Genomic DNA, 144,179 nt, shown 5'->3' on the forward strand with positions numbered 1-144,179 from the left:
GCACAAAACGACCTAGTTTTTCAATTTAAATTATACAAAATTCTTGCAACCAATATAATGTTATGTATATGGGGGATACAACCGTCCCAGCTCTGCAGATTTTGCAGAATCATTAGATCACATGTTTTGGTACTGTCCAGATGTGGTTTGGTTTTGATTGCAGGTTCAGGAATTGCTGAAGAATTGCAACATTTATCTGGAGGTAACTCTGCAAATAGTACTGCTGGGTGATTTTGAAAAGTCATAGTCAATCAATCAATTGATACTCTTAGCTAAATGTGTATCTTTTTCATTTAGAGTCTTTAGAAACTGAGAATAGAAAGGTTCAGAACTTTTGTGAAACATCACAGCACGATTGAAAAATATTTGCAAATAGAAATCCAAACTGGATGGTGTTCAGAGGTAGTAGGAGGGGCTGAATGTAGCTGGAGGGTGGTATTAAAAATAAGATAATGAATGTAAAGTATACTGTGTCTGTAAAATGGATATACATTCAGAACTTTTGTGAAACAGCAAATTTGAAAAATATGGCAAATTGAAATCAACTTAAAAAAATAATATATAAATATAAATATAAATTCAGTGACTTCGGACAACCTTATTCTAAAATGCATTCAATTGTATTGTTCTCTCAATCTACACACAATACCCCATAATGACAAAAAAAAACGTTTTTTATAAACTTTTACTAATTTATTACAAAGAAAAAAATAATCCTATTTACATAAGTATTCAGACCCTTTACTCAGTACTTTGTTTAAGCACCTTTGGCATCGATTACAGCATTGCATTTTCTTAGGTATGACTACAGGCTTGGCACACCTGTATTTGCGGAGTTTCTCTCATTCTTCTCTGCAGATCCTCTCAAGCTCTGTCAGGTTGGATGGGGAGCGTTGCAGCACAGCTATTTTCAGGTCTCTCCAGAGAAGTTCGATCGGGTTCAAGCCCGGGCTCTGGTTGGGACACTCAAGGACATTCAGAGACTTGTCCCAAAGCCACTGCTGCATTGTCTTGGCTGTGTGCTTAGGGTCGTTGTCCTATTGGAAGGTGAACCTTCGCCCCAGTCTGAGGTCCTGAGCGCTCTGGAGCAGGTTTTCATCAAGGATCTACTTTGCTCCGTTCATCTTTCCCTCGATCCTGACTAGTCTCCCAGTCCCTGCCGCTGAAAAACATCGTACAGCATGATGCTAGCACCACCATGCTTCATCGTAGGGATGGTGCCAGGTTCTCATAGCAAAGGGTCTGAAATACTTATGTAAAATAAGGTATTTTGTTTTTTATTTTTAATACCATTGCAACAATTTCTAAAAACATGTTCACAATAAAATATGTTATGTAGCAAGCTCAAGGGTGTGGGATTTCCACGTCTCCAAGTTCAATAACAAAACATGCACAAATAGAATGCACATGGGAAGTTTATTAGGGATTTGTTCCCCCCCGCTCTTAGGGATTTTCTTTCCCGCTCTTCATAACACACGTTGCTCTCTTCTTACTCTGCCCCTTTGTGCAGGCTGCTTCCTCCTTTATCCCCAAGCACTCCCTGGCTTAACCAGCGACAGCCTTGCCTTGTTGGGGCAGGAAGTCCATATAAGGCTCGGGGGTGGAGCCAGTGGGCTGCAAGATATCTCCCCTCAATAACCACTCCCCTCACCTCTCCATGCCGTCTGCCACAATATATATACATGCATACATGCATACATACATGCATACATACATACATACATACATACATATACTTCCGTTCAAAAGTTTGGGGTCACTTAGCTTTTCTTTCAAAAACAAGGAAGTTTATAAAACAAATTTACCATTAAAATAACATCAAATGGATCAGAAATGCAGTATAGACATTGTTCATGTTGTAAATTACTACTGTAGCTGGAAACGGCAGATTTTTAATGGAATATCTACATAGGTGTACAGAGGGCCATTATCAGCAACCATCACTCCTGTGTTCCAATGGCACGTTGTGTTAGCTAATCCAAGTTTATCATTTTAAAAGGCTAATTGATCATTAGAAAACCGTTTGCAATTATGTTAGCACAGTTGAACTGTTGTTCTGATTTAAAGAAGAAATTAAATTGGCCTTCTTTAGACTAGTTGAGTATCTGGAGCATCAGCATTTGTGGGTTTGATTACAGGCTCAAAATGGCCAGAAACAAAGACCTTTCTTTTGAAACTTGTCAGTCTATTCTTGTTCTGTGAAATGAAGGCTATTCCATGCGAGAAATTACCAAGAAACTGAAGATCTCGTACAAAGCTGTGTACTAATCCCTTCACAGAACAGCGCAAACTGTCTCTAACCAGAATAGAAAGAGGAGTGGGAGGCCCCAGTGCACAACTGAACAAGAGGACAAGTACATTAAAGTGTCTAGTTTGAGAAACAGATGCCTCACAAGTCCTCAACAGGCAGCTTCATTAAATAGTACCCGCAAAACACCAGTCTCAACGTCAACAGTGAAGAGGCGACTCTGGGATGCTGGCCTTCTAGGTAGAGTTCCTCTGATCAGTGTCTGTGTTCTTTTGCCCATCTTAATCTTTTCTTTTTATTGGCCAGTCCGAGATATGGCTTTTTCTTTGCAACTCTGCTCAACAATGCAGAGACAAAGAAAATAGAGAAATAACAACATGTAATAATAAATACACAATGAGTAACAATAACTTGGCAATATACACGGGAGTACCAGTACTGAGTCGATGTGCAGGGGTATGAGAGAGTGCTCCTTCGTGCCTCATGTTACACATAGAGCCCTGATCGGCTATGAAAAGCCAACTGACATTTACTCCTGAGGTGCTGACCTGTTGCACCCTCTACAACCACTGTGATTATTATTATTATTATTATTATTATTTAACCCTGCTGGTCATCTGTGAACGTTTGAACAACATCAGCCTGGATCCTCTCTAGGTTTCTTCCTAGTTTCCTGTCTTTCTAGGGAGTTTTTCCCTAGCCACCGTGTTTCTACATCTGCATTGCTTGCTGTTTGGGGGGTTTCAGTACATCACTTTGACATCGGCTGATGTAATTTGATTTAATTTAGAATAGCATAGGCTATTCAGCTAGCTAGCATTGACCTCCAGGTAGATGGAGTGTTGTGGGATAGCAGAGAGTGGTGTGTATTAAAGATGTTTCTTGGAATGTGTTACTTTTCAGGAATGGCTCAATAAATAACTTTACTCTTCCATTCCTTTGTGAAGGCTGTGTTTTGTTTTAATATGCGTTTTAATAATGTAGTTGTGAGCAGACAGTCAGTTGAACTAAACTCATCTTTGGGTCCATGAAAAGTTCTGGGCTATATAAAACCCATGTATTATAGATGGTAAACTGCACTTGCAGTAGCCTACAACACCCACGCCTGGCTTTCTTCACCTTGCACTAGTTGTACATGAAGACGTGAGAAAGCAGGCAGTTGAATACATGTCATACTATATAAATGCTATCCATAAGGTAGAGTACTTACTCTTGGCTACTTTTCTCTGTCCGTCAAGTCCTGTAATCACCATGCCCTGTAATCACCGTGCCCTATAATCACCATCTGCTGTAATCACCATCTGCTGTAATCACCATCTGCTGTAATCACCATCTGCTGTAATCACCGTGCCCTGTAACCACCATCTGCTGTAATCACCGTGCCCTGTAATCACCATCTGCTGTAATCACCATGCCCTGTAATCACCGTGCCCTATAATCACCATCTGCTGTAATCACCCTCTGCTGTAATCACCATCTGCTGTAATCACCCTCTGCTGTAATCACCGTGCCTTGTAATCACCATCTGCTGTAATCACCATGCCCTGTAATCACCATCTGCTGTAATCACCATCTGCTGTAATCACCGTGCCCTGTAACACCATCTGCTCTAATCACCGTGCCCTGTAATACCATCTGCTGTAATCACCGTGCCCTGTAAACACCATCTGCTGTAATCACCATGCCCTGTAATCACCGTGCCCTATAATCACCATCTGCTGTAATCACCCTCTGCTGTAATCACCGTGCCTTGTAATCACCATCTGCTGTAATCACCATGCCCTGTAATCACCATCTGCTGTAATCACCATCTGCTGTAATCACCGTGCCCTGTAACACCATCTGCTCTAATCACCGTGCCCTGTAATACCATCTGCTGTAATCACCGTGCCCTGTAAACACCATCTGCTGTAATCACCGTGCCCTGTAATCACCGTGCCCTGTAACCACCATCTGCTGTAACCCACCATCTGCTGTAACCACCATCTGCTGTAATCACCGTGCCCTGTAATCACCATCTGCTGTAATCACGTGCCCTGTAAACACCATCTGCTGTAATCACCGTGCACTACCCTTAAGTCTTCCGTATTGTTATGCTAATGCTAATGTATTGCCTCAGAGGGAATTATTTCCTGTTAGCCTATACTACTAACGTTAACCTAACAACTAGCTATCTGTCAGTACTTGAACACTAGTCTATGGGCTGTTTTGGGATGTTACTACTTGATATATTTTACAACAGATTTGCTGTGTTTAGTAGTTCAATCTATCAGTTCGTCTCATTTATCTCCTGATCTCCTCATTTATCATCTGTCTGTGGATTGGTGCTGTGAGTTTTTATGGCGCTAGAGAAATGCCTAGGAAAGACTCTGACAAGGTAAATACTGAGGTAACGATACTATCAACTGTTTTCAGGTGGGGGGGGGGACTCTTTATGGAGAACGTTTTGTTTTCTTCTATTCTCTGACGTTATCGACGATTTATGTTGTTGTTGTTTTCCAGGGAATGTGTTCCTGAAGCACGGTTCAGAGTTGCGCATCATTCCCAGAGACCGAGTGGGAGGAAGGGGAGTAGGAACAGACCGACCTTCCTCATCCTCCTCGAAGACCCAATGACTCAGACACACACACACACACACACACACACCGGCTGAATCATCATGTTTCACTTCTGACCTGCAGAACACTCAGTATGTGAGTGTCAGTGTGTTTGTGTATATATTTTCTAGACCTGAAATTACTGCACGCACACACACACACACACACACACACACACAAACTCCTACTCAAAGAGACACACTGCAGCAGCAAGCTTAATTCTGTCTATACTGTCTGCACTATCCAAATGCAGCGTCACCCCAGGCTGCCCATAGATACTCTCACACTGAAGTAATTGATTCACACACACACACACACACTCTGGCGGCTTCAAGAGAAGGACTTGGCGGAAGCTTAGCAGACAATGTGCTTTGAGTTTGTGAATAGTTGTAGTTTTGTGTACCTATTTTAGTTGTAATGGTAAATGGCTAATAGATCTGCCCCTTTTTGTCCAACATGTGTAGGCATATTTAGGTATGTATGCATGTACTTGCTTTTTGAAGAGGACTGCATTAATGTGGATTTGTACTACACATTCAAACGATTTAGCTTATTCAGCATGCCTTCAGAGAGCATTGTTATATCACCTGTTTAATAAATTATGCTTGTTCAAAGAAGCTGTCTGTTTTACATCCTGAGGTTGTCTTGTCGAGCATCCTTTTCTTGAGACAAATACTGTCCAAGCAAGCATCCCTAACTTACAATGCAGATCTTTCTGGAATATATTCATGTAGGTAACTTTAATATATTGCATTTCCCATTCTAGCTGAGATCATTTTGTAATGCCATTATTTCAAGTCTGGTTTGGGGCATTAAGGAAAACCATGATGGTTTTTCAATCTGTACCCTCCAGAATTGATTTACCAGGTTCAATAAAGGATCAATGTAAAAAAAAAAAGAAGTTTTTTTTAAGAATAACTGTATTGTGATAAACTGAACATGGATCTCTGCTGCCGTCTGTCTGATTCCAACAGTACTGCTGCGTGTCCATTTCATTTAGTACAGTAGTCAACACTGGCATGTAGTATAGCAGAGCCTAACGGTTAAAATATCATTAGGCCAGTAACTGAAAGGTCGCTGGTTCAAATCCCTGAGGAAAGGCACGTAACCCTAATTGCTACTAGCTCTGGATAAAAGCATCTGCTAAAATGACTCAAACAGGGAAAAAAAAACATTCATGAAAATCAACTAAGGTCTCAAAATTCCCTGGTTGGAAGATTCACAGAATCAGGAAGGAATTAGCAGGAAATCCAGAATCCTCCAAACAGGATTTCTGGAGAACCAGAGAATTTTGTGAAAGTTAATGGAATTTTGCAAACCCCTAGCATTATCCAAATACACTACACACTGTGATGTAATGCATTGGGTCCCATCAACCAAATACTGAACTTGTGCATCACGCCAACCTGCAACTAACACCCTCAGGCTCAATTACTGCCAGAGAGATGAGGGAGGAGGCTCGTGGACGAGATTAACCTGCAACTGATACACAGTAGGGACTGATGGTGAAAATGATTCCTAATCAGACTAATGCCAAGGTGTTAGAAAGAGCTGCTGTATCATGGGCCCTGCAATAGACTAGCGTCCTGTCCAGGTAGTGTACTAGTACATCAAACTGCCTCACACTACAGAAACAGGAGATAGACTAGCGTCCTGTCCAGGTAGTGTACTGTATATCAAGCTGCCTCACACTACAGAAACAGGAGATAGACTAGCATCCTGTCCAGGTAGTGTACTAGTACATCAAACTGCCTCACACTACAGAAACAGGAGATAGACTAACATCCTGTCCAGGTAGTGTACTGTATATCAAGCTGCCTCACACTACAGAAACAGGAGATAGACTAGCATCCTGTCCAGGTAGTGTACTAGTACATCAAACTGCCTCACACTACAGAAACAGGAGATAGACTAGCATCCTGTCCAGGTAGTGTACTAGTACATCAAGCTGCCTCACACTACAGAAACAGGAGATAGACTAGCATCCTGTCCAGGTAGTGTACTAGTACATCAAGCTGCCTCACACTACAGAAACAGGAGATAGACTAGCATCCTGTCCAGGTAGTGTACTAGTACATCAAGCTGCCTCACACTACAGAAACAGGAGATAGACTAGCATCCTGTCCAGGTAGTGTACTGTATATCAAGCTGCCTCACACTACAGAAACAGGAGATAGACTAGCATCCTGTCCAGGTAGTGTACTGTATATCAAGCTGCCTCACACTACAGAAACAGGAGATAGACTAGCGTCCTGTCCAGGTAGTGTACTAGTACATCAAGCTGCCTCACATTACAGAAACAGGAGATAGACTAGCATCCTGTCCAGGTAGTGTACTGGTACATCAAGCTGCCTCACACTACAGAAACAGGTAGTGTACTGTACATCAAGCTGCCTCACACTACAGAAACAGGAGATAGACTAGCATCCTGTCCAGGTAGTGTACTAGTACATCAAGCTGTCTCACGCACACTACAGAAACAGGAGATAGACTAGCATCCTGTCCAGGTAGTGTACTAGTACATCAAGCTGTCTCACACTACAGAAACAGGAGATAGACTAGCATCCTGTCCAGGTAGTGTACTGTATATCAAGCTGCCTCACACTACAGAAACAGGAGATAGACTAGCATCCTGTCCAGGTAGTGTACTAGTACATCAAGCTGTCTCATGCACACTACAGAAACAGGAGATAGACTAGCATCCTGTCCAGGTAGTGTACTAGTACATCAAGCTGTCTCACGCACACTACAGAAACAGGAGATAGACTAGCATCCTGTCCAGGTAGTGTACTAGTACATCAAGCTGCCTCAAGCACACTACAGAAACAGGAGATAGACTAGCATCCTGTCCAGGTAGTGTACTAGTACATCAAGCTGTCTCACGCACACTACAGAAACAGGAGATAGACTAGCATCCTGTCCAGGTAGTGTACTAGTACATCAAGCTGTCTCACACTACAGAAACAGGAGATAGACTAGCATCCTGTCCAGGTAGTGTACTGTACATCAAGCTGCCTCACACTACAGAAACAGGAGATAGACTAGCATCCTGTCCAGGTAGTGTACTAGTACATCAAGCTGTCTCACACTACAGAAACAGGAGATAGACTAGCATCCTGTCCAGGTAGTGTACTGTACATCAAGCTGCCTCACACTACAGAAACAGGAGATAGACTAGCATCCTGTCCAGGTAGTGTACTAGTACATCAAGCTGCATCACACTACAGAAACAGGAGATAGACTAGCATCCTGTCCAGGTAGTGTACTGTACATCAAGCTGCCTCACACTACAGAAACAGGAGATAGACTAGCGTCCTGTCCAGGTAGTGTACTGTACATCAAGCTGCCTCACACTACAGAAACAGGAGATAGACTAGCATCCTGTCCAGGTAGTGTACTAGTACATCAAGCTGCCTCACACTACAGAAACAGGAGATAGACTAGCATCCTGTCCAGGTAGTGTACTAGTACATCAAGCTGCCTCACACTACAGAAACAGGAGATAGACTAGCATCCTGTCCAGGTAGTGTACTAGTACATCAAGCTGCCTCACACTACAGAAACAGGAGATAGACTAGCATCCTGTCCAGGTAGTGTACTAGTACATCAAACTGCCTCATACTACAGAAACAGGAGATAGGCTCCTGTCCTATGGGCCGTTATGGCTCGGACAAGACTACTTACTGTATCAGTCACTCTTTAGCTACTATGTGAAGTTACCACCATGTTGACTTCCCCCAACCACCTAGTATGTTCATTCAGGCTTTAGGTCACATCAGATCACATCAGAAGGATGAAATGTACATGTATTTCGAACAGAGCCACGTAAACAATAGACCACACACAGAGAAACAGACCACATGTTTTCCCTATCTTGATAACATCAGGTTTATTCACAACTCCTCAGTGTCAGACCTAGGTCATTAGGTTCCTCACACAGAAATGAAATGTGCCATCTTGGTGGTGGAAGATGGAGCGAAAGAGAGAGCCCCAATAAAGAGAGATGGAAGGAGACAGCGAGAACACACAGTGGTGGGTAAACAAAGAGAGCTCATTTGTTTTTCACTCTCCATTAGCCAGAGAACACAGCCGAGGAGGAGGAATCCAGTATGTTCCATCGCTAATGGCTCTCTGGATTTGTGTTAATCAATGTGTTCTTCAGTCATTTACCAACCAGTCATATCTGAGAGGAAAAGGGCCATTAGGGACAAAGTGTGGCAGACTGTGTCCCCCATGGCACCCTATTCCCTATGTAGTACCCATATGGCACCCTATTCCCTATGTAGTACCCATATGGCACCCTATTCCCTATTTAGTACCCATATGGCACCCTATTCCCTATGTAGTACCCATATGGCACCCTATTCCCTATGTAGTACCCATATGGCACCCTATTCCCTATGTAGTACCCATATGGCACCCTATTCCCTATTTAGTACCCATATGGCACCCTATTCCCTATGTAGTACTCATATGGCACCCTATTCCCTATGTAGTACCCATATGGCACCCTATTCCCTATGTAGTACCCATATGGCACCCTATTCTGTATTTAGTACCCATATGGCACCCTATTCCGTATTTAGTACCCATATGGCACCCTATTCCCTATGTAATACCCATATGGCATCCTTTTCCCTATGTAGTACCCATATGGCACCCTATTCCCTATGTAGTACCCATATGGCACCCTATTCCCTATGTAGTTCCCATATGGCACCCTATTCCCTATGTAGTACCCATATGGCACCCTATTCCCTATGTAGTACCCATATGGCACCCTATTCCCTATTTAGTACCCATATGGCACCCTATTCCCTATGTAGTACCCATATGGCACCCTATTCCCTATGTAGTACCCATATGGCACCCTTTTCCCTATGTAGTACCCATATGGCACCCTTTTCCCTATGTAGTACCCATATGGCACCCTATTTCCTATGTAGTACCCATATGGCACCCTATTCCCTATGTAGTACCCATATGGCACCCTATTCCCAATGTAGTACCCATATGGCAGCGTATTCCCTATGTAGTACCCATATGGCACCCTATTCCCTATGTAGTACCCATATGGCACCCTATTCCCTATGTAGTACCCATATGGCAGCGTATTCCCTATGTAGTACCCATATGGCACCCTATTCCCAATGTAGTACCCATATGGAACCGTATTCCCTATGTAGTACCCATATGGCACCCTATTCCCTATGTAGTACCCATATGGCACCCTATTCCCTATGTAGTACACTACTTTTGACCAGAACCCATATGGGATGTAGCATAATAATGTGGCTGAGTGACTGTTTCTGCCTGACATCCTCTGTTGCATTAGTCTGTGTCTGTCTTCCTGACCCTAAAGCCTTCAATTAGGTTTGGCAAGAAATGAGAGAAGATAATATTCCATACCAAACCAAAGGTTGGCATCAGATGCAGTATAAAAGCACTGATCAGATTTCTTACATGGACATAATTTTCCCACTTTGCGGTGTGCATGCAGCATGGATTTTAGATCAAAAGGAAGTCAACCAATAGATACATGTACTCAGCTGGAGTTGATAGTTAATTCAAAAACCACACAGAAAAGCAGGGAGTTGCTTAGAAAAACCCTAGAGTCGATTGACAAACCCGTGCGTCATTTTGAATATTGAATATCTCCCTGTGTGTTAATGCTAGAGACGTACTGTTTCTTGTAGTGGCTGCAGCTCAATCTCCTCTTTCCGCCGTCATAACGTTTGCGCCTATTTCATAACATGGGGCTTGTGAAAACGGCCTTTTTCTACACATGCGAGGATCCGGACAAGAAAATCGTCACGAAATCGTCTCTAAAACCCGAACTGTCTTCAGTAGTTACCACAGACGCAACGTCATAAACCCCCACATATTTCTTAAATTCATTTTCTCAAAATGTTTTTAAACGTCACCTTAACCCTTACCTTAAAAACACTGCTAACTTTATTCCTAACCTTAAATTAAGACCAAAAAAGCTATTTTTACAATATAGCCGATTTTGACTTTGTGATTGGGGTAACTAGTGGAAACCAACCCAAACTATGTGAGCTACAAACTAATAAATCTCCACCATCGAAAGACAAGACTCTCACGAACACGACAACGGTGGTTGTTTAGCTCAACGACATCGACAAGCTGTACAGCAGTCGTCTGAACTCTCTTTCGTGGACGTCCATATTTGGAAGAGGCCATCTCACAAAACCAGGGAGGTTTCTTTTTTTTGAGTTAGAGGATAGAGGGGGGAAATAAACTTCAAAGCCTTGTTCATTAGGATTTATTTTTTGATTGTCAATTCGTCTGGGCATGGGCTCTACATAGTTTCAAAAGCTTTCCACAGGGTTGCTGTACCATATTAGGAATGTGTTCTTGATGTTAACGGTGCTATGCATGGTGACCAGCCTAACATACAGCAACACATGGTGACCAGCCTAACATGCAGCAACACATGGTGACCAGCCTAACATGCAGCAACACATGGTGACCAGCCTAAGATACAGCAACACGTGGTGACCAGCCTAACATACAGCAACACATGGTGACCAGCCTAACATACAGCAACACATGGTGACCAGCCTTACATACAGCAACACATGGTGACCAGCCTAACATACAGCAACACATGGTGACCAGCCTTACATACAGCAACACATGGTGACCAGCCTAAGATACAGCAACACATGGTGACCAGCCTAACATACAGCAACACATGGTGACCAGCCTTAGATACAGCAACACATGGTGACCAGCCTAACATACAGCAACACATGGTGACCAGCCTTAGATACAGCAACACATGGTGACCAGCCTAACATACAGCAACACATGGTGACCAGCCTAACATACAGCAACACATGGTGAACAGCCTAAGATACAGCAACACATGGTGACCAGCCTAACATACAGCAACACATGGTGACCAGCCTAACATACAGCAACACATGGTGACCAGCCTAAGATACAGCAACACATGGTGACCAGCCTTAGATACAGCAACACATGGTGACCAGCCTAACATACAGCAACACATGGTGACCAGCCTAACATACAGCAACACATGGTGACCAGCCTAAGATGCAGCAACACATGGTGACCAGCCTAAGATGCAGCAACACATGGTGACCAGCCTAACATACAGCAACACATGGTGACCAGCCTAAGATACAGCAACACATGGTGACCAGCCTAACATACAGCAACACATGGTGACCAGCCTAAGATGCAGCAACACATGGTGACCAGCCTAAGATACAGCAACACATGGTGACCAGCCTTAGATACAGCAACACATGGTGACCAGCCTAAGATACAGCAACACATGGTGACCAGCCTAACATGCAGCAACACATGGTGACCAGCCTAAGATGCAGCAACACATGGTGACCAGCCTAAGATGCAGCAACACATGGTGACCAGCCTAACATGCAGCAACACATGGTGACCAGCCTAAGATGCAGCAACACATGGTGACCAGCCTAACATACAGCAACACATGGTGACCAGCCTAACATACAGCAACACATGGTGACCAGCCTAACATACAGCAACACATGGTGACTAGCCTAAGATGCAGCAACACATGGTGACTAGCCTAAGATGCAGCAACACATGGTGACCAGCCTAACATACAGCAACACATGGTGACCAGCCTAACATACAGCAACACATGGTGACCAGCCTAAGATACAGCAACACATGGTGACCAGCCTAACATACAGCAACACATGGTGACCAGCCTAACATACAGCAACACATGGTGACCAGCCTAATATACAGCAACTCATGGTGACCAGCCTAACATACAGCAACACATGGTGACCAGCCTAACATACAGCAACACATGGTGACCAGCCTAACATACAGCAACACATGGTGACCAGCCTAACATGCAGCAACACATGGTGACCAGCCTAACATGCAGCAACACATGGTGACCAGCCTAAGATACAGCAACACATGGTGACCAGCCTAAGATACAGCAACACATGGTGACCAGCCTAACATACAGCAACACATGGTGACCAGCCTTACATACAGCAACACATGGTGACCAGCCTTACATACAGCGACACATGGTGACCAGCCTAACATACAGCGACACATGGTGACCAGCCTTACATACAGCAACACATGGTGACCAGCGTAACATACAGCAACACATGGTGACCAGCCTTAGATACAGCAACACATGGTGACCAGCCTAACATACAGCAACACATGGTGACCAGCCTAACATACAGCAACACATGGTGACCAGCCTAAGATACAGCAACACATGGTGACCAGCCTAACATACAGCAACACATGGTGACCAGCCTAACATACAGCAACACATGGTGACCAGCCTAAGATACAGCAACACATGGTGACCAGCCTTAGATACAGCAACACATGGTGAACAGCCTAACATACAGCAACACATGGTGACCAGCCTAACATACAGCAACACATGGTGACCAGCCTAAGATGCAGCAACACATGGTGACCAGCCTAAGATACAGCAACACATGGTGACCAGCCTAACATACAGCAACACATGGTGACCAGCCTAAGATACAGCAACACATGGTGACCAGCCTAACATACAGCAACACATGGTGACCAGCCTAAGATGCAGCAACACATGGTGACCAGCCTAAGATACAGCAACACATGGTGACCAGCCTAAGATACAGCAACACATGGTGACCAGCCTAAGATACAGCAACACATGGTGACCAGCCTAACATACAGCAACACATGGTGACCAGCCTTAGATACAGCAACACATGGTGACCAGCCTAAGATACAGCAACACATGGTGACCAGCCTAACATGCAGCAACACATGGTGACCAGCCTAAGATGCAGCAACACATGGTGACCAGCCTAAGATGCAGCAACACATGGTGACCAGCCTAACATACAGCAACACATGGTGACCAGCCTAAGATGCAGCAACACATGGTGACCAGCCTAACATACAGCAACACATGGTGACCAGCCTAACATACAGCAACACATGGTGACCAGCCTAACATAAAGCAACACATGGTGACTAGCCTAAGATGCAGCAACACATGGTGACTAGCCTAAGATGCAGCAACACATGGTGACCAGCCTAACATACAGCAACACATGGTGACCAGCCTAACATACAGCAACACATGGTGACCAGCCTAAGATACAGCAACACATGGTGACCAGCCTAACATACAGCAACACATGGTGACCAGCCTAACATACAGCAACACATGGTGACCAGCCTTATATACAGCAACACATGGTGACCAGCCTAACATACAGCAACACATGGTGACCAGCCTAACATACAGCAACACATGGTGACCAGCCTAACATACAGCAACACATGGTGACCAGCCTAACATACAGCAACACATGGTGACCAGCCTTAGATACAGCAACACATGGTGACCAGCCTAACATACAGCAACACATGGTGACCAGCCTAACATACAGCAACACATGGTGACCAGCCTAAGATACAGCAACACATGGTGACCAGCCTTAGATACAGCAACACATGGTGACCAGCCTAACATACAGCAACACATGGTGACCAGCCTAACATACAGCAACACATGGTGACCAGCCTAAGATGCAGCAACACATGGTGACCAGCCTAAGATACAGCAACACATGGTGACCAGCCTAACATACAGCAACACATGGTGACCAGCCTAAGATACAGCAACACATGGTGACCAGCCTAAGATACAGCAACACATGGTGACCAGCCTAAGATGCAGCAACACATGGTGACCAGCCTAACATACAGCAACACATGGTGACCAGCCTAAGATGCAGCAACACATGGTGACCAGCCTAACATACAGCAACACATGGTGACCAGCCTAAGATACAGCAACACATGGTGACCAGCCTTAGATACAGCAACACATGGTGACCAGCCTAAGATACAGCAACACATGGTGACCAGCCTAACATGCAGCAACACATGGTGACCAGCCTAAGATGCAGCAACACATGGTGACCAGCCTAAGATGCAGCAACACATGGTGACCAGCCTAACATGCAGCAACACATGGTGACCAGCCTAAGATGCAGCAACACATGGTGACCAGCCTAACATACAGCAACACATGGTGACCAGCCTAACATACAGCAACACATGGTGACCAGCCTAACATACAGCAACACATGGTGACTAGCCTAAGATGCAGCAACACATGGTGACTAGCCTAAGATGCAGCAACACATGGTGACCAGCCTAACATACAGCAACACATGGTGACCAGCCTAACATACAGCAACACATGGTGACCAGCCTAAGATACAGCAACACATGGTGACCAGCCTAACATACAGCAACACATGGTGACCAGCCTAACATACAGCAACACATGGTGACCAGCCTTATATACAGCAACTCATGGTGACCAGCCTAACATACAGCAACACATGGTGACCAGCCTAACATACAGCAACACATGGTGACCAGCCTAACATACAGCAACACATGGTGACCAGCCTAACATGCAGCAACACATGGTGACCAGCCTAACATGCAGCAACACATGGTGACCAGCCTAACATACAGCAACACATGGTGACCAGCCTAACATACAGCAACACATGGTGACCAGCCTAACATACAGCAACACATGGTGACCAGCCTAACATACAGCAACACATGGTGACCAGCCTACATACAGCAACACATGGTGACCAGCCTAACATACAGCACACATGGTGACCAGCCTACATACAGCAACACATGGTGACCAGCTAACATACAGCAACACATGGTGACCAGCCTAGATACAGCAACACATGGTGACCAGCCTAACATACAGCAACACATGGTGACCAGCCTAACATACAGCAACACATGGTGACCAGCCTACCGGGCCGCCCCGCACACATGGTGACCAGCCTTACATACAGCGACACATGGTGACCAGCCTAACATACAGCGACACATGGTGACCAGCCTTACATACAGCAACACATGGTGACCAGCGTAACATACAGCAACACATGGTGACCAGCCTTAGATACAGCAACACATGGTGACCAGCCTAACATACAGCAACACATGGTGACCAGCCTAACATACAGCAACACATGGTGACCAGCCTAAGATACAGCAACACATGGTGACCAGCCTAACATACAGCAACACATGGTGACCAGCCTAACATACAGCAACACATGGTGACCAGCCTAAGATACAGCAACACATGGTGACCAGCCTTAGATACAGCAACACATGGTGACCAGCCTAACATACAGCAACACATGGTGACCAGCCTAACATACAGCAACACATGGTGACCAGCCTAAGATGCAGCAACACATGGTGACCAGCCTAAGATACAGCAACACATGGTGACCAGCCTAACATACAGCAACACATGGTGACCAGCCTAAGATACAGCAACACATGGTGACCAGCCTAACATACAGCAACACATGGTGACCAGCCTAAGATGCAGCAACACATGGTGACCAGCCTAAGATACAGCAACACATGGTGACCAGCCTAAGATACAGCAACACATGGTGACCAGCCTAAGATACAGCAACACATGGTGACCAGCCTAACATACAGCAACACATGGTGACCAGCCTTAGATACAGCAACACATGGTGACCAGCCTAAGATACAGCAACACATGGTGACCAGCCTAACATGCAGCAACACATGGTGACCAGCCTAAGATGCAGCAACACATGGTGACCAGCCTAAGATGCAGCAACACATGGTGACCAGCCTAACATACAGCAACACATGGTGACCAGCCTAAGATGCAGCAACACATGGTGACCAGCCTAACATACAGCAACGCATGGTGACCAGCCTAACATAGAGCAACACATGGTGACCAGCCTAACATACAGCAACACATGGTGACTAGCCTAAGATGCAGCAACACATGGTGACTAGCCTAAGATGCAGCAACACATGGTGACCAGCCTAACATACAGCAACACATGGTGACCAGCCTAACATACAGCAACACATGGTGACCAGCCTAAGATACAGCAACACATGGTGACCAGCCTAACATACAGCAACACATGGTGACCAGCCTAACATACAGCAACACATGGTGACCAGCCTTATATACAGCAACACATGGTGACCAGCCTAACATACAGCAACACATGGTGACCAGCCTAACATACAGCAACACATGGTGACCAGCCTAACATACAGCAACACATGGTGACCAGCCTTAGATACAGCAACACATGGTGACCAGCCTAACATACAGCAACACATGGTGACCAGCCTAACATACAGCAACACATGGTGACCAGCCTAACATACAGCAATACATGGTGACCAGCCTAACATACAGCAACACATGGTGACCAGCCTAACATACAGCAACACATGGTGACCAGCCTAACATACAGCAACACATGGTGACCAGCCTAAGATACAGCAACACATGGTGACCAGCCTAACATACAGCAACACATGGTGACCAGCCTAACATACAGCAATACATGGTGACCAGCCTAACATACAGCAACACATGGTGACCAGCCTAACATACAGCAACACATGGTGACCAGCCTAACATACAGCAACACATGGTGACCAGCCTAAGATACAGCAACACATGGTGACCAGCCTAAGATACAGCAACACATGGTGACCAGCCTAACATACAGCAACACATGGTGACCAGCCTAACATACAGCAACACATGGTGACCAGCCTAAGATACAGCAACACATGGTGACCAGCCTAACATACAGCAACACATGGTGACCAGCCTAAGATACAGCAACACATGGTGACCAGCCTAAGATACAGCAACACATGGTGACCAGCCTAACATACAGCAACACATGGTGACCAGCCTAAGATACAGCAACACATGGTGACCAGCCTAACATACAGCAACACATGATGACCAGCCTAAGATACAGCAACACATGGTGACCAGCCTAAGATACAGCAACACATGGTGACCAGCCTAAAATACAGCAACACATGGTGACCAGCCTAAGATACAGCAACACATGGTGACCAGCCTAACATACAGCAACACATGGTGACCAGCCTAACATACAGCAACACATGGTGACCAGCCTTATATACAGCAACTCATGGTGACCAGCCTAACATACAGCAACACATGGTGACCAGCCTAACATACAGCAACACATGGTGACCAGCCTAACATACAGCAACACATGGTGACCAGCCTAACATGCAGCAACACATGGTGACCAGCCTAACATGCAGCAACACATGGTGACCAGCCTAAGATACAGCAACACATGGTGACCAGCCTAAGATACAGCAACACATGGTGACCAGCCTAACATACAGCAACACATGGTGACCAGCCTTACATACAGCAACACATGGTGACCAGCCTTACATACAGCAACACATGGTGACCAGCCTAACATACAGCAACACATGGTGACCAGCCTTACATACAGCAACACATGGTGATCAGCCTAACATACAGCAACACATGGTGACCAGCCTAAGATACAGCAACACATGGTGACCAGCCTAACATGCAGCAACACATGGTGACCAGCCTTAGATACAGCAACACATGGTGACCAGCGTAACATACAGCAACACATGGTGACCAGCCTTAGATACAGCAACACATGGTGACCAGCCTAACATACAGCAACACATGGTGACCAGCCTAACATACAGCAACACATGGTGACCAGCCTAAGATACAGCAACACATGGTGACCAGCCTAACATACAGCAACACATGGTGACCAGCCTAACATACAGCAACACATGGTGACCAGCCTAAGATACAGCAACACATGGTGACCAGCCTTAGATACAGCAACACATGGTGACCAGCCTAACATACAGCAACACATGGTGACCAGCCTAACATACAGCAACACATGGTGACCAGCCTAAGATGCAGCAACACATGGTGACCAGCCTAAGATACAGCAACACATGGTGACCAGCCTAACATACAGCAACACATGGTGACCAGCCTAAGATACAGCAACACATGGTGACCAGCCTAAGATACAGCAACACATGTTGACCAGCCTAACATACAGCAACACATGGTGACCAGCCTAACATACAGCAACACATGGTGACCAGCCTTAGATACAGCAACACATGGTGACCAGCCTAACATGCAGCAACACATGGTGACCAGCCTAAGATGCAGCAACACATGGTGACCAGCCTAAGATGCAGCAACACATGGTGACCAGCCTAACATACAGCAACACATGGTGACCAGCCTAAGATGCAGCAACACATGGTGACCAGCCTAACATACAGCAACACATGGTGACCAGCCTAACATACAGCAACACATGGTGACCAGCCTAACATACAGCAACACATGGTGACTAGCCTAAGATGCAGCAACACATGGTGACTAGCCTAAGATGCAGCAACACATGGTGACCAGCCTAACATACAGCAACACATGGTGACCAGCCTAAGATACAGCAACACATGGTGACCAGCCTAAGATACAGCAACACATGTTGACCAGCCTAACATACAGCAACACATGGTGACCAGCCTAACATACAGCAACACATGGTGACCAGCCTAAGATACAGCAACACATGGTGACCAGCCTAACATACAGCAACACATGATGACCAGCCTAACATACAGCAACACATGGTGACCAGCCTAACATACAGCAACACATGGTGACCAGCCTAAGATACAGCAACACATGGTGACCAGCCTAAGATGCAGCAACACATGGTGACCAGCCTAACATACAGCAACACATGGTGACCAGCCTAACATACAGCAACACATGGTGACCAGCCTAAGATACAGCAACACATGGTGACCAGCCTAACATACAGCAACACATGATGACCAGCCTAACATACAGCAACACATGGTGACCAGCCTAACATACAGCAACACATGGTGACCAGCCTAAGATACAGCAACACATGGTGACCAGCCTAACATACAGCAACACATGATGACCAGCCTAAGATACAGCAACACATGGTGACCAGCCTAAGATACAGCAACACATGGTGACCAGCCTAAGATGCAGCAACACATGGTGACCAGCCTAAGATACAGCAACACCGGCATCAAGTCACATTATGCTGGTTTGCAGAGAGATGTTGAATTCCTAATGGAATCCAGCCCAAGTGGATTCCCACTATCTGCAGTCAGAATGACTGCATTCAGAATGACTGCCGCAGATAGAAAGATGAATAAATGATTGTATCTACTGGAACAACCATTTCAGTAATGGGTGCAATAAATCCGTCTCATAGATTGAATTAGCTTAGGAAAATGTTTGCTATTTATCTTTGAGTAGCATAAGATACATTTATTGATTAATTTATCAGTCAAAAACACAGATATTGCAACAAATAATTCAAAATATCTAACTGCAATAGAGCATGTTGGGAAATAAACTCAGCAAAAAAAAGAAACCTCCTCTCACTGTCAACTGCGTTTATTTTCAGCAAACTTAACATGTGTAAATTTGTATGAACATAACATGATTCAGCAACTAAGACATAAACTGAACAAGTTCCACAGACATGTGACTAACAGAAATGGAATAATGTGTCCCTGAAAAAAAAGAGGGGGGGGGTTAAAATCAAAAGTAACAGTCAGTATCTGGTGTGGCCACCAGCTACATTAATAAGTACTGCAGTGCATCTCCTCCTTATGGACTGCACCAGATTTGCCAGTTCTAGCTGTGATATGTTACCCCACTCTTCCAACAAGGCACTTGCAAGTTCCAAGTTCCCAGGATATCACGCACAGAACGAGCAGTATGGCTGATCGCATTGTCATGCTGGAGGGTCATGTCAGGATGAGCCTGCAGGAAGGGTACCACATGAGGGAGGAGGATGTCTTCCCTGTAACGCAGAGCGTTGAGATTGCCTGCAATGACACCAAGCTCAGTCCGATGATGCTGTGACACACCGTCCCAGACCATGACGGACCCTCCACCTCCAAATCGATCCCGCTCCAGAGTACAGGCCTCGGTGTAACGCTCATTCCTTCGACGATAAACGTGAATCCGACCATCACCCCTGGTGAGACAAAACCGTGACTCGTCAGTGAAGAGCACTTTTTGCCAGTCCTGTCTGGTCCAGCGACGGTGGGTTTGTGCCCATAGGCGACGTTGTTGCCGGTGATATCTGGTGAGGACCTGCCTTACAACAGGCCTACAAGCCCTCAGTCCAGCCTCTCTCAGCCTATTGCAGACAGTCTGAGCACTGATGGAGGGATTGTGCGTTCCTGGTGTAACTCGGGCAGTTGCTGTTGCCATCCTGTACCTGTCCCGCAGGTGTGATGTTCGGATGTACCGATCCTGTGCAGGTGTTGTTACACGTGGTCTGCCACTGCGAGGACGATCAGCTGTCCGTCCTGTCTCCCTGTAGTGCTGTCTTAGGCATCTCACAGTACGGACATTTCAATTTATTTCGCTGGCCACATCTGCAGTCCTCATGCCTCCTTGCAGCATGCCTAAGGCACGTTCACGCAGATGAGCAGAGACCCTGGGCATCTTTCTTTTGGTGCTTTTCAGAGTCAGCAGAAAGGCCTCTTTAGTGTCCTAAGTTTTCATAACTGTGACCTTAATTGCCTACCGTCTGTTAGTGTCTTAACGACCGTTCCACAGGTGCATGTTCATTAATTGTTTATGGTTCATTGAACAAGCATGGGAAACAGTGTTTAAACCCTTTACAATGAAGATCTGTGAAGTTATTTGGATTTTTACGAATTATCTTTGAAAGACAGGGTCCTGAAAAAGGGACTTTTTTGCTGAGTTTATGATAATGATGGGTGTGGTTTTTCAATCTCACAACCTCTCGGTAGTCCTTTAGCAGACGTTTGTATCCAGAGCGACTAGGGCCTTGTTCAAGGACAAGTCAACAGACTTTTCACCTAGTCGGCCCGGGGATTCAAACCAGCAACCTTTTGATTACTGGCCCAACAGTCTAAAATGCTCGTTAAATAATGACAGAATACATTTGAAAATCCAAGTACACTTAAACTTGTGTATGACTTAATATAATTATTTTATTGATAGGAGTGGGGAATTTTTATTGTTTTATTGTGCGTTGATAAGCACATCAAAGATGGCATTAATGATAACTCATAAAATAAAGACAAACAAACCTACACTATATGACCAAAAATGTGTGGACACCTGCTTGTCGAACATCTCATTCTAAAATGATGGGCATTAATATGGAGTTGGTCCCACAAAAAAACACAAAGACACACACACACATATGCACGCTCACACGCACACAAAATGAGAAATTGAGATTGTGTGCTACTGATTGAACTCAGCCAGCAGCTGACCATTGCCTGTTTTCTGGACTCTGTACGCACCTGCCTGACCATTCTACCTGCCCTGACCTCGAGCCTGCCTGCCACACTGTACCTCCTGGACTCTGAACTGGTTTTGACCTTTTACCTGTTGTCGTGACATTGTATTAGTTAATGTGACGACTGTTGCTCATCGAATGATTAAAGGTTTCTAATTGCGTGATTAAATGAATCAATCCATTATTAACTCATTATCCTGGGGCACCGTGGGAAAATTTGTTTTATTGCGTTTCTATTTCCCAAATGAACTCAAAGAATATCAGAATATCGATTTTACAACAATCGCCAATTAATCAATTTCCTCTACAGTCTCATTCTGAACGTCGCATAATCCTGCACGGACCCGGGTCCCACCAATGAGTTCGTACCACACCAATCTTAGTTGATTATTTATTTACTAGCAAGCTAAAATGATGATAAAAGATACACAAAACACAGTCTAGGCTATTGATTAAAACTTAGTATAACGGGCCAACACACTATGGCGCGTGTTACCCAAAATGGGGATTTAAAAGAGAGAAAAAGAGAAAGTACACGAGAGAAATATACATTTGGGTTCATTTGTCAGCTATGCTTATTTAAACCTAGCCTTGACCCGAACTGCCGCTCTTATGGGTCAGAATATAATGATGTAATTACGTGTGGGAGGTCTCAGATGGGAAGCTCCGTGTGGGTCGTTTAGGCTTCTCAATGACGCACTTCTCCGGCGCAACTTTCTGGTTGTCCTCACGATGTCAGTGTCCTTTTGGCTTAGTGGTCTGATTCCTCGCCCTTGCTCTGGAAGGGGTCTTCTGAGGACAGACAGCTCTATAGCTTAGAGCTCACAGCGTAGGAATGAAACACAGTAGATACCACAATTCGATGGAGAGTGAAGGCTAGGTGGTCCGGCTTGAATTCACCTGCTTAGACACAGCTATTCATCCGTAGCTTGGGTACGCAACCTTGTGTTGCGTTTTGGGTTCGTTGACTATTCAGACCATGGCTGCAGCTCGGGTCACTTAGTCTGATATGTTAATTCTTAACTCACATGTCTTATACCCTCGGGTCAGAAGTGGGCGTAACCGCCTTTAGAGCAATTCTCTGGGCGTACCAAGTTAAGAGGCTGAAGGTCTAGATGTTTCTAGTTACGAGGCTGGAGGTCTAGGTTTAACTAGTTAAGAGGCTGGAGGTCTGGGTTTAACTAGTTAAGAGGCTGGATGTCTGGATTTAACTAGTTAAGAGGCTGGAGGTCTAGATTTAACTAGTTATGAGGCTGGAGGTCTAGATTTAACTAGCTAAGAGGCTGGAGGTCTAGATTTAACTAGTTATGAGGCTGGAGGTCTAGATTTAACTAGTTAAGAGGCTGGAGGTCTGGATTTAACTAGTTAAGAGGCTGGAGGTCTAGATTTAACTAGTTAAGAGGCTGGAGGTCTGGATTTAACTCCAATCTAATTTTAGACAACTAACATCACATTTAATCTTTACCAAAACATTCTCTTTGATTTGGACATTTTCCACACAACGTACAATGTATAAATCAAGCATATACTAGGAAAACTCTTAAAGTTACAATCTTTCCGTAATAACATCGTCCTTTAACCTTTAATAACCAGACAAAAATGACATTAATTTTCATATTCCATCTATCATCATGACCACCATTGTGGCTGACGGAAACCATTGTTCCAAAGTCCCTTTATTGCATGTTTAATGTTCTGAGGCTGGTTCTCCATAGTGAGAGGACAAAGGATTTTAGTCTGTTGCCTAAGATTTACAATGATGTGAGGGGTCATAAAACCCCCCACATCTTCCTATCCCGTGAGATCCCTTCTCCTCTAGTGGGGATGAAATCTCTCTGCAGGATTGTGGTAATTGGTAACATGAGCCGAGCAGGACAGTCACGACACTGTCCTCGACCATTCTCTTGCCTACCCCTTTTGGATTATTAATAAATATCAAAGACTCAAACCATCTGCCTCCCGTGTCAGCATCTGGGTCTCGTCTTGTGCCCTTATAGCATTTTGTAGTTGAATTCCTCATTATACAGTATATAAGAACATATCACTATGTTGCCAAAACAGTTCAAGACTGTTATTGTTCCCCTTCAATAAAATGAATTCAAAACTACTTTCTGCACATTTCTGCTACTTTCTTAGGCCATACAAGTGCTATCTCTTGCAAAAAAAATATATGTTTACATCTATGCAGTACCTTTAGCAATAATAAACCTCTACTTTAGTAGAGGAAACAATTATGACAGGTGTGTTGTAATAAAAACAAGTGGTGTCCACTGATTAAATGCAGCCTTTCTGCATTGTAAAGAGGGAAAACCCAGATATTCACAAAGTTGGTGATGAATGACAGGTTGTTTCTTCACGCAAAATAGATTTGGGGTTTAAAATTCAATTAAGCTGCTTTATTTTAGGGGTTTAGTGAAGGCGGCTCATTTTTTACCCTTAGGACAAGGGGAGTATACAGAATGTTTAGACTACACAAGGGTTAAATGTAGCTGCAGAAGTGTTGCGTTCCACTTTCTGGAGGCTCGAGTTTTGAAATCAGTGGAATTAGAGTATGATAGCTAAAGAGATGGGAAAACACCTGTTTTCTGATTATGTCCTCAAACTAAGGGCATTTGTGGCATGGATCCGTGACAGGGAGATGCGTCCATCATGCATGATGATTTATACAGATAAGAGAGTCTAGCTAGCTACATTTTAAGATATTACATGTTTCTAATTGACAGAAAGTGGTTTCATTTCAAGCTAAAGTGTACTGTTAGCTAGAGTTAGCTGGCTGGCTCCCTAGCTAGGTTAATTGTTTACCTAGCTAGCTAGCTACATGTCTTAAGCTAAAGTGTACAACACCCATTGAATAAGGCCGATGTAAGTGTTGGCAAAAATGCATAATGACATTGTTACCAGCAGAGCTGGTTAGGCTGTTTTCATGTTATCCAGAGGTATACAAATCATCGGCCAGAGCATCAAGTGTGTGCTCTGAACGCAAGGAGATGGGTGGGGCTAAAGCTTAAGAGGGTGTTAATGATGCTGAATGGGTGTAGACAAAGAAGAGCTCTCTCACTGAAACACAAAAATTATATTTTCTCAAAACTGAGTTTACAAGTTTATCAACTTTCAAAGCAGAATTACTTTCCCATTGTTCCTCAACTGCAGTGTATGCTATATCATTTGATAGCTCTGAATCTCTACTTTCATCCAATGTAAAAAACACCATTTCAAATTTTTCTACATACGACCGAATCGAGGCAGTCGGTCACATTTGGCAGGAGGTTAGGAAGTGCAGCTCGGTTTCCACCTCATTTTGTAGGCAGTGTGCACATAGCCTGTCCTTTCTCGAGAGCCAGGTCTGCCTATGGTGGCCTCTTTCAATAGCAAGGCTGTAACGGCTGTTGCAAGGAGTAGACCAAGGTGCAGCGTGGTGAGTGCTCATCATTAACTTTTAATAGAACACTTTCAACAAAACGAACGACAGCTAAACAGTTCTGTCAGGAACATGAACTAAACAAAAAGTAACCACCCACAAAACCCAGGAAAACAGGCTGCCTAAGTATGGCTCCCAATCAGAGACAACGATATACAGCTGTCCCTGATTGAGAACCATACCCGGCCAAAACAAAGAAATACAAAACATAGAAAAAAGGACATAGAATGCCCACCCTAGTCACACCCTGGCCTAACCAACATAGAGAATAAAACCCTCTCTATGGCCAGGGCGTGACAAAGGCTATGCTCATTGAGTCTGTACATAGTCAAAGATTTTCTTAATTTAGGGTTAGTTACAGTGTTTGGGTATTCTTCCACTGTGTACTCTCTGTTAAGTGGCAGAAGAAATTCCAATTTGCTCCGTTTTTTTTGGTTGATTCTTTACAATGTGTCATACACCAAACCAAAATATAAATGCAACATGCAACAATTTTAAAGATTAACAGTTTATATAAGGAAATTAGTCAATTTCAATGAATTCATTAGGCCCTAATCTATGGATTGCACATGACTGGGAATACAGATATGCATCTGTTGGTCACAGATAGATACATAAAAAAAAACATAGGGGCATGGATCAAAAAACCAGTCAGTATTTGGTGTGACCACCATTTGACAAAACTGCACATTTTAGAGTGGCCTTTTATTGTCCCCAGCACAATGTACCCGTGTAATGATCATGCTGTTTAATCAGTTTTTTGATATGTCACACCTGTCAGGAGGATGGATTATCTTGGCTAAGGAAAAATGTTAACTAACAGGGATGTGAACAAATTTGTGCGTAACATTTGAGAGTAAGAAGCTTTTTGTGCGTATGGAACATTTCTGGGATATTTTATTTCATCTCATGATGTTGCTTTCATATTTTTGTTCAGTGTAGTTATCTTTTTGCTTTCTCATAGTTTTGTTGGGTCTAATTGTGTTGCTGTACTGGGGCTTTGTGGGGTCTGTTTGATTCTGGGGCTCTGTTCACAAATACATTCTGTTCTTTGTTTGGGGTTTTGCATATTTTTGCAGAAACTCAATATGGATTCGATCTTATGTAGCAACATTTGAATTTCAGTTTTTTACATTGGATAAAAGTAGAGATTCAGAGCTACAAAATGGTATATCATACACTGCATTTATGGAAACAATGGAAAAGTAATTCTGCTTTAAAAGTTGATCAACTTGTAAAACCTACTTTTGAGAAAACCATCTTTCAATGTTTTGGTACTGCTGTTGGAGAGCCCTTCTTTGTCTACACCCATTCAGCATTGTTCACAGCCTCTTAAGCCTTAGCCCCACTCATCTCTTTAACCTGTTAGGGCTAGGGGGCAGTATTGACACGGCTGGATAAAAAACATACCCGATTTAATCTGGTTACTACTCCTGCCCAGTAGCTAGAATATGCATATAATTATTGGCTTTGGATAGAAAACACCCTAAAGTTTCTAAAACTGTTTGAATGGTGTCTGTGAGTATAACAGAACTCATATGGCAGGCAAAAACCTGAGAAGATTCCAAACAGGAAGCGCCCTCTCTGACAAGTTGTTGTTCATCTTGGCTCTTTTTATTGAAGACTGAGGATCTTTGCCGTAACATGACACTTCCTACGGCTCCCATAGGCTCTCAGAACCCGGGAAAAAGCTGAATGATATCGAGGCAGCCTCTGGCTGAAACACATTATCGCGTTTGGATAGTGGCTGGTCAGAGTACTCTGAGACTCACGCTCGTGCACGAGGGCACGAGATGTATTTATTTTCTCTCTATTTGTACGTATACAGGCTTTCCCGGTCGGAATATTATCGCTTTTTTATGAGAAAAATGGCATAAAAATTGATTTTAAAGCGGTTGACATGCTTCGAAGTACGGTAATGGAATATTTAGACATTTTTTGTCACGAAATGCGCCATGCTCGTCACCCTTATTTACCCTTTCGGATAGTGTCTTGAACGCACGAACAAAATGCCGCTATTTGGATATAACAATGGATTATTTGGGACCAAACCAACATTTGTTATTGAAGTCGAAGTCCTGGGAGTGCATTCTGACGAAGAACAGCAAAGGTAATAACATTTTTCTTATAGTAAATCTGACTTTGGTGAGTGCTAAACTTGCTGGGTGTCTAAATAGCTAGCCCTGTGATGCCGGGCTATCTACTGAGAATATTGCAAAATGTGCTTTCACCGAAAAGCTATTTTAAAATCGGACATATCGAGTGCATGGAGGAGTTCTGTATCTATAATTCTTAAAATAATTGTTATGTTTTTTGTGAACGTTTATCGTGAGTAATTTAGTAAATTCACCGGCAGTGTTCGGTGGGAATGCTAGTCACATGCTTGTCACATGCTAATGTAAAAAGCTGGTTTTTGATATAAATATGAACTTGATTGAACAAAACATGCATGTATTGTATAACATAATGTCCTAGGGTTGTCATCTGATGAAGATCATCAAAGGTTAGTGCTGCATTTAGCTGTGGTTTGGGTTTATGTGACATTATATGCTAGCTTGAAAAATGGGTGTCTGATTATTTCTGGCTGGGTACTCTGCTGACATAATCTAATGTTGCTTTCGTTGTAAAGCCTTTTTGAAATCGGACAGTGTGGTTAGATTAACGAGAGTCTTGTCTTTAAAATGGTGTAAAATAGTCATATGTTTGAAAAGTTGAAGTTTTTGCATTTTTGAGGTATTTGAATATCGCGCCACGGGCTTACACTGGCTGTTGAGTAGCTGGGACGCTTGCGTCCCACCTAGCCCATAGAAGTTAAGGGTTGATCTGTGCATTCTGTACTAACTTGCCAGCTACTTCCAGACATCTAAGAGAGAGAGAGCGAGAACAGCTCACTGAACATTACTCACTCTAGCTGAGCTGGTTAGGCTGTTATGTTATCCAAAGTGTTGGTGACTGCAACTGTGCTGTCAGATTGTCCGACGCACACTGGACGCTCTGGCCAACAAGCAGAGTTGTTCCGAAAGCTCTGACCTCACAACGACAGCCCAAGCTAACTGTCTAACATTGGCTAGCTACTTCCAGGCACATATTGAGAGAAAATCCCACTCTGACCATTTTACTCCCCCTAGCAGAGCTGGCTAAGCAGTTTTCATGTTATCCAGAGCGTTGGTGACTGTAACTGTGCTGCCCGCAACAATTGAATTACGCTTTGTTGCCGACATTTACTGACACCGGAGACATATTCAACAGGTGTCAAATTGATCAGCTATTCTGCACTCTGGCACACTAAGACAAGAGTCTTTTGTTAAGAAATGTAGCTAGATAGATAGCTAGGTAAACAATGAATCCCAACGCATGATGTAACATTAGTTAGCGAGCCAGCCAGCTAACATTAGCTAGCTAGCTAAACAATGGTCTGAAAATGTAGCTAGCTAGACTATCTTACCCGTGGTCTGAAATTGGAGTAGCTAGCCAGAGAGAATTTACCAGCTAGTATGTCTATTAACAATTGCAGTGACATTCTATTGAAATGGATACTTGCATGGAGTCCTTTGTTAACCCTTCTAGGTTATGTGGGCGACGCCCCCTACTCAACAGCCAGTGGAATCCCGTGGCGCGATATTCAAATACCTTAGAAATGCTATTACTTCAATTTCTCAAACATATGACTATTTTACACCATTTTAAAGTCAAGACTCTCGTTAATCTAACCACACTGTCCGATTTCAAAAAGGCTTTACAACGAAAGCAAAACATTAGATTATGTCAGCAGAGTACCCAGCCAGAAATAATCAGACACCCATTTTTCAAGCTAGCATATAAGGTCACAAAAACCAAAACCACAGCTAAATGCAGCACTAACCTTTGATGATCTTCATCAGATGACACTCCTAGGACATTATGTTATACAAAACATGCATGTTTTGTTCAATCAAGTTCATATTTATATCAAAAACCAGCTTTTTTACATCAGCATGTGACGTTCAGAACTAGCATACCCACCGCAAACTTCCGGTGAATTTACTAAATTACTCACGATAAACGTTCACAAAAAACATAACAATTATTTTAAGAATTATAGATTCAGAACTCCTTTATGCAATCGCGGTGTCCGATTTTAAAATAGCTTTTCGGCAAAAGCACATTTTGCAATATTCTGAGTAGATAGCTCGCCATCACGGGCTAGCTATTTTGACACCCACCAAGTTTGGCACTCACCAAACTCAGATTTACTATAAGAAAAATTGGATTACCTTTACTGTCTGCTTCGTCAGAATGCACTCCCAGGACTTCTACTTCATCCACAAATGTTGTTTTGGTTCAAAATAATCCATTGTTATGTTCAAATATCCTCTGTTTTGTTCTTGCGTTCAAGACACTATCCGAACGGTGACGCGCGGATGCATATCGTGACAAAAAATGTCAAAATATTCCATTACCGTATTTCGAAGCATGTCAAACGCTGTTTAAAATCAATTTTTATGCGATTTTTCTTGTAAAAAAGCGATAATATTCCGACCGGGAAACGTCCTTTCCGTTCAAAGACTCAAAATCTAAAATGGACTCTTCACGTGCACACGCGCACCCGTCTCATTGTTCTCAGATCGACCACTTACCAAATGCGCTCCTGTTTTTCAGCCATGGGCTGCAAAGTCATCATTCAACGTTCTGTCGCCTTCTGGGAGCCTATGGGAGCCTCAGAAAGTGTCACGTTACAGCAGAGATCCTTTGTTTTCAATAAAGAGAGTGTAGAAGGCCAAGAAATGGTCAGAGAGGGCACTTCCTGTACAGAATCTTCTCAGGTTTTGCCTGCCATATGAGTTCTGTTATACTCACAGAAACCATTCAAACAGTTTTAGAAACTTTAGGGTGTTTTCTATCCAAATCTAACAATTATATGCATATTCTAGTTTCTGGGCAGTAGTAATAACCAGATTAAATCGGGTACGTTTTTTATCTGGATGTGAAAATACTGCCCCCTACCCTAGAGAGATTAAGACATGTAATGTAGCAAGCTAGCTAGCTAAGCAATGGACCATAATCACAACTCATGACGTTACTACCCTGCATGAATCTGCAGGTAGCTAACCAACCAGGTTCTATGACTATAACTAGTCAAGCAAATGTGTCTGAGATACGAAGAATAAGATCATACACAACGTTAGCTAGTGACCCTGCCAGCTAACATTAACTAGCTACCCAGCCAGCTAACATTAGCTAGCTAACAGTACACTTGAAATGAAACTACTTTCTGTCAAAATTTGAAATGTGTAATATCTGAAAATGTAGCTAGCTAGATTATCTTACCAGTATACATCATGGTTGGACTCGTATCCTGTCTGATGCCATGCATGGTTGCCCTTAGTTTGACGATGTAATTCAGACTAGTGTTTTCTCCATCTCCTTAGCTATCATACTCGAATTCCACTGATTTCAAAACTCGGTCCTCCAGAAAGTGGAGATCATACACATAACGTTAGCTAGCGAGCCAGCCAGCTAACATTAGCTAGCTAACAGTACACTTTAACTTCACATTAGGTTTATGCAGTTTTACTGCGCAACACTTTTTTTTTAAAGCCATGTTTGACACGATTACCTAGACATACTGACCAGCTCCAATAGACAGACGTGCTATATGGCAGACCAATCCAAACTCATCCCTCGGCTACTATCTGTTCATCATACACTGCTCAAAAAAATAAAGGGAACACTTAAACAACACATCCTAGATCTGAATGAAAGAAATAATGTTATTAAATACTTTTTTCTTTACATAGTTGAATGTGCTGACAACAAAATCACACAAAAATAATCAATGGAAATCCAATTTATCAACCCATGGAGGTCTGGATTTGGAGTCACACTCAAAATTAAAGTGGAAAACCACACTACAGGCTGATCCAACTTTAATGTAATGTCCTTAAAACAAGTGAAAATGAGGCTCAGTAGTGTGTGTGGCCTCCACGTGCCTGTATGACCTCCCTACAACGCCTGGGCATGCTCCTGATGAGGTGGCGGATGGTCTCCTGAGGGATCTCCTCCCAGATCTGGACTAAAGCATCCGCCAACTCCTGGACAGTCTGTGGTGCAACGTGGCGTTGGTGGATGGAGCGAGACATGATGTCCCAGATGTGCTCAATTGGATTCAGGTCTGGGGAACGGGCGGGCCAGTCCATAGCATCAATGCCTTCCTCTTGCAGGAACTGCTGACACACTCCAGCCACATGAGGTCTAGCATTGTCTTGCATTAGGAGGAACCCAGGGCCAACCGCACCAGCACATGGTCTCACAAGGGGTCTGAGGATCTCATCTCGGTACCTAATGGCAGTCAGGCTACCTCTGGCGAGCACATGGAGGGCTGTGCGGCCCCCCAAAGAAATGCTACCCCACACCATGACTGACCCACCGCCAAACCGGTCATGCTGGAGGATGTTGCAGGCAGCAGAACGTTCTCCACGGCGTCTCCAGACTTTGTCACGTCTGTCATGTGCTCAGTGTGAACCTGCTTTTATCTGTGAAGAGCACAGGGCGCCAGTGGCGAATTTGCCAATCTTGGTGTTCTCTGGCAAATGCCAAACTTCCTGCACGGTGTTGGGCTGTAAGCACAACCCCCACCTGTGGACGTCGGGCCCTCATTCCACCCTTATCGAGTCTGTTTCTGACCGTTTGAGCAGACACTTGCACATTTGTGGCCTGCTGGAGGTCATTTTGCAGGGCTCTGGCAGTGCTCCTCCTTGCACAAAGGCGGAGGTAGCATTCCTGCTGCTGGGTTGTTGCCCTCCTACGGCCTCCTCCACGTCTCCTGATGTACTGGCCTGTCTCCTGGTAGCGCCTCCATGCTCTGGACACTACGCTGACAGACACAGCAAACCTTCTTGCCACAGCTCGCATTGATGTGCCATCCTGGATGAGCTGCACTACCTGAGCCACTTGTGTGGGTTGTAGACTCCGTCTCATGCTACCACTAGAGTGAAAGCACCACCAGCATTCAAAAGTGACCAAAACATCAGTCAGGAAGCAGAGGAACTGAGAAGTGGTCTGTGGTCTCCACCTGCAGAACCACTCTTTATTGGGGGTGTCTTGCTTATTGCCTATAATTTCCACCTGTCGTCTGCTTCCTAAGTGGACAGTTTGATTTCACAGAAGTGTGATTGACTTGGAGTTACATTGTGTTGTTTAAGTGTTCCCTTTATTTTTTTGAGCAGTATATATGCATAGTCACTTTAACCATATCTACATGTACATACTACCTCAATCAGCCTGACTAACCTGTGTCTGTAAGTAGCCTCGCTACTTTTATAGCCTCGCTACTCTATATAGCCTGTCTTTTTACTGTTGTTTTATTTCTTTACTTACCTATTGTTCACCTAATACCTTTTTTTGCACTATTGGTTAGATCCTGTAAATAAGCATTTCAATGTAAGGTCTACACCTATTGTATTCGGCGCACGTGAGAAATACACTTTGATTTAATTTTATTTGATGTCCAGCCCACTCATTATCTCAGCCAATCATGGCTAGTGGGAAGGTTGCTTACTTTTTTTGTGGCTAAACCAACTAGGCTCGTAATAAAAAAAAAATCTTCGTATTTACAGATGGCATACAAGTCTGATATTAAGGCACATGAAAGTACACATGTTCAAGAAGGAATTTCTCCAGCACCAAAAAAAATGCATTTTGACAAAAATAAAATACTTTTTGTGTTCAAACAGCTCTCCTGTGAAGTCATGACTTGCGCCTAGTTTCCTGAATCAGGTCACATATGGTGTTTGTCATATTTTGTGAGTTCTTGGTTGGTTGGTTGGTTGGTTGGTGAGTAGACACCAGGCCTCACAACTATAGAGGACAAATGGGTTCTATAACACATTGGAGTATTTTTGTTGTTGTTGCAAGATCTAAATTGGGATGTGGTGTTCATATTGATGGCACAGAAGGCTCTTCTTGTCTCGTCTCTTAGATCATTCACAGCCTTGTTGAAGTTACCTGTGGTGTTGATGTTTAGGTCTAGGTACTGTAGTTACAACTTGGACAACGGTGTCTAGAATTTGCATTTGTTGTCCTGGCAACTGGATTTTTTTGTCTTATTGAGATTTACTGTCAGGGCTCAGGTCTGACAGAATCTGTGCAGAAGATGTAGGTGCTGCAGTAGACCCTCCTTTGTTGTCTGTGTCTCTGTCCAATGGTTCCCATATCATGTATATGAATGTCATCCTGCACAAAGTCAACTCTTCCAGATCCATTACTCATGTGGACATGGTCCAACTGAGCTTCTCCTGTAAAAATCCACAGACCAGGACGCAGTCCATGCCTCATCAGGGTCAAAGGTGGGAACAGTGTGTGTATCTGTGACTTTATTTGTGTGTTTGTTTTCCTATATTATCAGGACCATAAAGTTCTGACATTTCACCTGAATGTCCTGAAAAGGTAGGACAACTACTTGAAAACCCTTTTTGGTTCCAGGTAGAAGCTTTTTGGCTTCCATGTCGAACCCTTTCCACAGAGGGTTTGACATGGAACCCAAAAGGGTTCTATCTGGAACCCAAAAGGTTTCTACCTCGTACCAAAAAGGGAACAGCCAAAGTACCCTTTTGGAACCTTTTTTTCTAAGAGTGTAGCACTGTGAAAAAAGACCCTGACCCTGGGTGAGGGGACGTACCCCCCATGTCCAGCTTCACATACCCCCAGTTCAGTCAGCCAGCCCCTCAACAGTTCAGCCAGCCCCTCAACAGACCATGTTTCTCTAAAACAGGCTATAGGCTACATGTGCACCACCAAGTCAGAACAGTAGGCTAAGTTATGAGGGGGGAAAATAGTGAAATGCTTGTGCTTCTCGCTCCAACAGTGCAGTAATATCTAACAAGTAATATCTAACAATTTCACAACAATATACACAAATATAAAGTAAAGGAATGGAATTAAGAATATATAAATATGAATACCTTACTGCACTTGTAGAGACAGACAGACTACAAAGAGATACCAAATTAATACATTCGAAACGTAACATATCATACTAATTTGAGTGTCCTGGATTTACATTTACTATGTCACATCTACCCCTGAGACCAGGTTGGTTAAATTGAAGTGTTACACATTGAATTTGTTTTCTTTTATTTATTTAACAGGGACAATGCACATTACGATTTCTGTAAATGTGCCAGACATTTTAAATTATGATTTGAGAATATAGAATATAGAATGTTTGAGGTTAAATTAAGTTCATAATTATTGAACATATTATGTTATAATGATACCAAATCAAATCAATATTGTTGAATAAAGACCAATCTGATGTGTCATGGAGTATTTTACTGTCTACTTGAATAAAGTGGGGGTATTTGGTGGTGGTTTTTGTGCATAGTTTGACATTTTATTATTTTCCAATAGGGACCTGTCCACACACACTGTTGTTGGTATGCTGTTTCCTGTCCATAACATGAAGTATATTTGTCATTAGGGTGAACTGTCCCTTTAAACTTCATCACACTGGGCCACACCCACCACCATTCTGATTGGCTGTAATTTGGCAACCTGATTCAGTAGGTGTGCATGCGGCCTATTCAGGAGGGCACACGTTACTAACTGTCCAAATAAAATGTATTGCGCATAGCCAACGAGATAGTTCGAGGACTCAAATTGGATATAATCCATTTTAGCATGGACATTGTAATTGTGAGCTTCCACCATTTTAAAGTAGTCAACTGGGTGGGGATTCCCATGAGTTGGGAGTGATCCCCAATATTAGCTTAACACTATTTTCAAACCCCAAAAAGTAATAAAATGGACTACTTTAAAATGGAGATAGCAGCGCCATTGAAATTGTTGCGTTTATATTTTAGTTCAAAATATGTTTGCACTGTCAATCTATCCAGGGTGGTAACCATAGAAACCAGCGTTGTTGCTTTGATCATGTTGACATTAAACTGATTTTGGTAGAGGTATAATTCGTCTCTGCAAACCTCTCTGGTGAAATTCAATATATTTGAAACACACACACACACACACACACACACACACACACACACACACACACACACACACACACACACACACACACACACACACATGGATGATGACCAGTAGATGGTGGTAATTACTCATTTGTATTCTGATTAAATATATATATATTTTATTTGCCATGTTTAGGTATTAAACATACAAGTAGAAAAATAGACCAAACAATTTCATACACAAGATAGACTTCTTGTTTTAAGGGTTCTAGGGGAGTACAATACAAATTAAACAGCAGGTTCAAAGATAATTTTAAGGGTTCTAGGGGAGTACAATACAAATTAAACAGCAGGTTCAAAGATTATTTTAAGGGTTCTAGGGGAGTACAATACAAATTAAACAGCAGGTTCAGAGATTATTTTAAGGGTTCTAGGGGAGTACAACACAAATTAAACAGCAGGTCTAGAGATGATTTTAAGGGTTCTAGGGGAGTACAACACAAATTAAACAGCAGGTCTAGAGATTATTTTAAGGGTTCTAGAGGAGTACAACACAAATTAAACAGCCGGTTCAGAGATTATTTTAAGGGTTCTAGGGGAGTACAATACAAATTAAACAGCAGGTTCAAAGATTATTTTAAGGGTTCTAGGGGAGTACAATACAAATTAAACAGCAGGTTCAAAGATTATTTTAAGGGTTCTAGGGGAGTACAATACAAATTAAACAGCAGGTTCAGAGATTATTTTAAGGGTTCTAGGGGAGTACAACACAAATTAAACAGCAGGTCTAGAGATGATTTTAAGGGTTCTAGGGGAGTACAACACAAATTAAACAGCAGGTCTAGAGATGATTTTAAGGGTTCTAGAGGAGTACAACACAAATTAAAGGATAGAAACAAGTGCAACAGGTTGCAGATATAAGGAATTATTTATTTATTTATTTATTTATTTACAAATTATGGTCTGATGAGCAATGGTACATTTCTTAGAGAGCATTCAATAGGAATATATTTAATAGGTAAAACCAGAATCAGTTGCCAGAGATGGATATAAGGTAGGCCAGCCAGATCTTAATAATAGACTGCTGAAACAATCCAATGATGTTAATATTTTCTAACCAAATATAGTTTATATGTACAGTGTATCTTATTATTCAGTGTTGCTGTGTGTCACAGATGTGTGGGATATGTGTTTTGATGTTTAAGGAATATGTGTGAAGTTGAGTTAGATGCCATGCATGGAAATTTAATTAATTTGTTTGTCCTGTAGTTGGTTTAACTCCACAACCATCCTGAGCTGAGCAGTGTTTTTTTTCTCTACATTTTTCACATTCATAGAAATAAAATCAAACCACTTGGCTTTGAAAATTCAATTGACTACTAGTTTTGAATCAGTTTGGTCCGCTAGGACATTGTGGTAGGGGTTGTGTGTTGGTAGCAGGGAGTGACATAGCTAGTGCCTAAGTCGTGTGACGTGAAGATAACCCTGGTTTAAAACGAAAGACAATTGAAAAGAAACATCTCCAGTCCATCCTGTGTTCTGTATTTATGTTCCTCTAGGGTTCTACAAAGATTGGTTCCACGTTCCTTACATGTTCTGCTGTGGTTTCTTCTGTTGCTTCCTCGTTGGCCACACAATTGTTCTGGCACACAAAGACAGAGGGATGGGCTGTGTGTTTGTGTGTGCACTGAGAAAAGGGGTGAGGTTGAGATGTGTAACCAATGGAATCTTTTGGTTGCCAGCAAACTGAAATGTTCTTGCTACACCACCAACGTTGTGACAGAGATAGGCCACAGATTTAATGACAAGAATACATTTCTGCACTTTGCTAAAAGTTGGCCAGAATCAAGTCAATAATTGTCCGATTGTCTGACAACGTAAAAATAGAAGTGCTTAGGGACACTTGATGTAAAGTTAAGTCTTAATAAAGTATTAATATCTCTTTTCTCACCGTCATTGCAAATAAGAATTTGCTCTTAACTGATTTGCCTAGTTAAATAAAAGGTAAAATAAATACATCATAATCTACACACAATACCCCATAATGACAAAGTGAGTTTTTTTTAAAGGAATTGTAGCAAATGTATTACATTAAATACAGAAATATCTCATTTACAGTATTCACACCCCTGAGTCAATAATGGAGATGCACCTTTGGCAGCAATTACAGATGTTAGTTTTTCTGGGTTAGTCTCTAAGACTTGTAGTTACTCCACAATACTAACCTAATTGAGAGAGTGAAAAATAGAGAAACATGTACAGAATACAAATATTCCAAAACATGCATCCTGTTTGCCACAAGGCACTAAAGTAATACTGCAAAAAATGTGGCAAAGCAAATAACTTTTGGTCCTGAACACAAAGTATTATGTTTGGGGCAAATTTGGTGTAGATCGTTGACAAAAAAAAATACAAATAAATACATTTTTATCCCACTTTGTAACACAACAAAATGTGAATAAAGTCAAGAGGTGTGAATACTTCCTGAAGGCATTGTATATCCACACACTCTCAAAAATAAGGCTACAGTTAGTGTTGTTCCCTGGGGTAAAAAAATCTCAAAGGTATACAGATTTGGTACTGTACCTTCACATATGGTACAGTACCAATGGTACAGTACCAAGTACACATAGGAACTCACACGGTACTGTGTGGATAATCTAGTATAAAGTAAAATTTTCCTACCCAATATTTTGAACATAAGGTACAATCATCACTGCACTTTGAAATGTAGGTGGGGGCAATGTACCAGTTGGCCAAATTAGCATATTTGGGGGAGTGATCTAATAAGATGTATATTTGTGCCCACCATCAGTGGAAGTGTTGTACCAGTTTAAGTGGTTGGATGGTTATGTTGTTAAGGTAGAGCACCTCTTTTGACACTGTTAGTTCTGCAATCTTTGTAAGACCATGTTACAATAAAGAGCCGCATTCTGCATTTCACAGGAAATTAAAGGAAGTCAATTTTCTGGAAGTTGATGTGAATTTTGCATTACCTAACTGGCAACAAGCTTTCAGTGAGTTATGGCAGTAATTGCTAATACTGCACTGGCAACTAACTGCCAGCAACTTACTGGCAACCAGATGTCAGTAAATTATTGTAAAATGTATTAAATTAACTGCCAGTAACTTACTGTTCCTTCAATGAACTTTTCTGATTACAAGATAACGGATAACATTATTTGACAGATAGTAAGCATTCTTTGTAGTCGGTACCTTTTAGGATACATGTACACTATACCCTAGCTGTACCCATATTCTTGAGAGTGTAAATACATGTTCTTGATATAAATATGTATCTGGTGGCAGAAACATTAACGCACTCCTGACCAAGAGGTTGCCAATTAAAATCTCCAGAGCGTATATCCATACTTGACGTCAAGGCTCCCTGAGCACTGCCCCTTTTACTTTGGTTTGTCAGATAATCGCACAATTATTGATTTCATTTTGGGCAACTTTTAGCAAATTGCAGAAATTTATTCTTGCCAATAAATCTGTGGCCAATCTTTATCAATGCCACAGACCTGATGGTGCAGCAGGGAATTCAGGTCACTGGTAACCAAGTTCAAATCCCAATAGAGATTTAGTCCCAAGTGTGCTCAGAATACATCATTTTACAAGATTATACAGGTAACCTAGTGGTTAGAGCATTGGGCTGGCAACCGAAAGGTTGCTAGATCGCAATCCCTGAGCTGACAAGGTAAAAATCTGTCATTCTGCCCCTGAACAAGGCAGTTAGCCCACTGTTCCTAGGCCGTCATTGTAAATAAGCATTTGTTCTTAATGACTTGCTTAGTTAAATAAAAGGTACAAAAATCCTGCTAAATTACAATATATTCCTGGATACTGAATTGCAGTAAAAATACAATAAATATTTTTAAAACAATGACAAATCAGCAGCATAATGTCATGTTACAACAATAACACCGTAATTCAACTATACAAATACAGTTCAGTTTAAAAAAATAAGTTGTTACTGAATATTTACTGCAACTCAGTAGCTGGTAACAAATTACAGACAATTTTTAACAGTGTGTGCCACAAGCGCATCTGAAGAATCCTATAAGTATAACTGTAGAACCTGTAATTGGTTCTACCTGGAACCAGAGGGTTTTTCATGAGAGGGTTCTGCGTAGAACCCAAAAGGGCTCTGCCCTACAGGGATGGAACCAAGAACCCAGTGTAATGAATAACCCTCTTGTTCTTGGTAGGACCGTCCTCAATTCAACAACTGGTTATACAAATAGTTATTCAAAGAACCACTATAAAAAGGTTCTTCACAGCCCAAGAAAGGCTTCCCCTACGGGGACAAAATGAAAAACTAGTAACCCTTTTGTGTGTACATTGAAACTCACCAAGTATGTTAGCATGAGTTCTGGTGTGTTCTCCGGATTTAAATTCCATGACCTCTTGACATGCATTCTCCTGAGGGCATAACAACACATAACAAAACCTTACAGGCAGTTTTATCAACCCAACCTCCTGAAATACGATTGCCCACGTCAAACTTTCAAACAGCCAAATAAACAGGAATAAAGCCATATTTACTATATGTAGCCAGGGGGTAAATTACAAAGCAACTTTACACGGGCACTTAAAACATACTAAAGACTGATGTTTCATCTATGCGTCTGACCTGTAGGTTAGCGCTAGGACCGCGAGGAGACCCATTCCAGCAGCACCCGCCCCCAGCAACACAGACAGGTCACCTGAAGTCACATGAAGTGAAACATAAAGTGAAACATAAACCATTACCTGGTAATCTCTGTCTCCAGTACGTGTCCTTGCTTAGGTATCCCACTTGTACCTGTCTTTCCTACATGTCCCTAGCTTCCTCTGACTTGTAGAGGTTTGTCCTACATGTCCCTAGCCTCGTCCTGCCTGGGAAAGGTGTGTCTTCCTGTCTCTAGTGTCATGACGTGGCCCTTTCTGGGTATAGATAGTGGCATCTCCCTCTCTCACACACACACACACACCACACACAGGTTCTGTTATCTCAGGTCAGAAATTCCTGGCGGAGACTCTCTGCCCCTAGCCATGCAGAAAGAGAGACACAGAGAGAACAAAGGATTTCACATGACGAACTCCTAAATCCCCAAAATGGGAATTTGAAACAAAATGTCCACTTGTGAGGAGGTGGGAATGGTTTGTGGACACTTAAGGGACAGGTATGACGAGTGTGTTTCATTTGGTGACCTCAGAGAGGACAGTTAACACACATAACTATATCTCTGAATGTGTACATTTCTTAATTTTGGGGTTTGCATCTAATTCTTGTATAAAATGAATGAGTAAAGATGAAACTATGTGAAATTATGTAATGTGATGTTAAACCATTAATGTGAGAGAATTGTATTATTTTTTTACCTTTCTAGGGAGTTTTTCCTAGGGAGTTTTTCCTAGCCACCGTGCTTCTTTCACATGCATTGCTTGCTGTTTGGGGTTTTAGGCTGGGTTTCTGTACAGCACTTTGAGATATCAGCTGATGTACGAAGGGCTATATAATTACATTTGATTTGATTTGATTTATTTTAAAGTTTAACTATATCATTGGCCAGCCCCCATGAGCACAGACATGATCTGGCGTCATAGAACCGCCATTTCAAATGTTACGAATAAAACCCCATCCTGAGGAAATCCTCTTCAGACCACAAAAACCTCAGTGGAAGCTAAGGTTGTAATGGTTGTTAAATTCCTAATCATACCACGTGGAGCATTGGCTGCACAGCGGGAAATGGTTAAACTCTGAGACTATCGATCCCGACAGAATAAGAGCAAATCTTAGGTACTAATTACTAGTCTGCAGCTAGAAATTATGTAAGCCTAGGATTGCGAATACTGACAACCGACGAAACATCTATTCTATGAGAACATTTCTGAATGGTACTCTGAAGTATTCATCCTAACCATAAAAATAATTTGATCTTCAGGAAGCAGAGAGAGAGACGCTGATGAACTGATTCTCCGCAGACAGACGATTCCAACAGAAATCTCGACAACACACTGGGCGTAAATATATATTGATTGCAATTATTCCTGAATGAGTGAGCGTTCATGTGCAAAGGATTAGCATTTCAATTAATATAATTATCTACTGTGTAGTGATCCCTCTGGTGTTTCCCGCCCTTCCCAGTCCACACTTCCCTTTGTCCACCAAGCCGTCATATCGGCTTAGCCCACTAGGAAACCTCCCTTATCACCACCTTGTAACCATAGCTACTGTTGTTTGTTTATGCATTTCTGTGATTATTTAGTTAGTAAATAAATTACTAAGACAATTGATGATGATTTATAGAAAAGGCTGGGTTCATGCAGATAACCAACAATTTACGACGTTTGGAATGAGACTAACGTGAGGTAAAGAATAATTCATTAATTAGAAAACTAATTTATCAGATATTAAAATATCTGAAGAGTTATATCAGGAAAACTATAACTTTGTAATCTGAAGATTTTTCTTGGTGCCCTGACTTCCTAGTTAATCACGTAAAAATAATTACAGAGAATTGATTTGATAAAATAACAGTCTTCACTTTTAATGATGCCAAAGACACAACACTAAACCTCCTCCTACCTGTGGAGCCGTGTCTTCCTGTTCCTAGCCTCCTCTTACCTCTGGAGGTCTGTCTTACCTGTCCTTAGCCTCCGACCTGTGGAGGTTTGTGTTACCTGTCCCAAGCTGCCTCCTACCTGTGGAGGTGTGTCTTACCTATCCCTAGCCCTGTCTTACCTGTGGAGGTGCGTCTTACCTGTCCCTAGCCCTGTCTTACCTGTGGAGGTGCGTCTTACCTGTCCCTAGCCTCCTCCTACCTGTGGAGGTGTGTCTTGCCTGTGGAGGTGTGTCTTACCTGTCCCTAGCTGCCTGCTACCTGTGGAGGTGAGTCTTACCTGTCCCTAGCCTCCTCCTACCTGTGGAGGTGAGTTTTCCTGTTTCTAGTGTCTTCCGACTTGTGGAGTTGCGTCTGCGCATTTCGTGGCCATTTCGCCAATGCATACTGTGACTTCACTTCAGTCAGTACCGTCATTTGTTTTGAACAGCTGAGACACTTTTTTCCATAAACTAAAAATACAGCTATCGTGCTTGTAAACTAACTCGATTTTTCAAAAACAATATAAATACATAGCTTTTTAGAAACTGTTTTGTTGTTGCATTTAACCGTCTACAGTTGATCGACAATCCCACACTTGAACCTAATTACCATAATAATAATAAATCCCCATCAAAATCCGTCTGTAGGGATTTTGCTACATCCATTTTGGCCATGTGACTCACTGTCTGTAGGAGCAATCAATTTTCATGAACGGGGTGGTGTACCTAAACTATTCGGTGAGTGTACTGTATACAGTGCATTCGGAAAGTATTCAGACCCCTTGACTTTTTCCACATTTTGTTACGTTACAGCCTTATTCTAAAATTGATTAAATAAAACATGTTCCTCATCAATTTACACACAATACCCCGTCATGACAAAGCAAAAACAGATTTTTTGACATTTTTGCAAATGTATTAAATATAAAAACATAAAAAAATACATTTAAAATAAGCTGTGCAGCTAAAATAGTGAAGACGTCCCATCTGGTTTGCGCTTAGTGGGACTATAATTTGTTTTCAACAGGACAATGACCCAACACACCTCCAGGCTGTGAAGGGCTATTTGACCAAGAAGGAGAGTGATGGAGTGCTGCATCAGATGACCTAGCCTCCACAATCAGCTGACCTCAACCCAATTGAGATGGTTTGGGATGGGTTGGACTGCAGAGTGAAGGAAATGCAGCCAACAAGTGCTCAGCATATGTGGGAACTCCTTCAAGACTGTTGGAAAAGCATTCCAGCTAAAACTGGTTTAGAGAATGCCAAGAGTGTGCAAAGCTGTCATCAAGGCAAAGGGTGGCTACTTTGAAGAATCTCAAATAGAAAATACATTTCGATTTGTTTAACATTTTTTTGGGTTACTACATGATTCCATATGTGTTATTTCATTGTTTTAATGTCTTCACTGTTATTCCACAATGTAGAAAATAGTAAAAATAAAGAAAAACCCTGGAAAACCTTGGAACGACTACCTCACAAAATAACTTTAACCCGACAAAAAAAAGAAAAACAGATTAATCTACAGACACGGATGATTTACTTAACGTTGAAGTAGAGGCTAGTGCTCTGGCTGGAATCCATGCAACACTGGAAAAGTTGTGTGAGGAGGTAGCAGGGCTGAGGGGGAATTTGGAGTTTAGCCAGAGTGAAATTCTCACACTCCAAGGAGAGAACAAGGCACTCACAGCCAAGGTAAAAATCCACGATTCCAACATGGATTGTCTACTCAGGGAAAACAGGGTGATGAACGAGTCGCTACTAGACATACAAAGTCATAGCATGCGTGAACATTTTTTTTTTGTGGGATTTCTGAGGACTCATCCAATAATCCTGAGGGCACGATCAAAGAATTGATGCAATCCGCCTTGAAACTTCTTATAGTGACTTTAAACAAGGTGGCTTTCCACCGAGTACACAGACTTGGAGCTCAGAGTGACAAGACCAAGGGTCCCAGACTGATCATCACAAAATTTGAACACTACCAACAAAAGGAGCTGATCAAAAGCAGAGGAAGGGAGTTTAAAGGGACCAAATTCGGTCTCAATTATCCATTTCCAAGGGAGATAAACAAATGTCACAAGAAGCAGTATCTGGTACAAAGGCAACAGAGGGAGAAGGGTAAGCGTGCCTTTCTCATTGTGGATAAACTCTTTATAGATGGACAGCTATTCCGAGACAGCTCCATAACACCATGGCTGTACTACATTCTACAGGGACTTCAGGTTATGAAAAAAAGAAAGTATGGCAACTTTAAAAATATCTGAACACTATGAAATGGATATGACACACGACCAATTACATGCTCGCTTACATATACGGACTTATACATACACACACACACACCTGATCTCGCTCTCTTCTCTCACTCTCTCTCTTTTCTCCACTCTCTTCTCTCACTCTCTCTATTGTCGAGAACTGTTTAATAATTTAATATGTTTCTTGTTTGTTTATCTTTTTTATGTATTTGTCTACACGTTTATATATGTTTACAACAAGCAAGGGAAGATATCAGAATAGGGGCATTGGGGAATAATAACATATTGTACGGAATACATTTGTACTGTAGTGGAGCCGTCTCTAGAGTAATGCAAGGTGTCTTTCATGATCATGTGAAACGTCAATTGCTATGGAAATGCTGGGGTGTGTTATTCAATGATGTTAAAGGTAATTATGATGCAACTATGATAGTGATACGATATGGATTACAATTATCATCATGAATATTAAAGCTATACGCAATACATGTTACACACATAGACACTCAACCATGCAAATTGAGTTATTATTGATTTGGACAGCACACATTATAGTCTTACTCTTATACATGCACACATTATAGCCTATACATGGGTAAAAGAAAAGGAATATAACATATACTGTTTACAGGAAAATCAATCTACATCCTTAGATGAAGTTGCGTGGGAAAAGGACTGGGGTGGTGAAATAATTTTCTGTCATGGACATAGGAACTCAAAAAGGTAATGATATTAATTAACAAAAATCTTGATCTGAATGTGCAAGTAGTCAGGAAGGAAGGTGGATCTTCTTGAATATGAAAGTGGACGAACAAGAGATTTGGCTCATTAATCTATATGGTCCAAATCAGGATGATCCATACTTCTTCGAAAACATTTATACCAATTTATTGAACTTACAGGCAACAAATGATCAAATCATTATGGTGGGAGACTTATAACACAGTGTTAAGTACCTCAATGGACCGTAAAGGTAATCACTCTACAAACTATCATCACCGTGCCTTTAAGGAAATCACACATTTTATGGACACATTAGAAATAGTGGGTATTTGGAGACCAAAAAACCCTGACCTAGTGATATATACATGGAGGAGACTTAATCAAGCTAGTCGTCTTGAATACTTTCTTGCCTCTCTCTTGCATCAAAGGTTAAAAAAGTTTTAATAGGAGACAGAATGCGATCGGATCATCATCTAATTGGCCTTCACATAACTCTTATAGATTTTCCACGTGGAAATTTAATCAAAGTTTACTGGAGGACAACTTAGTTTTAACTAAGACAAAATAACTTATAACTGAATTTTTCCAGTATAATATAGGTTCAGCAAATCCCGTTATTGTTTGGGAGACCTTTAAATGTACCTTCAGAGGACATTCAATTCAATATTCATCAATAATAAACAAGCAGTTTCTGTCTAAAGAGTCAAAATGTTACGATCATCTGAAGAAATGGACCAAGGCACAGCGTGCGTAGAGTTCCACATGATTTAATAAATAAAACTCACCAAAACAAATACAGAAGCAAACGAAACGTAAAGTAATGGTGTGCTCACAGGCACTACACAAAAACAAGATCCCACAATCACAGGTGGGAAAAAGGGCTGCCTAAGTATGATCCACAATCAGAGACAACGAGAAACAGCTGCCTCAGATTGAGAACCATACTAGGCCAACAAAGAAATAGAAACTTAGATATGCCCACCCAAGTCACACCCTGACCTAACAAAATAGAGAATAAAAAAGGCTCTCTAACATCAGGGCGTGACAGTACCCCCCCAAAGGTGCGGACTCCGGCCGCAAACCTGAACCTATAGAGGAGGCTCCGGTGCGGGACGCAGACCCCGCTCTGCTTGAGGCTCCGGACCGGGGACCGTCGCTGGAGGCTCCGGACCGGGGACCGTCGCTGGAGGCTCCGGACCGGGGACCGTCGCTGGAGGCTCCGGACCGGGGACCGTCGCTGGAGGCTCCGGACCGGGGTCCGTCGCTGGAGGCTTCGGACCGGGGACCGTCGCTGGAGGCTTCGTGCCATGAATCGTCGCTGGAGGCTTCGAGCCATGGATCGTCACTGGAGGCTTCGAGCCATGGATCATCACTGGAGGCTTTGGGCCATGGATCATCACTGGAGGCTTCGGGCCATGGATCATCACTGGAGGCGTCGGGCCATGGATCATCACTGGAGGCTTCGTGCGTGGAGCCGGTACAGGTTATACTGGGCTGTGAAGGCGCACCGGAGACAGTGCGCAGAGCCGGCGCAGGATATCCTGGGCCGAAGAGACGCACCGGAGACCAGGAGCGCTGAGCCGGCACAATCCATAATGTTAAGGGGTCAAACACGGCTAAGACAAGTACATTATGTTAGTTTCTGAGCTTTAACTATTATTAATCATTAGTTATAATAGAGATATGAGGGGTGCTATAATGAAGCTTGGGAGGGGCTGAGTGCAGGGAAAACGATCACATTTAGTGATAAGGGTAGGAAGCGTTGAAGGCTCATTTCACTCAGCTCCCTGCTCAGCAATAATGATGCAATGTTTAGCAATAATGAGGAGATGTATGTATACTACCACGGGTGAAACCATGTTTTTTGTCTAATATTGAAGTTATGTGCAGAATAAAATTGGTTTAAAGCTTTCATAGTGTCCGTTGAGTTTGTAATAACAGGATCAAACACGTCTACGACAAGTGAACCGTGTTAAAGGATCTAACACGGCTAAGAAACCAAAACAATGTTAAGGTATCAAATGTGGCTAAGACAAGTAAACAATGTTAAGGTATCAAATGTGGCTAAGACAAGTAAACAATGTTAAGGTATCAAACGTGGCTAAGACAAGTAAACAATGTTAAGGTATCAAACGTGGCTAAGACAAGTAAACAATGTTAATAAGGGATCAAACGTGGCTAGGACATGTAAACAATGTTAAGCTCTCTAGGCTAGGGGGCGGTATTTTCACATCCGGATTAAAAGCGTGCCCAAAGTAAACTGCCTGCTACTCAGGCCCAGAAGCTAGGATATGCATATTATTAGTAGATGTGGATAGAAAACACTCAGAAGTTTCTAAAGGTGTTTGAATGATGTCTGTGAGTATAACATAACTTATTTAGCAGGCGAAACCCCGAGGACAAACCATCCAGGAATTTTTTTGGGGAGGTCACTCTCTTTCAATGGGTATTCTATGGGGATCTAGATTCATAAGGCACTGGCTGGCAGCTCCTATCGCTTCCACTGGATGTTAACAGTCTTTAGAAATTGGTTGATGTTTTTCCTTTGAGAAGTGAAAAAGTAGTGCAGTTCAGAACGAGGGTCGAGTGAAGTGTACTGTTTGTTTGAGGCGCACGACCTGAAGGCTCACTCCACTTTGTTTTCGTCCTGTATTGAACACAGTTTATCCTGTCTTAAATTTGATCAATTATTTACGTTAAAAAATACCTAAAGTTGTATTAGGAAAGTTGTTTGAAATGTTTGGACAAAGATTACAGGTAACTTAATAGATATTTTGTAGTCATGTTGCGCGAGTTGGAACTGGTGTTTTTCTGGATCAAATGCGCCAAATAAATGGACATTTTGGATACATAACGATGGAATTAATCTAACAAAAGGACCATTTGTAATGTTTATGGGACATATTGGCGTGCCAACAGAAGAAGCTTGTCAAAGGTAAGGCATGAATTATATTGTTATTTCTGAGTTTTGTGTCACGCCTGGCGGGATGAAATATGATTGTCTGTGTTTTTTGATGGTTTGCTGTCCTCAGATAATAGCATGGTTTGCTTTCGCCGTAAAGCCTTTTTGAAATCTGAAATGGTGGCTAGATTAACAAGAAGTTAGGCTGTAATTTGGTGTATTGCACTTGTGATTGTATGAAAGTTAAATATTTCTAATAATTTAATTTGAATTTGGCGCTCTGCCATTTCACCGGATGTTGTCAAATCGATCCCGTTAACGGGATTTGATCCCTAAGAAGTTTAAGGTATCAAACGTGGCTAAGACAAGTAAACAATGTTAAGGTATCAAATGTGGCTAAGACAAGTAAACAATGTTAAAACTTCTTACGGCTGAAATCCCGTTAACGGATTCGATATGACAGCAGCCAGTGAAAGTGCAGAGCGCCAAATTCAAACAACAGAAATCTCATAATTAAAATTCCTCAACCATACAAGTATTTTACACCATTTTAAAGATAAAATTCTCGTTAATCCAACCACAGTGTCCGATTTCAAAAAGGCTTTACAGCGAAAGCACACCAAACGATTATGTTAGATCAGCGCCTAGTCACAAAAAAACACAGCCATTTTTCCAGCCAACGAGAGGAGTCAAAAAAAGCCGAAATAGAGAACACTAACCTTTGATGATCTTCATCAGATGACACTCATAGGACTTCATGTTACACAATACATGCATGTTTTGTTCGATAAAGTTCATATTTATATCCAAAAATCTCATTTTACATTGGCGCGTTATGTTCAGTAATGTTTTGCCTCCAAATCCTCCGGTGATTTTGCAGAGAGCCACGTCAATTTACAGAAATACTTATCATAAATGTTGATGAAAATACAAGTGTTATGCATGGAACTTTAGATAAACTTCTCCTTAATGCAACCGCTGTGTCAGATTTCAAAAAAGCTTTACCGAAAAAGCACACCATGCAATAATCTGAGTACGGCGCTCAGACACAAAAACAAGCCAAAAATATATCCGCCATGTTGGAGTCAACAGAAGTCAGAAATAACATTATAAATATTCACTTACCTTTGATGATCTTCATCACAATGCACTCCCAGGAATCCCAGTTCCACAATAAATGTTTGTTTTGTTCGATAAAGTCCAACCTTTGTCCAAATACCTCCTTTTTGTTCGCGTCTTCAGTTCACAAATCCAAATTCACGACGCGCAGGCCAGACGAAAACTCAAAAAATTCCATTACAGTTCATAGAAATGTCAAACGATGTATAGAATCAATCTTTAGGATGTTTTTATCATAAATCTTCAATAAGACTTCAACCGGAGAATTCCTTTGTCTTTAGAAATGCAATGGAACTCAGCTACCTCTCACAGGCGCGCGCATGGCTGAAGCTCATGCCCATCTGGTAGACACCTGATACAATCAGCTCTTATTCCCCTCCACTTCACAGTAGAAGTCTCAAACAAGGTTCTAAAGACAGTTGACATCTAGTGGAAGCATTAGGAAGAGCAATATGACCCCACAGACACTGTATATTGGATAGGTCAAGAATTGAAAAACTACAAACCTCAGATTTCCCACTTCCTGGTTGGATTTTGTCTCAGGTTGTTGCCTACCATATGAGTTCTGTTATACTCACAGACATCATTCAAACAGTTTTAGAAACTTCAGAGTGTTTTCTATCCAAATCTACTAATAATATGCATATCTTCGCTTCTGGGCCTGAGTAGCAGGCAGTTTACTCTGGGCACCTTCTTCATCCAAGCTACTCAATACTGCCACCCAGCCAAAAGAAGTTAAGGGATCAAACGTGGCTAAGACAAGTAAACCATTATTAAAGGATCAAACATGGCAAAGACAACTGAATCGTTAAGGGATCAAACACGGTTGTATAATATTTAACCCAATCTAACATTGACTGTGGGTACTGTATGTCTCATATAATTTCATACTCACATTTTTTTGTAAGTTTGCTCTTGTACATCTATGCTTTGTACTCACCGTTCGAGTCTGTACTATGGTCTCTCTCATTGTCTGCCTCTTCCACACCATCAATTAAGGGGATATCTGGAACAAAGATAATCACTATTAGGACTGGGAAGAGTGTTAGTCAGAGATTGTTAATTATTTTGAGATGCGGGAGAGGGTTAGTTAAAATGTATGTGAAATTAAGAATACCACCATCATTTCTGAAATTAGGTAACTTAATTTAAATGGTGTGAAATCATCAACAGATTTGCATCTCTATGTAGAAACTCTGTGCACAATTCAATTGACAGGAAGTTTTACATAAGTATTCCCACCAACTATAGAAGCACCTTCGGCAGCAATTACAGCTGTGAGTCTTACTGGGGAAGTCTCTTTCCACACCTCTATTGTGCAACATTTACCTATCATTCTTTTCAAAACTCTTTAAGCTCTGACAAATTGTTTGTTGATCCTTGCCAGACAACCTTCTTCAGGACTTGCCATAGATTTTCAAGTAACTCTGCCACTCAGGAACATTCACTGTCTTCTTAGTAAGCCCACTCAAGTGTAGATTTGGTCTTGTGTTTAAGGTTATTGTCCTGCTAAAAGGTGAAATAATATCCCAGTGTTTGTTGGAAAGCAGACTGAAACAGGTGTTTCTCTAGGATTTTGCATGCGCTTAGTTCCATTCTGTTTCTTTTTTTTTTTATCCTGAAGTTAATTGCTTGGCCACATGTTTTGCAATAATAGTTTAGTGTCTTGTTTTAAACTGTTTGTCTCATGGTGAAATCCTTGAGTGGTTTCCTTTCTTTCTGGCAACTGAGTTAGGAAGGAGACCTGTATCATTGTGGTGCCTCTGTGATTTGATACACCATCCAGTGTAATTAATAACTTCACCATTCTTCATAGGATATTCCGTTTTTTTTACCCATCTACCAATACGTACCCTTCTTTGCAAGGAATTGGGAAGACCTCCTGGTGTATGTTGTTGAATCTGTGTTTGAAATTCACTGCTTGACTAAGGGACCTCAGATAATTGTATTTCACAGCAAAAACATGTTTTAATCTCCATAGGGTGGGCATGCCCATTGACCCCCCTAGAAGGGTGTTGACCCTGGAACTCATTGATCCGACACCCTAAAAAAAATGTAATTTAAAGTTACACCCTTTCACCTGTCAGTGCTGTCTGACAAACGGTAAGTTCTATCTCGGCCGATCCATTCCCATCCCAACACTGAGCTAGCCACACTTTCACTTTGTATCAATCAAACTGTATTTATACAACACATTTCTTACAAATGTTTTTATCAAACAATAAAGGTAGAAAGATAAAGACACAATATGTTTCTACACAAATATACAATTAAGATAGACAAGAATAAAATGTAAATAGCAAAACAAAAGTACAATAACAGTGGACAGGAGAGAGTATTGCAGCAATATAATAAATAAAAGGTAATAAAATAAAGAAGAAATATAGAATGGGGTTATACAAATAAAGTAGATAATATTGTTAATACAACTGTAACCATGTTAAGATATCAAACGTGGCTAGGACAACTTAACCATGTTAAGGTATCAAAGACAGCTAAGACAAGTAAACCATGTTAAGGTATCAAAGGCAGCTAAGAAACCTAAACAATGTTAAGGGATCCAACGTGGCTAAGACAACTTAACCATGTTAAGTTGTCTCTGCCTTGCCGGTTCCCCTCTCTCTCCACTGGGATTCTCTGCCTCTAACCCTATTACAGGGGCTGAGTCACTGGCTTACTGGTGTTCTTCCATGCCGTCCATGGGAGGGGTGCGTCACTTGAGTGGGTTGAGTCACTGACGTGGTCTTCCTGTCTGGGTTGGCGCCCCCCCCCCCTTGGGTTGTGCCGTGGCGGAGATCTTTGTGGGCTATACTCGGCCTTGTCTTAGGACGGTAAATTGGTGGTTGGAGACATCCCTCCAGTGGTGTGGGGGCTGTGCTTTGGCAAAGTGGGTGGGGTTATATCCTGCCTGTTTGGCCCTGTCCGGGGGTATCATCGGATGGGGCCACAGTGTCTTCTGATCCCTCCAGTATTTATGCTGCAGTAGTTTATGTGTCGGGGGGCTAGGGTCAGTCTGTTACATCTGGAGTATTTTTCTTGTCTTATCCGGTGTCCTGTGTGAATTTAAATATGCTCTCTCTAATTCTCTCTTTCTCTCTTTCTTTCTTTTTCTCGGAGGACCTGAGCCCTAGTACCATGCCTCAGGACTACCTGGCATGATGACTCCTTGCTGTCCCCAGTCCACCTGGCCGTGCTGCTGCTCCAGTTTCAACTGTTCTGCCTGCGGCTATGGAACCCTGACCTGTTCACCGGACGTGCTTGTTGCACCTCAACAACTACTATGATTATTATTATTTCACCATGCTGGTCATTTATGAACATTTTAACATCTTGACCATGTTCTGTTATAATATCCACCCGGCACAGCCAGAAGAGGACTGGCTACCCCTCATAGCCTGGTTCCTCTCTAGGTTTCTTCCTAGGTTTTTGGCCTTTCTAGGGAGTTTTTCCTAGGGAGTTTTTCCTAGCCACCGTGCTTCTTTCACATGCATTGCATGCTGTTTGGGGTTTTAGGCTGGGTTTCTGTACAGCACTTTGAGATATCAGCTGATGTACGAAGGGCTATATAAATACATTTGATTTGATTTGATTTAAGGTATCAAACAAGGCTTAGACAACTTAACCATGTTAAGGGATCAAACATGGGTAAGACAAGTAAACAATGTTAAGGTATCAAACGTGGCTAAGACAAGTAAACAATGTTAAGGTATCAAACGTGGCTAAGACAAGTAAACAATGTTAAGGGATCAATCGTGGCTAGGACATGTAAACAATGTTAACCTCTATAGGCTAGGGGGCGGTATTTTCACGTCCGGATGAAAAGCAAGCCCAAAATAAACTGCCTGCTACTCAGGCCCAGAAGCTAGGATATGCATATTATTAGTAGATGTGGATAGAAAACACTCTGAAGTTTCTAACAGTGTTTGAATGATGTCTGTGAGTTTAACATAACTTATGTGGCAGGCGAAACCTCGAGGACAAACCATCCAGGATTTTTTGTTGTTGTTGAGGTCACTCTCTTTTCAATGGGTTTTCTATGGGGATCTAGATTCATAAGGCACTTGCTTGCATTTCCTATCGCTTTCACTGGATGTCAACAGTCTTTAGAAATTGGTTGATGTTTTTCCTTTGAGAAATGAAGAAGTAGTGCAGTTCAGAACGAGGGTCGAGTGAAGTGTACTGTTTGTTTGAGGCGCACGACCTGAAGGCTCGCTCCACTTTGTTTTCGTCCTGTATTGAACACAGTTTATCCTGTCTTAAATTTGATCAATTATTTACGTTAAAAAATACCTAAAGTTGTATTAGGAAAGTTGTTTGAAATGTTTGGACAAAGATTACAGGTAACTTAATAGATATTTTGTAGTCATGTTGCGCGAGTTGGAACTGGTGTTTTTCTGGCTCAAATGCGCCAAATAAATGGACATTTTGGATACATAACGATGGAATTAATCTAACAAAAGGACCATTTGTGATGTTTATGGGACATATTGGAGTGCCAACAGAAGAAGCTTGTCAAAGGTAAGGCATGAATTATATTGTTATTTCTGAGTTTTGTGTCACGCCTGGCGGGATGAAATATGATTGTCTGTGTTTTTTGATGGTTTGCTGTCCTCAGATAATAGCATGGTTTGCTTTCGCCGTAAAGCCTTTTTGAAATCTGAAATGGTGGCTAGATTAACAAGAAGTTAGGCTGTAATTTGGTGTATTGCACTTGTGATTGTATGAAAGTTAAATATTTCTAATAATTTAATTTGAATTTGGCGCTCTGCCATTTCACCGGATGTTGTCAAATCGATCCCGTTAACGGGATTTGATCCCTAAGAAGTTTAAGGTATCAAACGTGGCTAAGACAAGTAAACAATGTTAAGGTATCAAATGTGGCTAAGACAAGTAAACATTGTCAAGGTATTAAACGTGGCTAAGACAAGTAAACAATGTTAAAACTTCTTACGGCTGAAATCCCGTTAACGGATTCGATATGACAGCAGCCAGTGAAAGTGCAGAGCGCCAAATTCAAACAACAGAAATCTCATAATTAAAATTCCTCAACCATACAAGTATTTTACACCATTTTAAAGATAAAATTCTCGTTAATCCAACCACAGTGTCCGATTTCAAAAAGGCTTTACAGCGAAAGCACACCAAACGATTATGTTAGATCAGCGCCTAGTCACAAAAAAACACAGCCATTTTTCCAGCCAAAGAGAGGAGTCAAAAAAAGCCGAAATAGAGAACATTAATCACTAACCTTTGATGATCTTCATCAGATGACACTCATAGGACTTCATGTTACACAATACATGCATGTTTTGTTCGATAAAGTTCATATTTATATCCAAAAATCTCATTTTACATTGGCGCGTTATGTTCAGTAATGTTTTGCCTCCAAATCCTCCGGTGATTTTGCAGAGAGCCACATCAATTTACAGAAATACTTATCATAAATGTTGATGAAAATACAAGTGTTATGCAAGGAACTTTAGATAAACTTCTCCTTAATGCAACCGCTGTGTCAGATTTCAAAAAAGCTTTACCGAAAAAGCACACCATGCAATAATCTGAGTACGGCGCTCAGACACAAAAACAAGCCAAAAATATATCCGCCATGTTGGAGTCAACAGAAGTCAGAAATAACATTAGAAATATTCACTTACCTTTGATGATCTTCATCACAATGCACTCCCAGGAATCCCAGTTCCACAATAAATGTTTGTTTTGTTCGATAAAGTCCAACCTTTGTCCAAATACCTCCTTTTTGTTCGCGTCTTCAGTTCACAAATCCAAATTCACGACGCGCAGGCCAGACGAAAACTCAAAAAATTCCATTACAGTTCATAGAAATGTCAAACGATGTATAGAATCAATCTTTAGGATGTTTTTATCATAAATCTTCAATAAGACTTCAACCGGAGAATTCCTTTGTCTTTAGAAATGCAATGGAACTCAGCTACCTCTCACAGGCGCGCGCATGGCTGAAGCTCATGCCCATCTGGTAGACACCTGATACAATCAGCTCTTATTCCCCTCCACTTCACAGTAGAAGTCTCAAACAAGGTTCTAAAGACAGTTGACATCTAGTGGAAGCATTAGGAAGAGCAATATGACCCCACAGACACTGTATATTGGATAGGTCAAGAATTGAAAAACTACAAACCTCAGATTTCCCACTTCCTGGTTGGATTTTGTCTCAGGTTGTTGCCTACCATATGAGTTCTGTTATACTCACAGACATCATTCAAACAGTTTTAGAAACTTCAGAGTGTTTTCTATCCAAATCTACTAATAATATGCATATCTTCGCTTCTGGGCCTGAGTAGCAGGCAGTTTACTCTGGGCACCTTCTTCATCCAAGCTACTCAATACTGCCACCCAGCCAAAAGAAGTTAAGGGATCAAACGTGGCTAAGACAAGTAAACCATTATTAAAGGATCAAACATGGCAAAGACAACTGAATCGTTAAGGGATCAAACACGGTTGTATAATATTTAACCCAATCTAACATTGACTGTGGGTACTGTATGTCTCATATAATTTCATACTCACATTTTTTTGTAAGTTTGCTCTTGTACATCTATGCTTTGTACTCACCGTTCGAGTCTGTACTATGGTCTCTCTCATTGTCTGCCTCTTCCACACCATCAATTAAGGGGATATCTGGAACAAAGATAATCACTATTAGGACTGGGAAGAGTGTTAGTCAGAGATTGTTAATTATTTTGAGATGCGGGAGAGGGTTAGTTAAAATGTATGTGAAATTAAGAATACCACCATCATTTCTGAAATTAGGTAACTTAATTTAAATGGTGTGAAATCATCAACAGATTTGCATCTCTATGTAGAAACTCTGTGCACAATTCAATTGACAGGAAGTTTTACATAAGTATTCCCACCAACTATAGAAGCACCTTCGGCAGCAATTACAGCTGTGAGTCTTACTGGGGAAGTCTCTTTCCACACCTCTATTGTGCAACATTTACCTATCATTCTTTTCAAAACTCTTTAAGCTCTGACAAATTGTTTGTTGATCCTTGCCAGACAACCTTCTTCAGGACTTGCCATAGATTTTCAAGTAACTCTGCCACTCAGGAACATTCACTGTCTTCTTAGTAAGCCCACTCAAGTGTAGATTTGGTCTTGTGTTTAAGGTTATTGTCCTGCTAAAAGGTGAAATAATATCCCAGTGTTTGTTGGAAAGCAGACTGAAACAGGTGTTTCTCTAGGATTTTGCATGCGCTTAGTTCCATTCTGTTTCTTTTTTTTTTATCCTGAAGTTAATTGCTTGGCCACATGTTTTGCAATAATAGTTTAGTGTCTTGTTTTAAACTGTTTGTCTCATGGTGAAATCCTTGAGTGGTTTCCTTTCTTTCTGGCAACTGAGTTAGGAAGGAGACCTGTATCATTGTGGTGCCTCTGTGATTTGATACACCATCCAGTGTAATTAATAACTTCACCATTCTTCATAGGATATTCCGTTTTTTTTTTTACCCATCTACCAATACGTACCCTTCTTTGCAAGGAATTGGGAAGACCTCCTGGTGTATGTTGTTGAATCTGTGTTTGAAATTCACTGCTTGACTAAGGGACCTCAGATAATTGTATTTCACAGCAAAAACATGTTTTAATCTCCATAGGGTGTGCATGCCCATTGACCCCCCTAGAAGGGTGTTGACCCTGGAACTCACTGATCCGACACCCTAAAAAAAATGTAATTTAAAGTTACACCCTTTCACCTGTCAGTGCTGTCTGACAAACGGTAAGTTCTATCTCGGCCGATCTATTCCCATCCCAACACTGAGCTAGCCACACTTTCACTTTGTATCAATCAAACTGTATTTATACAACACATTTCTTACAAATGTTTTTATCAAACAATAAAGGTAGAAAGATAAAGACACAATATGTTTCTACACAAATATACAATTAAGATAGACAAGCATAAAATGTAAATAGCAAAACAAAAGTACAATAACAGTGGACAGGAGAGAGTATTGCAGCAATATAATAAATAAAAGGTAATAAAATAAAGAAGAAATATAGAATGGGGTTATACAAATAAAGTAGATAATATTGTTAATACAACTGTAACCATGTTAAGATATCAAACGTGGCTAGGACAACTTAACCATGTTAAGGTATCAAAGGCAGCTAAGACAAGTAAACCATGTTAAGGTATCAAAGGCAGCTAAGAAACCTAAACAATGTTAAGGGATCCAACGTGGCTAAGACAACTTAACCATGTTAAGTTGTCTCTGCCTTGCCGGTTCCCATCTCTCTCCACTGGGATTCTCTGCCTCTAACCCTATTACAGGGGCTGAGTCACTGGCTTACTGGTGTTCTTCCATGCCGTCCATGGGAGGGGTGCGTCACTTGAGTGGGTTGAGTCACTGACGTGGTCTTCCTGTCTGGGTTGGCGCCCCCCCCCTTGGGTTGTGCCGTGGCGGAGATCTTTGTGGGCTATACTCGGCCTTGTCTTAGGACGGTAAGTTGGTGGTTGGAGACATCCCTCCAGTGGTGTGGGGGCTGTGCTTTGGCAAAGTGGGTGGGGTTATATCCTGCCTGTTTGGCCCTGTCCGGGGGTATCATCGGATGGGGCCACAGTGTCTTCTGATCCCTCCTGTCTCAGCCTCCGGTATTTATGCTGCAGTAGTTTATGTGTCGGGGGGCTAGGGTCAGTCTGTTACATCTGGAGTATTTCTCTTGTCTTATCCGGTGTCCTGTGTGAATTTAAATATGCTCTCTCTAATTCTCTCTTTCTCTCTTTCTTTCTTTTTCTCGGAGGACCTGAGCCCTAGTACCATGCCTCAGGACTACCTGGCATGATGACTCCTTGCTGTCCCCAGTCCACCTGGCCGTGCTGCTGCTCCAGTTTCAACTGTTCTGCCTGCGGCTATGGAACCCTGACCTGTTCACCGGACGTGCTTGTTGCACCTCAACAACTACTATGATTATTATTATTTCACCATGCTGGTCATTTATGAACATTTTAACATCTTGACCATGTTCTGTTATAATATCCACCCGGCACAGCCAGAAGAGGACTGGCTACCCCTCATAGCCTGGTTCCTCTCTAGGTTTCTTCCTAGGTTTTTGGCCTTTCTAGGGAGTTTTTCCTAGGGAGTTTTTCCTAGCCACCGTGCTTCTTTCACATGCATTGCTTGCTGTTTGGGGTTTTAGGCTGGGTTTCTGTACAGCACTTTGAGATATCAGCTGATGTACGAAGGGCTATATAAATACATTTGATTTGATTTGATTTAAGGTATCAAACAAGGCTTAGACAACTTAACCATGTTAAGGGATCAAACATGGGTAAGACAAGTAAACAATGTTAAGGTATCAAATGTGGCTAAGACAAGTAAACATTGTCAAGGTATTAAACGTGGCTAAGACAAGTAAACAATGTTAAAACTTCTTACGGCTGAAATCCCGTTAACGGATTCGATATGACAGCAGCCAGTGAAAGTGCAGAGCGCCAAATTCAAACAACAGAAATCTCATAATTAAAATTCCTCAACCATACAAGTATTTTACACCATTTTAAAGATAAAATTCTCGTTAATCCAACCACAGTGTCCGATTTCAAAAAGGCTTTACAACGAAAGCACACCAAACGATTATGTTAGATCAGCGCCTAGTCACAAAAAAAACACAGCTATTTTTCCAGCCAAAGAGAGGAGTCAAAAAAAGCCGAAATAGAGAACATTAATCACTAACATTTGATGATCTTCATCAGATGACACTCATAGGACTTCATGTTACACAATACATGCATGTTTTGTTCGATAAAGTTCATATTTATATCCAAAAATCTCATTTTACATTGGCGCGTTATGTTCAGTAATGTTTTGCCTCCAAATCCTCCGGTGATTTTGCAGAGAGCCACATCAATTTACAGAAATACTTATCATAAATGTTGATGAAAATACAAGTGTTATGCATGGAACTTTAGATAAACTTCTCCTTAATGCAACCGCTGTGTCAGATTTCAAAAAAGCTTTACCGAAAAAGCACACCATGCAATAATCTGAGTACGGCGCTCAGACACAAAAACAAGCCAAAAATATATCCGCCATGTTGGAGTCAACAGAAGTCAGAAATAACATTAGAAATATTCACTTACCTTTGATGATCTTCATCACAATGCACTCCCAGGAATCCCAGTTCCACAATAAATGTTTGTTTTGTTCGATAAAGTCCAACCTTTGTCCAAATACCTCCTTTTTGTTCGCGTCTTCAGTTCACAAATCCAAATTCACGACGCGCAGGCCAGACGAAAACTCAAAAAATTCCATTACAGTTCATAGAAATGTCAAACGATGTATAGAATCAATCTTTAGGATGTTTTTATCATAAATCTTCAATAAGACTTCAACCGGAGAATTCCTTTGTCTTTAGAAATGCAATGGAACTCAGCTACCTCTCACAGGCGCGCGCATGGCTGAAGCTCATGCCCATCTGGTAGACACCTGATACAATCAGCTCTTATTCCCCTCCACTTCACAGTAGAAGTCTCAAACAAGGTTCTAAAGACAGTTGACATCTAGTGGAAGCATTAGGAAGAGCAATATGACCCCACAGACACTGTATATTGGATAGGTCAAGAATTGAAAAACTACAAACCTCAGATTTCCCACTTCCTGGTTGGATTTTGTCTCAGGTTGTTGCCTACCATATGAGTTCTGTTATACTCACAGACATCATTCAAACAGTTTTAGAAACTTCAGAGTGTTTTCTATCCAAATCTACTAATAATATGCATATCTTCGCTTCTGGGCCTGAGTAGCAGGCAGTTTACTCTGGGCACCTTCTTCATCCAAGCTACTCAATACTGCCACCCAGCCAAAAGAAGTTAAGGGATCAAACGTGGCTAAGACAAGTAAACCATTATTAAAGGATCAAACATGGCAAAGACAACTGAATCGTTAAGGGATCAAACACGGTTGTATAATATTTAACCCAATCTAACATTGACTGTGGGTACTGTATGTCTCATATAATTTCATACTCACATTTTTTTGTAAGTTTGCTCTTGTACATCTATGCTTTGTACTCACTGTTCGAGTCTGTACTATGGTCTCTCTCATTGTCTGCCTCTTCCACACCATCAATTAAGGGGATATCTGGAACAAAGATAATCACTATTAGGACTGGGAAGAGTGTTAGTCAGAGATTGTTAATTATTTTGAGATGCGGGAGAGGGTTAGTTAAAATGTATGTGAAATTAAGAATACCACCATCATTTCTGAAATTAGGTAACTTAATTTAAATGGTGTGAAATCATCAACAGATTTGCATCTCTATGTAGAAACTCTGTGCACAATTCAATTGACAGGAAGTTTTACATAAATATTCCCACCAACTATAGAAGCACCTTCGGCAGCAATTACAGCTGTGAGTCTTACTGGGGAAGTCTCTTTCCACACCTCTATTGTGCAACATTTACCTATCATTCTTTTCAAAACTCTTTAAGCTCTGACAAATTGTTTGTTGATCCTTGCCAGACAACCTTCTTCAGGACTTGCCATAGATTTTCAAGTAACTCTGCCACTCAGGAACATTCACTGTCTTCTTAGTAAGCCCACTCAAGTGTAGATTTGGTCTTGTGTTTAAGGTTATTGTCCTGCTAAAAGGTGAATTAATATCCCAGTGTTTGTTGGCGGGTTTCCGGTTTCCTGTTTCCGGTCACAACTTGCAGACTTGTTTACGCTGCTGTGCGTTTTGTTGCCGATCTTACTTTGCTACCTGACGGTTTTTTACTTTTTCATTACCGTATATTTTTACTTTTTCCCTCACTCAACTTTTTTCATTAAACTTTTTTCACCCCGGAGGTTTTATCTGGACATGGTTCGTCAGGACTTCAAACAGCCGAAGCTAAGTAACATTAACATGATGCCTTCTAATTGCAGTCGTTGTACTTATAATATACAGGAGAACGATCGCCTTACGGCAAGGATAGCTGTGCTGCAAGCCCAGCTTCAGACGCAATCGTTAGGCAAGGGTAATTTCAGTGTAGGAAAGGATGAAACAGCGTCTGTGCCACCAGTAAGTACAGATAGTAACGTTAGTATAAACCCCCTCGCACGGTCCCCGCAGCCGGACAACTTTCTCATGGCTTCTGGAGGGAAACGCTGTAGGAATGCTCAACCGGTGTCGCTTTTTCAGCCGACAGAAACTTTCAACCGGTTCTCCCCATTAAGCGAGTCGGAGTCGGAGGCCGAGACTTCTCTGGTCTCTACTCCTCCCGTTGTGGGGTCTGAGACGCCGACGGCTCCCACCATTAGCTCTGACAAATTGAAAACCCTAGTCATTGGCGACTCCATTACCCGCAGTATTAGACTTAAAACTAATCATCCAGCGATCATACACTGTTTACCAGGGGGCAGGGCTACCGACGTTAAGGCTAATCTAAAGACGGTGCTGGCTAAAGCTAAAACTGGCGAGTGTAGAGAGTATAGAGATATTGTTATCCACGTCGGCACCAATGATGTTAGGATGAAACAGTCAGAGGTCACCAAGCGCAACATAGCTTCAGCGTGTAAATCAGCTAGAAAGATGTGTCGGCATCGATTAATTGTCTCTGGCCCCCTCCCAGTTAGGGGGAGTGATGAGCTCTACAGCAGAGTCTCACAACTCAATCGCTGGTTGAAAACTGTTTTCTGTCCCTCCCAAAAGATAGAATTTGTAGATAATTGGCCCTCTTTCTGGGACTCACCCACAAACAGGACCAAGCCTGGCCTGTTGAGGAGTGACGGACTCCATCCTAGCTGGAGGGGTGCTCTCATCTTATCTACGAACATAGACAGGGCTCTCACTCCTCTAGCTCCACAATGAAATAGGGTGCAGGCCAGGCAGCAGGCTGTTAGCCAGCCTGCCAGCTTAGTGGAGTCTGCAACTAGCACAGTCAGCGTAGTCAGCTCAGCTTTCCCCATTGAGACCGTGTCCGTGCCTCGATCTAGGTTGGGCAAAATTAAAAATGGCGGTGTTCGCTTTAGCAATCTCACTAGTATAAAGACCTCCTCCATTCCTGCCATTATTGAAAGAGATTGTGATACCGCACATATCAAAATTGGGTTACTTAATGTTAGATCCCTCACTTCCAAGGCAGTTATAGTCAATGAACTAATCACTGATAATAATCTTGATGTGATTGGCCTGACTGAAACATGGCTTAAGCCTGATGAATTTACTGTGTTAAATGAGGCCTCACCCCCTGGTTACACTAGTGACCATACCCCCCGTGCATCCGGCAAAGGCGGAGGTGTTGCTAACATTTACGATAGCAAATTTCAATTTACAAAAAAAAGCAATGACGTTTTCGTCTTTTGAGCTTCTAGTCATGAAATCTATGCAGCCTACTCACTCACTTTTTATAGCTACTGTTTACAGGCCTCCTGGGCCATATGCAGTGTTCCTCACTGAGTTCCCTGAATTCCTATCGGATCTTGTAGTCATAGCAGATAATATTCAAATTTTTGGTGACTTTAACATTCACATGGAAAAGTCCACAGACCCACTCCAAAAGGCTTTCGGAGCCATCATCGACTCAGTGGGTTTTGTCCAACATGTCTCTGGACCTACTCACTGCCACAGTCATACTCTGGACCTAGTTTTGTCCCATGGAATAAATGTTGTGGATCTTAATGTTTTTCCTCATAATCCTGGACTATCGGACCACCATTTTATTTCGTTTGCAATTGCCAAAAAATAATCTGCTCAGACCCCAACCAAGGAGCATTAAAAGTCGTGCTATAAATTCTCCGACAACCCAAAGATTCCTTGATGCCCTTCCAGACTGCCTCTGCCTACCCAAGGACGTCAGAGGACAAAAATCAGTTAACCACCTAACCGAGGAACTCAATTTAACCTTGCGCAATACCCTAGATGCAGTTGCACCCCTAAAAACTAAAAACATCTGTCATAAGAAACTAGCTCCCTGGTATACAGAAAATACACGAGCTCTGAAGCAAGCTTCCAGAAAATTGGAACGGAAATGGCGCCACACCAAACTGGAAGTCTTCCGACTAGCTTGGAAAGACAGTACCGTGCAGTATCGAAGAGCCCTCACTGCTGCTCGATCATCCTATTTTTCCAACTTAATTGAGGAAAATAAGAACAATCCGAAATGTCTTTTTGATACTGTCGCAAAGCTAACTAAAAAGCAGCCTTCGCAAATGGAGGATGGCTTTTACTTCAGCAGTAATAAATTTATGAACTTCTTTGAGGAAAAGATCATGATCATTAGAAAGCAAATTACAGACTCCTCTTTAAATCTGGGTATTCCTCCAAAGCTCCATTGTCCTGAGTCTACACAACTCTGCCAGGACCTAGGATCAAGGGAGATACTAAAGTGTTTTAGTACTATATCTCTTGACACAATGATGAAAATAATCATGGCCTCCAAACCCTCAAGCTGCATACTGGACCCTATTCCAACTAAACTACTGAAAGAGCTGCTTCCTGTGCTTGGCCCTCCTATGTTGAACATAATAAACGGCTCTCTATCCACCGGATGTGTACCAAGCTCACTAAAAGTGGCAGTAATAAAGCCTCTCTTGAAAAAGCCGAATCTTGATCCAGAAATTATAAAAAACTATCGGCCTATATCGAATCTTCCATTCCTCTCAAAAATTTTAGAAAAAGCTGTTGCACAGCAACTCACTGCCTTCCTGAAGACAAACAATGTATACGAAACGCTTCAGTCTGGTTTTAGACCCCATCATAGCACTGAGACTGCACTTGTGAAGGTGGTAAATTACCTTTTAATGACGTCAGACAGAGGCTCTGCAACTGTCCTCGTGCTCCTAGATCTTAGTGCTGCTTTTGATACCATCAATCACCACATTCTTTTGGAGAGATTGGAAACCCAAATTGGTCTACATGGACAAGTTCTGGCCTGGTTTAGATCTTATCTGTCGGAAAGATATCAGTTTGTCTCTGTGAATGGTTTGTCCACTGACAAATCAATTGTAAATTTCGGTGTTCCTCAAGGTTCTGTTTTAGGACCACTATTGTTTTCACTATATATTTTACCTCTTGGGGATGTCATTCGAAAACATAATGTTAAATTTCACTGCTATGCGGACGACACACAGCTGTACATTTCAATGAAACATGGTGAAGCCCCAAAATTGCCCTCGCTAGAAGCCTGTGTTTCAGACATAAAGAAGTGGATGGCTGCAAACTTTCTACTTTTAAACTCGGACAAAACAGAGATGCTTGTTCTAGGTCCCAAGAAACAAAGAGATCTTCTGTTGAATCTGACAATTAATCTGGATGGTTGTACAGTCGTCTCAAATAAAACTGTGAAGGACCTCGGCGTTACTCTGGACCCTGATCTCTCTTTTGAAGAACATATCAAGACTGTTTCAAGGACAGCTTTTTTCCATCTACGTAACATTGCAAAAATCAGAAACTTTCTGTCCAAAAATGATGCAGAAAAATTAATCCATGCTTTTGTTACTTCTAGGCTTGACTACTGCAATGCTCTACTTTCCGGCTACCCGGATAAAGCACTAAATAAACTTCAGTTAGTGCTAAATACGGCTGCTAGAATCCTGACTAGAACCAAAAAAATTTATCATATTACTCCAGTGCTAGCCTCCCTACACTGGCTTCCTGTTAAGGCAAGGGCTGATTTCAAGATTTTACTGCTAACCTACAAAGCATTACATGGGCTTGCTCCTACCTATCTTTCCGATTTGGTCCTGCCGTACATACCTACACGTACGCTACGGTCACAAGACGCAGGCCTCCTAATTGTCCCTAGAATTTCTAAGCAAACGGCTGGAGGTAGGGCTTTCTCCTATAGAGCTCCATTTTTATGGAATGGTCTGCCTACCAATGTGAGAGACGCAGACTCAGTCTCAACCTTTAAGTCTTTACTGAAGACTTATCTCTTCAGTAGGTCCTATGATTAAGTATAGTCTGGCCCAGGAGTGTGAAGGTGAACGGAAAGGCTGGAGCAACGAACCGCCCTTGCTGTGCTTTGGCAAAGTGGGTGGGGTTATATCCTGCCTGTTTGGCCCTGTCCGGGGGTATCATCGGATGGGGCCACAGTGTCTTCTGATCCCTCCTGTCTCAGCCTCCCGTATTTATGCTGCAGTAGTTTATGTGTCGGGGGGCTAGGGTCAGTCTGTTACATCTGGAGTATTTCTCTTGTCTTATCCGGTGTCCTGTGTGAATTTAAATATGCTCTCTCTAATTCTCTCTTTCTGTCTTTCTCTCGGAGGACCTGAGCCCTAGGACCATGCCTCAGGACTACCTGGTATGATGACTCCTTGCTGTCCCCAGTCCACTTGGCCGTGCTGCTGCTCCAGTTTCAACTGTTCTGCCTGCGGCTATGGAACCCTGACCTGTTCACCGGACGTGCTTGTTGCACCCTCGACAACTACTATGATTATTATTATCTGACCATGCTGGTCATTTATGAACATTTTAACATTTTAACATCTTGACCATGTTCTGTTATAATATCCACCCTGCACAGCCAGAAGAGGACTGGCCACCCCTCATAGCCTGGTTCCTCTCTAGGTTTCTTCCTAGGTTTTTGGCCTTTCTAGGGAGTTTTTCCTAGGGAGTTTTTCCTAGCCACCGTGCTTCTTTCACATGCTTTGCTTGCTGTTTGGGGTTTTAGGCTGGGTTTCTGTACAGCACTTTGAGATATCAGCTGATGTACGAAGGGCTATATAAAAATAAATTTGATTTGATTTGTTGGAAAGCAGACTGAAACAGGTGTTTCTCTAGGATTTTGCATGTGCTTAGTTCCATTCTGTTTCTTTTTTTTTATCCTGAAGTTAATTGCTTGGCCACATGTTTTGCAATAATAGTTTAGTGTCTTGTTTTAAACTGTTTGTCTCATGGTGAAATCCTTGAGTGGTTTCCTTTCTTTCTGGCAACTGAGTTAGGAAGGAGACCTGTATCATTGTGGTGCCTCTGTGATTTGATACACCATCCAGTGTAATTAATAACTTCACCATTCTTCATAGGATATTCCGTTTTTTTTACCCATCTACCAATACGTACCCTTCTTTGCAAGGAATTGGGAAGACCTCCTGGTGTATGTTGTTGAATCTGTGTTTGAAATTCACTGCTTGACTAAGGGACCTCAGATAATTGTATTTCACAGCAAAAACATGTTTTAATCTCCATAGGGTGGGCATGCCCATTGACCCCCCTAGAAGGGTGTTGACCCTGGAACTCACTGATCCGACACCCTAAAAAAAATGTAATTTAAAGTTACACCCTTTCACCTGTCAGTGCTGTCTGACAAACGGTAAGTTCTATCTCGGCCGATCCATTCCCATCCCAACACTGAGCTAGCCACACTTTCACTTTGTATCAATCAAACTGTATTTATACAACACATTTCTTACAAATGTTTTTATCAAACAATAAAGGTAGAAAGATAAAGACACAATATGTTTCTACACAAATATACAATTAAGATAGACAAGAATAAAATGTAAATAGCAAAACAAAAGTACAATAACAGTGGACAGGAGAGAGTATTGCAGCAATATAATAAATAAAAGGTAATAAAATAAAGAAGAAATATAGAATGGGGTTATACAAATAAAGTAGATAATATTGTTAATACAACTGTAACCATGTTAAGATATCAAACGTGGCTAGGACAACTTAACCATGTTAAGGTATCAAAGGCAGCTAAGACAAGTAAACCATGTTAAGGTATCAAAGGCAGCTAAGAAACCTAAACAATGTTAAGGGATCCAACGTGGCTAAGACAACTTAACCATGTTAAGTTGTCTCTGCCTTGCCGGTTCCCCTCTCTCTCCACTGGGATTCTCTGCCTCTAACCCTATTACAGGGGCTGAGTCACTGGCTTACTGGTGTTCTTCCATGCCGTCCATGGGAGGGGTGCGTCACTTGAGTGGGTTGAGTCACTGACCTGGTCTTCCTGTCTGGGTTGGCGCCCCCCCCCCCTTGGGTTGTGCCGTGGCGGAGATCTTTGTGGGCTATACTCGGCCTTGTCTTAGGACGGTAAGTTGGTGGTTGGAGACATCCCTCCAGTGGTGTGGGGGCTGTGCTTTGGCAAAGTGGGTGGGGTTATATCCTGCCTGTTTGGCCCTGTCCGGGGGTATCATCGGATGGGGCCACAGTGTCTTCTGATCCCTCCAGTATTTATGCTGCAGTAGTTTATGTGTCGGGGGGCTAGGGTCAGTCTGTTACATCTGGAGTATTTCTCTTGTCTTATCCGGTGTCCTGTGTGAATTTAAATATGCTCTCTCTAATTCTCTCTTTCTCTCTTTCTTTCTTTTTCTCAGAGGACCTGAGCCCTAGTACCATGCCTCAGGACTACCTGGCATGATGACTCCTTGCTGTCCCCAGTCCACCTGGCCGTGCTGCTGCTCCAGTTTCAACTGTTCTGCCTGCGGCTATGGAACCCTGACCTGTTCACCGGACGTGCTTGTTGCACCTCAACAACTACTATGATTATTATTATTTCACCATGCTGGTCATTTATGAACATTTTAACATCTTGACCATGTTCTGTTATAATATCCACCCGGCACAGCCAGAAGAGGACTGGCTACCCCTCATAGCCTGGTTCCTCTCTAGGTTTCTTCCTAGGTTTTTGGCCTTTCTAGGGAGTTTTTCCTAGGGAGTTTTTCCTAGCCACCGTGCTTCTTTCACATGCATTGCATGCTGTTTGGGGTTTTAGGCTGGGTTTCTGTACAGCACTTTGAGATATCAGCTGATGTACGAAGGGCTATATAAATACATTTGATTTGATTTGATTTAAGGTATCAAACAAGGCTTAGACAACTTAACCATGTTAAGGGATCAAACATGGGTAAGACAAGTAAACAATGTTAAGGTATCAAACGTGGCTAAGACAAGTAAACAATGTTAAGGTATCAAACGTGGCTAAGACAAGTAAACAATGTTAAGGGATCAATCGTGGCTAGGACATGTAAACAATGTTAACCTCTATAGGCTAGGGGGCGGTATTTTCACGTCCGGATGAAAAGCAAGCCCAAAATAAACTGCCTGCTACTCAGGCCCAGAAGCTAGGATATGCATATTATTAGTAGATGTGGATAGAAAACACTCTGAAGTTTCTAACAGTGTTTGAATGATGTCTGTGAGTTTAACATAACTTATGTGGCAGGCGAAACCTCGAGGACAAACCATCCAGGATTTTTTGTTGTTGTTGAGGTCACTCTCTTTTCAATGGGTTTTCTATGGGGATCTAGATTCATAAGGCACTTGCTTGCATTTCCTATCGCTTTCACTGGATGTCAACAGTCTTTAGAAATTGGTTGATGTTTTTCCTTTGAGAAATGAAGAAGTAGTGCAGTTCAGAACGAGGGTCGAGTGAAGTGTACTGTTTGTTTGAGGCGCACGACCTGAAGGCTCGCTCCACTTTGTTTTCGTCCTGTATTGAACACAGTTTATCCTGTCTTAAATTTGATCAATTATTTACGTTAAAAAATACCTAAAGTTGTATTAGGAAAGTTGTTTGAAATGTTTGGACAAAGATTACAGGTAACTTAATAGATATTTTGTAGTCATGTTGCGCGAGTTGGAACTGGTGTTTTTCTGGCTCAAATGCGCCAAATAAATGGACATTTTGGATACATAACGCTGGAATTAATCTAACAAAAGGACCATTTGTGATGTTTATGGGACATATTGGAGTGCCAACAGAAGAAGCTTGTCAAAGGTAAGGCATGAATTATATTGTTATTTCTGAGTTTTGTGTCACGCCTGGCGGGATGAAATATGATTGTCTGTGTTTTTTGATGGTTTGCTGTCCTCAGATAATAGCATGGTTTGCTTTCGCCGTAAAGCCTTTTTGAAATCTGAAATGGTGGCTAGATTAACAAGAAGTTAGGCTGTAATTTGGTGTATTGCACTTGTGATTGTATGAAAGTTAAATATTTCTAATAATTTAATTTGAATTTGGCGCTCTGCCATTTCACCGGATGTTGTCAAATCGATCCCGTTAACGGGATTTGATCCCTAAGAAGTTTAAGGTATCAAACGTGGCTAAGACAAGTAAACAATGTTAAGGTATCAAATGTGGCTAAGACAAGTAAACATTGTCAAGGTATTAAACGTGGCTAAGACAAGTAAACAATGTTAAAACTTCTTACGGCTGAAATCCCGTTAACGGATTCGATATGACAGCAGCCAGTGAAAGTGCAGAGCGCCAAATTCAAACAACAGAAATCTCATAATTAAAATTCCTCAACCATACAAGTATTTTACACCATTTTAAAGATAAAATTCTCGTTAATCCAACCACAGTGTCCGATTTCAAAAAGGCTTTACAGCGAAAGCACACCAAACGATTATGTTAGATCAGCGCCTAGTCACAAAAAAACACAGCCATTTTTCCAGCCAAAGAGAGGAGTCAAAAAAAGCCGAAATAGAGAACATTAATCACTAACCTTTGATGATCTTCATCAGATGACACTCATAGGACTTCATGTTACACAATACATGCATGTTTTGTTCGATAAAGTTCATATTTATATCCAAAAATCTCATTTTACATTGGCGCGTTATGTTCAGTAATGTTTTGCCTCCAAATCCTCCGGTGATTTTGCAGAGAGCCACATCAATTTACAGAAATACTTATCATAAATGTTGATGAAAATACAAGTGTTATGCAAGGAACTTTAGATAAACTTCTCCTTAATGCAACCGCTGTGTCAGATTTCAAAAAAGCTTTACCGAAAAAGCACACCATGCAATAATCTGAGTACGGCGCTCAGACACAAAAACAAGCCAAAAATATATCCGCCATGTTGGAGTCAACAGAAGTCAGAAATAACATTAGAAATATTCACTTACCTTTGATGATCTTCATCACAATGCACTCCCAGGAATCCCAGTTCCACAATAAATGTTTGTTTTGTTCGATAAAGTCCAACCTTTGTCCAAATACCTCCTTTTTGTTCGCGTCTTCAGTTCACAAATCCAAATTCACGACGCGCAGGCCAGACGAAAACTCAAAAAATTCCATTACAGTTCATAGAAATGTCAAACGATGTATAGAATCAATCTTTAGGATGTTTTTATCATAAATCTTCAATAAGACTTCAACCGGAGAATTCCTTTGTCTTTAGAAATGCAATGGAACTCAGCTACCTCTCACAGGCGCGCGCATGGCTGAAGCTCATGCCCATCTGGTAGACACCTGATACAATCAGCTCTTATTCCCCTCCACTTCACAGTAGAAGTCTCAAACAAGGTTCTAAAGACAGTTGACATCTAGTGGAAGCATTAGGAAGAGCAATATGACCCCACAGACACTGTATATTGGATAGGTCAAGAATTGAAAAACTACAAACCTCAGATTTCCCACTTCCTGGTTGGATTTTGTCTCAGGTTGTTGCCTACCATATGAGTTCTGTTATACTCACAGACATCATTCAAACAGTTTTAGAAACTTCAGAGTGTTTTCTATCCAAATCTACTAATAATATGCATATCTTCGCTTCTGGGCCTGAGTAGCAGGCAGTTTACTCTGGGCACCTTCTTCATCCAAGCTACTCAATACTGCCACCCAGCCAAAAGAAGTTAAGGGATCAAACGTGGCTAAGACAAGTAAACCATTATTAAAGGATCAAACATGGCAAAGACAACTGAATCGTTAAGGGATCAAACACGGTTGTATAATATTTAACCCAATCTAACATTGACTGTGGGTACTGTATGTCTCATATAATTTCATACTCACATTTTTTTGTAAGTTTGCTCTTGTACATCTATGCTTTGTACTCACCGTTCGAGTCTGTACTATGGTCTCTCTCATTGTCTGCCTCTTCCACACCATCAATTAAGGGGATATCTGGAACAAAGATAATCACTATTAGGACTGGGAAGAGTGTTAGTCAGAGATTGTTAATTATTTTGAGATGCGGGAGAGGGTTAGTTAAAATGTATGTGAAATTAAGAATACCACCATCATTTCTGAAATTAGGTAACTTAATTTAAATGGTGTGAAATCATCAACAGATTTGCATCTCTATGTAGAAACTCTGTGCACAATTCAATTGACAGGAAGTTTTACATAAGTATTCCCACCAACTATAGAAGCACCTTCGGCAGCAATTACAGCTGTGAGTCTTACTGGGGAAGTCTCTTTCCACACCTCTATTGTGCAACATTTACCTATCATTCTTTTCAAAACTCTTTAAGCTCTGACAAATTGTTTGTTGATCCTTGCCAGACAACCTTCTTCAGGACTTGCCATAGATTTTCAAGTAACTCTGCCACTCAGGAACATTCACTGTCTTCTTAGTAAGCCCACTCAAGTGTAGATTTGGTCTTGTGTTTAAGGTTATTGTCCTGCTAAAAGGTGAAATAATATCCCAGTGTTTGTTGGAAAGCAGACTGAAACAGGTGTTTCTCTAGGATTTTGCATGCGCTTAGTTCCATTCTGTTTCTTTTTTTTTTATCCTGAAGTTAATTGCTTGGCCACATGTTTTGCAATAATAGTTTAGTGTCTTGTTTTAAACTGTTTGTCTCATGGTGAAATCCTTGAGTGGTTTCCTTTCTTTCTGGCAACTGAGTTAGGAAGGAGACCTGTATCATTGTGGTGCCTCTGTGATTTGATACACCATCCAGTGTAATTAATAACTTCACCATTCTTCATAGGATATTCCGTTTTTTTTTTTACCCATCTACCAATACGTACCCTTCTTTGCAAGGAATTGGGAAGACCTCCTGGTGTATGTTGTTGAATCTGTGTTTGAAATTCACTGCTTGACTAAGGGACCTCAGATAATTGTATTTCACAGCAAAAACATGTTTTAATCTCCATAGGGTGGGCATGCCCATTGACCCCCCTAGAAGGGTGTTGACCCTGGAACTCACTGATCCGACACCCTAAAAAAAATGTAATTTAAAGTTACACCCTTTCACCTGTCAGTGCTGTCTGACAAACGGTAAGTTCTATCTCGGCCGATCTATTCCCATCCCAACACTGAGCTAGCCACACTTTCACTTTGTATCAATCAAACTGTATTTATACAACACATTTCTTACAAATGTTTTTATCAAACAATAAAGGTAGAAAGATAAAGACACAATATGTTTCTACACAAATATACAATTAAGATAGACAAGCATAAAATGTAAATAGCAAAACAAAAGTACAATAACAGTGGACAGGAGAGAGTATTGCAGCAATATAATAAATAAAAGGTAATAAAATAAAGAAGAAATATAGAATGGGGTTATACAAATAAAGTAGATAATATTGTTAATACAACTGTAACCATGTTAAGATATCAAACGTGGCTAGGACAACTTAACCATGTTAAGGTATCAAAGGCAGCTAAGACAAGTAAACCATGTTAAGGTATCAAAGGCAGCTAAGAAACCTAAACAATGTTAAGGGATCCAACGTGGCTAAGACAACTTAACCATGTTAAGTTGTCTCTGCCTTGCCGGTTCCCCTCTCTCTCCACTGGGATTCTCTGCCTCTAACCCTATTACAGGGGCTGAGTCACTGGCTTACTGGTGTTCTTCCATGCCGTCCATGGGAGGGGTGCGTCACTTGAGTGGGTTGAGTCACTGACGTGGTCTTCCTGTCTGGGTTGGCGCCCCCCCCCTTGGGTTGTGCCGTGGCGGAGATCTTTGTGGGCTATACTCGGCCTTGTCTTAGGACGGTAAGTTGGTGGTTGGAGACATCCCTCCAGTGGTGTGGGGGCTGTGCTTTGGCAAAGTGGGTGGGGTTATATCCTGCCTGTTTGGCCCTGTCCGGGGGTATCATCGGATGGGGCCACAGTGTCTTCTGATCCCTCCTGTCTCAGCCTCCAGTATTTATGCTGCAGTAGTTTATGTGTCGGGGGGCTAGGGTCAGTCTGTTACATCTGGAGTATTTCTCTTGTCTTATCCGGTGTCCTGTGTGAATTTAAATATGCTCTCTCTAATTCTCTCTTTCTCTCTTTCTTTCTTTTTCTCGGAGGACCTGAGCCCTAGTACCATGCCTCAGGACTACCTGGCATGATGACTCCTTGCTGTCCCCAGTCCACCTGGCCGTGCTGCTGCTCCAGTTTCAACTGTTCTGCCTGCGGCTATGGAACCCTGACCTGTTCACCGGACGTGCTTGTTGCACCTCAACAACTACTATGATTATTATTATTTCACCATGCTGGTCATTTATGAACATTTTAACATCTTGACCATGTTCTGTTATAATATCCACCCGGCACAGCCAGAAGAGGACTGGCTACCCCTCATAGCCTGGTTCCTCTCTAGGTTTCTTCCTAGGTTTTTGGCCTTTCTAGGGAGTTTTTCCTAGGGAGTTTTTCCTAGCCACCGTGCTTCTTTCACATGCATTGCTTGCTGTTTGGGGTTTTAGGCTGGGTTTCTGTACAGCACTTTGAGATATCAGCTGATGTACGAAGGGCTATATAAATACATTTGATTTGATTTGATTTAAGGTATCAAACAAGGCTTAGACAACTTAACCATGTTAAGGGATCAAACATGGGTAAGACAAGTAAACAATGTTAAGGTATCAAATGTGGCTAAGACAAGTAAACATTGTCAAGGTATTAAACGTGGCTAAGACAAGTAAACAATGTTAAAACTTCTTACGGCTGAAATCCCGTTAACGGATTCGATATGACAGCAGCCAGTGAAAGTGCAGAGCGCCAAATTCAAACAACAGAAATCTCATAATTAAAATTCCTCAACCATACAAGTATTTTACACCATTTTAAAGATAAAATTCTCGTTAATCCAACCACAGTGTCCGATTTCAAAAAGGCTTTACAGCGAAAGCACACCAAACGATTATGTTAGATCAGCGCCTAGTCACAAAAAAAACACAGCTATTTTTCCAGCCAAAGAGAGGAGTCAAAAAAAGCCGAAATAGAGAACATTAATCACTAACCTTTGATGATCTTCATCAGATGACACTCATAGGACTTCATGTTACACAATACATGCATGTTTTGTTCGATAAAGTTCATATTTATATCCAAAAATCTCATTTTACATTGGCGCGTTATGTTCAGTAATGTTTTGCCTCCAAATCCTCCGGTGATTTTGCAGAGAGCCACATCAATTTACAGAAATACTTATCATAAATGTTGATGAAAATACAAGTGTTATGCATGGAACTTTAGATAAACTTCTCCTTAATGCAACCGCTGTGTCAGATTTCAAAAAAGCTTTACCGAAAAAGCACACCATGCAATAATCTGAGTACGGCGCTCAGACACAAAAACAAGCCAAAAATATATCCGCCATGTTGGAGTCAACAGAAGTCAGAAATAACATTATAAATATTCACTTACCTTTGATGATCTTCATCACAATGCACTCCCAGGAATCCCAGTTCCACAATAAATGTTTGTTTTGTTCGATAAAGTCCAACCTTTGTCCAAATACCTCCTTTTTGTTCGCGTCTTCAGTTCACAAATCCAAATTCACGACGCGCAGGCCAGACGAAAACTCAAAAAATTCCATTACAGTTCATAGAAATGTCAAACGATGTATAGAATCAATCTTTAGGATGTTTTTATCATAAATCTTCAATAAGACTTCAACCGGAGAATTCCTTTGTCTTTAGAAATGCAATGGAACTCAGCTACCTCTCACAGGCGCGCGCATGGCTGAAGCTCATGCCCATCTGGTAGACACCTGATACAATCAGCTCTTATTCCCCTCCACTTCACAGTAGAAGTCTCAAACAAGGTTCTAAAGACAGTTGACATCTAGTGGAAGCATTAGGAAGAGCAATATGACCCCACAGACACTGTATATTGGATAGGTCAAGAATTGAAAAACTACAAACCTCAGATTTCCCACTTCCTGGTTGGATTTTGTCTCAGGTTGTTGCCTACCATATGAGTTCTGTTATACTCACAGACATCATTCAAACAGTTTTAGAAACTTCAGAGTGTTTTCTATCCAAATCTACTAATAATATGCATATCTTCGCTTCTGGGCCTGAGTAGCAGGCAGTTTACTCTGGGCACCTTCTTCATCCAAGCTACTCAATACTGCCACCCAGCCAAAAGAAGTTAAGGGATCAAACGTGGCTAAGACAAGTAAACCATTATTAAAGGATCAAACATGGCAAAGACAACTGAATCGTTAAGGGATCAAACACGGTTGTATAATATTTAACCCAATCTAACATTGACTGTGGGTACTGTATGTCTCATATAATTTCATACTCACATTTTTTTGTAAGTTTGCTCTTGTACATCTATGCTTTGTACTCACCGTTCGAGTCTGTACTATGGTCTCTCTCATTGTCTGCCTCTTCCACACCATCAATTAAGGGGATATCTGGAACAAAGATAATCACTATTAGGACTGGGAAGAGTGTTAGTCAGAGATTGTTAATTATTTTGAGATGCGGGAGAGGGTTAGTTAAAATGTATGTGAAATTAAGAATACCACCATCATTTCTGAAATTAGGTAACTTAATTTAAATGGTGTGAAATCATCAACAGATTTGCATCTCTATGTAGAAACTCTGTGCACAATTCAATTGACAGGAAGTTTTACATAAGTATTCCCACCAACTATAGAAGCACCTTCGGCAGCAATTACAGCTGTGAGTCTTACTGGGGAAGTCTCTTTCCACACCTCTATTGTGCAACATTTACCTATCATTCTTTTCAAAACTCTTTAAGCTCTGACAAATTGTTTGTTGATCCTTGCCAGACAACCTTCTTCAGGACTTGCCATAGATTTTCAAGTAACTCTGCCACTCAGGAACATTCACTGTCTTCTTAGTAAGCCCACTCAAGTGTAGATTTGGTCTTGTGTTTAAGGTTATTGTCCTGCTAAAAGGTGAAATAATATCCCAGTGTTTGTTGGAAAGCAGACTGAAACAGGTGTTTCTCTAGGATTTTGCATGCGCTTAGTTCCATTCTGTTTCTTTTTTTTTTATCCTGAAGTTAATTGCTTGGCCACATGTTTTGCAATAATAGTTTAGTGTCTTGTTTTAAACTGTTTGTCTCATGGTGAAATCCTTGAGTGGTTTCCTTTCTTTCTGGCAACTGAGTTAGGAAGGAGACCTGTATCATTGTGGTGCCTCTGTGATTTGATACACCATCCAGTGTAATTAATAACTTCACCATTCTTCATAGGATATTCCGTTTTTTTTTTTACCCATCTACCAATACGTACCCTTCTTTGCAAGGAATTGGGAAGACCTCCTGGTGTATGTTGTTGAATCTGTGTTTGAAATTCACTGCTTGACTAAGGGACCTCAGATAATTGTATTTCACAGCAAAAACATGTTTTAATCTCCATAGGGTGGGCATGCCCATTGACCCCCCTAGAAGGGTGTTGACCCTGGAACTCACTGATCCGACACCCTAAAAAAAATGTAATTTAAAGTTACACCCTTTCACCTGTCAGTGCTGTCTGACAAACGGTAAGTTCTATCTCGGCCGATCTATTCCCATCCCAACACTGAGCTAGCCACACTTTCACTTTGTATCAATCAAACTGTATTTATACAACACATTTCTTACAAATGTTTTTATCAAACAATAAAGGTAGAAAGATAAAGACACAATATGTTTCTACACAAATATACAATTAAGATAGACAAGCATAAAATGTAAATAGCAAAACAAAAGTACAATAACAGTGGACAGGAGAGAGTATTGCAGCAATATAATAAATAAAAGGTAATAAAATAAAGAAGAAATATAGAATGGGGTTATACAAATAAAGTAGATAATATTGTTAATACAACTGTAACCATGTTAAGATATCAAACGTGGCTAGGACAACTTAACCATGTTAAGGTATCAAAGGCAGCTAAGACAAGTAAACCATGTTAAGGTATCAAAGGCAGCTAAGAAACCTAAACAATGTTAAGGGATCCAACGTGGCTAAGACAACTTAACCATGTTAAGTTGTCTCTGCCTTGCCGGTTCCCCTCTCTCTCCACTGGGATTCTCTGCCTCTAACCCTATTACAGGGGCTGAGTCACTGGCTTACTGGTGTTCTTCCATGCCGTCCATGGGAGGGGTGCGTCACTTGAGTGGGTTGAGTCACTGACGTGGTCTTCCTGTCTGGGTTGGCGCCCCCCCCCTTGGGTTGTGCCGTGGCGGAGATCTTTGTGGGCTATACTCGGCCTTGTCTTAGGACGGTAAGTTGGTGGTTGGAGACATCCCTCCAGTGGTGTGGGGGCTGTGCTTTGGCAAAGTGGGTGGGGTTATATCCTGCCTGTTTGGCCCTGTCCGGGGGTATCATCGGATGGGGCCACAGTGTCTTCTGATCCCTCCTGTCTCAGCCTCCAGTATTTATGCTGCAGTAGTTTATGTGTCGGGGGGCTAGGGTCAGTCTGTTACATCTGGAGTATTTCTCTTGTCTTATCCGGTGTCCTGTGTGAATTTAAATATGCTCTCTCTAATTCTCTCTTTCTCTCTTTCTTTCTTTTTCTCGGAGGACCTGAGCCCTAGTACCATGCCTCAGGACTACCTGGCATGATGACTCCTTGCTGTCCCCAGTCCACCTGGCCGTGCTGCTGCTCCAGTTTCAACTGTTCTGCCTGCGGCTATGGAACCCTGACCTGTTCACCGGACGTGCTTGTTGCACCTCAACAACTACTATGATTATTATTATTTCACCATGCTGGTCATTTATGAACATTTTAACATCTTGACCATGTTCTGTTATAATATCCACCCGGCACAGCCAGAAGAGGACTGGCTACCCCTCATAGCCTGGTTCCTCTCTAGGTTTCTTCCTAGGTTTTTGGCCTTTCTAGGGAGTTTTTCCTAGGGAGTTTTTCCTAGCCACCGTGCTTCTTTCACATGCATTGCTTGCTGTTTGGGGTTTTAGGCTGGGTTTCTGTACAGCACTTTGAGATATCAGCTGATGTACGAAGGGCTATATAAATACATTTGATTTGATTTGATTTAAGGTATCAAACAAGGCTTAGACAACTTAACCATGTTAAGGGATCAAACATGGGTAAGACAAGTAAACAATGTTAAGGTATCAAATGTGGCTAAGACAAGTAAACATTGTCAAGGTATTAAACGTGGCTAAGACAAGTAAACAATGTTAAAACTTCTTACGGCTGAAATCCCGTTAACGGATTCGATATGACAGCAGCCAGTGAAAGTGCAGAGCGCCAAATTCAAACAACAGAAATCTCATAATTAAAATTCCTCAACCATACAAGTATTTTACACCATTTTAAAGATAAAATTCTCGTTAATCCAACCACAGTGTCCGATTTCAAAAAGGCTTTACAGCGAAAGCACACCAAACGATTATGTTAGATCAGCGCCTAGTCACAAAAAAAACACAGCTATTTTTCCAGCCAAAGAGAGGAGTCAAAAAAAGCCGAAATAGAGAACATTAATCACTAACCTTTGATGATCTTCATCAGATGACACTCATAGGACTTCATGTTACACAATACATGCATGTTTTGTTCGATAAAGTTCATATTTATATCCAAAAATCTCATTTTACATTGGCGCGTTATGTTCAGTAATGTTTTGCCTCCAAATCCTCCGGTGATTTTGCAGAGAGCCACATCAATTTACAGAAATACTTATCATAAATGTTGATGAAAATACAAGTGTTATGCATGGAACTTTAGATAAACTTCTCCTTAATGCAACCGCTGTGTCAGATTTCAAAAAAGCTTTACCGAAAAAGCACACCATGCAATAATCTGAGTACGGCGCTCAGACACAAAAACAAGCCAAAAATATATCCGCCATGTTGGAGTCAACAGAAGTCAGAAATAACATTATAAATATTCACTTACCTTTGATGATCTTCATCACAATGCACTCCCAGGAATCCCAGTTCCACAATAAATGTTTGTTTTGTTCGATAAAGTCCAACCTTTGTCCAAATACCTCCTTTTTGTTCGCGTCTTCAGTTCACAAATCCAAATTCACGACGCGCAGGCCAGACGAAAACTCAAAAAATTCCATTACAGTTCATAGAAATGTCAAACGATGTATAGAATCAATCTTTAGGATGTTTTTATCATAAATCTTCAATAAGACTTCAACCGGAGAATTCCTTTGTCTTTAGAAATGCAATGGAACTCAGCTACCTCTCACAGGCGCGCGCATGGCTGAAGCTCATGCCCATCTGGTAGACACCTGATACAATCAGCTCTTATTCCCCTCCACTTCACAGTAGAAGTCTCAAACAAGGTTCTAAAGACAGTTGACATCTAGTGGAAGCATTAGGAAGAGCAATATGACCCCACAGACACTGTATATTGGATAGGTCAAGAATTGAAAAACTACAAACCTCAGATTTCCCACTTCCTGGTTGGATTTTGTCTCAGGTTGTTGCCTACCATATGAGTTCTGTTATACTCACAGACATCATTCAAACAGTTTTAGAAACTTCAGAGTGTTTTCTATCCAAATCTACTAATAATATGCATATCTTCGCTTCTGGGCCTGAGTAGCAGGCAGTTTACTCTGGGCACCTTCTTCATCCAAGCTACTCAATACTGCCACCCAGCCAAAAGAAGTTAAGGGATCAAACGTGGCTAAGACAAGTAAACCATTATTAAAGGATCAAACATGGCAAAGACAACTGAATCGTTAAGGGATCAAACACGGTTGTATAATATTTAACCCAATCTAACATTGACTGTGGGTACTGTATGTCTCATATAATTTCATACTCACATTTTTTTGTAAGTTTGCTCTTGTACATCTATGCTTTGTACTCACCGTTCGAGTCTGTACTATGGTCTCTCTCATTGTCTGCCTCTTCCACACCATCAATTAAGGGGATATCTGGAACAAAGATAATCACTATTAGGACTGGGAAGAGTGTTAGTCAGAGATTGTTAATTATTTTGAGATGCGGGAGAGGGTTAGTTAAAATGTATGTGAAATTAAGAATACCACCATCATTTCTGAAATTAGGTAACTTAATTTAAATGGTGTGAAATCATCAACAGATTTGCATCTCTATGTAGAAACTCTGTGCACAATTCAATTGACAGGAAGTTTTACATAAGTATTCCCACCAACTATAGAAGCACCTTCGGCAGCAATTACAGCTGTGAGTCTTACTGGGGAAGTCTCTTTCCACACCTCTATTGTGCAACATTTACCTATCATTCTTTTCAAAACTCTTTAAGCTCTGACAAATTGTTTGTTGATCCTTGCCAGACAACCTTCTTCAGGACTTGCCATAGATTTTCAAGTAACTCTGCCACTCAGGAACATTCACTGTCTTCTTAGTAAGCCCACTCAAGTGTAGATTTGGTCTTGTGTTTAAGGTTATTGTCCTGCTAAAAGGTGAATTAATATCCCAGTGTTTGTTGGCGGGTTTCCGGTTTCCTGTTTCCGGTCACAACTTGCAGACTTGTTTACGCTGCTGTGCGTTTTGTTGCCGATCTTACTTTGCTACCTGACGGTTTTTTACTTTTTCATCACCGTATATTTTTACTTTTTCCCTCACTCAACTTTTTTCATTAAACTTTTTTCACCCCGGAGGTTTTATCTGGACATGATTCGTCAGGACTTCAAACAGCCGAAGCTAAGTAACATTAACATGATGCCTTCTAATTGCAGTCGTTGTACTTATAATATACAGGAGAACGATCGCCTTACGGCAAGGATAGCTGTGCTGCAAGCCCATCTTCAGACGCAATCGTTAGGCAAGGGTAATTTCAGTGTAGGAAAGGATGAAACAGCGTCTGTGCCACCAGTAAGTACAGATAGTAACGTTAGTATAAACCCCCTCGCACGGTCCCCGCAGCCGGACAACTTTCTCATGGCTTCTGGAGGGAAATGCTGTAGGAATGCTCAACCGGTGTCGCTTATTCAGCCGACAGAAACTTTCAACCGGTTCTCCCCATTAAGCGAGTCGGAGTCGGAGGCCGAGACTTCTCTGGTCTCTACTCCTCCCGTTGTGGGGTCTGAGACGCCGATGGCTCCCACCATTAGCTCTGACAAATTGAAAACCCTAGTCATTGGCGACTCCATTACCCGCAGTATTAGACTAAAAACTAATCATCCAGCGATCATACACTGTTTACCAGGGGGCAGGGCTACCGACGTTAAGGCTAATCTAAAGACGGTGCTGGCTAAAGCTAAAACTGGCGAGTGTAGAGAGTATAGAGATATTGTTATCCACGTCGGCACCAATGATGTTAGGATGAAACAGTCAGAGGTCACCAAGCGCAACATAGCTTCAGCGTGTAAATCAGCTAGAAAGATGTGTCGGCATCGATTAATTGTCTCTGGCCCCCTCCCAGTTAGGGGGAGTGATGAGCTCTACAGCAGAGTCTCACAACTCAATCGCTGGTTGAAAACTGTTTTCTGCCCCTCCCAAAAGATAGAATTTGTAGATAATTGGCCCTCTTTCTGGGACTCACCCACAAACAGGACCAAGCCTGGCCTGTTGAGGAGTGACGGACTCCATCCTAGCTGGAGGGGTGCTCTCATCTTATCTACGAACATAGACAGGGCTCTCACTCCTCTAGCTCCACAATGAAATAGGGTGCAGGCCAGGCAGCAGGCTGTTAGCCAGCCTGCCAGCTTAGTGGAGTCTGCCACTAGCACAGTCAGCGTAGTCAGCTCAGCTTTCCCCATTGAGACCATGTCTGTGCCTCGATCTAGGTTGGGCAAAATTAAAAATGGCGGTGTTCGCTTTAGCAATCTCACTAGTATAAAGACCTCCTCCATTCCTGCCATTATTGAAAGAGATTGTGATACCGCACATCTCAAAATTGGGTTACTTAATGTTAGATCCCTCACTTCCAAGGCAGTTATAGTCAATGAACTAATCACTGATAATAATCTTGATGTGATTGGCCTGACTGAAACATGGCTTAAGCCTGATGAATTTACTGTGTTAAATGAGGCCTCACCCTCTGGTTACACTAGTGACCATACCCCCCGTGCATCCGGCAAAGGCGGAGGTGTTGCTAACATTTACGATAGCAAATTTCAATTTACAAAAAAAAACAATGACGTTTTCGTCTTTTGAGCTTCTAGTCATGAAATCTATGCAGCCTACTCACTCACTTTTTATAGCTACTGTTTACAGGCCTCCTGGGCCATATGCAGTGTTCCTCACTGAGTTCCCTGAATTCCTATCGGATCTTGTAGTCATAGCAGATAATATTCAAATTTTTGGTGACTTTAACATTCACATGGAAAAGTCCACAGACCCACTCCAAAAGGCTTTCGGAGCCATCATCGACTCAGTGGGTTTTGTCCAACATGTCTCTGGACCTACTCACTGCCACAGTCATACTCTGGACCTAGTTTTGTCCCATGGAATAAATGTTGTGGATCTTAATGTTTTTCCTCATAATCCTGGACTATCGGACCACCATTTTATTTCGTTTGCAATTGCCAAAAAATAATCTGCTCAGACCCCAACCAAGGAGCATTAAAAGTCGTGCTATAAATTCTCCGACAACCCAAAGATTCCTTGATGCCCTTCCAGACTGCCTCTGCCTACCCAAGGACGTCAGAGGACAAAAATCAGTTAACCACCTAACCGAGGAACTCAATTTAACCTTGCGCAATACCCTAGATGCAGTTGCACCCCTAAAAACTAAAAACATCTGTCATAAGAAACTAGCTCCCTGGTATACAGAAAATACACGAGCTCTGAAGCAAGCTTCCAGAAAATTGGAACGGAAATGGCGCCACACCAAACTGGAAGTCTTCCGACTAGCTTGGAAAGACAGTACCGTGCAGTATCGAAGAGCCCTCACTGCTGCTCGATCATCCTATTTTTCCAACTTAATTGAGGAAAATAAGAACAATCCGAAATGTCTTTTTGATACTGTCGCAAAGCTAACTAAAAAGCAGCCTTCGCAAATGGAGGATGGCTTTTACTTCAGCAGTAATAAATTTATGAACTTCTTTGAGGAAAAGATCATGATCATTAGAAAGCAAATTACAGACTCCTCTTTAAATCTGGGTATTCCTCCAAAGCTCCATTGTCCTGAGTCTACACAACTCTGCCAGGACCTAGGATCAAGGGAGATACTAAAGTGTTTTAGTACTATATCTCTTGACACAATGATGAAAATAATCATGGCCTCCAAACCCTCAAGCTGCATACTGGACCCTATTCCAACTAAACTACTGAAAGAGCTGCTTCCTGTGCTTGGCCCTCCTATGTTGAACATAATAAACGGCTCTCTATCCACCGGATGTGTACCAAGCTCACTAAAAGTGGCAGTAATAAAGCCTCTCTTGAAAAAGCCGAATCTTGATCCAGAAATTATAAAAAACTATCGGCCTATATCGAATCTTCCATTCCTCTCAAAAATTTTAGAAAAAGCTGTTGCACAGCAACTCACTGCCTTCCTGAAGACAAACAATGTATACGAAACGCTTCAGTCTGGTTTTAGACCCCATCATAGCACTGAGACTGCACTTGTGAAGGTGGTAAATTACCTTTTAATGACGTCAGACAGAGGCTCTGCAACTGTCCTCGTGCTCCTAGATCTTAGTGCTGCTTTTGATACCATCAATCACCACATTCTTTTGGAGAGATTGGAAACCCAAATTGGTCTACATGGACAAGTTCTGGCCTGGTTTAGATCTTATCTGTCGGAAAGATATCAGTTTGTCTCTGTGAATGGTTTGTCCACTGACAAATCAATTGTACATTTCGGTGTTCCTCAAGGTTCTGTTTTAGGACCACTATTGTTTTCACTATATATTTTACCTCTTGGGGATGTCATTCGAAAACATAATGTTAAATTTCACTGCTATGCGGACGACACACAGCTGTACATTTCAATGAAACATGGTGAAGCCCCAAAATTGCCCTCGCTAGAAGCCTGTGTTTCAGACATAAAGAAGTGGATGGCTGCAAACTTTCTACTTTTAAACTCGGACAAAACAGAGATGCTTGTTCTAGGTCCCAAGAAACAAAGAGATCTTCTGTTGAATCTGACAATTAATCTGGATGGTTGTACAGTCGTCTCAAATAAAACTGTGAAGGACCTCGGCGTTACTCTGGACCCTGATCTCTCTTTTGAAGAACATATCAAGACTGTTTCAAGGACAGCTTTTTTCCATCTACGTAACATTGCAAAAATCAGAAACTTTCTGTCCAAAAATGATGCAGAAAAATTAATCCATGCTTTTGTTACTTCTAGGCTTGACTACTGCAATGCTCTACTTTCCGGCTACCCGGATAAAGCACTAAATAAACTTCAGTTAGTGCTAAATACGGCTGCTAGAATCCTGACTAGAACCAAAAAATTGTATCATATTACTCCAGTGCTAGCCTCCCTACACTGGCTTCCTGTTAAGGCAAGGGCTGATTTCAAGATTTTACTGCTAACCTACAAAGCATTACATGGGCTTGCTCCTACCTATCTTTCCGATTTGGTCCTGCCGTACATACCTACACGTACGCTACGGTCACAAGACGCAGGCCTCCTAATTGTCCCTAGAATTTCTAAGCAAACGGCTGGAGGTAGGGCTTTCTCCTATAGAGCTCCATTTTTATGGAATGGTCTGCCTACCAATGTGAGAGACGCAGACTCAGTCTCAACCTTTAAGTCTTTACTGAAGACTTATCTCTTCAGTAGGTCCTATGATTAAGTATAGTCTGGCCCAGGAGTGTGAAGGTGAACGGAAAGGCTGGAGCAACGAACCGCCCTTGCTGTGCTTTGGCAAAGTGGGTGGGGTTATATCCTGCCTGTTTGGCCCTGTCCGGGGGTATCATCGGATGGGGCCACAGTGTCTTCTGATCCCTCCTGTCTCAGCCTCCCGTATTTATGCTGCAGTAGTTTATGTGTCGGGGGGCTAGGGTCAGTCTGTTACATCTGGAGTATTTCTCTTGTCTTATCCGGTGTCCTGTGTGAATTTAAATATGCTCTCTCTAATTCTCTCTTTCTGTCTTTCTCTCAGAGGACCTGAGCCCTAGGACCATGCCTCAGGACTACCTGGTATGATGACTCCTTGCTGTCCCCAGTCCACCTGGCCGTGCTGCTGCTCCAGTTTCAACTGTTCTGCCTGCGGCTATGGAACCCTGACCTGTTCACCGGACGTGCTTGTTGCACCCTCGACAACTACTATGATTATTATTATCTGACCATGCTGGTCATTTATGAACATTTTAACATTTTAACATCTTGACCATGTTCTGTTATAATATCCACCCTGCACAGCCAGAAGAGGACTGGCTACCCCTCATAGCCTGGTTCCTCTCTAGGTTTCTTCCTAGGTTTTTGGCCTTTCTAGGGAGTTTTTCCTAGGGAGTTTTTCCTAGCCACCGTGCTTCTTTCACATGCTTTGCTTGCTGTTTGGGGTTTTAGGCTGGGTTTCTGTACAGCACTTTGAGATATCAGCTGATGTACGAAGGGCTATATAAAAATAAATTTGATTTGATTTGTTGGAAAGCAGACTGAAACAGGTGTTTCTCTAGGATTTTGCATGTGCTTAGTTCCATTCTGTTTCTTTTTTTTTATCCTGAAGTTAATTGCTTGGCCACATGTTTTGCAATAATAGTTTAGTGTCTTGTTTTAAACTGTTTGTCTCATGGTGAAATCCTTGAGTGGTTTCCTTTCTTTCTGGCAACTGAGTTAGGAAGGAGACCTGTATCATTGTGGTGCCTCTGTGATTTGATACACCATCCAGTGTAATTAATAACTTCACCATTCTTCATAGGATATTCCGTTTTTTTTACCCATCTACCAATACGTACCCTTCTTTGCAAGGAATTGGGAAGACCTCCTGGTGTATGTTGTTGAATCTGTGTTTGAAATTCACTGCTTGACTAAGGGACCTCAGATAATTGTATTTCACAGCAAAAACATGTTTTAATCTCCATAGGGTGGGCATGCCCATTGACCCCCCTAGAAGGGTGTTGACCCTGGAACTCATTGATCCGACACCCTAAAAAAAATGTAATTTAAAGTTACACCCTTTCACCTGTCAGTGCTGTCTGACAAACGGTAAGTTCTATCTCGGCCGATCCATTCCCATCCCAACACTGAGCTAGCCACACTTTCACTTTGTATCAATCAAACTGTATTTATACAACACATTTCTTACAAATGTTTTTATCAAACAATAAAGGTAGAAAGATAAAGACACAATATGTTTCTACACAAATATACAATTAAGATAGACAAGAATAAAATGTAAATAGCAAAACAAAAGTACAATAACAGTGGACAGGAGAGAGTATTGCAGCAATATAATAAATAAAAGGTAATAAAATAAAGAAGAAATATAGAATGGGGTTATACAAATAAAGTAGATAATATTGTTAATACAACTGTAACCATGTTAAGATATCAAACGTGGCTAGGACAACTTAACCATGTTAAGGTATCAAAGACAGCTAAGACAAGTAAACCATGTTAAGGTATCAAAGGCAGCTAAGAAACCTAAACAATGTTAAGGGATCCAACGTGGCTAAGACAACTTAACCATGTTAAGTTGTCTCTGCCTTGCCGGTTCCCCTCTCTCTCCACTGGGATTCTCTGCCTCTAACCCTATTACAGGGGCTGAGTCACTGGCTTACTGGTGTTCTTCCATGCCGTCCATGGGAGGGGTGCGTCACTTGAGTGGGTTGAGTCACTGACGTGGTCTTCCTGTCTGGGTTGGCGCCCCCCCCCCCCCCTTGGGTTGTGCCGTGGCGGAGATCTTTGTGGGCTATACTCGGCCTTGTCTTAGGACGGTAAATTGGTGGTTGGAGACATCCCTCCAGTGGTGTGGGGGCTGTGCTTTGGCAAAGTGGGTGGGGTTATATCCTGCCTGTTTGGCCCTGTCCGGGGGTATCATCGGATGGGGCCACAGTGTCTTCTGATCCCTCCAGTATTTATGCTGCAGTAGTTTATGTGTCGGGGGGCTAGGGTCAGTCTGTTACATCTGGAGTATTTCTCTTGTCTTATCCGGTGTCCTGTGTGAATTTAAATATGCTCTCTCTAATTCTCTCTTTCTCTCTTTCTTTCTTTTTCTCGGAGGACCTGAGCCCTAGTACCATGCCTCAGGACTACCTGGCATGATGACTCCTTGCTGTCCCCAGTCCACCTGGCCGTGCTGCTGCTCCAGTTTCAACTGTTCTGCCTGCGGCTATGGAACCCTGACCTGTTCACCGGACGTGCTTGTTGCACCTCAACAACTACTATGATTATTATTATTTCACCATGCTGGTCATTTATGAACATTTTAACATCTTGACCATGTTCTGTTATAATATCCACCCGGCACAGCCAGAAGAGGACTGGCTACCCCTCATAGCCTGGTTCCTCTCTAGGTTTCTTCCTAGGTTTTTGGCCTTTCTAGGGAGTTTTTCCTAGGGAGTTTTTCCTAGCCACCGTGCTTCTTTCACATGCATTGCATGCTGTTTGGGGTTTTAGGCTGGGTTTCTGTACAGCACTTTGAGATATCAGCTGATGTACGAAGGGCTATATAAATACATTTGATTTGATTTGATTTAAGGTATCAAACAAGGCTTAGACAACTTAACCATGTTAAGGGATCAAACATGGGTAAGACAAGTAAACAATGTTAAGGTATCAAACGTGGCTAAGACAAGTAAACAATGTTAAGGTATCAAACGTGGCTAAGACAAGTAAACAATGTTAAGGGATCAATCGTGGCTAGGACAAGTAAACAATGTTAACCTCTATAGGCTAGGGGGCGGTATTTTCACGTCCGGATGAAAAGCAAGCCCAAAATAAACTGCCTGCTACTCAGGCCCAGAAGCTAGGATATGCATATTATTAGTAGATGTGGATAGAAAACACTCTGAAGTTTCTAACAGTGTTTGAATGATGTCTGTGAGTTTAACATAACTTATGTGGCAGGCGAAACCTCGAGGACAAACCATCCAGGATTTTTTGTTGTTGTTGAGGTCACTCTCTTTTCAATGGGTTTTCTATGGGGATCTAGATTCATAAGGCACTTGCTTGCAGTTCCTATCGCTTTCACTGGATGTCAACAGTCTTTAGAAATTGGTTGATGTTTTTCCTTTGAGAAATGAAGAAGTAGTGCAGTTCAGAACGAGGGTCGAGTGAAGTGTACTGTTTGTTTGAGGCGCACGACCTGAAGGCTCGCTCCACTTTGTTTTCGTCCTGTATTGAACACAGTTTATCCTGTCTTAAATTTGATCAATTATTTACGTTAAAAAATACCTAAAGTTGTATTAGGAAAGTTGTTTGAAATGTTTGGACAAAGATTACAGGTAACTTAATAGATATTTTGTAGTCATGTTGCGCGAGTTGGAACTGGTGTTTTTCTGGCTCAAATGCGCCAAATAAATGGACATTTTGGATACATAACGATGGAATTAATCTAACAAAAGGACCATTTGTGATGTTTATGGGACATATTGGAGTGCCAACAGAAGAAGCTTGTCAAAGGTAAGGCATGAATTATATTGTTATTTCTGAGTTTTGTGTCACGCCTGGCGGGATGAAATATGATTGTCTGTGTTTTTTGATGGTTTGCTGTCCTCAGATAATAGCATGGTTTGCTTTCGCCGTAAAGCCTTTTTGAAATCTGAAATGGTGGCTAGATTAACAAGAAGTTAGGCTGTAATTTGGTGTATTGCACTTGTGATTGTATGAAAGTTAAATATTTCTAATAATTTAATTTGAATTTGGCGCTCTGCCATTTCACCGGATGTTGTCAAATCGATCCCGTTAACGGGATTTGATCCCTAAGAAGTTTAAGGTATCAAACGTGGCTAAGACAAGTAAACAATGTTAAGGTATCAAATGTGGCTAAGACAAGTAAACATTGTCAAGGTATTAAACGTGGCTAAGACAAGTAAACAATGTTAAAACTTCTTACGGCTGAAATCCCGTTAACGGATTCGATATGACAGCAGCCAGTGAAAGTGCAGAGCGCCAAATTCAAACAACAGAAATCTCATAATTAAAATTCCTCAACCATACAAGTATTTTACACCATTTTAAAGATAAAATTCTCGTTAATCCAACCACAGTGTCCGATTTCAAAAAGGCTTTACAGCGAAAGCACACCAAACGATTATGTTAGATCAGCGCCTAGTCACAAAAAAACACAGCCATTTTTCCAGCCAAAGAGAGGAGTCAAAAAAAGCCGAAATAGAGAACATTAATCACTAACCTTTGATGATCTTCATCAGATGACACTCATAGGACTTCATGTTACACAATACATGCATGTTTTGTTCGATAAAGTTCATATTTATATCCAAAAATCTCATTTTACATTGGCGCGTTATGTTCAGTAATGTTTTGCCTCCAAATCCTCCGGTGATTTTGCAGAGAGCCACATCAATTTACAGAAATACTTATCATAAATGTTGATGAAAATACAAGTGTTATGCAAGGAACTTTAGATAAACTTCTCCTTAATGCAACCGCTGTGTCAGATTTCAAAAAAGCTTTACCGAAAAAGCACACCATGCAATAATCTGAGTACGGCGCTCAGACACAAAAACAAGCCAAAAATATATCCGCCATGTTGGAGTCAACAGAAGTCAGAAATAACATTAGAAATATTCACTTACCTTTGATGATCTTCATCACAATGCACTCCCAGGAATCCCAGTTCCACAATAAATGTTTGTTTTGTTCGATAAAGTCCAACCTTTGTCCAAATACCTCCTTTTTGTTCGCGTCTTCAGTTCACAAATCCAAATTCACGACGCGCAGGCCAGACGAAAACTCAAAAAATTCCATTACAGTTCATAGAAATGTCAAACGATGTATAGAATCAATCTTTAGGATGTTTTTATCATAAATCTTCAATAAGACTTCAACCGGAGAATTCCTTTGTCTTTAGAAATGCAATGGAACTCAGCTACCTCTCACAGGCGCGCGCATGGCTGAAGCTCATGCCCATCTGGTAGACACCTGATACAATCAGCTCTTATTCCCCTCCACTTCACAGTAGAAGTCTCAAACAAGGTTCTAAAGACAGTTGACATCTAGTGGAAGCATTAGGAAGAGCAATATGACCCCACAGACACTGTATATTGGATAGGTCAAGAATTGAAAAACTACAAACCTCAGATTTCCCACTTCCTGGTTGGATTTTGTCTCAGGTTGTTGCCTACCATATGAGTTCTGTTATACTCACAGACATCATTCAAACAGTTTTAGAAACTTCAGAGTGTTTTCTATCCAAATCTACTAATAATATGCATATCTTCGCTTCTGGGCCTGAGTAGCAGGCAGTTTACTCTGGGCACCTTCTTCATCCAAGCTACTCAATACTGCCACCCAGCCAAAAGAAGTTAAGGGATCAAACGTGGCTAAGACAAGTAAACCATTATTAAAGGATCAAACATGGCAAAGACAACTGAATCGTTAAGGGATCAAACACGGTTGTATAATATTTAACCCAATCTAACATTGACTGTGGGTACTGTATGTCTCATATAATTTCATACTCACATTTTTTTGTAAGTTTGCTCTTGTACATCTATGCTTTGTACTCACCGTCCGAGTCTGTACTATGGTCTCTCTCATTGTCTGCCTCTTCCACACCATCAATTAAGGGGATATCTGGAACAAAGATAATCACTATTAGGACTGGGAAGAGTGTTAGTCAGAGATTGTTAATTATTTTGAGATGCGGGAGAGGGTTAGTTAAAATGTATGTGAAATTAAGAATACCACCATCATTTCTGAAATTAGGTAACTTAATTTAAATGGTGTGAAATCATCAACAGATTTGCATCTCTATGTAGAAACTCTGTGCACAATTCAATTGACAGGAAGTTTTACATAAGTATTCCCACCAACTATAGAAGCACCTTCGGCAGCAATTACAGCTGTGAGTCTTACTGGGGAAGTCTCTTTCCACACCTCTATTGTGCAACATTTACCTATCATTCTTTTCAAAACTCTTTAAGCTCTGACAAATTGTTTGTTGATCCTTGCCAGACAACCTTCTTCAGGACTTGCCATAGATTTTCAAGTAACTCTGCCACTCAGGAACATTCACTGTCTTCTTAGTAAGCCCACTCAAGTGTAGATTTGGTCTTGTGTTTAAGGTTATTGTCCTGCTAAAAGGTGAAATAATATCCCAGTGTTTGTTGGAAAGCAGACTGAAACAGGTGTTTCTCTAGGATTTTGCATGCGCTTAGTTCCATTCTGTTTCTTTTTTTTTTATCCTGAAGTTAATTGCTTGGCCACATGTTTTGCAATAATAGTTTAGTGTCTTGTTTTAAACTGTTTGTCTCATGGTGAAATCCTTGAGTGGTTTCCTTTCTTTCTGGCAACTGAGTTAGGAAGGAGACCTGTATCATTGTGGTGCCTCTGTGATTTGATACACCATCCAGTGTAATTAATAACTTCACCATTCTTCATAGGATATTCCGTTTTTTTTACCCATCTACCAATACGTACCCTTCTTTGCAAGGAATTGGGAAGACCTCCTGGTGTATGTTGTTGAATCTGTGTTTGAAATTCACTGCTTGACTAAGGGACCTCAGATAATTGTATTTCACAGCAAAAACATGTTTTAATCTCCATAGGGTGGGCATGCCCATTGACCCCCCTAGAAGGGTGTTGACCCTGGAACTCACTGATCCGACACCCTAAAAAAAATGTAATTTAAAGTTACACCCTTTCACCTGTCAGTGCTGTCTGACAAACGGTAAGTTCTATCTCGGCCGATCCATTCCCATCCCAACACTGAGCTAGCCACACTTTCACTTTGTATCAATCAAACTGTATTTATACAACACATTTCTTACAAATGTTTTTATCAAACAATAAAGGTAGAAAGATAAAGACACAATATGTTTCTACACAAATATACAATTAAGATAGACAAGAATAAAATGTAAATAGCAAAACAAAAGTACAATAACAGTGGACAGGAGAGAGTATTGCAGCAATATAATAAATAAAAGGTAATAAAATAAAGAAGAAATATAGAATGGGGTTATACAAATAAAGTAGATAATATTGTTAATACAACTGTAACCATGTTAAGATATCAAACGTGGCTAGGACAACTTAACCATGTTAAGGTATCAAAGGCAGCTAAGACAAGTAAACCATGTTAAGGTATCAAAGGCAGCTAAGAAACCTAAACAATGTTAAGGGATCCAACGTGGCTAAGACAACTTAACCATGTTAAGTTGTCTCTGCCTTGCCGGTTCCCCTCTCTCTCCACTGGGATTCTCTGCCTCTAACCCTATTACAGGGGCTGAGTCACTGGCTTACTGGTGTTCTTCCATGCCGTCCATGGGAGGGGTGCGTCACTTGAGTGGGTTGAGTCACTGACGTGGTCTTCCTGTCTGGGTTGGCGCCCCCCCCCCCTTGGGTTGTGCCGTGGCGGAGATCTTTGTGGGCTATACTCGGCCTTGTCTTAGGACGGTAAGTTGGTGGTTGGAGACATCCCTCCAGTGGTGTGGGGGCTGTGCTTTGGCAAAGTGGGTGGGGTTATATCCTGCCTGTTTGGCCCTGTCCGGGGGTATCATCGGATGGGGCCACAGTGTCTTCTGACCCCCGCTCGCCTCCAGTATTTATGCTGCAGTAGTTTATGTGTCGGGGGGCTAGGGTCAGTCTGTTACATCTGGAGTATTTCTCTTGTCTTATCCGGTGTCCTGTGTGAATTTAAATATGCTCTCTCTAATTCTCTCTTTCTCTCTTTCTTTCTTTTTCTCGGAGGACCTGAGCCCTAGTACCATGCCTCAGGACTACCTGGCATGATGACTCCTTGCTGTCCCCAGTCCACCTGGCCGTGCTGCTGCTCCAGTTTCAACTGTTCTGCCTGCGGCTATGGAACCCTGACCTGTTCACCGGACGTGCTTGTTGCACCTCAACAACTACTATGATTATTATTATTTCACCATGCTGGTCATTTATGAACATTTTAACATCTTGACCATGTTCTGTTATAATATCCACCCGGCACAGCCAGAAGAGGACTGGCTACCCCTCATAGCCTGGTTCCTCTCTAGGTTTCTTCCTAGGTTTTTGGCCTTTCTAGGGAGTTTTTCCTAGGGAGTTTTTCCTAGCCACCGTGCTTCTTTCACATGCATTGCTTGCTGTTTGGGGTTTTAGGCTGGGTTTCTGTACAGCACTTTGAGATATCAGCTGATGTACGAAGGGCTATATAAATACATTTGATTTGATTTGATTTAAGGTATCAAACAAGGCTTAGACAACTTAACCATGTTAAGGGATCAAACATGGGTAAGACAAGTAAACAATGTTAAGGTATCAAACGTGGCTAAGACAAGTAAACAATGTTAAGGTATCAAACGTGGCTAAGACAAGTAAACAATGTTAAGGGATCAATCGTGGCTAGGACAAGTAAACAATGTTAACCTCTATAGGCTAGGGGGCGGTATTTTCACGTCCGGATGAAAAGCAAGCCCAAAATAAACTGCCTGCTACTCAGGCCCAGAAGCTAGGATATGCATATTATTAGTAGATGTGGATAGAAAACACTCTGAAGTTTCTAACAGTGTTTGAATGATGTCTGTGAGTTTAACATAACTTATGTGGCAGGCGAAACCTCGAGGACAAACCATCCAGGATTTTTTGTTGTTGTTGAGGTCACTCTCTTTTCAATGGGTTTTCTATGGGGATCTAGATTCATAAGGCACTTGCTTGCAGTTCCTATCGCTTTCACTGGATGTCAACAGTCTTTAGAAATTGGTTGATGTTTTTCCTTTGAGAAATGAAGAAGTAGTGCAGTTCAGAACGAGGGTCGAGTGAAGTGTACTGTTTGTTTGAGGCGCACGACCTGAAGGCTCGCTCCACTTTGTTTTCGTCCTGTATTGAACACAGTTTATCCTGTCTTAAATTTGATCAATTATTTACGTTAAAAAATACCTAAAGTTGTATTAGGAAAGTTGTTTGAAATGTTTGGACAAAGATTACAGGTAACTTAATAGATATTTTGTAGTCATGTTGCGCGAGTTGGAACTGGTGTTTTTCTGGCTCAAATGCGCCAAATAAATGGACATTTTGGATACATAACGCTGGAATTAATCTAACAAAAGGACCATTTGTGATGTTTATGGGACATATTGGAGTGCCAACAGAAGAAGCTTGTCAAAGGTAAGGCATGAATTATATTGTTATTTCTGAGTTTTGTGTCACGCCTGGCGGGATGAAATATGATTGTCTGTGTTTTTTGATGGTTTGCTGTCCTCAGATAATAGCATGGTTTGCTTTCGCCGTAAAGCCTTTTTGAAATCTGAAATGGTGGCTAGATTAACAAGAAGTTAGGCTGTAATTTGGTGTATTGCACTTGTGATTGTATGAAAGTTAAATATTTCTAATAATTTAATTTGAATTTGGCGCTCTGCCATTTCACCGGATGTTGTCAAATCGATCCCGTTAACGGGATTTGATCCCTAAGAAGTTTAAGGTATCAAACGTGGCTAAGACAAGTAAACAATGTTAAGGTATCAAATGTGGCTAAGACAAGTAAACATTGTCAAGGTATTAAACGTGGCTAAGACAAGTAAACAATGTTAAAACTTCTTACGGCTGAAATCCCGTTAACGGATTCGATATGACAGCAGCCAGTGAAAGTGCAGAGCGCCAAATTCAAACAACAGAAATCTCATAATTAAAATTCCTCAACCATACAAGTATTTTACACCATTTTAAAGATAAAATTCTCGTTAATCCAACCACAGTGTCCGATTTCAAAAAGGCTTTACAGCGAAAGCACACCAAACGATTATGTTAGATCAGCGCCTAGTCACAAAAAAACACAGCCATTTTTCCAGCCAAAGAGAGGAGTCAAAAAAAGCCGAAATAGAGAACATTAATCACTAACCTTTGATGATCTTCATCAGATGACACTCATAGGACTTCATGTTACACAATACATGCATGTTTTGTTCGATAAAGTTCATATTTATATCCAAAAATCTCATTTTACATTGGCGCGTTATGTTCAGTAATGTTTTGCCTCCAAATCCTCCGGTGATTTTGCAGAGAGCCACATCAATTTACAGAAATACTTATCATAAATGTTGATGAAAATACAAGTGTTATGCAAGGAACTTTAGATAAACTTCTCCTTAATGCAACCGCTGTGTCAGATTTCAAAAAAGCTTTACCGAAAAAGCACACCATGCAATAATCTGAGTACGGCGCTCAGACACAAAAACAAGCCAAAAATATATCCGCCATGTTGGAGTCAACAGAAGTCAGAAATAACATTAGAAATATTCACTTACCTTTGATGATCTTCATCACAATGCACTCCCAGGAATCCCAGTTCCACAATAAATGTTTGTTTTGTTCGATAAAGTCCAACCTTTGTCCAAATACCTCCTTTTTGTTCGCGTCTTCAGTTCACAAATCCAAATTCACGACGCGCAGGCCAGACGAAAACTCAAAAAATTCCATTACAGTTCATAGAAATGTCAAACGATGTATAGAATCAATCTTTAGGATGTTTTTATCATAAATCTTCAATAAGACTTCAACCGGAGAATTCCTTTGTCTTTAGAAATGCAATGGAACTCAGCTACCTCTCACAGGCGCGCGCATGGCTGAAGCTCATGCCCATCTGGTAGACACCTGATACAATCAGCTCTTATTCCCCTCCACTTCACAGTAGAAGTCTCAAACAAGGTTCTAAAGACAGTTGACATCTAGTGGAAGCATTAGGAAGAGCAATATGACCCCACAGACACTGTATATTGGATAGGTCAAGAATTGAAAAACTACAAACCTCAGATTTCCCACTTCCTGGTTGGATTTTGTCTCAGGTTGTTGCCTACCATATGAGTTCTGTTATACTCACAGACATCATTCAAACAGTTTTAGAAACTTCAGAGTGTTTTCTATCCAAATCTACTAATAATATGCATATCTTCGCTTCTGGGCCTGAGTAGCAGGCAGTTTACTCTGGGCACCTTCTTCATCCAAGCTACTCAATACTGCCACCCAGCCAAAAGAAGTTAAGGGATCAAACGTGGCTAAGACAAGTAAACCATTATTAAAGGATCAAACATGGCAAAGACAACTGAATCGTTAAGGGATCAAACACGGTTGTATAATATTTAACCCAATCTAACATTGACTGTGGGTACTGTATGTCTCATATAATTTCATACTCACATTTTTTTGTAAGTTTGCTCTTGTACATCTATGCTTTGTACTCACCGTTCGAGTCTGTACTATGGTCTCTCTCATTGTCTGCCTCTTCCACACCATCAATTAAGGGGATATCTGGAACAAAGATAATCACTATTAGGACTGGGAAGAGTGTTAGTCAGAGATTGTTAATTATTTTGAGATGCGGGAGAGGGTTAGTTAAAATGTATGTGAAATTAAGAATACCACCATCATTTCTGAAATTAGGTAACTTAATTTAAATGGTGTGAAATCATCAACAGATTTGCATCTCTATGTAGAAACTCTGTGCACAATTCAATTGACAGGAAGTTTTACATAAGTATTCCCACCAACTATAGAAGCACCTTCGGCAGCAATTACAGCTGTGAGTCTTACTGGGGAAGTCTCTTTCCACACCTCTATTGTGCAACATTTACCTATCATTCTTTTCAAAACTCTTTAAGCTCTGACAAATTGTTTGTTGATCCTTGCCAGACAACCTTCTTCAGGACTTGCCATAGATTTTCAAGTAACTCTGCCACTCAGGAACATTCACTGTCTTCTTAGTAAGCCCACTCAAGTGTAGATTTGGTCTTGTGTTTAAGGTTATTGTCCTGCTAAAAGGTGAAATAATATCCCAGTGTTTGTTGGAAAGCAGACTGAAACAGGTGTTTCTCTAGGATTTTGCATGTGCTTAGTTCCATTCTGTTTCTTTTTTTTTATCCTGAAGTTAATTGCTTGGCCACATGTTTTGCAATAATAGTTTAGTGTCTTGTTTTAAACTGTTTGTCTCATGGTGAAATCCTTGAGTGGTTTCCTTTCTTTCTGGCAACTGAGTTAGGAAGGAGACCTGTATCATTGTGGTGCCTCTGTGATTTGATACACCATCCAGTGTAATTAATAACTTCACCATTCTTCATAGGATATTCCGTTTTTTTTACCCATCTACCAATACGTACCCTTCTTTGCAAGGAATTGGGAAGACCTCCTGGTGTATGTTGTTGAATCTGTGTTTGAAATTCACTGCTTGACTAAGGGACCTCAGATAATTGTATTTCACAGCAAAAACATGTTTTAATCTCCATAGGGTGGGCATGCCCATTGACCCCCCTAGAAGGGTGTTGACCCTGGAACTCACTGATCCGACACCCTAAAAAAAATGTAATTTAAAGTTACACCCTTTCACCTGTCAGTGCTGTCTGACAAACGGTAAGTTCTATCTCGGCCGATCCATTCCCATCCCAACACTGAGCTAGCCACACTTTCACTTTGTATCAATCAAACTGTATTTATACAACACATTTCTTACAAATGTTTTTATCAAACAATAAAGGTAGAAAGATAAAGACACAATATGTTTCTACACAAATATACAATTAAGATAGACAAGAATAAAATGTAAATAGCAAAACAAAAGTACAATAACAGTGGACAGGAGAGAGTATTGCAGCAATATAATAAATAAAAGGTAATAAAATAAAGAAGAAATATAGAATGGGGTTATACAAATAAAGTAGATAATATTGTTAATACAACTGTAACCATGTTAAGATATCAAACGTGGCTAGGACAACTTAACCATGTTAAGGTATCAAAGGCAGCTAAGACAAGTAAACCATGTTAAGGTATCAAAGGCAGCTAAGAAACCTAAACAATGTTAAGGGATCCAACGTGGCTAAGACAACTTAACCATGTTAAGTTGTCTCTGCCTTGCCGGTTCCCCTCTCTCTCCACTGGGATTCTCTGCCTCTAACCCTATTACAGGGGCTGAGTCACTGGCTTACTGGTGTTCTTCCATGCCGTCCATGGGAGGGGTGCGTCACTTGAGTGGGTTGAGTCACTGACGTGGTCTTCCTGTCTGGGTTGGCGCCCCCCCCCCCTTGGGTTGTGCCGTGGCGGAGATCTTTGTGGGCTATACTCGGCCTTGTCTTAGGACGGTAAGTTGGTGGTTGGAGACATCCCTCCAGTGGTGTGGGGGCTGTGCTTTGGCAAAGTGGGTGGGGTTATATCCTGCCTGTTTGGCCCTGTCCGGGGGTATCATCGGATGGGGCCACAGTGTCTTCTGATCCCTCCAGTATTTATGCTGCAGTAGTTTATGTGTCGGGGGGCTAGGGTCAGTCTGTTACATCTGGAGTATTTCTCTTGTCTTATCCGGTGTCCTGTGTGAATTTAAATATGCTCTCTCTAATTCTCTCTTTCTCTCTTTCTTTCTTTTTCTCGGAGGACCTGAGCCCTAGTACCATGCCTCAGGACTACCTGGCATGATGACTCCTTGCTGTCCCCAGTCCACCTGGCCGTGCTGCTGCTCCAGTTTCAACTGTTCTGCCTGCGGCTATGGAACCCTGACCTGTTCACCGGACGTGCTTGTTGCACCTCAACAACTACTATGATTATTATTATTTCACCATGCTGGTCATTTATGAACATTTTAACATCTTGACCATGTTCTGTTATAATATCCACCCGGCACAGCCAGAAGAGGACTGGCTACCCCTCATAGCCTGGTTCCTCTCTAGGTTTCTTCCTAGGTTTTTGGCCTTTCTAGGGAGTTTTTCCTAGGGAGTTTTTCCTAGCCACCGTGCTTCTTTCACATGCATTGCTTGCTGTTTGGGGTTTTAGGCTGGGTTTCTGTACAGCACTTTGAGATATCAGCTGATGTACGAAGGGCCATATAAATACATTTGATTTGATTTGATTTAAGGTATCAAACAAGGCTTAGACAACTTAACCATGTTAAGGGATCAAACATGGGTAAGACAAGTAAACAATGTTAAGGTATCAAACGTGGCTAAGACAAGTAAACAATGTTAAGGTATCAAACGTGGCTAAGACAAGTAAACAATGTTAAGGGATCAATCGTGGCTAGGACAAGTAAACAATGTTAACCTCTATAGGCTAGGGGGCGGTATTTTCACGTCCGCATGAAAAGCAAGCCCAAAATAAACTGCCTGCTACTCAGGCCCAGAAGCTAGGATATGCATATTATTAGTAGATGTGGATAGAAAACACTCTGAAGTTTCTAACAGTGTTTGAATGATGTCTGTGAGTTTAACATAACTTATGTGGCAGGCGAAACCTCGAGGACAAACCATCCAGGATTTTTTGTTGTTGTTGAGGTCACTCTCTTTTCAATGGGTTTTCTATGGGGATCTAGATTCATAAGGCACTTGCTTGCAGTTCCTATCGCTTTCACTGGATGTCAACAGTCTTTAGAAATTGGTTGATGTTTTTCCTTTGAGAAATGAAGAAGTAGTGCAGTTCAGAACGAGGGTCGAGTGAAGTGTACTGTTTGTTTGAGGCGCACGACCTGAAGGCTCGCTCCACTTTGTTTTCGTCCTGTATTGAACACAGTTTATCCTGTCTTAAATTTGATCAATTATTTACGTTAAAAAATACCTAAAGTTGTATTAGGAAAGTTGTTTGAAATGTTTGGACAAAGATTACAGGTAACTTAATAGATATTTTGTAGTCATGTTGCGCGAGTTGGAACTGGTGTTTTTCTGGATCAAATGCGCCAAATAAATGGACATTTTGGATACATAACGATGGAATTAATCTAACAAAAGGACCATTTGTGATGATTATGGGACATATTGGAGTGCCAACAGAAGAAGCTTGTCAAAGGTAAGGCATGAATTATATTGTTATTTCTGAGTTTTGTGTCACGCCTGGCGGGATGAAATATGATTGTCTGTGTTTTTTGATGGTTTGCTGTCCTCAGATAATAGCATGGTTTGCTTTCGCCGTAAAGCCTTTTTGAAATCTGAAATGGTGGCTAGATTAACAAGAAGTTAGGCTGTAATTTGGTGTATTGCACTTGTGATTGTATGAAAGTTAAATATTTCTAATAATTTAATTTGAATTTGGCGCTCTGCCATTTCACCGGATGTTGTCAAATCGATCCCGTTAACGGGATTTGATCCCTAAGAAGTTTAAGGTATCAAACGTGGCTAAGACAAGTAAACAATGTTAAGGTATCAAATGTGGCTAAGACAAGTAAACATTGTCAAGGTATTAAACGTGGCTAAGACAAGTAAACAATGTTAAAACTTCTTACGGCTGAAATCCCGTTAACGGATTCGATATGACAGCAGCCAGTGAAAGTGCAGAGCGCCAAATTCAAACAACAGAAATGTCATAATTAAAATTCCTCAACCATACAAGTATTTTACACCATTTTAAAGATAAAATTCTCGTTAATCCAACCACAGTGTCCGATTTCAAAAAGGCTTTACAGCGAAAGCACACCAAACGATTATGTTAGATCAGCGCCTAGTCACAAAAAAACACAGCCATTTTTCCAGCCAAAGAGAGGAGTCAAAAAAAGCCGAAATAGAGAACATTAATCACTAACCTTTGATGATCTTCATCAGATGACACTCATAGGACTTCATGTTACACAATACATGCATGTTTTGTTCGATAAAGTTCATATTTATATCCAAAAATCTCATTTTACATTGGCGCGTTATGTTCAGTAATGTTTTGCCTCCAAATCCTCCGGTGATTTTGCAGAGAGCCACATCAATTTACAGAAATACTTATCATAAATGTTGATGAAAATACAAGTGTTATGCATGGAACTTTAGATAAACTTCTCCTTAATGCAACCGCTGTGTCAGATTTCAAAAAAGCTTTACCGAAAAAGCACACCATGCAATAATCTGAGTACGGCGCTCAGACACAAAAACAAGCCAAAAATATATCCGCCATGTTGGAGTCAACAGAAGTCAGAAATAACATTATAAATATTCACTTACCTTTGATGATCTTCATCACAATGCACTCCCAGGAATCCCAGTTCCACAATAAATGTTTGTTTTGTTCGATAAAGTCCAACCTTTGTCCAAATACCTCCTTTTTGTTCGCGTCTTCAGTTCACAAATCCAAATTCACGACGCGCAGGCCAGACGAAAACTCAAAAAATTCCATTACAGTTCATAGAAATTTCAAACGATGTATAGAATCAATCTTTAGGATGTTTTTATCATAAATCTTCAATAAGACTTCAACCGGAGAATTCCTTTGTCTTTAGAAATGCAATGGAACTCGGCTACCTCTCACAGGCGCTGAAGCTCATGCCCATCTCGTAGACACCTGATACAATCAGCTCTTATTCCCCTCCACTTCACAGTAGAAGTCTCAAACAAGGTTCTAAAGACAGTTGACATCTAGTGGAAGCCTTAGGAAGAGCAATATGACCCCACAGACACTGTATATTAGATAGGTCAAGACTTGAAAAACTACAAACCTCAGATTTCCCACTTCCTGGTTTGATTTTGTCTCAGGTTGTTGCCTACCATATGAGTTCTGTTATACTCACAGACATCATTCAAACAGTTTTAGAAACTTCAGAGTGTTTTCTATCCAAATCTACTAATAATATGCATATCTTCGCTTCTGGGCCTGAGTAGCAGGCAGTTTACTCTGGGCACCTTCTTCATCCAAGCTACTCAATACTGCCACCCAGCCAAAAGAAGTTAAGGGATCAAACGTGGCTAAGACAAGTAAACCATTATTAAAGGATCAAACATGGCAAAGACAACTGAATCGTTAAGGGATCAAACACGGTTGTATAATATTTAACCCAATCTAACATTGACTGTGGGTACTGTATGTCTCATATAATTTCATACTCACATTTTTTTGTAAGTTTGCTCTTGTACATCTATGCTTTGTACTCACCGTCCGAGTCTGTACTATGGTCTCTCTCATTGTCTGCCTCTTCCACACCATCAATTAAGGGGATATCTGGAACAAAGATAATCACTATTAGGACTGGGAAGAGTGTTAGTCAGAGATTGTTAATTATTTTGAGATGCGGGAGAGGGTTAGTTAAAATGTATGTGAAATTAAGAATACCACCATCATTTCTGAAATTAGGTAACTTAATTTAAATGGTGTGAAATCATCAACAGATTTGCATCTCTATGTAGAAACTCTGTGCACAATTCAATTGACAGGAAGTTTTACATAAGTATTCCCACCAACTATAGAAGCACCTTCGGCAGCAATTACAGCTGTGAGTCTTACTGGGGAAGTCTCTTTCCACACCTCTATTGTGCAACATTTACCTATCATTCTTTTCAAAACTCTTTAAGCTCTGACAAATTGTTTGTTGATCCTTGCCAGACAACCTTCTTCAGGACTTGCCATAGATTTTCAAGTAACTCTGCCACTCAGGAACATTCACTGTCTTCTTAGTAAGCCCACTCAAGTGTAGATTTGGTCTTGTGTTTAAGGTTATTGTCCTGCTAAAAGGTGAATTAATATCCCAGTGTTTGTTGGCGGGTTTCCGGTTTCCTGTTTCCGGTCACAACTTGCAGACTTGTTTACGCTGCTGTGCGTTTTGTTGCCGATCTTACTTTGCTACCTGACGGTTTTTTACTTTTTCATTACCGTATATTTTTACTTTTTCCCTCACTCAACTTTTTTCATTAAACTTTTTTCACCCCGGAGGTTTTATCTGGACATGATTCGTCAGGACTTCAAACAGCCGAAGCTAAGTAACATTAACATGATGCCTTCTAATTGCAGTCGTTGTACTTATAATATACAGGAGAACGATCGCCTTACAGCAAGGATAGCTGTGCTGCAAGCCCATCTTCAGACGCAATCGTTAGGCAAGGGTAATTTCAGTGTAGGAAAGGATGAAACAGCGTCTGTGCCACCAGTAAGTACAGATAGTAACGTTAGTATAAACCCCCTCGCACGGTCCCCGCAGCCGGACAACTTTCTCATGGCTTCTGGAGGGAAATGCTGTAGGAATGCTCAACCGGTGTCGCTTATTCAGCCGACAGAAACTTTCAACCGGTTCTCCCCATTAAGCGAGTCGGAGTCGGAGGCCGAGACTTCTCTGGTCTCTACTCCTCCCGTTGTGGGGTCTGAGACGCCGACGGCTCCCACCATTAGCTCTGACAAATTGAAAACCCTAGTCATTGGCGACTCCATTACCCGCAGTATTAGACTTAAAACTAATCATCCAGCGATCATACACTGTTTACCAGGGGGCAGGGCTACCGACGTTAAGGCTAATCTAAAGACGGTGCTGGCTAAAGCTAAAACTGGCGAGTGTAGAGAGTATAGAGATATTGTTATCCACGTCGGCACCAATGATGTTAGGATGAAACAGTCAGAGGTCACCAAGCGCAACATAGCTTCAGCGTGTAAATCAGCTAGAAAGATGTGTCGGCATCGATTAATTGTCTCTGGCCCCCTCCCAGTTAGGGGGAGTGATGAGCTCTACAGCAGAGTCTCACAACTCAATCGCTGGTTGAAAACTGTTTTCTGCCCCTCCCAAAAGATAGAATTTGTAGATAATTGGCCCTCTTTCTGGGACTCACCCACAAACAGGACCAAGCCTGGCCTGTTGAGGAGTGACGGACTCCATCCTAGCTGGAGGGGTGCTCTCATCTTATCTACGAACATAGACAGGGCTCTCACTCCTCTAGCTCCACAATGAAATAGGGTGCAGGCCAGGCAGCAGGCTGTTAGCCAGCCTGCCAGCTTAGTGGAGTCTGCCACTAGCACAGTCAGCGTAGTCAGCTCAGCTTTCCCCATTGAGACCATGTCTGTGCCTCGATCTAGGTTGGGCAAAATTAAAAATGGCGGTGTTCGCTTTAGCAATCTCACTAGTATAAAGACCTCCTCCATTCCTGCCATTATTGAAAGAGATTGTGATACCGCACATCTCAAAATTGGGTTACTTAATGTTAGATCCCTCACTTCCAAGGCAGTTATAGTCAATGAACTAATCACTGATAATAATCTTGATGTGATTGGCCTGACTGAAACATGGCTTAAGCCTGATGAATTTACTGTGTTAAATGAGGCCTCACCCCCTGGTTACACTAGTGACCATACCCCCCGTGCATCCGGCAAAGGCGGAGGTGTTGCTAACATTTACGATAGCAAATTTCAATTTACAAAAAAAAAACAATGACGTTTTCGTCTTTTGAGCTTCTAGTCATGAAATCTATGCAGCCTACTCACTCACTTTTTATAGCTACTGTTTACAGGCCTCCTGGGCCATATGCAGTGTTCCTCACTGAGTTCCCTGAATTCCTATCGGATCTTGTAGTCATAGCAGATAATATTCAAATTTTTGGTGACTTTAACATTCACATGGAAAAGTCCACAGACCCACTCCAAAAGGCTTTCGGAGCCATCATCGACTCAGTGGGTTTTGTCCAACATGTCTCTGGACCTACTCACTGCCACAGTCATACTCTGGACCTAGTTTTGTCCCATGGAATAAATGTTGTGGATCTTAATGTTTTTCCTCATAATCCTGGACTATCGGACCACCATTTTATTTCGTTTGCAATTGCCAAAAAATAATCTGCTCAGACCCCAACTAAGGAGCATTAAAAGTCGTGCTATAAATTCTCAGACAACCCAAAGATTCCTTGATGCCCTTCCAGACTGCCTCTGCCTACCCAAGGACGTCAGAGGACAAAAATCAGTTAACCACCTAACCGAGGAACTCAATTTAACCTTGCGCAATACCCTAGATGCAGTTGCACCCCTAAAAACTAAAAACATCTGTCATAAGAAACTAGCTCCCTGGTATACAGAAAATACACGAGCTCTGAAGCAAGCTTCCAGAAAATTGGAACGGAAATGGCGCCACACCAAACTGGAAGTCTTCCGACTAGCTTGGAAAGACAGTACCGTGCAGTATCGAAGAGCCCTCACTGCTGCTCGATCATCCTATTTTTCCAACTTAATTGAGGAAAATAAGAACAATCCGAAATGTCTTTTTGATACTGTCGCAAAGCTAACTAAAAAGCAGCCTTCGCAAATGGAGGATGGCTTTCACTTCAGCAGTAATAAATTTATGAACTTCTTTGAGGAAAAGATCATGATCATTAGAAAGCAAATTACAGACTCCTCTTTAAATCTGGGTATTCCTCCAAAGCTCCATTGTCCTGAGTCTACACAACTCTGCCAGGACCTAGGATCAAGGGAGATACTAAAGTGTTTTAGTACTATATCTCTTGACACAATGATGAAAATAATCATGGCCTCCAAACCCTCAAGCTGCATACTGGACCCTATTCCAACTAAACTACTGAAAGAGCTGCTTCCTGTGCTTGGCCCTCCTATGTTGAACATAATAAACGGCTCTCTATCCACCGGATGTGTACCAAGCTCACTAAAAGTGGCAGTAATAAAGCCTCTCTTGAAAAAGCCGAATCTTGATCCAGAAATTATAAAAAACTATCGGCCTATATCGAATCTTCCATTCCTCTCAAAAATTTTCGAAAAAGCTGTTGCACAGCAACTCACTGCCTTCCTGAAGACAAACAATGTATACGAAACGCTTCAGTCTGGTTTTAGACCCCATCATAGCACTGAGACTGCACTTGTGAAGGTGGTAAATTACCTTTTAATGACGTCAGACAGAGGCTCTGCAACTGTCCTCGTGCTCCTAGATCTTAGTGCTGCTTTTGATACCATCAATCACCACATTCTTTTGGAGAGATTGGAAACCCAAATTGGTCTACATGGACAAGTTCTGGCCTGGTTTAGATCTTATCTGTCGGAAAGATATCAGTTTGTCTCTGTGAATGGTTTGTCCACTGACAAATCAATTGTAAATTTCGGTGTTCCTCAAGGTTCTGTTTTAGGACCACTATTGTTTTCACTATATATTTTACCTCTTGGGGATGTCATTCGAAAACAAAATGTTAAATTTCACTGCTATGCGGACGACACACAGCTGTACATTTCAATGAAACATGGTGAAGCCCCAAAATTGCCCTCGCTAGAAGCCTGTGTTTCAGACATAAAGAAGTGGATGGCTGCAAACTTTCTACTTTTAAACTCGGACAAAACAGAGATGCTTGTTCTAGGTCCCAAGAAACAAAGAGATCTTCTGTTGAATCTGACAATTAATCTGGATGGTTGTACAGTCCTCTCAAATAAAACTGTGAAGGACCTCGGCGTTACTCTGGACCCTGATCTCTCTTTTGAAGAACATATCAAGACTGTTTCAAGGACAGCTTTTTTCCATCTACGTAACATTGCAAAAATCAGAAACTTTCTGTCCAAAAATGATGCAGAAAAATTAATCCATGCTTTTGTTACTTCTAGGCTTGAATACTGCAATGCTCTACTTTCCGGCTACCCGGATAAAGCACTAAATAAACTTCAGTTAGTGCTAAATACGGCTGCTAGAATCCTGACTAGAACCAAAAAATTTGATCATATTACTCCAGTGCTAGCCTCCCTACACTGGCTTCCTGTTAAGGCAAGGGCTGATTTCAAGGTTTTACTGCTAACCTACAAAGCATTACATGGGCTTGCTCCTACCTATCTTTCCGATTTGGTCCTGCCGTACATACCTACACGTACGCTACAGTCACAATATGCAGGCCTCCTAATTGTCCCTAGAATTTCTAAGCAAACGGCTGGAGGTAGGGCTTTCTCCTATAGAGCTCCATTTTTATGGAATGGTCTGCCTACCAATGTGAGAGACGCAGACTCAGTCTCAACCTTTAAGTCTTTACTGAAGACTTATCTCTTCAGTAGGTCCTATGATTAAGTATAGTCTGGCCCAGGAGTGTGAAGGTGAACGGAAAGGCTGGAGCAACGAACCGCCCTTGCTGTGCTTTGGCAAAGTGGGTGGGGTTATATCCTGCCTGTTTGGCCCTGTCCGGGGGTATCATCGGATGGGGCCACAGTGTCTTCTGATCCCTCCTGTCTCAGCCTCCCGTATTTATGCTGCAGTAGTTTATGTGTCGGGGGGCTAGGGTCAGTCTGTTACATCTGGAGTATTTCTCTTGTCTTATCCGGTGTCCTGTGTGAATTTAAATATGCTCTCTCTAATTCTCTCTTTCTCTCTTTCTGTCTTTCTCTCGGAGGACCTGAGCCCTAGGACCATGCCTCAGGACTACCTGGTATGATGACTCCTTGCTGTCCCCAGTCCACCTGGCCGTGCTGCTGCTCCAGTTTCAACTGTTCTGCCTGCGGCTATGGAACCCTGACCTGTTCACCGGACGTGCTTGTTGCACCCTCGACAACTACTATGATTATTATTATCTGACCATGCTGGTCATTTATGAACATTTTAACATTTTAACATCTTGACCATGTTCTGTTATAATATCCACCCTGCACAGCCAGAAGAGGACTGGCCACCCCTCATAGCCTGGTTCCTCTCTAGGTTTCTTCCTAGGTTTTTGGCCTTTCTAGGGAGTTTTTCCTAGGGAGTTTTTCCTAGCCACCGTGCTTCTTTCACATGCTTTGCTTGCTGTTTGGGGTTTTAGGCTGGGTTTCTGTACAGCACTTTGAGATATCAGCTGATGTACGAAGGGCTATATAAAAATACATTTGATTTGATTTGTTGGAAAGCAGACTGAAACAGGTGTTTCTCTAGGATTTTGCATGTGCTTAGTTCCATTCTGTTTCTTTTTTTTTATCCTGAAGTTAATTGCTTGGCCACATGTTTTGCAATAATAGTTTAGTGTCTTGTTTTAAACTGTTTGTCTCATGGTGAAATCCTTGAGTGGTTTCCTTTCTTTCTGGCAACTGAGTTAGGAAGGAGACCTGTATCATTGTGGTGCCTCTGTGATTTGATACACCATCCAGTGTAATTAATAACTTCACCATTCTTCATAGGATATTCCGTTTTTTTTTTACCCATCTACCAATACGTACCCTTCTTTGCAAGGAATTGGGAAGACCTCCTGGTGTATGTTGTTGAATCTGTGTTTGAAATTCACTGCTTGACTAAGGGACCTCAGATAATTGTATTTCACAGCAAAAACATGTTTTAGTCTCCATAGGGTGGGCATGCCCATTGACCCCCCTAGAAGGGTGTTGACCCTGGAACTCACTGATCCGACACCCTAAAAAAAATGTAATTTAAAGTTACACCCTTTCACCTGTCAGTGCTGTCTGACAAACGGTAAGTTCTATCTCGGCCGATCTATTCCCATCCCAACACTGAGCTAGCCACACTTTCACTTTGTATCAATCAAACTGTATTTATACAACACATTTCTTACAAATGTTTTTATCAAACAATAAAGGTAGAAAGATAAAGACACAATATGTTTCTACACAAATATACAATTAAGATAGACAAGCATAAAATGTAAATAGCAAAACAAAAGTACAATAACAGTGGACAGGAGAGAGTATTGCAGCAATATAATAAATAAAAGGTAATAAAATAAAGAAGAAATATAGAATGGGGTTATACAAATAAAGTAGATAATATTGTTAATACAACTGTAACCATGTTAAGATATCAAACGTGGCTAGGACAACTTAACCATGTTAAGGTATCAAAGGCAGCTAAGACAAGTAAACCATGTTAAGGTATCAAAGGCAGCTAAGAAACCTAAACAATGTTAAGGGATCCAACGTGGCTAAGACAACTTAACCATGTTAAGTTGTCTCTGCCTTGCCGGTTCCCCTCTCTCTCCACTGGGATTCTCTGCCTCTAACCCTATTACAGGGGCTGAGTCACTGGCTTACTGGTGTTCTTCCATGCCGTCCATGGGAGGGGTGCGTCACTTGAGTGGGTTGAGTCACTGACGTGGTCTTCCTGTCTAGGTTGGCGCCCCCCCCCCTTGGGTTGTGCCGTGGCGGAGATCTTTGTGGGCTATACTCGGCCTTGTCTTAGGACGGTAAGTTGGTGGTTGGAGACATCCCTCCAGTGGTGTGGGGGCTGTGCTTTGGCAAAGTGGGTGGGGTTATATCCTGCCTGTTTGGCCCTGTCCGGGGGTATCATCGGATGGGGCCACAGTGTCTTCTGATCCCTCCTGTCTCAGCCTCCAGTATTTATGCTGCAGTAGTTTATGTGTCGGGGGGCTAGGGTCAGTCTGTTACATCTGGAGTATTTCTCTTGTCTTATCCGGTGTCCTGTGTGAATTTAAATATGCTCTCTCTAATTCTCTCTTTCTCTCTTTTTCTCGGAGGACCTGAGCCCTAGTACCATGCCTCAGGACTACCTGGCATGATGACTCCTTGCTGTCCCCAGTCCACCTGGCCGTGCTGCTGCTCCAGTTTCAACTGTTCTGCCTGTGGCTATGGAACCCTGACCTGTTCACCGGACGTGCTTGTTGCACCTCAACAACTACTATGATTATTATTATTTCACCATGCTGGTCATTTATGAACATTTTAACATCTTGACCATGTTCTGTTATAATATCCACCCGGCACAGCCAGAAGAGGACTGGCTACCCCTCATAGCCTGGTTCCTCTCTAGGTTTCTTCCTAGGTTTTTGGCCTTTCTAGGGAGTTTTTCCTAGGGAGTTTTTCCTAGCCACCGTGCTTCTTTCACATGCATTGCTTGCTGTTTGGGGTTTTAGGCTGGGTTTCTGTACAGCACTTTGAGATATCAGCTGATGTACGAAGGGCTATATAAATACATTTGATTTGATTTGATTTAAGGTATCAAACAAGGCTTAGACAACTTAACCATGTTAAGGGATCAAACATGGGTAAGACAAGTAAACAATGTTAAGGTATCAAATGTGGCTAAGACAAGTAAACATTGTCAAGGTATTAAACGTGGCTAAGACAAGTAAACAATGTTAAAACTTCTTACGGCTCAAATCCCGTTAACGGATTCGATATGACAGCAGTCAGTGAAAGTGCAGAGCGCCAAATTCAAACAACAGAAATCTCATAATTAAAATTCCTCAACCATACAAGTATTTTACACCATTTTAAAGATAAAATTCTCGTTAATCCAACCACAGTGTCCGATTTCAAAAAGGCTTTACAGCGAAAGCACACCAAACGATTATGTTAGATCAGCGCCTAGTCACAAAAAAACACAGCTATTTTTCCAGCCAAAGAGAGGAGTCAAAAAAAGCCGAAATAGAGAACATTAATCACTAACCTTTGATGATCTTCATCAGATGACACTCATAGGACTTCATGTTACACAATACATGCATGTTTTGTTCGATAAAGTTCATATTTATATCCAAAAATCTCATTTTACATTGGCGCGTTATGTTCAGTAATGTTTTGCCTCCAAATCCTCCGGTGATTTTGCAGAGAGCCACATCAATTTACAGAAATACTTATCATAAATGTTGATGAAAATACAAGTGTTATGCATGGAACTTTAGATAAACTTCTCCTTAATGCAACCGCTGTGTCAGATTTCAAAAAAGCTTTACCGAAAAAGCACACCATGCAATAATCTGAGTACGGCGCTCAGACACAAAAACAAGCCAAAAATATATCCGCCATGTTGGAGTCAACAGAAGTCAGAAATAACATTATAAATATTCACTTACCTTTGATGATCTTCATCACAATGCACTCCCAGGAATCCCAGTTCCACAATAAATGTTTGTTTTGTTCGATAAAGTCCAACCTTTGTCCAAATACCTCCTTTTTGTTCGCGTCTTCAGTTCACAAATCCAAATTCACGACGCGCAGGCCAGACGAAAACTCAAAAAATTCCATTACAGTTCATAGAAATGTCAAACGATGTATAGAATCAATCTTTAGGATGTTTTTATCATAAATCTTCAATAAGACTTCAACCGGAGAATTCCTTTGTCTTTAGAAATGCAATGGAACTCAGCTACCTCTCACAGGCGCGCGCATGGCTGAAGCTCATGCCCATCTGGTAGACACCTGATACAATCAGCTCTTATTCCCCTCCACTTCACAGTAGAAGTCTCAAACAAGGTTCTAAAGACAGTTGACATCTAGTGGAAGCATTAGGAAGAGCAATATGACCCCACAGACACTGTATATTGGATAGGTCAAGAATTGAAAAACTACAAACCTCAGATTTCCCACTTCCTGGTTGGATTTTGTCTCAGGTTGTTGCCTACCATATGAGTTCTGTTATACTCACAGACATCATTCAAACAGTTTTAGAAACTTCAGAGTGTTTTCTATCCAAATCTACTAATAATATGCATATCTTCGCTTCTGGGCCTGAGTAGCAGGCAGTTTACTCTGGGCACCTTCTTCATCCAAGCTACTCAATACTGCCACCCAGCCAAAAGAAGTTAAGGGATCAAACGTGGCTAAGACAAGTAAACCATTATTAAAGGATCAAACATGGCAAAGACAACTGAATCGTTAAGGGATCAAACACGGTTGTATAATATTTAACCCAATCTAACATTGACTGTGGGTACTGTATGTCTCATATAATTTCATACTCACATTTTTTTGTAAGTTTGCTCTTGTACATCTATGCTTTGTACTCACCGTCCGAGTCTGTACTATGGTCTCTCTCATTGTCTGCCTCTTCCACACCATCAATTAAGGGGATATCTGGAACAAAGATAATCACTATTAGGACTGGGAAGAGTGTTAGTCAGAGATTGTTAATTATTTTGAGATGCGGGAGAGGGTTAGTTAAAATGTATGTGAAATTAAGAATACCACCATCATTTCTGAAATTAGGTAACTTAATTTAAATGGTGTGAAATCATCAACAGATTTGCATCTCTATGTAGAAACTCTGTGCACAATTCAATTGACAGGAAGTTTTACATAAGTATTCCCACCAACTATAGAAGCACCTTCGGCAGCAATTACAGCTGTGAGTCTTACTGGGGAAGTCTCTTTCCACACCTCTATTGTGCAACATTTACCTATCATTCTTTTCAAAACTCTTTAAGCTCTGACAAATTGTTTGTTGATCCTTGCCAGACAACCTTCTTCAGGACTTGCCATAGATTTTCAAGTAACTCTGCCACTCAGGAACATTCACTGTCTTCTTAGTAAGCCCACTCAAGTGTAGATTTGGTCTTGTGTTTAAGGTTATTGTCCTGCTAAAAGGTGAAATAATATCCCAGTGTTTGTTGGAAAGCAGACTGAAACAGGCGTTTCTCTAGGATTTTGCATGTGCTTAGTTCCATTCTGTTTCTTTTTTTTTATCCTGAAGTTAATTGCTTGGCCACATGTTTTGCAATAATAGTTTAGTGTCTTGTTTTAAACTGTTTTTCTCATGGTGAAATCCTTGAGTGGTTTCCTTTCTTTCTGGCAACTGAGTTAGGAAGGAGACCTGTATCATTGTGGTGCCTCTGTGATTTGATACACCATCCAGTGTAATTAATAACTTCACCATTCTTCATAGGATATTCCGTTTTTTTTACCCATCTACCAATACGTACCCTTCTTTGCAAGGAATTGGGAAGACCTCCTGGTGTATGTTGTTGAATCTGTGTTTGAAATTCACTGCTTGACTAAGGGACCTCAGATAATTGTATTTCACAGCAAAAACATGTTTTAATCTCCATAGGGTGGGCATGCCCATTGACCCCCCTAGAAGGGTGTTGACCCTGGAACTCATTGATCCGACACCCTAAAAAAAATGTAATTTAAAGTTACACCCTTTCACCTGTCAGTGCTGTCTGACAAACGGTAAGTTCTATCTCGGCCGATCCATTCCCATCCCAACACTGAGCTAGCCACACTTTCACTTTGTATCAATCAAACTGTATTTATACAACACATTTCTTACAAATGTTTTTATCAAACAATAAAGGTAGAAAGATAAAGACACAATATGTTTCAAAACAAATATACAATTAAGATAGACAAGAATAAAATGTAAATAGCAAAACAAACGTGCAATAACAGTGGACATGAGAGAGTATTGCAGCAATATAATAAATAAAAGGTAATAAAATAAAGAAGAAATATAGAATGGGGTTATATAAATAAAGTAGATATTATTGTTAATACAACTGTAACCTTTTAAGACAACTTAACCATGTTAAGGTATCAATGGCAGCTAAGACAAGTAAACCATGTTATGGTACCAAGGGCAGCTAAGAAACCTAAACAATGTGAAGGGATCCAACGTGGCTAAGACAACTTAACCATGTTAAGGTATCAAACGAGGCTAAGACAACTTAACCATGTTAAGGTATCAAACGAGGCTAAGACAACTTAACCATGTTAAGGGATCAAACATTGGTAAGACAAGTAAACAATGTTAAGGTATCAAACGAGGCTAAGACAACTTGTACTCTTGGACGTCTATGCTTTGTACTCACCATCCGAGTCTGCACTATAGTCTATCTCATTGTCTGCCTCTTCCACACCATCAATGAAGGGGACCCCTGAAACAAAAATAATCACTATTAGGACTGGGAAGAGTGTTAGTCAGAGATAGTTCATTATTTTGAGATGGGGAAGAGGGTTAGTTCTAATGAAGAAAACCACCATCATATCTGAAATTGGGTAACTTAACTGGTGTCAAATCATCACCAGAATTGCATCCCTGTGTGGAAACTCTGTGTGCAATTATACTGACAGGAATTTTTACCTGCTTTTACATTGAACTAAAACTTGTTCATCTTTGTGCTATACAAGGGTAGTATTTTCTCCACTGTTACTTCTGTTTGGTTCGTCCTTTATTTAAAGGGGGAGATCAAGCTGATCCTAACTGTTATAGGCCTATTTCTAGTTTGCCCTGTTCATCAAAAGAGTTGGAAAAACTTGTCAATAATCAACTGACTGGCTTTCTTGATGTCTATAGTATTCTCTCTGGTATGCAATCTGGTTTCCGCTCAGGTTATGGATGTGTCACTGCAACCTTAAAGGTGCTCAATGATGTCACCATTGCCTTTTTTTGTATTTGTATTTGCCCCAAACATAACACTTTGTACTGAGGACCAAAAATATTCAATATCTGCTTTTTTTTATTTTTACCCATCTGCCAAAAGGTACCCATCTTTGTGAGGCATTGGAAAACCTCCCTGGTGTTTGTGGTTGAATCTATGTTTGAAATGTACTGCTCGACTGAGGGACCTTAAAGATAATTGGGGTACAGAGATGAGGTAGTCATTCAAAAGTACATTTACATTTTAGTAATTTAGCAGACGCTCTTATCCAGAGCAACTTACAGTAGTGAATGAATACATTTAAAAAAAAATGTTTTCCCTTGCCTTGCTTGTTTAAGTGGGAAAGTTTAAGTGTGAAAGTGTGAAAACAATAAGCAAAGTATATCAAAGGGACCAAGCACAGGCTATACCTTGCAGCAGCCAAAACAGGAAGATGAGTCTCTCTACTCCTCTCATCTGTGTACTAGTGGAGAAAAACACACAAACACACTCATGAATACAAAATCTCACAATTTTACTGTTTCTTTTAATCGCTTTGGTACTATGTGGTGAATTTTCAAAACTCTTAGTACAAAACTCCAAACTGGTATCACTTCTAATGCAGGCAGTCTTACATTCAACACCTTTCATTTTGCATTGTTTGTCCTCACATTTTAGTTTTGTGCCATCGGGAAAAGTGTCTGTCAACCCTTGATACAGTTAGGAAATCAACTTTAGAGGTTTGTCAGACTGCCTTAAAATAGTTTACATCTTTGAAGCTTCTTGCTTATCCAGTGTTTGCTGCACAGAGTAAATAAACAGGGTTGGAACAGACAGTGGCAAGTCAAATTCAAGAACTTTCGAGAACTTTTTCCAAGCACTAATATATATTTTCAGGGACAATCAGTTTGTAGTAGTTAGTAGTTATGCAATTGTTTCTAGTCGACACCAGATGGCAGTATATCGCCACAACCTCATGAAGAAAAGCAACAGTATTCATCACTACCTTACAAGTTCTACTCAATAATAAGTTGTTTCACTAGATATTTACTACATTTACATGAATGGTAACTTAAGTTATTACTGATGCTGTAATTTGACTAGTGATGAACAGAGTTTGGAGACATGCCTAATGGTGAACAGATATTTCCTAGTCACATTAGTACACAATTCCAGCTTAATGACTGTTTTAATTGGGCAATTGGGAATCTACTCGTTAATAGTTACGAAAAGCATCTTCCTCCGACTGGCAGCTTTAGTGTCGCCGGTCGGGAGAAGGGCGGGTGGGCTGTGTGAGGAAAACAGCATGTGAACGGCCACCAGAACCCCCTTAATAATTTGAAATATCACAGGCACCCCAAGAATGAGGTGATTGGCAAAAAATATCTGGATGTTGTTGCAGGGAAAAAGTCACACAATGTAGAAGTGGCAGTATGCAGCGTTGTATCTTTCCCCCTTCATGTGGCTCTTCAAGGCCGATTCACACATGATTGCGATGCTATACTGATCAAAATATAACATGCAACATGTAAAAGTGTTGGTCCCATGTTTCATGAGCTGAAATAAAAGATCCCAGACATTTTCCATACCCACAAAAGGCAGGCTTGAATCTACATTTGCCTGGCATTTTAGCTACCGGTGTGACATTTGGCAGTGCCTAATCAGTCTGTTCTGTACCTGCCTGGCTAAGTGTTAGTGTGGGTGGAATGAGCGAGCTCGCCTGGCAACCACAGCGCAAAACACATGAGGAAACAAAACTCGGTAGTCTGCCTGGAAATTAATTCGCTAGACCAATACATATATCAAATATTTTTCATAAATATATTTCGTCATTATCTGTTCTCCTCTCATTTTAATTCAAGTACTTTTCAAGTACCAACTTGAGAAAATGTCTGATTTTCAAGGTATTCCAGTACTTGATTTTCAGGGTGCCACTTTAGGCACCTTGTGTGAACCCTGAATTAAAGTGTTGTATGTGCAAAACTCAGCTCTCAGCTCCGTCACAGACTGGTCTTCCTTGGCTGCCTGACCTCAGCTCCGTCACAGACTGGTCTTCCCTGGCTGCCTGACCTCAGCTCCGTCACAGACTGGTCTTCCCTGGCTGCCTGACCTCAGCTCCGTCACAGACTGGTCTTCCCTGGCTGCCTGACCTCAGCTCCGTCACAGACTGGTCTTCCCTGGCTGCCTGACCTCAGCTCCGTCACAGACTGGTCTTCCCTGGCTGCCTGACCTCAGCTCTGTCACAGACTGGTCTTCCCTGGCTGCCTGACCTCAGCTCCGTCACAGACTGGTCTTCCCTGGCTGCCTGAGACCCCTGTCACCACCTGATCCTGCTCAGAAGAGGCATGACAAAGAATTACATTGTTGTTCATTATATTGTACATGAATTTAATCAATGGTTTAATAATTGAAATTACCATTATTCCCATTGTTCCCAGATCCCAGACTAGCCTACTCATCAACTCAAGATGGAACTTTGTATCCATTCACTGCTTGTAATACACTGCAAAATTCGCCTGAGCTCCGTAGACTGGTCTTCCCTGGCTGCCTGACCTCAGCTCTGTCACAGACTGGTCTTCCCTGGGTTTCTGACCCTGCTGGGAGGGACACCTGTCACCATCTGATCCCGCTAAGACATGATGAGCATAGTGTGAAGTACTGACTGTGCACCACGACAATGAAGCTTGTAGAGCTGTTTATACCATCTCAGTGTGAAAAGTAGGGAATGACCAAGGAAACTGACAGATCAATAACGTTACATTGCTATAGTGACTATTAAAAACTCAGATTGCGCTTACAAAATGTCAGAATATTGGTCCTCAATGGTATGGCCGCTGGTTTCATCGTTTCATTCAGGTCTAATGTGATTGAGGCAAAAAAAGAATAGCTAAAGTTTGTAAGTTAGGTAGCTAGCTAACGTTAGCCAACTTTTGGCTAGCTAACGTTACCTGATAGCTAGCTAGAGGCTAGAACTGGCTGCGGTAGCTAACGTTACCTGATAGCTAGCTAGAGGCTAGAACTGGCTGCGGTAGCTAACGTTACCTGATAGCTAGCTAGAGGCTAGAACTGGCTGCGGTAGCTAACGTTACCTGATAGCTAGCTAGAGGCTAGAACTGGCTGCGGTAGCTAACGTTAGCTAACACCGTTCCGTACACATTTTGGGCAACCGCGGCATTCAAACGAGGCTGCAATGAAAACTAATGGGACTGTAGCGACTGTGTTGGCATCAAAATCCGGTGTGGGGACTAAGCTTCTATTCAGCATTGATTGACATGGTATTGGAGAAAATTATAAATTATATAAACTCTTTCTAGTGTTTATTTACAGTTGGACAAATCGGGTGAGAAAAAAGCAGTTTCCCCACACAAAACTCCTAGATCCACTCCAATTTGCATACCGCCCAAACAGATCCACAGATGATGCAATCTCTATTGCACTCCACACTGCCCTTTCACACCTGGACAAAAGGAACACATATGTGAGAATGCTGTTCATTGACTACAGCTCAGCGTTCAACACCATACTACCCTCAAAGCTCATTACTAAGCTAAGGAACCTGGAACTAAACAGCTCCCTCTGCAACTGGATCCTGGACTTCCTGACGGGCCGGCCCCAGGTGGTGAGGGTAGGTAGCAACACATCCGCCACGCTGATCCTCAACACTGGAGCTCCCCAGGGGTGCGTGCTCAGTCCCCTCCTGTACTCCCTATTCACTCACAACTGCATGGCCAGGCACAACTCCAACACTATCATTAAGTTTGCAGACGACACAACAGTGGTAGGCCTGATCACCGACAACGACGAGGCAGCCTATAGGGAGGAGGTCAGAGACCTGTCCGGGTGGTGCCAGAATAACAACCTATCCCTCAATGTAACCAAGATTAAGGAGATGATTCAGGAAAAGGAGCACCGAGCACGCCCCCATTCTCATCGACGGGGCTAAGGTGGAGCAGGTTGAGACCTTCAAGTTCCTTGGTGTCCACATCAACAACGAACTAGAATGGTCCAAACACACCAAGACAGTCGTGAAGAGGGCACTACAAAGCCTATTCCCCCTCAGGAAACTAAAAAGATTTGGCATGGGTCCTGAGATCCTCAAAAGGTTCTACAGCTGCAACATCGAGAGCATCCTGACCGGTTGCATCACTGCCTGGTACGGCAATTGCTCGGCCTCCGACCGCAAGGCACTTCAGAGGGTAGTGCGTACGGCCCAGTACATCACTGGTGCAAAGCTGCCTGCCATCCAGGACCTCTACACCAGGCGGTGTCGGAGGAAGGCCCTAAAAATTGTCAAAGACCCCAGCCACCCCAGTCATAGACTGTTCTCTCTACTACCGCATGGCAAGCGGTACCGGAGTGCAAGTCTAGGACAAAAAGGCTTCTCAACAGTTTTTACCCCCAAGCCATAAGACTCCTGAACAGGTAACCAAATGATTACCCAGATATTTGCATTGTGTGCCCCCCCCCAACCCCTCTTTTACGCTGCTGCTACTCTCTGTTATCTTATATGCATAGTCACTTTAACTATACATTCATGTACATACTACCTCAATTGGCCCGACCAACCAGTGCTCCCGCACATTGGCTAACCGGGCTATCTGCATTGTGTCCCACCACCCGCCAACCCCTCTTTTTACGCTACTGCTACTCTCTGTTCATCATATATGCATAGTCACTTTAACCATACCCACATGTACATACTACCTCAATAAGCCTGACTAACCGATTGTCTGTGCATAGCCTTGCTACTGTTATTTTCAAATGTCTTTTTACTGTTGTTTTATTTCTTTACTTACTTACTTACACACACACACACACACACACACCTTTTTTTTCGCACTATTGGTTAGAGCCTGTAAGTAAGCATTTCACTGTGAGGTCTACAGTTGTATTCGGCACACGTGACAAATAAACTTTGATTTGATTTGATTTGACCCCCAGACCCACCACCAAGTTATGTCCCCCCACTTCTAAAACCAAAGTTGCATCCCTGCACTGCACCTGCTGTAACTTCTGCTAATCTTTCTACCCGACCAATACACTTTTGATTTGTTACATACAGTACATATGCAATACAGTACATATTCAATACAGTACAAGACTCGAGGCTGTAATCGCTACAAAGGTGCTTCAACAAAGTACTGAGTAAAGGGTCTGAATACTTATGTAAATGTAATATTTCATTTTTTTTATTTGTAATACGTTTGCAAACATTTCTTAAAACCTGTTTTTGCTTCGTCATTATGGGGTATTGTGTGTAGATTGATTTATTTTAGAATATGACTGAAATGTGGCATAACAAAATGTGGTGTCTGAATACTTTCCGAATGCAAGTGTATATCATAGTTTTAATGTTTCTACTGTACAGACTTTACATTTTCGTTATGTAGTTGTCAAAATCTGTATAAGACAAATGAGTTGACATGTAAAATCTATAACTTTACCAAATGTTTAAGTTATCATTAATGAAAAGCAGTCAGATTACATTGTAGCCAAATCTATTTTAAGAAAAGAGAAGAGAATCATATTAAAAGTAATGTGAGCATTACATGTATTACAATGTGAAACATGTATTTCTAGATGAAACCCTGATTTAAGTTTGGTGATAAAGTGACAAATGATTATGTGTGTTGTACTTTAGTCAATCGAAAATGTGCTTTGGAGTTTTAAAACAACTGCTTTTTAGATTGTCTGCTGTAAGAGCTGTGAAAATGTACCTCATACTCGTGAAAATTGCACCAAAGCGATTAAAAAACAACTAAGCATAGAGTAGAGTGCAACTAATTCAGTATTAAAGAGTTTACAATAAAACTATACTAATTCAGTATGAAAGAGTATACCATACAAATATACAAATTCAGTATTAAAGTCTTTACCATACAATTATACTAATTCAGTATTAAAGAGTATACCATACAATTATACTAATTCAGTATTAAAGTATTATGTATACAAGTATACAATATAAAGGTGCTTAACTATCTGAATATATGAAACAATTCATACATAAGATACACAATATCTATAAGCAATTAAAGTCCAATTTAATGGTAAAACCTACCGCGGTGTCCAATACCTCAACATCCTCAGGAAAGGAATATTTCAGTCCAAAAATATTTTACCCTCAATTATAATGGAGAAGAGGTAGATTCTGGTACCCTGGTTCTGGTTCTGGTATCCAGGTCCACTTATAAAGTAAATGGTGACGGCAGGGTAGCCTAGTGGTTAGAGCGTTGGGACAGTAACCGAAAGTTTGCTAGATCGAATCCCTGAGCTGACAAGGTAAAAATCTGTCGTTCTGTCCCTGAACAAGGCAGTTAACCCACTGTTCCCCGGTAGGCCGTCGTTGTAAATAAGAATTTGTTCTTAGCTGACTTGCCTAGTTAAATAAAGGTTAAAAAAATATATATATATTAAATGTTGATACTTCACAGTATGTCTGGTATGTGGAAGGAGGTGACCAGCACAACATTAGGACTGATGGGAAACTGGGGTGTGGTCTGTACAACATGATTGTTATTCAAGTGCTTTTGAAAATGGAGCAATTTGTCAAGCAATAAGATTTTAGCTAGCTTGATAAGCCAGCTAATGCTGCTAATAATAAAGTTAACTGGCTTTCTTAACATTGACAATATGGTCAAACTAGATACATTATCCACATTGATACGTTTGTAATGGTCAGAACATGATTAGTTGTAGTCTTTTGGTTGAGAAGGTTGAGAAGATTGAAACGTCACAACTATGCAACTCAGTAAAAAAAAAAAAAAAAAATCCATGAATTTCGTAATTATAACTTGGAGGGTCGTTCAAGTGAATCTTCACAGTCGGAAACGGCAAACTTCTGATAACTCTGACAGAATTTGCACGCCTCAAAATGTAACCTCTAGATAAAATAGACATAACTTTAATGAGATATAAATAAAGGATGCTGTAAAAAGCAGGAAAACACCCTTGAGGTCAGGAACCTCTTTTGGGAGGGGGTCCTAGCAAGAGAACAGCGTGTACGTAATACCAGAGCACATGCAAGAACAATACACTTAATCATGTTGTTTTCAGAAGGATGGAAGACATGAATAACAAACATCTTTAATCCGTTCGCTCTAACTACAACACCTACAGACCTATCCTGATGATGTCAACATCAGATATCTCTAACTACAACACATACAGACCTATCCTGATGGTGTCAACATCAGATATCTCTAACTACAACACCTACAGACCTATCCTGATGGTGTCAACATCAGATATCTCTAACTACAACACATACAGACCTATCCTGATGATGTCAACATCAGATATCTATAACTACAACACCTACAGACCTATCCTGATGATGTCAACATCAGATATCTATAACTACAACACCTACAGACCTATCCTGATGATGTCAACATCAGATATCTCTAACTACAACACCTACAGACCTATCCTGATGATGTCAACATCAGATATCTCTAACTACAACACCTACAGACCTATCCTGATGATGTCAGCATCAGATATCTCTAACTACAACACCTACAGACCTATCCTGATGATGTCAACATCAGATATCTCTAACTACAACACCTACAGACCTATCCTGATGATGTGAACATCAGATATCTCTAACTACAACACCTACAGACCTATCCTGATGATGTCAACATCAGATATCTCTAACTACAACACCTACAGACCTATCCTGATGATGTGAACATCAGATATCTCTAACTACAACACCTACAGACCTATCCTGATGATGTCAACATCAGTTATCTCTAACTACAAAATCTATCGACCTATCCTGATGATGTCAACATCAGTAAGGCCATTCTAATGCCAATCTGTCTATGAAGATTGCATGGCTGTGTGCTCAATTTTATACACCTGTCAGTAAAGGGTGTGGCTGAAATAGCCGAATCCACTAATTTGAAGTGCTGTCCACATACTTTTGTATATATAGTGTACATTCATACTATACACACATCACAACTGATGCTACCAGACTCTTGGTATGATTGCTAAAAACGGAACAATTTGAAGGTCCTGAACAGTCATTCTGAAAAGTACTTTATCTGTCATGGTTAACTTCCAGGAAGTTTGAAAAGACAGAGACTGAGTGTGTGGGGAGCTTATATTCATGAGCTCGACTTGACTGACAGCTCTTTGAAACGCCAACTTGGATGTACTGAGCTGTAGTGACGTTATGTTTGATACCGGAGCTACGAGGCATGCGTCCAAATCGCTAAGCAGTATACTTGGAAGCAGTGTGCCGATGCCTGTATCACTTTATCAGAAGCACGTGATCCATAACGTCCAAAGTTTCATTAGGTCGAACAACCACCTGATTGGTTTGGTAGAAAACTTGACAACTGCGTCAGTTTTGAACAATCTTTCCCTCCGTTTTTGTTCCATGCTAGTTGAAGACCTGGCTAGCCAGTAACTAGCTAACACCAGACACAGGTGAAAGGAGAAAGTATCATTGTATCGTAAGTATCATTGCCATAGATGATGAATAGGGTACACTTTTAAGTATATTTGCTGACACCCTACAGTCAAATTCTGGCACCAGTAGAGGAGCCGTCTAGCTATATAAACCACGCCTCTCTGCAAACACGCCTTCTCCAATGTTGATTAAAAGGTGGTACTTATCTAGTCGATTGATGCACGGACTAAAGGAATCCCCATCGAAATCCAGCAGTTTGGATATCTGTTATACACCCTCAGATATGCACCCTCTGTTATACACCCTCAGATATGCACCCTCTGTCATGGACCCTCAGATATGCACCCTCTGTTATGGACCCTCAGATATGCACCCTCTGTTATGGACCCTCAGATATGCACCCTCTGTTATGGACCCTCAGATATGCACCCTCTGTTATGGACCCTCTGTTATACACCCACAGATATACACCCTATCTGATATACACCCACAGATATACACCCTATCTGATATACACCCACAGATATACACCCACAGATATACACCCTATCTGATATACACCCTATCTGATATACCCCCACAGATATACACCCTATCTGATATACACCCTATCTGATATACACCCACAGATATACACCCTATCTGATATACACCCACAGATATACACCCACAGATATACACCCTCTGTTAAACACCCTCAGAAATACACCCTCTATTATACACCCTCTGTTATACACCCTCTGTTATACACCCTCTGTTATACACCTTTAGGTACACACCCACAGATATACGCCCTCGGATAAACCCCCTGAATTATACACCCAGAAAGCCTATGTAAATTATGATTGCCAGGATGGCCCCCAAAAATTATAATATTAGATGGTGGTTTTGGGCTCTAAAATGTGTTTATTATGATCAAATTCGATCCCCACAGTGAAATTATTTCACTACAAATCCAGATATTTAATTAGTGATCCACTCTGACTACTACATTTGTCATCACACAGGACCACCTGTTGACACAGACCAATCACGGGCCAGCAGGCTACGAATAGGCTCCATAAATATTAAAAGGTCGATGTCCACGCCACTGCAGAAATCGAATTAGCGTAATAAAAAAATCCACATAAAAATCTGTAAATTTAAGCTAGAGATATCTGTTTTTTGCATTGGATGCGTCTCAATCATCTTCACTTCCGCATCTGCTGGTGAAGGTGAAAGGTGACAGCGCTAGTTCAGTGTTTGTCAGACAAGTAGACATCCCAAAAATTGGTTGATGATGATGAGAAAGCTTACAGGGAGGAGGTCAGAGACCTGGCAGAGTGTTGCCAAGACAACAACCTCAATGTCAGCAAGACAAACGAGCTGATTGTGGACTACAGGAAACAGAGGGCCGAGCACGCCCCCACATCGACAAGGCTGTAGTGGAGCGGGTTGAGAGCTTCAAGTTCCTCGGTGTCCACATCACTAAGGAATTATCATGATCCACACACACCAACACAGTTGTGAAGAGGGCACGATAACACCTATTCCTCTTCAGGAGGCTGAAAAGATTTGGCATGGCACCTCAGATCCTCAAAAAATTCTACAGCTGCACCATCGAGAGCAACTTGACTGGCTGCATCACCGCCTGGTATGGTAACTGCTTGGCATCCGACAGCAAGGCGCAACAGAGGGTAAAGCATCCGGCCCAGTACATCACTGGTGCTGAGCTCCAAGCCATCCAGGGGCCTCATTCATAACCGTTGCATAAATTTTACTCTAAATATAAACTCAGCAAAAAAAGAAATGTCCCTTTTTCAGGAACCTGTCTTTCAAAGATCATTCGTAAAAATCTAAATAACTTCACAGATCTTCATTGTAAAGGGTTTAAACACGGTTTCCCATGCTTGTTCAATGAACCATAAACAATTAATGAACATGCACCTGTGGAACGGTCGTTAAGACACTAACAGCTTACAGACGGTAGGCAATTAAGGTTACAGTTATGAAAACTTAGGACATTAAAGAGGCCTTTCTACTGACTCTGAAAAACACCAAAAGAAAGATGCCCAGGGTACTTGCTCATCTGCGTGAACGTGCCTTAGGCATGCTGCAAGGAGGCATGAGAACTGCAGATGTGGCCAGGGCAATAAATTGCAATGTCCGTACTGTGAGAGGCCAAAGACAGCGCTACAGGGAGACAGGATGGACAGCTGATCGTCCTCGCAGTGGCAGACCACGTGTAACAACACCTGCACAGGATCGGTACATCCGAATATCACACCTGCGGGATAGGTACAGGATGGCAACAACAACTGCCCGAGTTACACCAGGAACGCACAATCCCTCCATCAGTGCTCAGACTGTCCACAATAGGCTGAGAGAGGCTGGACTGAGGGCTTGTAGGCCTGTTGTAAGGCAGGTCCTCACTAGACATCACCGGCAACAACGTCATCTATGGGCACAAACCCACCGTCGCTGGACCAGACAGGACTGGCAAAAAGTGCTCTTCACTGACAAGTCGCGGTTTTGTCTCACCAGGGGTGATGGTCGGATTCGCGTTTATCGTCGAAGGAATGAGCGTTAGGCCTGTACTCTGGAACGGGATCGATTTGGAGGTGGAGGGTCCATCATGGTCTGGGGCGGTGTGTCACAGCATCATCGGACTGAGCTTGTTGTCATTGCAGGCAATCTCAACGCTGTGCGTTACAGGGAAGACATCCTCCTCCCTCATGTGGTACCCTTCCTGCAGGCTCATCCTGATATGACCCTCCAGCATGACAATGCCACCAGCCGTACTGCTCGTTCTGTGCGTGATTTCCTGCAAGACAGGAATGTCAGTGTTCTGCCATGGCCAGCGAAGAGCCAGGATCTCAATCCAATTGAGCACGTCTGGGACCTGTTGGATCAGAGAGTGAGGGCTAGGGCCATTCCCCCAAGGAACTTGCAGGTGCCTTGGTGGAAGAGTGGGGTAACATCTCACAGCAAGAACTGGCAAATCTGGTGCAGTCCATGAGGAGGAGATGCACTGCAGTATTTAATGCAGCTAGAGGCCACACCAGATACTGACTGTTACTTTTGATTTTGACCCCCCCTTTGTTCAGGGACACATTATTCCATTTCTGTTAGTCACATGTCTGTGGAACTTGTTCAGTTTATGTCTCAGTTGTTGAATCTTGTTATGTTCATACAAATATTTACACATGTTAAGTTTGTTGAAAGTTAACACGGTTGACAGTGAGAGGACGTTTCTTTTTTTGCTGAGTTCATAAGCATGTACAAAAATATTGAGATTTATAAACTTGGCGCACGCCATACACACACGTTTCCCGTTATAAATCAGACCTGTCAAAAAAGTGTTGCCGCTTGAACGAACATCATAAATCCGCCTGAAAAACACCCATCATTCACCTTTTATGGTGACATTAACACCTTATTTGCTGTATACTTGGAAATATCGTAATTAGGCCAAGACAGTATCTACAGGAAATAGCAATGGTGAACTTGGTCAATTGTCTTTGGAGGTGTTGGCAGAATGTTTTAGTTTGCAGTGACATTTGACATCTGACCATTTCTGAATTGTTGTGGAAAGAAATGAAAACTAAGGTTTACTTACAGTGGTAACCTACACATAAAAGATCAACTGTCTTTAAAAATTGTACTGTGTGTTATAAACTGTGCTCCCTGTTGGATGCATATACTGTAGGCTAGGCTATGCTAGGCTAGGCTATGCTAGGCTAGGCTAGAGCGAAATCTATAAAATATAATAGCCTATCTAACAGTCCCAATTAAATGAGATGCGCATGTTAATTTGTTGTATGGCTACCTCGGGAATAAAACTCATCAAGGCCAGAAAAGGTAAGGAATTGAATCTGTAATAGTGTAACGGGCGCATATAAAGGGGACCAAGGCGCAGCGTGTTGAGTGCTCATCTTGAAGTTTAATGAAAAATCGAACACTTTACAAAATAAACAAAATGACAGCCGACAGTTCTGTCAGGTACTTAAACGAAACAGAAAACAACTACCCATGAAAACAAAGGGGAAAAACAGGCTGCCTAAGTATGGCTTCCAATCAGAGACAACGATAGACAGCTGCCTCTGATTGGAAACCATACCTGGCCAAAACATAGAAAAACAAAACATAGAATGCCCACCTATCACACCCTGACCTAACTAAACAGAGAAAACACAGCTCTCCTAGGTCAGAGCGTGACAAATAGTTACGTATGATATGCATAATGTATTATGTTTATAAATGAAATATTGTCAACTTGAGAAATTTGACATTTCTGTATTCAGACCTAACCTACAAACTTCAATGGAAAAGAATCTGATCTAACGTTAAACTTTGGATCGCACAGAGTAAAATACTTGACCATATATACTTACTACTGTGAAGTACAGCACGTCCAATGAAATGAGACGGGACGTTGCCCATCCTAACTTGTTGTCGGCTATTTCGCGAGTATGAAATCATCAGTCCGAAAAGGTGAGGAATTTATTCTTCAATTATCATGGAAATGAAATAAATAGTAGGAAATAGATGACTATATCTAATTATTTGAGATGTTTACAAAAATATGTATTTCACTAGGCACGTCAGTTAAGAACAAATTCTTATTTTACAATGACGGTCTAAACCCGGACGATGCTGCTGATGCCTATTTCTAATTATTTTACAGTCCAAAGATAAAAATAAATATATTTTCACTCTTCTCACTAATGGCAAATGATTGCATCTTGTTATAATATTTAGCTACCTGTCTTACTGTTCTGAATAAGAATGTCATCGTGTATTCCCAATTTGCATCTGCTCGTCGAACATCTCATTCCAAAATCATGGGCATTAATATGGAGTATGTCCCCCTCTTTGCTGCTTTAACAGCCCCCACTCTTCTGGGAAGGCTTTTCCACTAGATGTTGAAACATTGCAGTGTGAACTTGCTTCCATTCAGCCACAAGAGGTGTTCGATAGGGGTTGAAGTCAGGGCTCTGTGTAGGCCAGTCAAGTTCTTCCACCCAGATCTCGACAAACCATATCTTCATGGACCTAGCTTTGTTCACTGTGGCATTGGCATGCTGAAACAAACTGTTGCCACAAAGTTGGAAGCACAACATTGTCTAGAATGTCATTGCATGCTGTAGCATTAAGATTTCCCTTCACTGGAAGTAAGGGGCCTAGTCCGAACCATGAAAAACAGCCCCAGACCATTATTCCTCTTCCACCAAACTTTACAGTTGGCACTATGCATTCGGGCAGGTAGCATTCTCCTGACATTCGCCAAACCCAGATTCGTCCGTCGAACTGCCATGAGGAACGCGTTTCCACTGCTCCAGAGTCCAATGGCTGTGAGCTTTACACCACTCCAGCCAATGCTTGGCATTGCAATTTCATTAACCGACTTGCCAATTTTTGCCAGTAAATTACTGTACATTTTAGAGGAAATGTTTACAGTGTAAAAAGACAAAAGATGTCCCGTTTGGAACACTGACAAGTAGAGCATAAAAATAAACAATATTTAGTTTTTTTTGGCTCAATCTGACTGGATGGGTCTGACTCCCCAGTGGGTAGGGTGCCTATGACCCTGCCTGGAGGAGAGGGAGAGAGGAGGGAGGACGGGCCGCTCCCAGGTGGTGAAGGAAGGAAACAACACCTCCACTTTGCTGATCCTCAACACTGGGGCCCCACAACGGTGCATGCTCAGCCCCCTCCTGTACTCCCTGTTCACCCATGACACCGTGGCCAAGCATGCCTCCAACTCAATCATCAAGTCTGCAGACGACAAAACAGCAGTATGCTTGATTACCAACAATGACGAGAAGAGGTGAGGGCTCTGGGAGTGTGGTTCCAGGAAAATGACCTCTCACTCAACGTCAAGAAAACAAAGGACATAATCGTGGACTTCAGGAAACAGCAGAGGGAACACCCCCCTGTCCACATCGATGGGACCACATTGGAGAAGGTGGAAAGCTTCAAGTTCCTCGGTGTACACTGACAAACTGAAATGGTCCACCAACACAGACAATGTGGTGAAGAAGGCACAACAGCGCAAACTTTTATAGATGCCCAATTGAGAGCATCCTGTCGGGCTGTATCACCGCATGGTACGACAGCTGCACTGCTCACAACCAAAGGGCTCTCCAGAGGGTAGTGAGGTCTGCCCAACGCATCACCGGGGGCAAACTACCTGCCCTCCAGGACACCTACAGCACCTGATGACACAGGAAGGCCAAAAAGATCATCAAGGACAACAACCTAGTCACTTTAATAATGCTTACATATTTTGCATTACTCATCTCATACAGTGCCTTGCAAAACTTGGTGTTTTTCCTATTTTGTTGCATTACAACCTGTAATTTAAATTGATTTTTATTTGTATTTCATGTAATGGACATACACAAAATAGTCCAATTTGGTGAAGTGAAATGAAAAAAATAATTTGTTTCAAAAAATTAAAACAACAAAAAATATGGAAAAAGGGTGCGTGCATGTATGTTCACCCTCTTTGCTATGAAGACCCTAAATAAGATCTGGTGCAACCAATTACCTTCAGAAGTCACAGAATTAGTTAAATCAAGTCCACCTGTGTGCAATCTGTCACATGATCTGTTACATGATCTCAGTGTATATACACCTGTTCTGGTAAGGCCCCAGAGTCTGCAACATCACTAAGTAAGGGGCACGACCATGAAAGCAGCACCATGAAGACTAAGGAGCTCTCCAAACAGGTAAGGGACAAAGTTGTGGAGAATTACAAATCAGGGTTGGGTTCTAAAAAAATATCAAAATCTTTGGACATCCCATGGAGCACCATTAAATCCATTATTAAAAAATAGAACGAATATTGCACTACAACAAACCAGCCAAGAGAGGGCCACCCACCAAAACTCACCGACCAGGCAAAGAGGGCGTTAATCAGAGCGGCAACAAAGAGATCAAAGATAACCCTGAAGGAGCTGCAAAGCTCCACAGCGGAGATTGGAGTATTTAAACCGTACACTCCACAGAGCTGGGCTTTACGGAAGAGTGGCCAGAAAAAAAGCCATTGCTTAAAGAAAAAGGCATGTGGTAGACACCCCAAACATATGGAAGAAGGTACTCTGGTCAGATGAGACTAAAATTGAGCTTTTTGGTCATCAAGGAAACCGCTATTGTCACGATTGTAGCCGTGTTGAAGTGACCAAATCGCAGGTGGGATGTGAATACTCATCTTTTAATGGTAAAGAATCAATCAAACACGGAAAACAATAAACAAGAACGACTCAAGACAGGCTAACAGGCTATACTTACAATAATAGCAGTGCTAACGAAAACAACCCACAAACACACTCCTAATATATGACTCCCAATCAGGAACAACGATAACCAGCTGTCCCTGATCGGGAGCCACACAGACCAACATAGAAACAGACATCCCAGAACACACATACACAGACTTCTTCTGCCACGTCCTGACCAAAATACTACACAACTACTCCCTCTGCTGGTCAGGATGTGGCAGCTATGTCAGGCACAAACCCAACACCTCTCATCACCCTGAGAATACCATCCCCACAGTGAAGCATGATGGTGGCAGCATCATGCTGTGGGGATGTTTTTCATTGGCAGGGACTGGGAAACTGGTCAGAATTGAAGGAATGACTGATGTCGCTAAATACAGGGAAATTATTGAGAGAAACCTGTTTCAGGATTCCGGAGATTTGAGACTGGGACGGAGGTTCACCTTCCAGCAGGACAATGACCCTAAGCATACTGCTAAAGCAACACTTGAGTGGTTTAACGGGAAACATTTAATTGTCTGTAATGGCTTAGTAAAAGCCCAGACCTCAATCCAGTTGAGAATCTGTGGTATGACTTAAAGATTGCGCTACACCAGTGGAACCCATCCAACTTGAAGGAGCTGGAGCAGTTTTGCCTTGAAGACTGGGCAAAAATCCCAGTGGCTAGATGTTCCAAGCTTATAGAGACATACACCAAGAGACATGCAGCTATAATTGCTGCAAAAGGTGGCTCTACAAAGTATTGACTTTGTGGGGGTGTATAGTTATGCACGCTCAAGTTTTCTGTTTTTCTTTTGTCTTATTTCTTGTTTGTTTCACAATCTTCAAAGTGGTAGGCATGTTGTGTAAATGAAATGATACAAACCTCCAAAAACTCTATTTTAATTCCAGGTTGTAAGGCAACAAAATAGGAAAAATGCCAAGGGCGTGAATACTTTCACAAGCCACTGTATCACACTACTTGTTATTTTTTTAACTAGGCAAGTCAGTTAAGAACAAATTCTTATTTTACAATGCCGGCCTACCCCGGCCAAACCTTAACAACGCTGGGCCAATTGTGTGCCACCCTATGGTACTACCAATCACAGCCAGTTGTGATACAGCCTGGAATCGAACCAGGGTCTGTAGTGACACCTCTAGCACTGAGATACAGTGCCTTAGACCGCTGCGCCACTCAGGAGCCCCAAAGCTACAGTAAGCTATGGGAACGTCCCAATAATATCTCCTTTCTCCTAAAGTAAGTGTGCACTCGTTCACTACTTCCCACAAATCTAAAAAGCGTTGGATTGGTGGAGGCATTGGCTAGGAGTTTCCACCATATTTATTACACCAGTCATTTTTGTTTAAATCTGTGAAGTTTAATGAATCACGCACGCACACACACACACACACACACACACACACACACACACACACACACACACACACACACACACACACACACACACACACACACACACACACACACACGCGCAAAAAGGTTTCACAACTCAGTCTGAGCCTCCCGAGTGACATCATGCAGGATCTTCCTTTAAAACACAAAGCCCCTTACAACAGAAACATCATCTACCTCATAATAACATGTTAGTTTTCTTCAAAACAGACAGAGACCCAACTAGAACCAATGTTATCTGCCCAGTGACCCAGTGGGGTGAGACACAGTAACAGTTGTGTGTCTTTTAAATCTGACCCTACCTGTATTCCAATTAGCACCCTTTTACCCATAGGTCTCTAGTCTAAAGCAATGCATTATATATAGGGAATAGGGTGCAATCGGGCCCTGGTCTGAAGTGGTGCACAGAATAGGTACCCTATTAGGTCTCTGGTCTAAAGTAGTGCACTATATAGGGAATAAGGTGCCATAGGGTTGATTTTTTTTCTCTCACTTCAGCTCAAAAATGGTTGCCATGTTTTCCAAAATACTTTGGTTATATGTACTTTTTTGGGGGGACTCGTCATGCTTCAACACATGGTATCATACGAACACACACAAGACATGTTTTTTTCTATTTTTTCTTCAGGAAATTAGCTTTGAAACTGAATTTTTTTCTCTCAGCCAACAAGAGGGGTGTGAACAGTTTGGGGTCACATGGTTTGCGTGGTGGGGGTTTGTTGCTATGCCGATAAATGACAATATCCATCCGGACCTTTGCCACCTAGGACATTTGAGTGACCGGACCTTCTCAAATAGTACTTGAGTACCCCTGGTCTATAGACTGTATAGTCAAACCCACACATTAATGTCTATAGACTGTGTAGTCAAACCCACACAGTAATGTCTATAGACTGTATAGTCAAACCCACACAGTAATGTCTATAGACTGTATAGTCAAACCCACACAGTAATGTCTATAGACTGTATAGTCAAACCCACACAGTAATGTCTATAGACTGTATTGTCAAACCCACACAGTAATGTCTATAGACTGTATAGTCAAACCCACACAGTAATGTCTATAGACTGTAAAGTCAAACCCACACAGTAATGTCTATAGACTGTATTGTCAAACCCACACAGTAATGTCTATAGACTGTATTGTCAAACCCACACAGTAATGTCTATAGACTGTATTGTCAAACCCACTGGGTATTGTCTTTGTGTTGGTCATTTCAGAGTGGAGGTATCATAAAACGTTGTTGTTTTACAGGGACAGTTCCTGCGTTCTGGGGACTGAATACCTGCATGTCTGTTCTGATCGGTGGGAGCAAAGAACAGATTTGGCCGGCCTTGTGTGTGTGTGTTTGCATGTCTGTGTGTGTCTGTGCGTATGTGTGCACACGTGCTTGATTGTTGGTTTGCGTGTGTGTGAGTGCGTGTGTGTGTGTGTGTGTGTGTAGGGGTTTTCCCACATCTCTGAGGACATAACTGTCCCTCAGGTAATTGCAGTGTAGGAACACCACTGTGGTCCACACAGACACTAACCCTAAACCTAACACACACCACACATAACACCATACATAACATTCTCCACACAGCCCAGGACGATCCACACAGCCCAGGACGATCCACACAGCCCAGGACGATCCACACAGCGCATTAAGATCCACACAGCGTATTACGATCCACACAGGGCATTACGATCCACACAGCGCATTACGATCCACACAGCTCAGGACGATCCACACAGCGTATTACGATCCACACAGCGTATTACGATCCACACAGCGTATTACGATTCACACAGCGCATTAAGATCCACACAGCGCATTAAGATCCGCACAGCGTATTACGATCCACACAGCGCATTACGATCCACACAGCGCATTAAGATCCACACAGCGCATTAAGATCCACACAGCGCATTACGATCCACACAGCGCATTACGATCCACACAGCGCATTACGATCCACACAGCCCAGGACGATCCACACAGCGTATTACGATCCACACAGCGTATTACGATCCACACAGCGTATTACGATCCACACAGCGCATTAAGATCCACACAGCGTATTACGATACACACAGCGCATTACGATCCACACAGCGTATTACGATCCACACAACGCATTAAGATCCACACAGCGCATTAAGATCCACACAGCGCATTACGATCCACACAGCGCATTACGATCCACACAGCGCATTACAATCCACACAGCGCATTACGATCCACACCACCCTGCATCCCACTGCTGGCTTGCTTCTGAAGCTAAGCAGGTTTGGTCCTTGTCAGTCCCTGGATGAGAGACCAGATGCTGCTAGAAGTGGTGTTGGAGGGCCAGTAGGAAGCACTCTTTCCTCTGGTCAAAATAAAAAATATCCCAATACCCCAGGGCAGTGATTGGGGACATTGCCCTGTGTAGGGTGTCGTCTTTCAGATGGGAAGTTAAACGGGTGTCCTGACTCTCTGTGGTCACTAACGATCCCATGGCACTTATCGTAAGAGTAGAGGTGTTTACCCCGTTGTCCTGGTTAAATTCCCAATCTGGTCTTCATGGTCACCTAATCATCCCCAGCTTCCAATTGACTCATTCTTCCCCCTCCACTCCCCGGTAGCTATTCCCCAGGTTGTTACAATAAATGAGAATGTGTTCTCAGTCACGCTGACCTGGTAAAATAAGGGTTAAATAAAGCGTAGGACGATCCACACAGTACATTACGATCCACACAGCGTAGGGTGATCCACACAGCACATTACGATCCACACAGCGTAGGGTGATCCACACAGCACATTACGATCCACACAGCGTTGGACGATCCACACAGCACATTACGATCCACACAGCGTAGGGTGATCCACACAGCACATTACGATCCACACAGCGTTGGACGATCCACACAGCACATTACGATCCACACAGCGTAGGACGATCCACACAGCACATTACGATCCACACAGCGTAGGATGATCCACACAGCACATTACGATCCACACAGCGTAGGACGATCCACATAGCACATTACGATCCACACAGCGTAGGATGATCCACACAGCACATTACGATCCACACAGCACATTACGATTCAGTGTAATGGAGACCAGATACAGCTGTAAAGATGTTGAACTGCTGGCTAGACCAATTCAACTACTACGAGGGGAAGAGTGTACTAGTTTTGTTCCCCAACACTCCAATGTCCTTTAACCTATCAGTATCAGTTACTTTTAGGCTTGCAGCATAGCAACTTCTGGAGAAGGGCCTCGTGTTCATCCCTACACCCACTAAGATAGATCACATGGAGCTCAGGAGGGAGCTTCCTACTTGTTAGGTTCTATGTTCTGGAGCTCAGGAGGGATCTTCCTACTTGTTAGGTTCTATGTTCTGGAGCTCAGGAGGGATCTTCCTACTTGTTAGGTTCTATGTTCTGGAGCTCAGGAGGGATCTTCCTACTTGTTAGGTTCTATGTTCTGGAGCTCAGGAGGGAGCTTCCTACTTGTTAGGTTCTATGTTCTGGAGCTCAGGAGGGAACTTCATACTTGTTAGGTTCTATGTTCTGGAGGGAACTTCATACTTGTTAGGTTCTATGTTCTGGAGGGAACTTCATACTTGTTAGGTTCTATGTTCTGGAGCTCAGGAGGGAGCTTCGTACTTGTTAGGTTCTATGTTCTGGAGCTCAGGAGGGAACTTCATACTTGTTAGGTTCTATGTTCTGGAGCTCAGGAGGGATCTTCCTACTTGTTAGGTTCTATGTTCTGGTACAAATCCAGTTGGACACCAAAGGAAGCTCAGACTAAATGTATTACACCCAAACTGGATGCTACAGCTCCATAACACACATACAGGTCACACAGAATAGATTTATGCCTTCCGACTAGTCACCGCCTTCTATGTCAAGGATAAACAATCCTGCTATGCAGGAACTGAGTTGTTTCCTCCTTTTTGTGTTTTCGTGTGTGTGTGTGTGTGTGTGCGAGATAAGACAACAGTTAGATTGTTGTTGGGATGCAACCCTTTAGCCCCCTTTCCTGAGGTTTCTTCTCTCTTCAATTGGTGTCCTCACCTCACTGTTGAACTCCATGTCTCTCCCCTGTGTAGTTCCACAGAAACTAGCCTGACCTTACCATGAACTGAGACTTGACCGTGGCCCTTTACCTACTTCCTTAGGCATGTTAATATACAGCAATAACATATCTGGACATAGACACTTTCTGGGCTTCCCTTTGTTGTTGCAATATCTCTCCAGCGTCAACATCCTAACCAATAACAAGGTATTACTACTAATAAGCGGAATATGCAATTATAAACTGACTCATTATGCAACTAAAACGGGCTCAAGTCAAATAGTCTGCAACATACTTATCACAAGAAATTAAAACTACTTCATAATTTTACCGACAATACTGATAATCAAAGTCTACCATGCATTAGTCCATCCCATTTGGAACCCAAGCTGCAGTCAGTGTCTCATATGATGCAGACCTTAACTCCAAAGGACTCCATTTCCTTTACTACATTTAGGTTTCATGTGGCAGGGTGTCACGGAATTCTAGGACCAGTGGAGATGCGGAATCAGGCGCAGGAGACAGAGGGCCGGAGCAACAGTGTTTTAATGCAACGGGCAAAACACAATAGCCGAAAGGCACAGGGCGCTTAATAAAGTCCGCCAGGGAAAACACATTCCCAAAATAAACAGGAGGAAAAAGCGCACGGGGCGCAGCCCGGCAATAAATCTGACACAGGCCAGCGAAACAGGCCACACACACAACTGTCCTGAGTGGACAATAAACAATCCCGCACGAGAACCCCAACTGAAAATACACACTAAATAACCCCCCACTAATGACAGACACAAAACAGGTGCGGGATAGACAGACAAAACCAAAAGACACAGAAACAACGATCGGTGGCAGCTAATAGGCCGGCGACGACGACCGCCGAGCGCCGCCCGACCGAGGAGGGGCGCCACCTTCGTTGGATACTGTGACACAGGGACAGATAATCTGAGAAAACATGAGCGTACAGCTTTAAAGTCATTAAGTAAGAATTCAACATAGTTATAAAAACCAGGAGATCGAGGATCAAACATCAAAAGACAATTGAGTAATTCAAAACATTGTAGACCACTGACTCACTGCAGCAGGAGACCCAGAGACAGATGAGACAGATCACACGAAACTTCATGAGAACAACTACAATACTGACAAACAAATGTTGTACGTATATGTACCAGACACCCCATGGCCTTGACAACTTTATTTACTACCTAAAATCCATAAAAGTACGAACACTCATCATGCCCTCTCAAATCTAGCTTTCATCCAAAACACAAACAGAGGATAATCACAGTTGGTCATATTTCACAAGATTTATACACAGGAAAAACATGTGAAGGAGGTTACAGGAATACTTTTTAAGGCTGTTAGGCCCAGAGGCCTCCGCACCATAAGAGCAGAGGTAGACACTACTATATGTTTGGAACGGAACCAAACATACAGAGGGGACCACTAATTATGTACATATCATCCCATTTGTCACCATTACCCAGTCATCTATAAAGTTGAACTCTGTAGTTAAGGGTCATTTCCTGGTTCTATAAAGTATAACTCAATAGTGAAGGGTCATTTCCAGGTTCAATGAAGTTTAACTCTGTACCACCACCTGTATCGTATAAGGAAAGAGTCTAGAACACCCCAACACCTGTATCATATCAAGGAAAGAGTCTAGAACACCCCAACACCTGTATCATATCAAGGAAAGAGTCTAGAACACCCCACCACCTGTATCATATAGGGAAAGAGTCTAGAACAACCCACCACCTGTATCATACAGGGAAAGAGTCTAGAACAACCCACCACCTGTATCATATAGGGAAAGAGTCTAGAACAACCCACCACCTGTATCATACAGGGAAAGAATCTAGAACAACCCACCACCTGTATCATACAGGGAAAGAGACTAGAACAACCCACCACCTGTATCACAAGGAAAGAGTCTAGAACAACCCACCACCTGTATCACAAGGAAAGAGTCTAGAACAACCCACCACCTGTATCATACAGGGAAAGAGTCTAGAACAACCCACCACCTGTATCACAAGGAAAGAGTCTAGAACACCCCACCACCTGTATCACAAGGAAAGAGTCTAGAACAACCCACCACCTGTATCATACAGGGAAAGAGTCTAGAACAACCCACCACCTGTATCATACAGGGAAAGAGTCTAGAACAACCCACCACCTGTATCACAAGGAAAGAGTCTAGAACAACCCACCACCTGTATCATACAGGGAAAGAGTCTAGAACAACCCACCACCTGTATCATACAGGGAAAGAGTCTAGAACAACCCACCACCTGTATCACAAGGAAAGAGTCTAGAACAACCCACCACCTGTATCATACAGGGAAAGAATCTAGAACAACCCACCACCTGTATCACAAGGAAAGAGTCTAGAACAACCCACCACCTGTATCATACAGGGAAAGAGTCTAGAACAACCCACCACCTGTATCACAAGGAAAGAGTCTAGAACAACCCACCACCTGTATCATACAGGGAAAGAGACTAGAACACCCCACCACCTGTATCACAAGGAAAGAGTCTAGAACAACCCACCACCTGTATCATACAGGGAAAGAGACTAGAACAACCCACCACCTGTATCACAAGGAAAGAGTCTAGAACACCCCACCACCTGTATCATACAGGGAAAGAGACTAGAACAACCCACCACCTGTATCATACAGGGAAAGAGTCTAGAACACCCCAACACCTGTATCATACAGGGAAAGAGTCTAGAACAACCCACCACCTGTATCACAAGGAAAGAGTCTAGAACACCCCACCACCTGTATCATACAGGGAAAGAGACTAGAACAACCCACCACCTGTATCATACAGGGAAAGAGTCTAGAACACCCCAACACCTGTATCATATAGGGAAAGAGTCTAGAACACCCCAACACCTGTATCATACAGGGAAAGAGTCTAGAACACCCCACCACCTGTATCACAAGGAAAGAGTCTAGAACACCCCACCACCTGTATCATACAGGGAAATAATCTAGAACAACCCACCACCTGTATCATATAGGGAAAGAGTCTAGAACAACCCACCACCTGTATCATATAGGGAAAGAGTCTAGAACAACCCACCACCTGTATCATATAGGGAACGAGTCTAGAACACTGCACACATTTTAGAACTCACACAATAGCACAGACTAAGAATAACAGGGTTGGAATCTAACCTAGAGTGGTTGCTAGCACAGAGACAGACTAAGAATAGCAGGTTTGGAATCTAAACGAGGGTGGTTACTAGCACAGAGACAGACTAAGAATAGCAGGTTTGGAATCTAACCTAGAGTGGTTGCTAGCACAGAGACAGACTAAGAATAGCAGGTTTGGAATCTAAACGAGGGTGGTTACTAGCAGTGACAGACTAAGAATAACAGGTTTGGAATCTAAACGAGGGTGGTTACTAGCACAGTGACAGACTAAGAATAGCAGGTTTGGATTCTAACCGAGGGTGGTCGCTAGGTGACCAAGGAGCATTTTTAGATTAACAAATGTAGTACAATTGATCCCACGGGTCTGAATGAGAAGTATTAGAGAAAGGCATGGACACATAGGGAGCCTGTGTCTCCATCTCCTGGACAGTTTGGAGATGACGGGTGGACTGGTTGTTTTTCTCTGTGGCCTCAGCACTCATTAACGGAGTATTGTGTAGAATGTTTGCATTATAATGTCATACAAAGTACATAATATATCTGTAGTAACAGTGGTATTTATATTTGTTAGGTACCCCCCCCCCCCCCCCCCATTATGATGATAGTGTTTCACCATTTATTTAATTAATTTGTTTATGCTTTGGGCACTTACAAAAGTGCCTTCAGAATTTCTGTTTTCCTATTGGTCAAGAAAAGCCGGTTTCCTCTGAGCAGCGTCACTCGGAGGCGTGGTCATCTTCTTCCGAGCCCAATCAACATTGGCGGATTTCTAAAAGGGCTGAAGCCAGATGCAGAGATGGCCTGTTTCCTGCTTGACAGGTAACGTTATCAAGATGTTGCCCAAGGTACAGTAGCTAGCTAGCTAATATTAGCTGTGATGTTTGTGAATGGAGAATCCGGGTTAGCTTTATACTATAAAAATGATTTGGCTGTCTTGATAAATAACTAAGGTGTACATAGTATTTACGATCTAAAACCAGTCAGGATATTGACATGAGCATGTGTGTTTTTGAGAGTCATAATCATTTAGTGAAAGCTGAAGGCAGGAATATCAGGTAGACTTGCATCAGACCTCAGAATGAGTTACAACAAAGCCTTTAGGAGATGATTCCTATGCAGTCAATGAATAGCTGTCTTTTCATAATTTCAGGGTATCGGTACGCTAAACCTCCACATTCCTCATTCTTTCCCTCCCCCTTATCATTGGGTGAACCTCGAGACCATGCAGGAGCTCCAGAAACCTCCTACAGCTCAGAAACCCTGTGAAAAACCCAGGTTACGACCCACATACAGACAAACCGTTTTACACCCAGTACATTACAATGACAGAATTTGAAAGAAGCGGTGTACTTTATCGTTTTTTTGCACTACAGAATTCTTTGCCACTCCATAGTAACATATTGTTTTTTTTCTTCTGACATATTTGTTGGAATACATCTCAAGATTGACTGTAAAGGCCCTGATGGACCAAGACCCTTTCTGCTCGACCTCTCTAAAGACCTCTCTGAAGCATCCACTGGCAAGCAACTAGGGGGAGACCTTCCAGTCCAAAAGCCCAAAAATTATGCTGTTTTTTTTTACAAAGACTGATGACAGGAACATACAAATGGACAGCTTAAGCTCTATGGTTGGCTGGCATAGCGAAGGAATGGGATGAAATTAGCAGCTGTACAGAGGGCCTTCAGTGACAGACCATTTTCAAAGGTTTACTTTTCTCTGTGAACATGGCCTTACTTTTGAGAGTACATTACTTCCTTAAAGGCCCACCATCATCACATGGAAAGAGTCTACAACAACCCTCCGGTCTGTGTCTATTTGTAAATAACAGCTGGTGCACGGAATCTAATATTAAGGAAGTCTCGCCTGAGGTAGAGTATCTCATGATAAACTGTAGACCACACTATTTACCAAGAGAGTTTTCATAGCTGTCTATTTACCACCACAAACTGATGCTGGTACTAAGACAGCACTAAACGAACTGTATAGGGCCATACGCAAACAGGAAAATGCTCATCCAGAGGCGGCGCTCCTAGTGGCCCGGGGACTTTAATGCAGGGAAACATAAAACCGGTTGACCAAATTTCTACCAGCATGTTAAATGTGCAACCAGAGGAAAAAAAACTCTAGACCACCTTTACTCCACACACAGAGACGCGTACCAAGCTCTCCCTTGCCCTCCATTTGGAAAATCTGACCATAACTCTATACTCCTGATTCCTGCTTACAAGCAAAAACTAAAGCAGGAAGTACCAGTGACTCTCTCTATAAGGAAGTGGTCAGAGGACGCAGATAATAAGCTACAGGACTGTTTTGTTAGCACAGACTGGAATATGTTCCGGGATTCTTCCGATGGCATTGAGGAGTACACCACAATAGTCACTGGCTTCATCAATAAGTGCATTGATGACGTTGTCCCAACAGTGACCGTACCACATACCCCAAACAGAAGCCATGGATTACAGGCAACATCCGCACTGAGCTAAAGGGTAGAGCTGCCACTTTCAAGGTGCGGGACTCTAACCCGGGAAGCTTATAAGAAATCCTGCTATGCCTTCCGACGAACCATCTAACGGGCAAAGCGTCAATACAGGACTAAGATTGAATCGTACAACACCGGCTCCGACGCTCGTCGGATGTGGCAGGGCTTGCAAACTATTACGGACTACAAAGGGAAGCACAGCCACGAGCTGCCCAGTGACACGAGCCTACCAGACCAGCTAAATAACTTCTATGCTCGCTTCGAGGCAAGCAACCCTAAAACATGAATGAGAGCATCAGCTGTTCCGGAAGACTGTGTGATCACGCTCTCTGTAGCTGATGTGAGTAAGACCTTTAAACAGGTCAACATTCACAAGGCCGCAGGGCCAGACTGATTACCAGGACATGTACTCCGAACATGCGCTGACCAACTGCCATTTTCAACCTGTCCCTAACCGAGTCTGTAATACCAACATGTTTCAAGCAGCCCACCATAGTCCCTGTGCCCTAGAACACCAAGGTAACCTGACTAGATGACTACCGTCCCGTAGCACTCACGTCTGTAGCCATGAAGTGCTTTGAAAGGCTGGTCTCATTCTCATCGACATGGCTGAAGTGGAGCAGGTTGAGAGCTTCAAGTTCCTTGGTGTCCACATCACCAACAAACTATTATGGTCCAAACACACCAAGACAGTCGTGAAGAGGGCATGACTCAATAAGTTCTACAGCTGCACCAGTGAGAGAGTCCTGACTAGTTGCATCACCGCCTGGTATGGCAACTGCTCGGCCTCTGACCACAAGGCACTACAGAGGGTAGTGCGTACGGCCCAGTACATCACCGGGGCCAAGCTTCCTGTCATCCAGGACCTCTATACCAGGCGGTGTCAGGGGAAGGCCCAAAGAATTGCCAAGGACTCCAGTCACTCTTGTCATAGACTGTTCTCTCTGCTGGCGCAAGGCAAGCGATACCGGAGCGCCAAGTCTAAATCAAAAAGGCTTCTTAACAGCTTCTACCCCCAAGCCATAAGACTCTTGAACTATTTGCATTGTCCCCGTCCCCCCCCATTTTTACGAGGCTCTTACCCTTTGTTAATTAACCATGCATTGTCACTTTACCTCTACCTACATGTACATATTACCTCAATTACCTCAAGTAACCGGTGTCCCTGCACATTCACTCTGTAACAGAACCCCCTTTTATACAGCCTCGCTACTGTTAATGCATTGTTGCTCCTTAATTATTTGTTATATATATATATTTTTAAATTTAAATGCATTGTTGGTTAAGGGCTTGTAAGTAAGCATTTCAAGGTCTACACATGTGACAAATACAATTTGATTTGAACCAAACCTAACACTTACTTATTTTTCTCACTTGTCTTTAGGGGTTGATATAGATCCAATGATGATGATGATGATGGTTGTTCAGTAGAACACTTCTGAAACACTTTGTCCCTTCTACCACAACTGTTTATCTACAAGTAGCTAGCAGCTGACTACTCTGCTGTGTACATTCTATCTCTCTCACTCACCCTCATGCATTGCTCCCTCCTTAACTGTTGTTTTGAGGGTGACATTTCAACCGTATGATTATGGTAACCATTTTCAATATAGATAAACGTTGTCTAAAATTTGTAAAATTTTACCTTTTTGAAACTTTATATCCAGAAAAAAAACGAATATGAAAACAAACTAATGTAACATTATTTATTTAAGCACACTTTCGGATGTAGAAATAAAATTGGACATTTTCCCATTTAAACTTTGTTGTGCCGGGAGAATGTGCAATGATTACATTTCTGGGTGAGAAATAAATGAACAACCTTTTAGAATCTTTGATATGACATGGTGTGCCCAGTATATAGGTTTGTGATGTCTTGAAGATGCACCTGCCAGGTGTTTGTGGAGAACGCATACTGAGGGAGAGGTTGTGTTCACAGCAAGTGACATGATGCCATACTGATGTAATGCTCATAAGTGTCTGGCAACGGACAACTTTTTGAGAATCCTAGCGCCCAGGGGGTACCCAGTGTACTGTGAACGGGGATCAGTGTCCCTGATTCTCCAAGCACAGCAACTTGGGATGACAACTCGGTTTCTTGCACCAAGGGCACCATGCTGCCACATCATAAACTGTGTGTAGGCAGCATGCCGGTACTCCCGGGCGTCATCTCCAGGCTCTGCTGCATCAGCCACTGCCAACACGTTAACCCTATACCACCTGTGCAAATGTGAATATCCGTTGGCTAGTCACTAATGGGCAAAATGGGACCGCTGGCTTACACAGCGATCTGGTCCCAGACCACAACACTTCCTCTCTCTTTCATTTATATTTAAGTCATTTAGCAGACGATCTTTCTATATGCATAACATTTTTTTTTTACCTTGGCAAGTCAGTTAAGAACAAATTGTTATTTGCAATGACAGCCTACCGGGGAACAGTGGGTTAACTACCTTACTCAAGGGCAGATTATTATATATTTTTTTTTTTTCTCAGTTTGGGGATTTGATCCAACAACCTTTTGGTTACCGTCCTAACACTCTAACCACTAGGCTACCTGCCACCACTGCAGTGCACCTGGTACATGTGCAGGTGGTGGCTCACCATTCTGCCGCCGGTAAATCTGTAGGACAACAACGACCAACCCTGGCTCTCGCTGAAACATTAGCCTCACCACGTCCCTGTTGTCTCTATCATCCAGCTCCCTGATGAGGAATTCCTGAATGAACAGATGCGCACACACAACCTATTATCAGTAAGGCAGAATGGGATATGTCTCTCCACATCCCACTAAAGATATTTCTCATATGTATGGTCAAGGTCCACGATTCATTCAAAGCCAATTTAAAAACACTATTCACTAATGCTTCTATTAAAAGGATCGCAACATTTTTTTCAATTTTCGCCTAAAATTACATTCCCAAATCTAACTGCCTGTAGCTCAGGACCTGAAGCAAAGGATATGCATATTCTTGATACCATTTGAAAGGAAACACTTTGAAGTTTGTGGAGAATATAACACATTAGATCTGGTAATAGATAATACAAAGAAAAAAACATGTTTTTTTTGGTACCATCATCTTTGAAATGCAAGAGAAAGGCCATAATGTATTATTCCAGCCCAGGTGCAATTTAGATTTTGGCCACTAGATAGGAACAGTGTATGTGCAAAGTTTTAGACTGATTCAATGAACCATTACATTTCCGTTCAAAATGTTGTATCACGACTGCCCAAATGTGCCTGATTGGTTTATTAATTGCTTTTCAAGTTCATAACAGTGCACTCTCTGAATGTAGTATGTGTGGAGAAATACACTTGAATGTAGTACGTGTGGAGAAATTCCAAAAACCAAAATGTATTCAGGTACCAATTGTGTTCATACATGAACTATTTAAGAACATTTAAAAAAAAAAAGTTAAATCTATAGATATTTTCAACATAATACAAAACTGTGTGGCAGCCGTTCTATCATGTCGAAGAGCAGAAAGCCTCTCCTCATTTTTATTTCTGTCTCCTTATAGCCCTGCCTCTGCCTGTCTGTCCTCTGCGCCTGGCTCTCCCCGTACTCTTGCCTCTCCGTCCTCTGCCCCTGGCTCTCCCTCTACCCCTGCCTCTACCTGTCCGCCCTCTGCCCCTGGCTCTCCCTCTATCCCTGCCTCTACCTGTCTGTCCTCTGCCCCTGGCTCTCCCTCTATCCCTG

At 41.9% G+C, this 144,179-nt stretch overlaps 2 protein-coding genes across 7 annotated transcripts in view; one reads left to right on the plus strand and one right to left on the minus strand.

Moving 5' to 3' along the window:
* ufm1 (ubiquitin-fold modifier 1) overlaps positions 1-5,480 on the plus strand; it is a 23,772-nt gene extending 18,292 nt beyond the window's left edge. Inside the window, 1 exon segment of the mRNA NM_001146524.1 lies at positions 4,751-5,480. Coding sequence (NP_001139996.1) covers positions 4,751-4,863 — 113 coding nt within the window. The 3' untranslated portion in view covers positions 4,864-5,480.
* A 30,984-nt stretch (positions 5,481-36,464) lies between these two features.
* LOC106563869 (uncharacterized) lies at positions 36,465-120,131 on the minus strand. 6 transcript variants are annotated; one of them, XM_082958323.1, is made up of 12 exons: positions 119,753-120,128; positions 114,123-114,175; positions 113,143-113,208; positions 111,344-111,409; positions 101,825-101,890; positions 96,188-96,253; positions 90,533-90,598; positions 79,827-79,892; positions 50,087-50,152; positions 40,192-40,264; positions 39,911-39,980; positions 36,465-37,242 (listed from the first exon to the last, which is right to left on the minus strand). In XM_082958323.1, exons 1-12 carry the CDS (start codon positions 119,773-119,775, stop codon positions 37,111-37,113), a joined length of 813 nt encoding a protein of 270 aa, XP_082814449.1. In that variant the 5' UTR covers positions 119,776-120,128; the 3' UTR covers positions 36,465-37,110. The 6 variants fall into 6 exon arrangements, with proteins under 6 accessions (XP_082814449.1, XP_082814450.1, XP_045546186.2 ...); XM_082958324.1 differs by having other exon boundaries at positions 36,465-37,197; positions 119,753-120,126; XM_045690230.2 differs by lacking the exon at positions 111,344-111,409 and having other exon boundaries at positions 119,753-120,131.
* Between the last annotated feature and the right edge of the window lie 24,048 nt (positions 120,132-144,179).

Source organism: Salmo salar, chromosome 11 (assembly GCF_965601325.2).
Source record: "Salmo salar chromosome 11, fSalSal1, whole genome shotgun sequence".
Lineage (NCBI taxonomy): Eukaryota > Metazoa > Chordata > Actinopteri > Salmoniformes > Salmonidae > Salmo > Salmo salar.

Excerpts from the sequence above, each read along its gene's own strand:
- LOC106563869 (XM_082958323.1), bottom strand. The coding sequence starts at position 119,775 with ATGTTGAGGTATTGGACACCGCG. Across the intron at positions 50,153-79,826 it reads CCATAGTACAGACTCGAACG|ATATCCCCTTAATTGATGGT; the intron begins GTGAGTACAAAG and ends TCTTTGTTCCAG. Across the intron at positions 37,243-39,910 it reads AACTCATGCTAACATACTTG|TGCACACACAAACACACAGC; the intron begins GTGAGTTTCAAT and ends CCCTTTTCTCAG.